General features: G+C 50.7%; 1 protein-coding gene across 2 annotated transcripts; it reads left to right on the top strand.

Annotated features, from left to right (window-relative positions):
* The first annotated feature begins 20,096 nt into the window (after positions 1–20,096).
* Positions 20,097–115,723, top strand: LOC138570977 (SURP and G-patch domain-containing protein 2-like). 2 transcript variants are annotated; one of them, XM_069649160.1, is made up of 11 exons: positions 20,097–20,401; positions 21,262–21,363; positions 21,660–23,021; positions 23,571–23,871; positions 35,783–36,237; positions 51,596–51,707; positions 61,316–61,719; positions 62,628–62,686; positions 63,920–63,978; positions 108,569–108,630; positions 115,528–115,723. In XM_069649160.1, exons 2-10 carry the CDS (start codon positions 21,264–21,266, stop codon positions 108,606–108,608), a joined length of 2,892 nt encoding a protein of 963 aa, XP_069505261.1. In that variant the 5' UTR covers positions 20,097–20,401; positions 21,262–21,263; the 3' UTR covers positions 108,609–108,630; positions 115,528–115,723. The 2 variants fall into 2 exon arrangements, 1 of the variants encoding a protein (XP_069505261.1); XR_011303885.1 differs by lacking the exon at positions 62,628–62,686 and having other exon boundaries at positions 20,264–20,401.
* Positions 115,724–144,179: the final 28,456 nt, after the last annotated feature.

A 144,179-nucleotide genomic window follows, 5' to 3' on the forward strand; every position in this document is an offset into this window, starting at 1 on the left:
TTTTGCCGGCCCAGATGAACTGAAGGACTCGGGACTGTAGTGTCTCAAAGAAGGCCTCCGGGATCATCACTGGGAGGGCCGCAAAGAGGTAGAGCAAGCGGGGCAGGATATTCATTTTAACCGTGACCATACGCCCAAACCAGGAGAGTGTGAGAGGTGCCCATCGTTTCAGATCACTACTAATCTTGGCCAAGATCCCCGGGAAGTTACATCGATAGAGTTGTGTCAGATCCCTGGGAATGGTGGTGCCCAAATACATGGTGGAAGTCTGCTCTATTCTTACTCCCAGGATTTCGGAGTTACCCCCGATGTCACGGTCCCCGGGACCCATGGGCATAATGCTAGACTTGGACGTGTTCACCTTGAGCCCCGAAAAGGTGCCATAGTAGTCTATAAGTCCAAATAATCGGGGTAGAGAGTCCTGAAGGTTAGTCAGGTATCCCAGGATGTCGTCTGCAAACAGGGAGAGTTTAAAGTCACAATTGTCACATCTAACCCCTGTGATTTCCTGGTCAGCTCTGATCTCTACAGCCAGGGGCTCCATTGCCAAGGCGTAGAGAAGGGGAGACAGGGGACAGCCCTGACGGGTGCCTCTAGACAGGGCCAGCGGGTCTGAGGTGCCACCATTGACCAAGAATCTTGCCGATGGGCCGTTGTAAAGAGCTGAAACCCAACCACAGAAGTTGTCTCCCAGACCCATTTTCCGGAGGACTCTACCCATATAAGGCCACTCGACGCGGTTGAAGGCCTTTTCCGAATCTAGTGAGAGGAGATAGCCTTCCACCCCCTGCCTTGAAGCCTCATGCATGAGATCCAGGGTCTTCCGTATGTTATCAGATCCCTGACGACCCGGGATAAAGCTCACTTGATCTCCGTGTACTAGGGAAGGGAGGAGTCTCGCCAGTCTGTTTGCTAAAAGTTTGGCCAGTATCTTTACGTTGCGTTGAGGAGAGATATAGGGCGGTATGATTAGCACTGAGAGGGGTCCTTCCCTTCTTTGGGGAGCACTACTATCAAGGCGGACATCATCGTGGGTGGAAGGGAGCCCAGTTCCAGTGCCGAATTGAACATTCTGGCCATGAACGGGGCCAACGTAGACCGGTAGGTCTTGTAAAACTTAACAGTGAACCCATCATCCCCCGGGGCTGTACCACTCTTCAAAGAGTATATGGTGTCTATTATTTCTTGTGGGGTTATGGGAAGTTCTAGTGTTTCTGCCTTGTCGGGAGAGAGGCCCGGGATCGGGAGGGAGTCCAGGAAGCCATCTATTTCGGCCCCGTCCCCTGCATACTGCGAGCGATACAGCTGTTCATAATATTGTCTGAATTGCTCAGCTATCTTGCTGTCTCTCACTGTTGAGTCCCCTTCCGGGGTGCGAATGGAGTTCACCCTCCTACTATTTCTGAGCTCGCGGAGCCTCCAAGCTAGTATCTTATCTGCTTTTTCCCCCTTTTCCATGTATTTCTGTTTCAAGAAGGACAGCTTCCTTTCCGTTTGTCCCACCTGGAGGTCCGCAAGCCCAGAACGCAATCTTTGTAGCTCTTCCCATTGTCCGGGGAACAACTGCGTTTTCAGTTCCCCCCCCGGTTGGATAGCATCTATCTTTTCCCTCAATAGTTTCTCCTTGTGGCCCCTCTCCCTCTTTTTTCTCGAACCTATCTCTAGAAGGACGCCCCTAATGGTTGCCTTGAATGCCTCCCAGACACCCATGACACCAACCTCCCCATTGTCATTGGTAGAGAAGTAATCTTTTATGGCTTCTAAAAGGGGTTGGCGTACTTCCTTATCGTGCAGGAGGAGGTCGTTGCACCTCCACAGGGATCCGGATGCGGGGGCTGGGGGAATGCCCAATTTTACTCTAACCAGATCGTGATCAGACCAAGGGACAATCTCCACCCCGAGTCCGTAACCTCACCCCAGGCTTTGAGTAGAAGGTGAAGTCGGGGTCTCGGCCTTGCTTAATGGGGTGCGTATCACTCAGGCTCAATTCTCCATTGACTTCTTGGAAAACTTCTGCCAATTTTTTGTGGTAACGCAAGTTTGGACATGGGTTTACTGACTTCTTATCCCTCTCGGGGCAAAGAACCATGTTAAAGTCCCCACCTACCAATAGGGTGCCCTCGGAGAAAGCCATCATTTTCTCTTTCATCCCTTCCCAAAAGATATCCTGTGCCTCGTTTGGAGCATAAATACAAACCAAGGTGAACAGCCGGCCCCTCACCTCCCCCTTGACCATAATATATCGTCCTTCCAAGTCCGACTTCTGAGCTTTGGCCACGAAGTGGGCCCCGGGAGAAACCAGGAGGCCCACTCCGCGTTTTTTAGCCTGGAAGGACGCCACATACACCTGATCAATGTTCTTGGCCCTTAGCTTAGGTTCCTTGCCCCGCACCCAGTGAGTTTCTTGTACAAACAGGAAATGAAGGCAGAGCCTTGAAAATTCTCTCACTACCAGCGACCTCTTTGTAGGTGAGTTAAGCTCACGTACGTTTAACGACCCCACTGTCAAAAATTGAAGCGAATCATCCATCAAAAGGATGATAAAAGCTCATGGCTCCCTCCGAGGAGCGCAAAATGACAATGCTCCCGCAGAACTTCCGCACCCTGCTGGTGCCCAGAAACACTTCTATAAATGCAAAGTAGACCTGAAAACCTGGTGTGACCCAACAAAATCCCCAATAAACGAGCCCCAACTTTTCCCTCCCTCTTCCTCCCTCCCCCCTCCCCCCTCCCCCTGAACACCTGGTTGATTAGCGGCTTCATCCTGTCACCAGTCCAGGCCACCATTGTCTCCCCCCTCCGGGTTCCCAAACTCTTCAAAAACAACAACTCGAGCCCCCCCACCCCCTTGTCCTTATCCGTCCATAAACAGATGCGTCGCCTCCCCACTCACAGAATCAGGTACACGCTTGATTGTCGGGCTCCCGGGGGCTCTTCAAGTGTTGGCCAGCTCCGGGGATGCCGGCGCCACTCTTCTGAATTTCCTGTGGCCTCGGACCTTACGCCTTTCCTGTGGAGCCCTCGTCCGCCCGGGGCCAGCTGGGGCTCTCTCGCGTTCTCGCTCGCCCACTTCCATATTTGGGTCATCCAGGAGTTCCCCCGACACCCTGCGAATATTGTCCTCCGTGACCAGGGCGTACTTGTAGCCGTCTAGCTCAAAGGAAAGTGAGAAAGGGTATCCCCACCTATATCGGACCCCATTGGTCTGAAGCATTTTCGTCAGCGGGCAGCAGAGCCGTCGTCTCGCCAGGGTGAAGGCAGAGAGATCCTGATACACCGAGATCTGGGCCCCCTCCCAGTCCACTGGGCCTTTCTTGCGGGCCAGATCAAGAATTTTGCTTTTCTCCGCAAAGTAGTGGAATCGTACTAGAATGGACCTGGGGCCTCTGTTGGCTGCACCTGCTCTATGGGCTCTATCAATAGATGGTTCGTTCGCGTTAGCCCCTTCAAAGAGTGATTGCACCACTGCGTTAACAGCTTTTATAATGTCTGCTTGAGTTTCGCCCTCAAAAAGTGCAGGTTACAGCGACGTTCCCTGTTCCCCAGATCGTCAAGCTTTAGGGAACATTTCTCTTCCCTCCTCTCGAGCTCCGCCAGGCGAATGTCAAATTGCGTCTCAAAGATGTCGTTCGAGGCGGTATTATTTTCTAGCGCTTGAACCCTGTCGTCTATATTGTCCACTTTTTTGTCCAAAGTGTCCAGACGTAGCGTTATATCCGCCCTGAAGCCTCTGATCTCCTCGAGGAGGGCGGCCATACCCTTGGTGACCGTGCTTAGTGTCTGTTAGTTCCTGATGTGTCGAGGCCGCCATCCCGGGGCGAGTCAGGGAGCCAGGGTCCAAACGTCGGAATTTCTGCAGTGAATCTTTCCAGTTCATAGGCCTCCCCCGGCTCCTCACCTCCCCACGGGGTCCACCCCTAGGAGCCCCAAGTCCAATGGGCACCGCCGCCGGGCCACAATACGCCTCTGAGGAGGTCCTGCCTGCTCGTCGTCCAGGCCCCGCGCCCACTGTTGGGGAGGGGGGTTGTTTGGGCCTATTCTCCGGTTCTAGGTCAATGGCCAGCCCTCTTTGCCCCCAATATAATGCAGCGCTTTAGGGCAGCCTCTCACCTCGTGGGGCTCCGATGCCCCCTCGGCACGTCACACGATCCACTGCCAGGTCAAGGAAGGGCCCGAAGCGGGGGGGTGGGCTGCTCGCTCTTCCAAGTCGCCGGCAGGGGGTTCCGCTCTCGCCGGACTCCGATGAGGGGGTCGGGGAGGTCGAGGGGGCAAATCAGCTCTCCAATGGGCCCTCCTCGGCCGAGTCCACTGAGCGCTCGGGCCCTGGGCCGCAGCGCAGGCCTCCGCGCCCGATGCGCTGCTCCGGGGTGCGGCCCCAGTGGCGGAAAGTCGTCCAAAGTGTCGCGTTGCCCTGCCTGGGCTCTGTGGGGCACGGGAGACCGCTGCAGTCAAGTTTGGGGGGGGGGGCTGCTCTCCCCACGCTGTCCGATGAAGTTGCAGGCCTCACCTTATCCGCGGCTCTCCGTTGTTTTCGTGCGGAGCCGCGGCGCCGGGGGAGGCGGGGCACTCCCTCCCTTCAATCTTCGCGGGCTCACTGCGCAGTGAAGGCGCCACATCGGGAGACCGGAGTTGGGGTATTCAGGTGCCCCACGATGTTAGAAGGCTGCAGTGGGGGCCGGCACTTCACTCCAGGGCGTTCTGGGGGGGCTCAAGTCCCAAAAACGGCACCCTTCGGAGGAGACGAGAGGGGATGCGTCAGTGCATCTCTGCGCCCCCTGGTGGTCCCCTTATTTTTTTTATTTGTATATGGTTCAATTGCAAATGTAGAACCTTTACAAAAAATTAAATTGTCTATATAAAAACAAATAAAAATACGTACATTTACAATTATTTCATCTTACCATATAAATACAATTTCTTGTTGAATTTAACATCTATATGACATAGTTAAGAAGTTCCTTTTCAATATGCCTACATAAGATGACCAATTCAAAGACAAGAGGTTTGTGCGTACTCTGCATCATACGTGCCCAAAGAGATTGCAAACAGTCCTCAAAGTCGATGTTAACAAATTTCATCAAGCGATTAGTGCGCATATCTTTCAAATAGGGACACTCGAGAATTAGATGCTTTAAAGTTTCCTGAGGCTCATTGCATTCAGGAAAGCGGCAGTTCATTTGTATGGCACCATTATTACTTCATTTTCTTTCCTTGGTATGGTACAGGTTCATTCTAAACCGTATGTGTGCATTTCTGGTATTATTGCATGGGAATAATACAACATGTTCAAATCTCGGCAATCGTAGTTTAGTAAATGCGCCATAATTCCTGTACATTTTATAAGTCGATATCCTTTCTATCGTAAACAGCCAATCTTCTTCAAACAGTTTTTTTTTTAGCATAAGCTGGTCGTCGATGTACATCTTCGATAGATATATTCAATGAGTTCAATAGCTGATCCATATTTGATTGAGATTGACAAAAAGAGACTAAGATAGAGGAATCCTTCATTTCACACAAATCTTCATATAAAGAATTCTTTGGAGGAAACATATTTTTTCATATCTACATAATTGGCGCCATTTCTAGCGTCCGGATAAAGCCACAAGCCCAAACTCATGTCTAATCACTGCATTTGGAACTGACATAGGTACTTACATAGTATTTTTAATCATTGTCCCTTGAATACTATCCAGAATAACACCCATGTCACATAAACAGATGTCAAGAAGGTAAAGGATAACATTTTCTATTTTCAACATTAGAAAGTCTAACATTGGCATTAGAGAAAATGTGCAAAATTTTCGATCGATCATATTTAGTTGAGATAACAGTGGGCGGATCTTATCTCTTATTATTTCCGTCCAAACCTTTTTAGAATTCTGTTTTTGAAGGTTATATCCTAAGTAGATTGCACTTGTGACACGTGGTATTTTAGTTTTCATAATCTCCCATTCAAAACCTTTACTATTCTGTTTAGTTCCAAATTTTATAATCACAGTTTTTGCTGGATTAGGGGTCAAGTTATGTGCAGTTGCAAATCTCTCAAATAAAAGGAGTTTCTTTTGTAGTCCTGCCGGTGTAGGATCGAAGATAGCAATATCATCTGCAAATGCCATCCATTTCAGGCGAAGAGATCCTACTTTCACTGAAAATAAATTATTGCATTCCCATTCTTTGTCCAAGTCTGCGAGGTAGAGGTTAAAGAATGTTGCTGCAAGGTTACATCCTTGCTTAAGGCCAATTGAAGTTTTAATTGGTTCTGTAGTGCGTCCATCTGCTGAGATTTTAATTTTGTATGAAATATTAGTGTGAAGTTTGATGAACCAGAAGAGTAAAACAGATGGAATACACATAGTTCTCATTTTTTTCCACAGAAGATTTCGTATAACATTGTCAAATGCAGATGACATATCTATCATCGCTACATAGGCGGATTGTCCATTCCTTCCTCTAGTGCCCTCTATCATGTGAGCCATAATAGCAGCGTTGAAGGAAGAACTCATACCCCTCCTAAAGCCTGTTTGGAATCTTGAATACAGGTCATTATCTTCTATGAATTTTCCTAATTCATGTAAGAGAAGGATAGAGAACAGTTTTGCATCAGTATTGATCAATGAAATGGGTCTATAATTCTGTGGAATGGCAGGTTTGCCCTTTTTGAAAATGGGAACAATGTTCGCAGTGGTCCATGTTGAAGGAATAGTCCCAGTGTTAATAACTGATTCAAATTTGTTTTTTAGAAATACCGCCCAAAATTCAGGATCGGCTTTGTAAAGACATGGCGGAAGGCCATCTGGGCCAGCAGATTTAGAGAAGGAGAGTTTCGATATTGCCCATTTAATATCCTTCAAAGACCAAACCAATCGGGCAATCTTACTATAGCAATACTGGACTTTGGGAACTGCTTCAAATTGGCTGGGTAACCTATATTTATCTATTATGAAGGCTCGCCATTCATGATCAGATATACAGTTATGCTTGACCAGTGTAGTGCGCTTGACACCACTCCGCAAAGTGCGCCAGATCACACGAGTATCGTGGGTACTCCGAAGCTGACTTTTGAAAACACAGAGAAAGGTAGATAGAAAAAAAATATAAAGAAAAACTCAATTATGAGACCGTTGCTACATTTGCAGACATATGTCTGTGAGTTCATAGGTTTAACCTATGTTAAGATGTTAAAATATAGGAGGTACGACTGGGGCACATGACTTATTTGACTTGAATGTAATCAGAGTTAAACTTTTATGAGGTATACATTAATGGCTAAATTGATGCAAATATACAGCATGTTTTGAAAATATTTCATGTCTGGATTTTGCTTAAATTTTGTTTTCTTGTAGTCCTATCAACATGGAAGGACTCTGTTTTACTGCTTCTTTTAAATGTGTAACAACTGCAGTTGTTTTTACTCTATCACAATTGTTGTGTCCTCTTTTGATTACCATTAGCATTGTTGCATGGGATACAAGTCCCATTTCTGTTGTTGTTCTTTTGTTGTGGGCTGTGCCCCACGGGTAAAGGGAAGAGGCGGGATTACCGCCTCAGGCAATTAGTTTGCGCCAACGATTAAACAAATCAGAAGCCAAGTACCCTGGCTCCCGCGTCACATTTGTTTGACCCCCGATTGCAGTCGGGTCACAACAATGGCGACGATGATCCATTGAATGGGTTGTAACTCCCAGCCAAACCCACCCGACCGTGCTACGGTGAGGTGCATAGGCCGCGTCTACAGTCTTACGGCCTCATTGCACTTCAAAGAACATTGTCATTTCGCGTACGGGGCCGCAGTGGAGACACTTCGCACAGCGCAAACGTTACATCTACACGCCGCGCGCCCGCCGCACTGCAGGTTTGCAGCCCAATCATTGCCACGGAGGAAATTGCTGAACGTTACACGATCACATTAAGTGAAAAACCACGTGGGCCCAAAATAAATCAACCTGTCATTGACAACACATGCCACACCGAGCTACATTGAGGTGCCAGCCCTAGAGAACGTCAAATTGCAGCAAATCACACGTGGCAACAACAATGTCTGAAGGTAACTCTGACAGTGGGCTCCAAAGCCCCCAGGCCAGCTCCACCCCCAGGCCTGCCAGCAACAGGGAAGAAGGGAGCTCAGAGTCCTTGCAGCTACAAGCAATGCCACACTTCCGAGATGTAAGACACGAGTAGTCTGGCTCCCAGATGGGCCAGATGGCCAAAGGAGCTTCACATTTACATTGACGCCTCTGGAGTGAGAGAGGAACGCTGCCTAAGAGGAATCCTGCTACATTCACTGGGACACACTGTACGTGATATTGTATTTGAAATGCCTGACACCAGCACAGACTCATTCCAGGGCATTATTGACTCATTAAACACATATTTTGCTCCCCTACGGAATGTTGATTACGAGAGACATGTCTTTCACACAACTACACAAGACAAGAATGAAAGCATGAACAATTTTGTCATGAGACTAAGAAAAAGAGCCAAATATTGTGACTTTGACAGATACTCCACTGACAAAGCCCTCAAATCACAGGCCATTGCAGGATGTGGGTCCCCTGACTTTCGCAAAAAACTACTGCAAAAAAGCAGGACACTAGAGGAAATCCTTCAGATAGCAAGAGCTGACGCAGCATTAGCACTACAAACTGAATCACTTGGAAACATCATGATCACGTAGGCTGCTAATGCAGCAACCGTGTGCCCCATTCGCACTCCAAGTGACACTTAAGAACCAACAAAATGCTACAGATGTGGCTTCAGATTTCCCCACGTAGGACCGTGTCCTGCAATAGGGCATCACTGCGACAAATGCGGGGGAGAGAATCATTTCCAGTCCGTCTGCAAAAACATAAAATTCTTCCAAAGCACGGATGCCAATAGAGAGTCCTGGAGACAAGATGGACGAAATTCAAGGCGGGAAAGCCCACAAAGACACGCAAGTCAATTCACCGCGCCCAGCAGGCGGCGCTCACCCAGCTCTTCTCGCGAGCACACACCATCGACTCGGTGGCGGGAAGAAAGGAGAGACACCTCCAGTCACCACAAAAGCAGACATGATTCTAAGCACTGAAAACCAAGACAAAGAATAAGATACTTGGACAAATCACTGCAAGAAAGGACAGCCCGGTCATCGTCATCCAGTGGAGATCGAAAACGGACCTATGTACATGCCATTGGTAACAACACAGCAGTTGAATACAGCCCTACATTGCTGCTTCAATTGAATGTACAACATTTAGAGTTTCTAATTGACACGGGGGCCACCTTTTACGCTCACCTGGCTCCCACAGAGGCGTCGATCTGGACTGGACTGCTGTGATCTCCACCAATGTGACGCGTAGGGCCGAGATGACGGACTGGACTGGCCCACCTAGCTTCGTTTGCTTGGCCCGTAGGAATATTCTTCTGCAAGTGGAGAAAGGGAATTAACCACCCATGGAGTTGAGCGTAAATCCCACCCCCCACCGTTGTTCGCCCCACTGATCACCTTGGATGTCCCCTCTTATTGTCTCACCTGATGATTTGAAAAGATGAGCTCTCCATCCTGCAATGAGCTCAGGGGCGCGTAGATAACCAGTTGCTTCACTGGCTCGAAGGAATTGGTGAGCTCCAGGACAATATTGACTCCGATATTCCCGGCAAGACGCCGTAAGTATGTAGTTCGTAAGAGTTCAAATGCCTGACTTTCACTCTTGTCCGATTCCTTGCAGGTTGCAGCTTGACCTTACTGAAGAGTTCCTCGTGGCAACCGGTAATTTTCTGGTAACGATTTGTATTATCCAACACAGTTCGATAAAGTAATGTCCATATGTAACCTGTTGCTTTCTCCCTTATTCGGGCGCTGAGAGAAAGTATGAAGTCTCGGGGAATAATGCCTCCGGCGGTAAAATCAGGTAAGTCTTTTGTGGTGAGGAGGGTTCCCCTTTTTAGTCCCTTGTTTCACCTTGCTGTCCTTTTGTTTCCCCTTAGGGGCCGGGGTTCGGCTAGGATGCAGTGGAAGCTGCACGGACCCGTGAAGAAGAACAGTACCCCCGGTGGTAAAATCAGGTAAGTCTATGGGGGGTATTCCTCTGTGTATTCCCTTGGCTCACCTTGCTGTTCTTGTCTTCTCCTTAGGTGCCGGAGTGCGGCGGGAACATGCAGGAGGATGCGGTGTAATGTGAAGATGCTGCAAAGGCCGGTGAGTTCAGTGCGGCGCTGCAGCAGGCGAGGCGATGCACATAAAATAACTTCTTTCTTCCAGCTCGAAGGCGCGATGAATCGGGAATTCAGGTAAGGATCAAAGGTATTGCTCTTGTTCTAACCTTTTCTCCTTCTTTCTCCCTTTTTCTAGGAGCTCCAAACTCTAGGCGGGCGTGGCAGAAGACTGGATGCAGACTTGCAGGCACGGTGAGCGTTACGCTGCTGGATGCAGAATAACGCGAAGCGTGTGCTGCTCTTCGGGCGTGGTTTAAATAGCCTCAAAAGTAGTCCCAGGTAAGTATTCGTCCCCAGCCCCACCCGAGTAAAAAATAGTCCCTAGGTAAAATAGCCCCTTCCAAGCCTCTTTTGGCTTGGAGCTCTTGCAGCATGGTCTGCATCAGGTAAGTTTGCAGCATGGTCTGCATCAGGTAAGTTTTAATCTATGAGCCTGGTGCCTATGGCGCCAGGACTGACTCTCCATATGAGCCTGGCGCCATAGGCGTCAGGACTGCTCCCAAATAGCCCCTAGCAGGGGTTGTTGGGCTTGCTTGGGGTAACTTGATGCCTGCTTCCGGGGTTGCTGTACTTGGTCTGGGTCCCCGGGGGTAGGTATCATGACACCACCATCAATGTTATAAGTGACATAGGGCCTCATTACAAGTCCGGCGGTAACCGAGGCGGTAAAACCGCCTGGTTACCGCCAGACTCGTATTACCATTCTGCCTCCGTGATTCCCGGGATTACCGTCGCATTACAACCCCGTTGTCCTGGGAATTCCGGAGGCGGAATGGTGTAAATCCCCATTCCCATTGAGTCCTATGAGACTCAATGGGAATGGGGATCATGGAAACACCGGCACCATCTCGTGATGGTGCCGGTGTTTCCTCGTCCGCCTGCAGGCGGGCGGTGGTAATCCCGCCAGGTAAGACCTGGCCGGAACGCCACCTACCACCTGCAGGACTCGGGATCGTGTGGTCCGGAATTAACAGTGGCGGCAGGTTTACCGCCACTGTTATTTCCGGACCGCCCGACCTGTAATGAGGCCCATAGTATACAAGTCTCTCGAGGTGAAGAAAGAGCTACAACAAGCTGACACATTAATATATCCATATGGCTCCAACAAACCGCTTGACTGTAAAGGCATGTTCACCGCAAGATGTCAATACAAAGTGTTATGAAGAGGCTGGCGCAGTCAGGTAAGCAATGTAACAGTATTTATTTAGGTTACATATAAAGGAAGAAGACCCCCAACACTCAGAGGCTCCTCTCCTTCAGCACTTTCCTCCAACTGACCAACTTAGAACATTATCCGCAGGATGCAACCAGAACATTCCATGACATCACACAGGGCTGTGACATCATCATATGGAAAGCATTGAAGGCTCCCTGCTTCCCATAAGACATCACAACACATCTCCCTTTCTCTAATTTTTTTTTCCCTTTTTTTTTATTTAACTTATCCTATGAGCTTAAATCTTTAATTCAATTGAAAAACCACACGCACTATTTCCAAACAACCGAGACACACCAACTAACAACAAGACACTGCAGCAACAGTCCCATGACGTTCCACACATCTATACATGGGCTCTCCTCACAGTGGCAATTCTATCTTTATTCCACACTTGCCCTCCGGTCACACGTACAGCCCCTTTCATGACTGCCACAACTCTGACAGGATCCGAATAAAGAGATTCTCCTTTCCTCTTGACAACTCCCTTCCTTATCCTGACCCAATCTCCACACTCCACGCGCAATTCTTTCTTCCCTCTCTTAAGATTTTCGCGCATGATCCATTCGGATTTCTTCTTCACCAATGACTTTCTCACTTCATCAACGACCAGATCCGTTTCTCTACTCCTACCAAGCCATGGCGGACATGCCACGGAATATGGCTTCCTGCCCCTCATAAGCTCGAACGGGCACAGACCTGTTGTCGCATGTGGCGCCATCCTCAAAGCCCAGATCCTATTTTGTATCATGGCTACTTTATCCAGACCACACTCCTCACCCATCCGAATACTCTCCATCACACACCTATTCATCCTTTCAACTACCCCGTTGGATTCGGGATGGTACAATGAAGTTCTTTTGTGGTCAACTCCACACTTCCTTAAATAGCTGGTAAAGTTACCACCTATGAACTGGGGACCATTGTCCGTCAATACACTTTCCGGTAGGCCTTCATTGGCAAAAATCTCCTGCAATATCTTTATCATACTTTCTCCGGTGATGTTTCTCACAACCTTAAAATGCACCCATCTAGAAAACAGGTCTACAACCAGAACAATGAATTTTCCACGTCCGTAACCTAACTCCACAGGACCTAGAATACCCATAGCTATCTCGCTCCATATCCTTGATGGGAGGCCCACATCCACCAATGGCTGCTTCTTGGCCACAACTCCCTTTCCACTCTTGATGCAAAATTGACAATTAGCTAAGTAATTCTCAATCTCTCTATCAAATCCAGGCCACCAATATTCTTGTCTCAACACCCCCTTGGTTTTGGTATCGCCAATGTGACCACAATGTGCTAACTCTATCACCTTTTTCCTCAACCCTATCGGGACTACTGCTCTTCCCCACCTGAATAAAATATCATCCATGACAGACAACTCATCCTTCACTTCCCAAAACGGCTTCACCCCCTCTGCCAGATCCACTTTATTCGGCCATGCCGTTGACATCACATATGGAATTACCCTACTCATGATCTCATCTTTCTTTACCTCATCCAACCACTCCTGTTTGGACACAATACCGTCGGTATTGATAAACACTAATTCCATTTCTTCACTGTCCACAACATCAGAGTCAGCAACTCTCACCCTCGACAAATTATCCGCGAATATGTTATCCTTTCCTGGAATGACCTCCATCTTAAAACAATGTGTCTGCATCCTGGTGACCCAACCTGCCACTCTGCGGGAAACTTTATCTAGGCCCTTACTTTCGAATATAGCCTTAAGAGGTTTGTGATCTGTGCGGATTACAAATTCTACTCCCCACACAAAATTCCTGAATCGTTCTACAGCCCAGAAGCACGCCAATGCCTCCTTTTCGAGAACCGAATATCTCATCTCTGCTCCCTTGAGACCTCTCGATGCATGTGCTATCACCTCTTCAGACCCATCATTCTGCTTCTGGGATAATACCGCCCCAAGTCCATACTCACTAGCATCTACAGTAATGATAGACAGTCTTCTCGTGTCAAAACATCCTAAAGGACGGGCTAAGTTTATATCTTCCTTTATTCTATTAAATTCCAAATCACAGTGACTATTCCACACAAAATCAACACCTTTCCTCAGAACTTTTCTCATCTCTTGCACTTTGTCAGCATAATTCACCACAAATTTTTGATAAAATTCCGTCATTCCGAGAAAAGACCTCAATTCACTCTTATTACAAGGTCTCTCAACTCTCTTTATGGCATTTATCATCTCCTCTTTGGGTCTGATGCCATCCCCCGATACTTCATGTCCCAAATAGTCCACATTTGTCACGGCAAATTTGCACTTCTCTTCTCTCAGCGTGATACCCCTATCCTTAAATATCTTCAACACTTTGTATAAATTCCCATCATGCTCCTCCAAAGTCACTCCACTCACCAAGACATCATCTTGAAAACAGAACACGCCCTTCACTCCTCTCAAAAGTCGATCCATTATTTTCTGAAACACAGAGGAGGCAGATGCCAACCCAAAAGGCATTCTCCTAAACTGGAACACCCCCTCATGCGTCACAAACGCTGTAACTTTTCTGCATGTCTCCTCTAACTCCACCTGATGATAGGCCGACGTCATATCTAGTTTGGAGAAATACTTCCCCCCACCGACCATGGTCAGTAACTCACCCATGTTGGGTAGCGGGTGCCTGTCCACCAACACGCATTTATTCAACTCACGCATATCCACGCACAATCTTATGTCCCCTGAACTTTTCTTCACTATTACAACTGGGGAAACCCATTCAACACCCCCAGCTCTCTCGATCACCCCTGTCTTTAACAATTTCTGCAATTCTTGTTTAACACTGTCCCGCAAGGCAAAAGGCACCGTTCCGAGTTTGGCTATGGTGGGCACACTACCCCTTTTTAGCAATATTTGATGTTGAAAACCCTTTATTCTTCCCAAAGTCTCATCAAACACTTTACTAAACTCTCTCACATACTTGCAGGACATCGTGGATGCTTCTGACACTTGTAAAACTTGCTCGGGGTGGTTGGGGTCTAGTCTGATTCCTAAATTCTTCTGCTCTCTCCATCCTAATAAGGATTGTCCTTTTTTTGTTACATACACTTTCCCATCACAACTGCGACCTTTAAATTCAAATCTACTCCACACATATCCTAGTAAATCAATTTTATCTTGGTTGTAGCCTCCCGGATTTATGTCAGGTTCAGACAATGCTGATACCTTCCCCTTCATCTCGCCTTCAAAAGCACTCCTGGACACTAACGTAACTTTTGACCTTGAATCTGCCATCATTGACACCTTACACCCATTCACTGTCAACACGGCATAGGGACGCTCACAATCATCCGTGTTTCCACCAGTGGCTACAACATTAACTGTGTTCACAATAACATTTGTCAATGCCAATGCAGTATCTTCTTCTGATGATACTCCATCATCCTCATCATCTACAAACAGGATCTTCATTTGCCCCGTTTGGCCAAACTGATAGTTTTTGCAACATGTGGAAATATGTCCTCTCCTTTTGCATTTATTGCATACAGCCTTTCGCCCTGGACACACTACAGAGGATGCAAAGTGCGTCGCACTGGCACATCGATAACACAATCTCTCGCCCCCTTTTTCCTCTCTCTTTTCGCTTCTCTGTGCCGACACTTGGTTTCTCTTTTCTTCTGCGTTGTTCCTTTCCTTCTGCCTGTTCCTTCCTTTCCTTTTGTTCTTCCCTTCACCCACATTCAGCACCTCCTGCTTGTTTTCCTTAGAGTCACTTCCTTCAGTCTTGGAGAGCTTGGCAACACATGCCAGCGAGTGCTCCACACGCTTGGCCAAGTCCAATACTTCATCCAAATTTGGCTCGTCCTTCAGCCAAAGTTCCTCACGTATTTTATTTGAGTGGCAATGCGTCATGAATTGATCGCGGATATGTTCATCAAAACTTCCTTGAAACTTGCATGTAAGGGCAAGGTGACGGAGAGCGGTGACATAGTCTTCAACAGATTCCCCGTGAGCCTGGATCCGCATGCGGAAGTTATACCGCTCCAAAATTGTACTTCTCTTGGGGTTGAAATGCTTATCTAATTTGAGCAGAGCCGATTCAAATTCATTCAAGTCATCCCCGCTTCCATCCCCTTCCAACTGAGGAAGTGTCTCGAAAATCCTCTGTCCCTCATAACCTAGGAAGTGCAATAGCAATGCCACTTTTCTTTCACTAGAATATGCTGTTCCTCCAGCTGCCCTCATATAGTGCATAAATCCTTTTCGCCACTGGGGCCAAGCAATCTTCGCCGCACCTGGAGTGGGCATGAAAATGGGCGGGCCAGATATGCCAGGTAAAGCTGCCATGTCTTTGTATCAGGTTTGTTTTTTTTTTCTTTTATAGTGTGGCCAAAGTATACTTCTTCCAGCTCAATCCTTGCAAAGTTTGTTGCACCAGTCCAACAAGGCGTGTATCCGCAGTGACAGTTCACATCTGGGACTGAATGCAGTAAGAAATCATATTTCGGATGGCCAAATTCAACTGCAGGCTCACAAAGACTTACTCCCTTCCCCCGGGTATATTTCTGCACTGCGAGTGCAGTCTACAATCCAATTCACTTGCTCCTCTTTTAAGTGTTTTACGGTACCTCACATTCCTCCCACGCAGATCATCTGCTAGGGGGAATACGGTAGCGAAGTCCGGCGTCTTACCCACCTCACATCCCTCCCACGCAGATCATCTGCTAAGGGGAATACGGTAGTGAAGTCCGGCGTCTTCCCCACGCTGGCGAGTATGTGCGCGGGCCGGGATCAGCAGGGGCGCTAACCGGAGCTAAAGGCACTTACTTGCGCAAATGTTGCAGGGACACGGCGGTCGCTCGGCGCTACAACGGAAGCGGAGCGACCTTCCCTGAGGCCGTGATCACTCGACGGCCGCTCGGCGCGCTACTAGGGAGCGGAGCAGCCCTCCTTCAGCCTTCCCCCGCGGCCGCTTCGGTCGTTTCTTCAGGGACGCCGGAATAGGGCCTCAGCATCCGCCGTTCTGTGTGGCGGGCCGCTCAACGCAAGGAGGGGGGCGGAGCAGCCCACTACCTGTCGCTTTCTTCTCTGGCGGCGCCGTCACTTCTCCCCAATGGGGCTCCTACCACACGGAGCACTTCCGAACTCCGTCCTCCAGGCTGCTCAGAGGAGGCACGGGCGGAGCAGACGTCAGGAGCGATGCAATCACCTGCTGCAGGCCGCGACTCGACACCGGCAGATGCTGGGGGTCTCCTTTGACCTGTCTGCGGGGACCTCTCATCCCATCCTCGTCGCCATTGTTATGAAGAGGCTGGCGCAGTCAGGTAAGCAATGTAACAGTATTTATTTAGGTTACATATAAAGGAAGAAGACCCCCAACACTCAGAGGCTCCTCTCCTTCAGCACTTTCCTCCAACTGACCAACTTAGAACATTATCCGCAGGATGCAACCAGAACATTCCATGACATCACACAGGGCTGTGACATCATCATATGGAAAGCATTGAAGGCTCCCTGCTTCCCATAAGACATCACAACACAAAGAACAGAGGCAAAAGGTACACATCTATGTTATCAAAGGAGAATTTCCAGGGGGGAGCATATTAAGTTTTCGAACAGCCATACAAATGGGGCTAATCAGCATTATGTACCAGATCATGTCCGCCTACACCTCCAGCTCAAAAGACATGATCCAAAAAATGTTCCCCTGTCTATTCAAAGGCCTTGGCCGCCTAAAAGACAGACAAGTCAAACTACACATCAACACGCAGACACCACCGACCGCTCAACATTATCGGGGCATCCAGCTCACCATACAGCGACATGTTGAGGATGAAATACAATCTCTACTACAACAGGACATTATTCAGCCAGCATCCGGGCCAACACCCTGGGTCTCCCCGATAGTGCCGGTGCCCAAGAGGGACAGCACATCAAGCATACGCATCTGTGTTGACATGCACGCCCCAAATGTGGCCATTGAAAGAGAACGGCACCTAGCCCCACGCATGACTGATATGATGCATTTATTACACAGAGCCACCATTTTTTCAAAACTTGACCTGAATAAAGGCTACCATCAGCTTGAACTTCACCCGTCATCTTGGTACATCACCACATTTTCAACACACTTAGGCCTGTTCAGATATAAGAGACTGCGCTTCGGAGTATCTTCTGCAGCAGAAATCTTCCAGAATTAAATCCATCAAATAATCAAACACATCCCTAACTGTTTAAACTATAGCGATCATATCCTCATATTTGGCACCTCACAAGAAAAAGTCATGATGACACCCTGAGACGAGTCTGCATGGCGCTCGAAAACGCCCATCTCACACTCAACCCTGAGAAGTGCGAAATCACTAAGACCAAGCCAAAATTCTTTGGACACATATTTTCGAACGAAGGCATGCGATCCAATCCCGAGACGGTGCAAGCAATGGTGGACGCACCCACTCCCACCTCCACATCAGCCGTACGCTCCTTCCTAGGGATGGCCAGTTATTGCACCCGATACTTCCAAGATTTTGCATCGGTAAGCACCCCACTAAGACTCCTCACAGGAAAAGACCAAGACTACCAGTGGACAACAGAATGCGAAGAAGCATTTCAAGAAATTAAACGGCGCATCGCATCAGCCTCATGTATGGCATACTATGATCCCACGTATGACACTGAACTCACTGTGGACGCCAGCCCGGTCGGCCTTGGAGCCATCCTGGCCCAATACAGACCAGGAGCATCGCCAAATTCACCAAAACACATAGTGGCCTATGCGAGCCGAAGTCTGTCACCCGCAGAGTGCGCCTACTCCCAACCTGAAAAGGAAAGCCTAGCAGTTGTGTGGTGTCTGAACATTATCTTCTCTTTCTGTACGGCCGCCCATTCACTGTTGTCACAGACCACCAGGCACTCACCACCATTTACGGAAAACCCACCGCCAAAATACCACCTCGAATAGCCTGATGGGGACTGAGGCTACAAGAATATTCATTCACCATCATTCACCGCCCAGGAAAAGACAGCAACCCAGCAGACTTTCTGTCCAGATACCCATTGCCAGCACAAGAGGAGCATCAGTCGGTGAAAGCAAATCAGTACATCTACCTCATCAACAATGCACTCCCAAAACACATCTCCACAGCCCAACTAGCGGAAGCTGAGGAAAGACAAACTCATACAAACTGGTCAAGAGTGCATAAAATCAGGCCGGTGGCACGTGAAGGATCATGACAAGCCGAGTCTATCTGACCAGGACGAAGCACAACTACGTACGTTTAAACTGGTGCAACACACCTTGTCCATGTCCCTGGAGGGACCACTCCTCAAAGAAAACAGGATTGTAATTCCATCCAGCCTCCAGGATCAGATACTGGACATAGCCCACTCTGGACACCGCGGAGTAGTATCCACAAAAAGACAGCTCAGGACAAAAGTCTGGTTTCCAAAAATAAATGAGAAAGTAGAAAGACACCTGAACAAATGCATTGCATGTCAAGCCGTGGCGCCGAGAACATTCCCAGCACCACTAAAGCCATCCGAAATGCCACTACAAGTCTGGGACGAGGTGGCGGTTGACATCGTTGGACCTCTGGCAAACGGAAAACATGTACTAGTAATTGTAGATGAAATGTCACGCTTCCCGGAAGTCCACCTCATCCACTCCACCGGTGCGCAGGCGGTAATACCAGTCCTGGACAAGACATTTTCAGATTACGGAATCCCATCAACAGTAAAGTCGGACAATGGACCACCTTTCAGTGGTCATGACTTTGCAATATTTGCAGAGCATCTGGGTTTCCAACACAGAAAAATAACACTACTGTGGCCACAAGCCAACGGATTGGCTGAGAAATTTATGAGCAACCTCAAACGAACACTTCAAGTCTGCTCCATCACCAATGGGTCATTCATGCAAGCCATCTGCACATTACTTAGAGAATACCGAAACACCCCACACAGCGCCACAGGTGAATGCCCCTCCACCTTAATGTTCGGCCGAGTCATACGAACAAGACTCCCGCACAATCCTCACGTCCTTCCGCCCAGAGCCATCATAGAAGATGCCCGGGTCAAAGACAAGGCGAGCAAGGAAAAAATTAAGACATATTCAGACCGGAGAAGACAAGCAAAACCATGCCAGATCCAAGTGGGTGATCTGGTACTTGTCTGAAGGCACAAAATGCCAAAGACACCCCAGCATTCAAACCCGAACCCATGACAGTGACCCATGCCAACGCTCCCGCGTCTCATTTGTTTGACTTATTTAAAGTGCCTAATTTCAACGCAGCACACACCAGATTGCAGTCGGGTCACAACAACAATGTAAAATGATTACGTAATTCACGGATGAAATGATTTGTAAAGTTGTATTATGTAAATTTTATTTGGGAAGTTGCATTACAACTGAACCAAATTAATTAAAAAAATGCAATCATAACCATAAGAACACAATTGTAATGTGGGGGCAAATACCTCCACTCTCCCAAAACAGAAAAAAGAAATTGTTTGGCGAATCGCATTTTGGCTTTTTCAGTTAAATAAGGAAGATCCTAGTTCAGAATAGTTCTCTAGTACGAGCCCAAGAGCCTCTCTCTACTTGTGTATATCTGGACGAACGGTAGCCATTGCTTTTATATATTCATTTAGGATTCATTTGCAATAAAATAGTTTGAGCAAAATGTTCGTTATTAAAAGATTTGAACAGATGAGATTACAACCGAAAATTCTAGCACCCTGTCTGTCAGCTACTGGTTCCGGTTTCCAAAAGCGAAGGCACACCAACGAAGAATACTGTAGACACGCCTCGATCAGATGACCTTTTTTGGAGTCAATGATTGGTTTGGGGAACGGGAAGTGACGTAATTCCACGGGCGTCGCTGTCGCAAAAGTTGGCGCATTTGATTGTCTGGGAGGAGAGAGGACGAGGAGGTACATTCAGCTGCGTTTCCAGGGAGGTGGCTCACCTGTGTAAACGCACAGCTTGGGGGAAGAAACATTTCCGCTCGTTGTGGCCATACAAGGTAAGCAATTTTAGGAATCGTGCTGCTTGATCTGTACAGCTGCTGGTTTTGTGCATCGGTCTGAATGTAAATGACATTCGGTTAATATGAATGGATGGCGCGTGCACGTGTAGCCGATATTTCTGTTTAAAGTTTCGCTTATAAGAGTAATTCATGGCCGTTTGATTAACATCGCCGCCTTCCTCTTCAACCAGTCTTCCTTTTAGACTTTTTTGTGCCGCGCGGTTCCCATGTGTGCTAATCCGACAAAAAGGGAGATTCACAAAATGGCGGTCTCGATTTTCCCGCATGCGAATACGGTGGTTGTGTCTTGGGTTCTCAAAATGGCCGCAAGAGCGTTTTAGAAACGCTTTATCTCCTCCCCGCTTGTCTCGTGTGCATAGTTGAAACTTCAACGATTGTTTGTTTATATGAACTACGGGGTTGTTGGCAGTATCGCAAACTGTTCCATGTACTATAATGCAGGGTCTGCGTACTACAACGTAACTAGTCGGATGAGAACCGATGTTAATGCAGCCCCTTTTGGTATTTTTATAGCAATTCCACCATTAGTTTGTAATGGCTTGTTAAAATATGTAATTGGGATTATTTATTAATGCTTTCATGATGGTTGTACAGATTTATGTGCAGATGAAGTGTGACTACCCCAAACATAAAATGTATTGTTTGCTGCCGGGATTCACATTTTAACCGTTTCCCTCTCTAATGTTTTTATGGCAATACGTTGCATTCAAACCCACACATGTTTGCCTCCTTGTGAATCGTTGGCGGGGGGGCACCAAATGCTTTGCATGCGGGAAACGGACATGTCTTTTTGCACAGATCTGTGTGCTTCGCCTGATCTGACCTTTTTTTTATAGTTATGGCAAAGGATCACATTTCTCGTGAGATATTTGATGCTATGATGCAAGAAATGATTGGAAATTACCGCGGAGACCGTTACGATGAGCCACGCCGTTCAGGTAATGTATATGTTTAATTATCACGCGGCTGTTGTACACGGAATGCTTAATGTTTTTCAGCTCCGATATTTGTCATAGTGGGTTTTTTTTAATTTGAATTCATACACGCTCCCTTTCAAGGCCCCCGAACCAACTGGGGGTGGCTCTCTGACTTAACGCCCTCCATACCTATTAAACCCTATGTTTTGTGAAGCAAAAACTTACGGGTATTTTTTTTTGTCTGGTTAAACATAATGGGTTTATAGAACCACTTGTTAAAGCAAATTTTACATGGATACGTTTCTTATTTTTCATAGGCCCTTCAAGATCCACCTCAAGATCAACCAGATACGACGAGGATTATCGCGATAATGCAAGATATCACCGTGATCCACCTATGCGTAGTCCCCGCGACGACTACAGGCCCAGAGGCCCAGATTCCAGAAGATCGTCATATCCTGAAGAAAGCTACCATGCATACTCTGATCGTCGAAGATCAGGAAGCCCCCCCAGAAGTAGGGATCGTTACTATTCAGAGCATCGAGATCATGACTTTGGCTACTCTAGGTCTCGAGATGCATCATGGTCTGAAGACCCTGACTATTACCAAGAACGAGCATCCTACAGAGAGCGTGGCCTGGTGTCCCCACGTGAACGCGGGGCGGGATATAGTCCGCGTGGGTGGGGCTCAAGTCCACGGGATGGTCCACGGAGTCGTGGATCTAGCCAGGGTCCACGTGGCCGTGGTACAAGCCAGGGGCCTCCAGGGCGAGGTGGGTTTGTTCCGCGTGGTCGTGGCTTTTTCCAATCTCAACGTGGGCGTGCTGGAACGTTTGTTCCACGTGGCCGAGGGGGGTTTGTTCCATCTCGTGGCAGGCTAATTTCTCGTGGCGGTAAATTTACACGGGGTGGACTCGCAAATGACAGGGCGCCAATTAGAGAGCAGAGCTTAAAAGCACTAATGGAAAAGGCTGATGCTTTATCCAACTTTGAGAGTCAAGTGATCCGGTGGGCAGGATTTCATGAAGTGAATGATGCGGAATTTACCCCCAAGAACTCTGCTCACAGTACCCTGGAAACAGACACTTGTATTAATACTCTAACCTCGTTCAGGTGTTTCTTTAAGCCAGAGCTCAGATACTTCTGCTTCTTGGCGGTAAGGACTTTAAACCATTCAGCTTTGAAAAAACCCAAAATAGATGCTGATTTCTTTCAGCTGTTAATGGATAAAGGTGCTGTGGCCGATAAATTCTCCTTACGTAAAGCGATAAATCCCCTTGACAAGCATTTAACAATATTTCAGACCTATCTTCTAAAGAGTGCTCACCCGCTGCTTTTGGCCTGTAATGAACATGAACTAAACCTCAAAAAGGCCGGCGAGGAGGATGCGGTGGCCGCCTCCTCTTCTGATGAAGGTACTGCCCTTGAGAAGAGCGTTTCCCTGTGCCGAAAAGGCCTGGTGCTTCTCGGACAAACATTTGCTTTGGTTACATCCTTCAGACAAGAGAAAATCCTAGAAGCTGCTGGTTTGCTTGAACTAGCCCCAAAGCCTTCCGATTACCCAAACCTTGACGATTCCCTGTTGTTTGGTAAAGAGTACATGACGCGCCTCAAAGCTTGGCTGGATGAGAGTGGACACAAAATTAAGGTCAAGTCCGATCAAGTGGTACCACAGAAAGGTAATTTAATTATATTCAAGAGATCTGCAATTCATGTTATGTCTGTGTGGGTTGGATCTTCGTCTTATGTCGAAACAGTGTCTTGTCGCCATTGCCCAAAAGCTTGTTCTGGCCAGTTAACTGATATGAAATGTGCGGTGGGGGGTGCGGCTTGTACTTGAGGGGCTTGCCACCGTCTGTGCATTTTTCTTCGCATGTGTTAATCTCAGTCTTTAACAGTGCAAACATTAGCTAGAATGGTATTGCTTGGTGTAAAAGGACTCCCATAATCCTTGGCTGCCATTCTTGTTGGAACCTTTTACCCCATAGCAAACGGTTGTGCCCTATGATTAATTTTGTTGTTTGCTTCTTAGCCAGGGGTAAGAATTTCACATTGCATGCTAGTACAGACATGTCGCTTTCCCCGGTTAATTCCAGATTCAGTCACTTCCACATCGCAAGCAAGCGTAGAACCACTGTAGGGGATACTTGGGGATGACTCCTCTGTAATGTCTAACTGATGGATTCCCATATCTGGTACTGTGAAGCTGAAACGTGTAATTTTTTTAGACCTTAAACCAGAGGCCAAAGTGAAAGAAACCCTGGATTCTCTTTTGGAGAATGCCATTAATGCCTGGAAGGAGAGAGAAGCTGAACGAGAGAAGGAAGCGGCTTTAAAGAAGGAAACTGAAAAAGAGACCAATGAGGAAAAGGGGGATGCAAAGGACGAAGAACCTGACAAGGAGGATGCAGCTGAAGTAAAGGAGGAACAAGAGAGAGATTCTGAATCCGAGACTGACGCTGACAAGGAGAAGGACTCTGAAATGGAAACTGATCAAGAAAAAGAACCCGAAAAAAAGCCGGAATTCTGGTAAGTAGATCTTTAATATCAAGTTTGATACCAACACTGTTTGCTATTTCCCTTTACACATTCCAATTTGCCCATGATGCCAAGTCCTCTTAATTTCATTTTTCCTGTTGGTCCAAAGCTTAACACAGGATATGCGTCTTAAATGTGACCCTGCAACATTAGCAGCCTGAAAGGTCTGGTGCTTCTGCCAATGTTACCTGTAATTTGGATCAGAAATCCAACCCAGATAGATGTAATGGTTGGTAGTGTACTGCACCTGGCCAGGAGCTGCGATGACTTGTTTTTCAGGCTGTTTTGTGGCCACAGGAATCTCGACTGCCCAGCTTAATCCAAACCTGCCTTCCATTTCTGCCTTACAATTCCTTGACTTCTAGGGCACTGATGATGTCCCAGAGATGGGTTAACTCATGATGGTGGCAGCCTTGTTGGCCATTGAAAGGGTAAAGTGGCAGTCTATGGCCGCTAGGTAACTATCCCAGGACTGTCTGACAGCCTGAAACCAGATGACTGATATGCATGGGTGTAGTGTGGATTCACTGAGGGTGTGGGATTACTGAGGGCATGGGTTTATTTATTGTTTGCTTGTTAGTCGCAGGGAGGGAGCGAGGCTGGAAATGTATTAAAATGCAATATTTAAGAGCAGTGTGGGGGAGAGAGACGAACCTACTTTGCCTTGTGAGTATTCGGAACATGCAAGTGCAGAAAGGAAGAGAGGATACATGCTATGTGAGGGATGGGGTCGGAGCTCGTGGGTAAGCCACATATATGAAGTGCTAGCAACGTTGAGTGCTACACGGACTGGCCTGCAGGAGGTGAGTGCGAGCCTGCAGAGGTGAGTGACTTCTCCCCCAGCAAAACTCGTTACACACAGAGTTGGTGCCAGAGGTAGATTATTTAGTAAGACAAAGTTGGTGTGGTCACCGGGCCCAGATAGTCTTGGGGATGATGCAGATGGATTTTCATTTAATCCGTGTAGCAACCAGGAGCCAGCAATTTTTTTTTTTTGAACCAAGGCAGGACAATTTACAAAACACGGCATAAGGATTTTACTCCTTTTTGCCAATTCCCTTTAGCTTATACTGCCCCTCAGCCAGTTCCCCCCCACTCCGTGGGACTGTCCGCAGCCCTTGCCCTTCAGGTGGGCTCTTGGTCCTTCAGGGCCCATCGAGTGTTGAGCGGTTTGAATGTTGAGGCTGGGAATCGCTGGTCGTAGTCCAGCACTGGGGCCCAGACATTCTGGAAGCGGTGCAGGATTCTCGCCCCCACTGCTGTCATTCTGCGATCAGGATGTCCCATAATTATCCCCGCCAGTGGGTCATGCATGGGCCATCCGGGGATTTCCAGAAGCGGGCTAGCACAGTTTTGCCTGCTAGGAGGCATTGCGTTACTAGTTTTGCTCAGTTTCTGGAACAAGGGCGTACCCTGGGGGTTGGGACCCCCAGAAGGACCGTTTCGGGTTCCAGTGGGAGTGTTATCCCGGTAATTAGTTCGATTGTTGCCAGGCACCATTCTCTTTGGGCATGCCCACCACATGTGGAAGGAGCCAGGCTGGGGGCATTCTCTCCAGCAGGAAGTTCACCCGTGGGTTCATGTGGTGTAGTCTAAGGGGGGGTAGTACCATCGCAGCATGAGCTTGTATGCACATTCTTTATTAGTAACACAGGTAGATGAGTGGGTATGTAACCAGATGTCCACCCAGGTCTGGTCGTCAATTGGGGGACCCAGGTCAGCCTCCCATTGGGCTATGCATTGCGTTCTTGTGCTTATGAAGTCCCCCAGGAAGCGTCGGTACAGGGTTGAGATCCTGCTTCGGGATGGTAGGTCCTTAAGTGTCAGTTCAAGGGGAGTAAGGGGGCGAGTGGCAGCCTGGACGGTCTGGTGGTGCGAGTGCCGGAGTTGGCAGTAGGTAAATATGTCTATTTTCCTGTAGTTGGAAAACCGCCCTACATTGCTAAAAAAAAGTGCAGGGTGTGTTCCCGGTGTATGGCTGTTCACGGTCTCGAGGCTGCCGTCAATCCAGTTCTGGGAGTTACCGGGGTTTGTCCCCGGTGAGAAGTTTGGGTTATGGAAGATTGGGGAGAGTGGGCTTTGTCCTCTTGGGATTCCTTTTTGCTTCAGGGCCCAGTCCCATGAGTTTAGCGTGCGTTTGGTTGTTAGCAGGAGTCTTCCAGTATTCTCTCCGGGAGGGCTGGCTATGCGGGAGAATGGCAGGGGGGAGCGGTAGTTGAGCTTGCTGCAGTTCACCCATCCAGGGTGGTCTGTGATGATCTGCCAAGCGTGGGCGTGTGCTAGCTGTGCTGCTGCCCTGTAGGCCCGGAGATCAGGGACCCCCCAGTCTCCCTAGTCTAGAGCTGCTAAGCAGAGTTTTATAGGGGGTTTCTGGCTTTCTTGCTTCACCATATGAACTTAAGCATTTTCTTCTGCAGATCCTGGAGAGCTGGATTTGGGATGGCCACAGAGGGAGGAGCAAGCGGAGAGTAATCTCGGAAGCAGGTTCATTTTGGCTGCTGTGATCCGTCACATTAGTGAGATTTCCTGAGTGGACCAGCACTTCAGATCCCCTTCCAGTTCTCCGAATAATCTGGGGAAGTTTGCCTGGTGTCTCTTGGGTTTGCTGTAATGGGAACTCCTGGGTAAGGGATGACTTGTCTCTTCCATATGATCGGGCATAGCCTGGTTAGTGCCTCTTGTTCCTCCCGGTGGTGGTCGATGCCCAAGGCTACTGATTTAGAGAAGTTGACGGCAAAACCGGTGACCTTCCCGAAGTTAGCTATTTCCGCCAGGGCGTGTTTAGCTGATGAGTTGGGTTCTGAGAGCGTCAGAAGAACGTCGACGGCGTATAATGCAATTTTTGTGTTGGGATGGCTCTACTTGGGGACCCTTGATGAGCTTGTTCCGTCTGATTCTTTGGGCAAAAGGCTCCATTGTTAAAGCGAAGAGAAGGGGTGATGGTGGACAGCCCTGCCTCGTCCCACAGGTCATGGGGGATCAAGGTTAAGGAGCCATTAATCCTTAGGAAGGTCTTCAGGGATTTATAATTGGCCATTATCATAGATCGGAAAGTTGGGCCAAAGGCCTCAAGGGTGAGCTTCATGAATGACCAGTCTTACCCCGTCGAATGCTTTGGTAGCATCTAGGGCCATCAGTGCCAGGCCCTGGGAGTTTCGGTGGGCGATTGTCTACCAAGTTCAGGGTTCTCCTGATATTGTCCCCTGCCGCTCTGTTCAGGCTAAAGCCTGTTTGATCGGGGTGAATTAAAGCCGGAAAGATGTGCGACAGCCAGTTGGCCAGGATCTTAGAACAAAGGTTGGCGTTTATGTTTAACATGGCGATTGGCCTGTCCACGAGTCCACCACTTCTAGAGTTCTTAAGAGGCTAAGAGCCTGCGTGAAATCCCCCGGAGAGGGGTGAGATTTATATTTGGTGGGGTACAGCACTCCGTTGAAGTCCCCTTCCCCCCCGCCCCCATTATTGTCTGGCCGCCTGTGTAGCCTGAGAGGAAGGCGCCCAGAGAGTCGTAGATGCTTGCTTGTCCCGAGTTGGGCGCGTATACTGAGATAAAAGTGTAGAGATCTCCCAGTAAGGGGCATTTAACTGCCACGAAGCGGCCCTCAGCACGATATTGAGTCCAAGATCTGGGGATTTAGGTCTTTCCTCAAGAGGATCGCCATGCCCCCCTTCTTGGATCCTCCTGAGGCGAGGACTTGATGTGGATATAGACGGGATCGTGGGCGCCCAGTCTGCTGCGAGGAGGTGAGTTTCTTGGCATCGTCACCCCGGCTTCTTCATCTTGTAGTTTCAGTAGGATCGACTTGCGTTTAGAGGGGGAATTCAGTCCATTAACATTTAGCGAAAGGCACTGTAGTGTCTGGTGCTCAAGAGCCCGAGACCCAGCTGTCGTGTTCCGGTGGGATGGGGTCGGTGGAGAGGCAGTTAGTTGCCGTCATAGGTAGAAATTGTGTTGTCCTGCTCTTCTGGTTTTAACAGGAGCCCCCAACGGGGGGGCCTACTTTTTAACTGGCGGGGTGGTCGGCATTGAGAGAGGTTAACTTGGTTTTCCAAGGACATGGACGTGGAATGTACCTTGACATGGTCCGTGGGTGAAGCCCGCCATATTGGAAGTAATAATCTTCGGCTGTGTCGGAAGTAGGAAATCGTTGTAGAGGAAGGCTGGGCGCCTAGTCTGACAATGCGGCGATGGTTCGTGTGGTGTGGCCCGAGTACTATTCACCACCTCGTTTCGAGAAGCTCTCGACCACGAGGACTGTCTAGGCTGCGGGGGGGGGGGGGTGGATTCCAGGTTCCCTGTCGCTTGCGGGACAGCTGAGGTGTCCTCTTTGGGGGAGGATGGGTGCATGATCTTGCTGGCATCTTCCAGATGGCTAATTCTCTGCAGGGCACCGTTATATGAAAATTGTAGGGATGTTGGAAAAAGCCATCTATACTGGACCTAATCTTGATGGAAGAGGGCTAAGGGTCGGAGTGCTTTTCTCCTTTGGAGATCTTGGTAGATTTTGAGAGGTGAGCCATGAAAAGTGAGGTCATCTTGTGAGCGGCTGATGGCCTCCTTTGTGGAGAAGAAATGGACCCCGGTGCCGACATTTAGAGGGAGGTCCAAGTCTACCCCCCGACGCGGGTGCAGTCTGTGGGTACGGTCTAACAATAGGGATTTGTCCAGTTGTGGGAGAAGAGCTTGGCAGAAGTCCCCCACATATGCCGTGAGTGTTTTTTTTTTTTGTCTGGGACAGAGGATGGAATACCTCGGATCCGAAGTTGCGGCGGGCCCTATTTTCCAAGTCTTCTTGCTTGAACTCCAGGATTTCACACTTATCTTGAAGGACCCTGACTGTTTGTTGGATGTTGCTCAGCGTGGTTGCCTGGTCCTGGGAGTGGTCTTTAATCTCCCCCAGCCTCTGTTCCACCTCAGTTACTCTGCTCTGGTCGGTTTGTTCTAGTTTGGTGGAGAGTTCTGTCACGCAGGACCTGAATTCGGCCTTCATATCAGCCATGAATGCTATTAAGTCAACTGTGGTGGCCGGGGGGATTCGCCCTCCGTTTGGTGGTCTTGCGAGGTGGGCCCGGCAGGGTCGGTTTATTTTTCCTCTATCTGGGGCTGTAAGTATGGTGGCTATGTCTGCGTTTTTGCTCACGTTTGTTTGGACATGGTGCCAGTTCGTGGGGTAGAAGTTGTGTTAGGGTGGCAGATTTGCGTTCCCCTTCGGAGGCGCTTCTTTAGGCTGGGAGTGTGTTGGTTCTGGAGTCCGATAGCGTGGGTATCCCAGGAGTAAGAGACGGAGACTGAGTGGGGTGGTGGGCCGGGGCGCCCCAGGAAGTGGGGAACCGAGGAAAGTGCTGATTCTTAGGAGCTGGCCTTGGTGCACAGATCGCCTGGGCTGAAGGTTGTGAGCTCTGCTACCAGCCTGGAGGGCCTGGGGGGGGGCTAGAGCAGCTGCTTAGTGGCCCTGATCGCGTTAGGCGCCGGGTGGTTGTGAATTCGTGCAAGAGTAGATGTGCTGATTTGGAGTGGTTTGGTCCCCTAGGAGGGCGCAGCAGGGCCCTCACTGGAACCACCCCCCCCCCGAGGGAGATGCCACAGGATATGGTGAGGGCGGCGTGGGACACCCAATTTTGTTGGGGGAGGCAGATCCTCCGCTTTGTTTGGGGAAGAGGCACTGGCTGGAGGAGTGGGCCTGGGCGCCCCTGGAGTTGAAGTGCAGGCCTTATGTTTAAATGTGCACATTCTGGCGTGGATCAGCGAGGAGAGGGAGAACTACGGTCCCTCCGCTCCTTTAGCCGGGGGGGGAGTGGGCCGGGGTGCCCCTGGAGGTGGGCCTGCAAGCTATGTGCAGGATGGCGCTTTCCAGCGTGGATCGGCGTGCAGCAGAGTTCGGGGGACCCGGGTTCTCTGCTTATTGCTCCTGCCGGGGAGAGGTCTGGAATCTCCTCCGGCGGGGGCTTGGACGAGGAGTGCTTCGGACCCACCCCTTCCCCTAACCCCCCCCCCCGTCCCCCAGAGTGAGTGCTTGTACCCTTTGCTGTAAGGCTTACGCAGTCCTGTGCGAACACCTGGCCTCAGCAGCCCACTTCTCGAAAGAGGCCATAGCCTGGATCCAATCATTCCTGGACAACCGAACTATGAGGGTCTTCTCCACCCTAGCCTCAGCAGACCCCATTAAAATAACCTGTGGGGTGCCCCAAGGCTCCTGCGTCTCTCCCACCCTCTACAACATCTTTACCAAGCCCCTATTTGACAAGTTGGACAGACTGGGTGTCTCATATACCAATTATGCAGATGACACCCAGATCCTCATACCCCTCTCAGGCAACTACGCTTCAGATACGGCCTTGGTAAACAAAATATATCTCATCATTCAGGCATGGATGGCCACACACGGTCTGTCTAAATGATGAGAAAACCGAAATCCTGCTCCTCGGATCCAATACCAATCTCAAAAAACTCAGCTCCAACTATAAGGCCTTCAACATTGATGGCAATACCATCACAGTGGCCAAAACAGTGAAAACACTAGGCTTTCACCTTGATGCAACCATGTCACTAAAAAAACAAGTCAACTCACTAGCATCCTCCACCGCCTACACATGCAAGCTAATTGGGGCATGTAGAGCCTTCCTCACCCAAACTAGCTGCATCATCATAGCCAACGCCCTAATACTATCCAGACTGGACTATTGCAACGCCATGTACCTAGGAGCCAACAAATGCATAACCAACAAACTACAGACACTACAAAACAACGCTCTCAGAACAGCCCTCAACCTACCCTCTAAGGAACACATCTCCAACAAAAGAAGAGAACACAAATGGCTTAAAATCCATGACCGCATCTCCCTCAAAACGGCATCACTCACCCACAAATGCTTAAACAACGCAGCCCCCCCCTATCTCGCATCCAGAATAAAGAAAAAAACGTCCACCCGCCCCACCAGATCGATCAATTCCTACTGCCTGCAGGTACCCAATTTCAGACAAAAGAAAACCGGCGGCAGCAGCTTCCCTGTCCTGGCAGCCCAACACTGGAACGCCCTCCCACTCCACATTAGGACAGACCAATCCTACTATAGCTTCAGGCGAAACACCCTCACTTGGCTGCGGGCCAATGATCCTCACGACTAACCCTGCCATCTAATCTGATCATGCCAATGCTATAACCTGACTACCACGCACAGCCTTAAATTTGTAAATATGTAAATGCAACCGAACTGCTCCTACGCACAGTATTAATATGTAAATTTGTAAACCTTCGCTCAATTATATGTATATATGCACATCCCACACAATGTAACTGTAAATGCAATGCACTTTTTCTCATGCCTATCTTATTCTGTAACCAAGTTTTTAAGTAATCCTATCTTCCTGACCTCTGTTGCGCCCTGTTACCTCTGGGTTTTGCGCGCTATACTAAATAAATAAACAAACAAACAAATAAGGTGGGTATATGTTGCAGCTTCTTCCCCTCACTGTTTTCCTGCAGATTACTTCAGGGTGTTGGCTGAATATCGTATTCCTCATGTGCTTGAACGGGTCTGACATCCGGTGGGTCGCGGTGATACTGGGGGTGCTTGTTTTGCTCTGGAGGATTCAGGATGTTATGGGTGATCTAGGGGTTCAGGGTGCACTGTGGGTGGATGGCTGTTGCGGGTGCATGGTGCTGTGTGGGGGTCTTGTCCTCCCCAGAGTAAGTCAGGCGGGGGTGGGACCAGCGGTGTGGAGAGGCAGTGCTTGCCCCGTCTGCTTACCGTTACCTCCCTTAGCCTCCCGCCACTCACCGGGCCTCACTACGGGGTAGATTTTTATTGATTTATTTTTTCTTCGTTCCAGTGCTTAAGGGCAGCTGTGATGTCGATCCTCTAAGGAAGTCCCCCTGCACTGCAGCCTTTCGGGACCGCGGAACACTGCTTCCTTCCGTCCCGTTGGATGTGGCATCCCTCTTTTGTTTAGGTGATCTTGCCCCAGAGCTCGTATGCTGGGATCTGTCCGTCCTCCCTGCTTTCTTGTGGCAGAGGCTTGGCGGCTTGCGTGGGAGTTTGTCTCTCCCCCAATGAGCTGTCTTTTTCGGCGGTCCGCCCAGTTTCAAGATGCTGTGTGGGAGCTTATGAGATTGCTCAAGGGTCCGTCTGAGTCTGCGGGCTAGTGACGGCACTTCTGTTTTGGCCCGCCAGCGCTTCACGTTATCTTTCCGGCTAGGATCCTTACCGCCGGGTGGAGTCTGGGAGCGGGCGTCTGGTTTTATGGCTATTTGGGGGGGGGGTGCTGGAGGTTTCGCGCAGATGACGTCAGAGTCTTGGCTGGGGTTGTTTTTAGTACTTCTGCAGTACTGGTAGTCCAGTAGATCAGGGGCCCGTCCGCTAGAACGCTGTTGGGCATCTAGGTCTTGTTTTAGTGCTGTGACTCCTGTGTAGAGCTCTGGGGGGGGTGGCCGTCATCCACCCCACCCCCCACAATCTTCATGCTGCGTTTGAAACGCTCATTCAGGCAATTCACAATGATGGCTGCGTTTGTTGGCCCCGATTTTCTGTCCTTTCCTCACTCCTTGTGCTAATTCCCTTATTAAAGTGGGAAGATTGGGGGCCTGGGGGAGGGATTCTAATTACCCTTGTACTTTCTCTTGGTACTTTGCAGGTCTTCAGAAGGTCATTTGGGGGGGAGAGAAGAGCAACGCTTCCCGCTGTTACTTGTGGACCTCGGTGCCCAGGTGTTGCAGGTTCGACTGAATGTCTGCTCTGACACAGCTGCAACATGTTTCTGTTGTAACAATGTAGATCACTGGTGTCGACTGGATGCAGGAAATCATTTTCTGCCGATAACCAGTGCATGACGACGGGAGGGGACAGTTATCATGATCCGCTTCATGTCTCTGGTCCCACGGGTACTGGAGCACTGCCTTTTCAGAGGTGACCCTCTGATAAGCTGTGGACCCCACCCCCCCAACATCCTGCCAAGTTCCAGTCCCAACTGCAGAATAGTAACGTCTTGCGCACGATACCACAGGACACCATGCAGTGCAATGCAATGGAGGTTTCCTCCACTCCCAGGGTCGAATCTCCACCGAAGGGCTTTTGAAGATATCTTGGCAGGCACGGCTGTTGCAGGACAGCAGCAGAAGTTGGTCACTAGTACTTCACTCGGGTCCACAGCCTCTTCACTCGTCTTCAGCACTGCATGATCCACAGCCTCTTCACTCGTCTTCAGCACTGCATGATGCTTGGCTCATTGCAGGATTTCACCAGTATTTGAGACATGGCTGTAGGGCTCTTCCTATTCATCAGTGAGTGTTCAGACTCTTCCCTCAAATGCAAGATCTGCCCCACTCATGGGCACCAGCAGTGGGGACCACTGAGGGTCTAATGCAAGCATTATCACTCGCGGGCAGCAGTATGCGGATTGGGACCAGATGGTCCCAGTCCACTTCCTCAGAATACATGGCTGCAAAAACGACTTTTCTGGCAATGCATGACCTTAAAAATGATTTTCCTTACCGGGCAGGAAGGCCACAGAACTAGTTGGCCAAAATAACAATCATACAACCTTATGGCATGGCTATGTTGGGACACGCGTAAATCGGGTGAAGCCACGTCCTAATTGATCAGCGGAAGCAGAGCAGGCGAACTCTGAGCCCTTTTCCCAACGTTCCCAGGTAAGCAGGTTGAACCGCACCTCAGGGACGTCAGTCAGGAGCACAGATGTCAATGGACAGCGCCATATAATTGACTCTGCGCCAAGCAATATGCCCACGGGAGGGTCTCGCAAGCCGCACATAGTTGTTGCTGTGTTCCAGCTGTACGTGAAGGTTACGAGCACAGAAGGTTGTGTTACCAAGAAGGCAAGCCTACTACGCGTGGATATTATTCATTATAGTTACCACGGACTATGGAAGAACACTCACCACGTCGAATGCTAGTAAAAGAAATTGTACATGTCAGATGGGTTTTCTCTCCTGAAGAAGTTCTAAAAGCATTATAATTGTAGAACGAAACATGTCGGGTATTACTGTTGGCCAGTGTTTAAGGCAACTTTGAGTAGGTTATTAAATTAACAAAGAACCTTGAGCTATATGGATTTGCCTAACTAGGAAACTTAGGGTTGTTAAGAGCGTACCTGAGACTACGGAGGGCACTCTGTATGGTTGTAACTAGTATATTTATTCCAGTGACTGGTGATTGAAGTATGGGTATGGTTGCGAATGAATGATTGGTGTGTAAGATAGCACTTTGAATGTTTTATGGATTTGTTAATTGCAGGCCAATAGTACCCTGCTTGTATGTTTTATTGAAAGCAATTTAATACCTTTAACATTTATGATCTTAATAAAGGAAAAAACATTTTTGAATACATAAGTGACTGGTGTCACTATATTGGTTTGTCTGTGTTTTATCCCAGTTCTTAGTTTGTCCTCTAAGGATTAGTATTGGGGCCACGAATTTCCCATGTTAAGGGGGATTAAACTCGCGGTGGGTAAACAGTTCCCCTCAATCTTTTGATGGCAAAAGTATGTTGGGACACGAGCCACAGTTTGTACCCACACATAGTAGGGCTAACGGAAAGTATTGCGTTAGCAGTCGGAATGCAACTGCTGCCACCAGCCTGTCTTTAGGCACATCCAAGTAAATGTAGATTGAGGTCCCAAGACTGACAGCCATGTCAATTTCCCCATACAATGAGCAAAATTAAAATTGCAATGGAGTGAAGTTGAAGGCTTGGCTTCTCTGTGAAGGCAGGCATTTGGTGATCTGTAGACGTGGAGGGAAAGTTGCTTAAAACAGACCTTTACTAACTGAAGCAGTCGCAATAATCCTTAGTCCTGGGCATCCTTTGGGTCACTCTAGATGTGCCAGACTACTGGAAAGAGTCTAGTGCAAAAGCGCTCCTCTATGGTACTGAGCCTGCAAACACCATCACACACCAATCAAGGTAGCTTAACACCAGCATACCTGACCCAAAACATGGTGGTACTTTGCAATGCCCCAGCCTACTAGAGTGGATGCAGTCGGGAGCACTAGTTTAATTGTGAAGAAACTCTATACCCTGCTCTTTGGGAATACCTAGGTCAAGGGGCAAAGCTTTTGCAAGCTACTATCCAACCATAACGCCACTTGTCGCCTCAATTCTATACATGCACACAGCATTTCTTACTCGTCAAATAACTAGTGCACATTTTGCACCCTGCCGACTGTCATCGACCTGCTATTCTTGCGTATTCACTACTCAAGTAGTAAGGAATATCTAAACTACTTTCCACCTTCTGCTAACCTCATTACCTGTGCATTCATCAGTTGTTTCCTTGTTATGTAAACTAGCTTACACAGAGTAATCTTGGCAGGGCTAAAAAGTGTACTGGGGACCAATGGAATCAAGTTGCGCCTGTTGAGCGATCTGGCACACGGTCAGGAGCAAGCAAAGGTACAGGTTGTGATTGCAGCTCATGAATCAGGGTCTGTTATGGTTGCATGCTTTATATACTTTTGGCCATTGCCAAGATTTTCCAATGACTTTCCCACTTACCTTGTTTAGAAGTCGAGTTATTGTTACGTCTATGAATGTGTACGCATCTAGCTTACTTTCTGTGGTGAAACGGCAATGCGCAGGTGTGTAAGGGGCAGAGACCATCTTAAAGCAACGTATAATGGTCAGAACATGGTATAGATGTAGAAAGTCCTAAACAATTGAGACTTAACAATTTATAATGGTTATACCTTAAGGGAGGGGCGAGCACACTTGACTTGCTGTTCTATGTAAAACTTGCATTATATTGTTTTTGCTTACTCACTGGATCTTCAAATTGAGAACATGGATTACCTGTGAGGGAGTACACAATTGCTGTTAAATGCACTATATATCTCCCTTTTGTCGGTTTCAATTCTTGTTTTAACAATTAACTCATATATTTGTTAGGTTTTTATTCGACGAAGAAAGTGAAGAGTTCAAGTATTACCAACAGAAACTGGCAGAAATTCAAAAACTAAAGCGCGAGGCTGCTGAAGCCAAGTTAAAGGCTGAAAAGCAAAAGTTAAAGGCTGCTCAACTTGCTGCAGCAGAAAAGGCAGCTGCTGAACTTCGAGCAGCTGAGAAAGCTGCAACTGAAAAAAAAGCCGCCGAAAAAGCAGCTGCAAAGGAAGCAGCAGAAAAAGCTGCTGCTGAGAAAAAGGCAGCCCAGAAAACAGAAAAGACTGCTTCCGAGAAAGCAGAAAAGACTGCCAAAGAGCCGGCGTCAAAAAAAACCATTGTCAAGACAGTGACACCTGCAAAGCAAAAAAAACAGAAGAAAGCTGCCTCCAAGGCTTTGACTGGCATCCTGAAGAAAACTAAGGCGGCTGCAGCATCATCGGACTCATCCGATCCCACAGAAAGTAAGTGCTTAAGACCCGCTACATTCGTTGTGGGTATGGTATGCCCCTCTCCCCCAGTCTTGTGCTTCTAGTAATTGACTGAATGTCCAGTGGTAGTTTCTGCATGAAAGACGCGTAGCTATATTTTCAACCAGGCCCGGCTCCACCAGGGGGGCCAGGCCCCCCCCAGAGCCAGCCTCTGGCCCCCCCCCCCAGAAAGGAGCCCATGTCAGTGGTGCGTTATACACTACTGGTGAACGAGGAAGTGGAGGTGGATGTCACTGTAAACATTCAGGCGCAACCTCTGAGACATTCTGAGAGGCTGAATTGCAGGAGGCCAGGCCAGGATTTGTTTTCTTACCCTAGACAATGATTTGTCACAAAGCCATAAAAGTACAAATGACCAGGGAGATGGCGGGACATTCACACCTCTAAGTGAGGTAGCACACTTATTCAAACAGGCTGCCTACAAATATTTTCTGAAACCTAAAATCACAATTTTGGTTTCCGTAATTTAAAGTATGTTTGTTTTTTGGGGGAATAAAGTGGTTTTTTACATCATGCGTAATAAAATGGTTAACTATATCAAACAATAAATGACAGGTAAAATTGCTAACAGATTTCTGCAGAAGGTGCGTCAACTGACGGGGGCACTTACAAATTACATTCATAGTATATATTCTGCTGCATTAACTACTTGAGTTTAAGTGAAAAGATAAGGTTGGTAGTAACACAAATTTAATTTTGGAGGGGAGAGTGTAGTAAAATCAAAAAGTGATAGATGTAATGCTTTGAATTAAACATTACCACTACCGTTGCTTTGCACAACATTCCATGCCATAATTCTGTAGTATGTCTGTGCGATTAGAGAAGGGAAAAAAGCCATCAGCAAATTACTTTTGGTGCTGCCACCAAAAGGCGCAGTTGAATCTCGATTGCTAGGCCGTGTTCCATTTGCACTGGAACACAAACAACCACATTAATTTTTTGTCCCTGTGGTCTAGCAGTTTTGGAAGGGCTTCTGACATTAGTGACAGGGACAAGACTGATATGCAAACAATGGTATAGAAGGCTAGCCAGAGCAATGATGGTGGTTATAATTGATTCAGAGACTTTTTACCTAATAGGTACAACCAGAACGCATGCTGTGGACCACAGATAGGATGGCAATAAACTGAGGAGAAACGCACATCTTATGGGTGTCTGGTCATTTACCCACCTAATTCCTAGCCATGGCTATGTTAATGCCTCACCACCAAAATCTAACCTTTCCAGAACCCTTTGAGCCAGCTCTATCACAAAGTAACAGTGTTGTTGTATAGGGCCTGCCAGTGTTATATCTAGGCATTCTTTTGAGTGTTTAATTACTTAATTGCCTCTGCAAATGAGCTCCTGCTGTAGTAAAATTCTCTTAATGTGTCTTCAGCAAGTTGATTTTATAAGCAATATATTTGTCAATGCTTCTGACTTGCATTGAAGTCCTGTCTTAAACAAGCAATCACAAAGCCAGCAGTTTTGGCATGCGTATAGGTAGTAGCAGACATTTTCCATGCCATCATATGCCCAATTACTGACACAATTTTCCAGATTTTCACATTTTAGGGCCAGCTGGTAACCTTATGGCAGTGCCTGGCAAATGCCAATCCATGCCTAATCAAAAGCCCAAGCTGTTGGCTAGGCCAATGCATGTTGCCTTGAGTTTGTCTCTTTGTCTCCCTAAGTGAATGTGCATATGCCCAGATGTTGGTGTCTTGCTTGCTATGCCTATGGAAGCCAGCTGCACCTCACTGAGCTGTTCCAACAAGGCCCTACCTGAAACTAAGACTAGGCTGGCAAGTATTGACCAGTTTAAGAACTTCTAATGCATACTTACCAGTGGTGCTATGACCTAAATAGAATGTATCTTTGTTTGGAAGCGTAGTCTACTCTGCCAGAACGTTTCATGATTCAAACTGATAAGTACTGTCTTGATAACCTCATTCTGTTTAACTTTACAGAGTTTGCATGCAAACAGAATATGTCATGTGTGTTGTGGGATTTGTTTGGAAAGTATGATGTAAATCTTGAGTGCTGGGTGTTTAGGCACTGCCGGAAATGAAACATGAACACTAGTAAAATAACAATTTCCTAAAATGTTACGGACAAAGAATAAAAGGTGTACATAAAAAGCAGTATTTAAATATATTCTAAAGTGCAATCGGAGATGGATTTCCCTCCCATCAGATGCAAACAGCAGTGCTGAACAGGCCCTACCAGTGAGATCTTATCTTTTTAACGTGTCTCAGAGGCAGATTATTTACAACAGGAAGTTATTAGAGATGAGAAAAGGAAAAAGGCAGTGACCATTGCTGTGGCACTTTAAAAAATATATATATATATGGTTGGTTTTAAGAAGCTATTTAAGTGTGATTGTTGGGTAATTAGTAATTAAGGGGACACCGAGCAAGCTTTGTGAAACAACCTTGTCATGCATTTCATTTGAATTTGTGGATGGAAATGAGTGGGATGGCATTGAATCATAGCAAGACCGTGCTTATGATCATCGGATCCAGACCTAGAATTGGAAAACTTGCACCACAGTACGAATCTTTCTGTATTGCGAATCACAACACCCCGACAAGGGACAACATAAAAATCCAAGGGGTGACATTTGATCAGGCCTTGAATATGTCCGATCATGTTATTAGCCTAGTGTCAACCTCGGCCTATTATATCAGGCTCCTTGCGCATATTTGTCCATTTTTATCCCAACGGGGTTGCGAAACGATCGCTCAAGCAATTAAATTGATTACTGTGGCTCCCTTCTCATAGGAGTGGGTAAAACAGAACTCTAAACTTCAAGTGGTGCAGAACAGCATGATCAGAGCCATCATGGGGTTATGCAAATTTGCACATGTATCGGAGATAAGAAGAAAGCTCCACTGGCTACCTATTGCAGAAAGGATTGAATTTAGGTTGCTTACCATCACGTATAAGTCCCTCAATGGATCCTTTCCTGCCTATATATCAAACCGACTGAAGTACAAACAGGTGGCGCGCACTCTGCGCTCTAATGATGGCAAAAATGAGCAAATTCCAAAAACCTCATTGGAACTCGTTAAAAGGGGCACCTTCTGGGCAGCTGCCCTGGCGAGATGGAACGCTCTACCTTCAAGCCTTAGAAACTGCCCGACACTCGAGCTATTCAAGAACAAACTTAAAACACTCTTGTTTAAATAAAGGGTCCTCAGACTCCTACAATCTGACTTCTTGCTAACTACTGTCTTCGGCGCCCGTGTGCCTCCGGGACACTTTGGCTGTGCCTAACAAATAATTTAAAGTAAAGTCTGTATGAAATTTGTAAGTTCTCATTAATTGCTATGCTGGAGCTTGTAGGCTTCCATTCAGGATGGGGAAAATAAAGCTACAGTCATAGGGGATAATATTCCAGGTCAAGCGTAGTGGGAGAAGTGGCGCTAAATGCATTTAGTTCCACTTTTTATGAGCTGCAGGTTTTTGTGTGATTTGACAGGCGAAGTTGGAGAGCAAATCGGACTAAACCAGGTCCCCCTGCTAAATCGGATAGGTGTTCCACCAGCATGCATTTTTACATTGGCAGAAAACCAATGGATTCCTATGGGATCTGCCTGACTTTTACACCTGGTAAAAGCGGGCAGAGTCCAAAGGAATACATGGTGGATAGCTCCCACAATTAATTGTGGAAGTAATTTACACTTTTCCAGACATATTGGTAAAGAAAGGAGCAAATGCAATTTTGCCTTTACTCTTTCATTTTCCAGTACTTGGTGAAAACAATTAACATTAATGAATGGCCCCTTCAGGAGAATTTTGCTCAGTGCAACAGGATTCAAAACAAAATGCCACCCCCCTTAATCTTTTCATCAATGTTGCTACAATGATAAATACATTGTCAGGTTGGTTTATCATGCGACTTGTGCATTTTTAAAGTAATCTGCATAACATTTAGTATTTTAGGTATTCAAAGCCAAACTTCAACACATAATTGTACCAACTTGAGCTCGGAAGATGTGTGGACAAGTATCTAAATTTCAGGCTAGGCTCAAATTATGGCTTTACGACTTGACGAAAGTGTGTGATCTTTGGCATATTTTTTAATTTCACTATGCCTTGCCTGTTAAAATTAGGTTCCCCTAGAAGTGATTCAGTTTGCATTATAAACTATTCCAAAAAGCCTCACTCATGGTTTAATAGATGGGCAGCACAGGCATTAGGATGCACACACATTTAACTTTGGAAATATCTGGGCCACATGTATTGAACCGAATTGTCATTCAATAGCAAATCAAACACATCAAACAAAGAGTCATCATGGACAATTGCATATTATAACCAGTATGTTAACAGTATGTACCAGAAAATGATGTATAGGGGCACTCCCCACCAGGAATGATACCAGGAGGCTGCAAACCTCTCAAACAGCACCGTCTGCCTCCTGATGCAGCCCTTGCACTCAACAATTAAAATGTGCTGCAAAAATCCAACACAAAATAACATTTTGTGGTTAAAATGTAATTTTGGACATGAACCATTGATGGGAGACATTAAGAATGGGACTACTGTAGGGGTTCAGTTGGAAAGGAGGGGGGAGGAGGTTGTGGAATGGGTGGGTGAAGGGAGAATTGTATATACATGTTTATTATTGGAGGATATGTTGTTGTGCTCGAAATATTCTTAAGATCAACAAGGCTACCTGTATTGATTGGACATGTTATGTTCTGTCCTTTAAATGAAAAGTTTGGAAAAAAAAATGTAATTTTATAGGAAACAAAATCTCATATTCCTTGCTTCGGTATTCTAGGTGCAGGGGGTATGTCTTTCCCAACAAGATGGAGGGAGCACCAGCATCTCCTCCAGGGCCTCTTGGGAGTAGCCACAGTGCTCAGCAAGGTATTGTTAGGCGGATACCATCTGAGATGGTACAAAGACTGGGGGCCTCACTGCTCAGCCCTCTCAGAGGAGCAAGAGGAGGCATCACCCTCAATTCTCCCAAGCCAGGCCAGGCAAGGCATGCTGGGTGCTGGTGGGAGTGGAGATAAACGGGAATGGTGGGCAGGGGCAGCTGAAGGAAGGTGACTGGACGGTGAAAAGTGAAGGAGGGTAAGATATAACAGAAAGGGGAGAGCAGATGGGAAGAGATGATGGGTAGATTGATGTTGCAACACCATTTTCCTTGCTTCTCTTTTGCCATGTACTGTTTTTTATAGAGGGGTGCAAATGTATTTTTGCAGACCTGGGAAGAAATGTTTTGCTGGTCACGGATCTGGGAAATCTGAATCAACGCCAGCACTTTCTTTATGGTACTCCTAGACCCACACCCAATGGAATGTGGGCCCCCCTGATTACAACCCTGGCCCCCCCAGATGAAAATTCCTGGAGCCGGGCCTGTTTTCAACTAAGCGGACCAGGGGTGCCAGAAACATTTCATTTCCAGTTATGTCTCATGGTTTGCATGTATACCGGGAGCGTTGTGCGCTGGTGACACGGCACTTAAATTGTAAATGTTCGTCGTAATACCCGAGATAAGAGCTTCTCCCGTCACCCTTTTCCTCGGTCGAACAGTTAGCCGGGCTCTTTGATCGCACTCTTGGAAATGAGTCAGGGCTGCGGCAGCAGTTTTTATTTGGGATGAACCCGACCCGTTAATCGGGTGCTCGGGTGCGCACTCAGCTGATTACCCGTATGAAACAACGCTGCGTTACAAAGCCCTCGCTATGGTATTTGGCGGCTTATTTGAGCTGGCGATCCATTAGCTTTTTTAAATATAAGATCTATTTTTTCCATTTCGCGCATAAATTTGCAATGATCCCGACTTATTAGGCCGCTATCCGCGACCACGCACAGCCTATTTCCTGCCCGAAATAAAAGATACGTTCCAGCTTCCTCGCAGAGCATCGTTTTTGTAATTCATATTGACAATTACTCTGCGTTCTTCAAAGACTAGTTTGATTTTCCTCACAACTTGGCCCTTGACCAGTTGTATCTCGATTGTACATAGTCTCGTTCATCATTGGCATTTTTTCTGTTATTTGTCATGGCCTCTGTTTTCATCTGGTACTTTAATTATTTTACATTTGATAAAGGCAACAACAATTAAAGATTTTCATAACTTTCCTTCAATCTTATTATATTTTAACCTGCTACTTGAATTATATTCTGCTCACCACTTTAAGGATTCCTTATTTTTCAAAGGGTCTTTCAATTCATATTTGCCCTGCGTTATTTGTACTTATTTAAAGATGGTACTCTTCTGGGATCAAATTTGTGAAACAACTTAATTTTCTATCAATGTTTACAATATTCCTATTTCTGATTTATCATTTTATACATACTTAGGAAGAATTCTTCCTATTTCTAATCGGAAATGTACCGTCCCTTTCTTAAAACTGTTAATAGCCCTTCACTAAAGCTGCTAAATTTTATAGATTTATAAATAACCCATCCTCCACTTAAATTAATATTATAATCTTAGTACTAGAAATTCTGGCAAACCTTCAATCCACATCTCCTGCTGCTAACTAATCTCACCCAAATCTACCGAGCCTTTCTTGCTCCTCGTATTGCTAAAATGTTTGTTTGGAACGTCTAACAAATGCTGGTCTTGTAACGAGCCTAATGCTAACTTAACTCATTTAATCTATAGCTGCAGATTTGTTCATGCTTTTTGGTCCCAAATGCAATCAATTTTTGCCAAACAGAATTAACGCTTGCTGATCTTCCGTTTGGACCTATAGTTATCCGTACATGAATTTAATAGACTCCTTTTTCACTCTCTATTTGTTAACCATGCATTTCATAATATCACTTGCAATTGGAAAAATAGTACCATGTATCGTACAATCTTTGGAATTGTATTTGTTCCATCCATTGAATTGAACATGGTTAGGACTTAACTAATTGCTTACATAAATTCAATAAAAATGGAATAGACTTATTCAATTTGAATACACATGTTTATCATATTTAATTTCCCCCTTTCTCTCCTCGTTTCATATCTAATACATATGTCTGTCCCCCTGGATGATATCATCGCTACGACATATATTCATTTTTATCAAATTGAACGGAACTTTGGCTCCTTGTTTGTTTCAGTTTTTCATATTATACGTTTTTCCCAAAATGTAACTATTTTGGTAGTATTTCAGTTTATGCCAAATATTTAAATGGGGCAAAACATTTGTAAGAAAAATAGTCCAAAAACCAGCTGTCACTTGTGTGGTTCCTCAGATGGTTTGATGGGAGGGGTGCAGTGATGATGGCTTTGCTCTTATCCATCCAGAAGGGCAGTCTTATTTGCCCATGGTGATGGTTGCGCTCAGAGGGAGATGGCACAGGAGGCAGCGAGGCATGTGTAGTAGGATAGTCAGCAGCCATATATGTAACACCTGCAGGATGCTAAGGTTGTCGTCTATAATCTGGTTCCTGATTCTGTCTTGGCGACTTTAGTCTATTTTCATTGGTGCAGTTGCTCGGTATCGCCTCAAACATTTGTCCACAGGTTGTGTTTACTTTCCAATGTGATGTCATTCGGCCCATGGTGTCGCAGGGCGTCAGTGGAGGCCATGTAGTCTTGGGTGTGTCAAATGTGTGGCGGGTCGGAAGGGGGCGAGTTCCACCAAGTTGGAGCCAAGGTTGAGAATGCGGATCCTCCAATTCTGCTGGCTGAATTGGAGGTTGGAATCACTAGCGAGAGGCAGTGCTGATTCTCGGCTGACCTCATAATGAAGGGGCAGTGCTCATATGGCATGTTTACGTACATCCATGTAGTCCACTTACTTGAACCACCAAGGGTTTAAAACTAATTGGCTCAGGATACGCAGCTATGATTCAAAGGGAAGCTGAACAAGTGCTCATGCCATTAGCCAAAAACTAGTGCAGATAAATGGGTTATGCTAAATTTGAATAGTAATACCCTTTAAGTCAAATCTGAGGAAATGGGGGTTTCTCATTTTAGTACACAATTTCGGTAGGCCCACATGCATGTTGGCTAAAGAGCCATCCGCGATTAATGGACATTGCCCTTTGATTGTGGTATTGATTATATTCAAGCAATTCACTAGCCCTGGGCCCAGATGGGCCAGCTATTAATATGTTTAAAGGCTCACCCAGAAGAATTGGCAATTGTTTAACATGCTATTGGAGATATGAAGGGTGCCAAACTCGTAGAAAAAGTAGATAAGAGTGTAGGCCAATAGCATTGCTCGAGTTCCTGGACATTGTTTTTGCCCGGCTGGTTCTTACACAGCTGATGGAGTGGGTCAAAGAAGCTGGTATATCTGCTTTTTTTATCAGGACTTATTTAGGGATTGGGTATCGCCCACACTAGGGTGGATCAGGCAAATTACTCCCACAAAAAGGGGGGTGGGTTGGTAGAAAAACTTCCACAAACTGGAAAACGACTTGTCAAAGAACCATATGGCCCTGAATTCACCAACACAGCACCATGGATATATTTGGACCACTAGTGTACCTAGTAGCGCGGGAAGAAACTATCACTCCCTGATCAGAAGTAAACCGGTTTCTTTTAAGGTGAATTAATGGGTGCAAAAAATGATCTCATTTTTCCTGTTTTTTACACTCATAAATACTCCAGCTTGGAATTGGACTTTGATTGTTTTATTTTAGGGAGTAAAAATCATTCTCCCAAAAAGCTCGCACTGCCCAGTTATTGGGTTTATTTGCTTTTGATTTGGTGGACCGACCTAAATTATGGGGAAAACATGAAAATTGGGGTTGTCCTCCCTACTAGTTGGCAATAATAAAGTCCTGTACTCTGGTACATCAATGCTGGCTCAAGCGTGGAGGGTAGCTAGAGGCTTAAAACGGGGGTGTTTTTTTGGCCCCGGCTTATATAACTTTGGCGCACTACGATTTAAGGCTTAATCAATTTTCCCGAAACGTATATACCAACAGAGGACCCTGTGCTCATGGGCCTCCAGAGGCAGATTTCAGTGTCTGCTGATGGTGGTTCATGAGTACAGATACGAGTGTCTACAAATGCCAAATGGGTGGAAATCCCATATCACATTAAAGTAACATGAAAGCATGAACAGCTGCAGCCCAGGAATATAATTTACAAAATTGTGAGCCTTTGTTTTAACGGAGCTCCAACCGTAATGTATGGAGTGGAAGCTAAATTATTTTTGATCAGTGTTTGGAATATTGAGGGACAATTTGTGGAATCTGGGTTTGGGTTTGCCGTGGCGATTATCGTAGTTAAATGGAAATTGTTTAAATTTTGTCAGGGCAGTCCAACTCGCATCTTAATGGGAACATTAGAGGAATCCCAAACTGGGTTACTATCTGGATGGAAGGTGGATTGCCTAAACTGGTTGAATGCGGCAAGTATGCTTAACCTTAAATGTGCATGCCAGTAAAAGCAAAGCTGATGTGGAGGTAGCACTAGTACCTGACGATCGAGTATCATAATTATGATTCATACGAAGTACAGGGCATTGAATGAATTACTGAAATGTGTCGATTCCTGTATTTGCATAGGGAGGGTTATAATCCTTGACTGGATGGAATGCAGTTTGTAAAAATATGAAATTGAAACATTAAGACATTTACATCACATCTTCCACTGATTCATATGAAAATGTTTTTTTTAAACCAGCAGAAATTAAAGCATCTCTCCCTCTCCCAGGGCTGTAGCACTTCTCATGTCTCATCACTTAATTCCTAGTGGGGGCCATATGGTTCTCGGAAGTCATCATGCAGGAAGTCCATTGCCGACTCCCAGTCTGGTTTCCATGCATTGGGAGTATGTTGGCTATCCAGTCTTATTCTGTTAGAGGTAGGTGTAGTGGGGGGTGGGGGGGCATTGCTGTCCATTTCTGCACTGAGACCAACATGGGAGCCATAGTCTGTATTACATGGGTCTTTCGTTTGTATTTTGCCCAGGAATTGTATGGCCTCATACACAAAGTAGGATTTCTTTTGGAGCTGGGTCTATGTTCCCCAAATATCGCTTTCCAGAAATCCCACCCCCAGTTTCGGGCATACCCACCATATCGCCTGTTCCACTGCATTCCTTCCAGCACTATTGGGACCTCGTTGGATTGATTTGTCGCAGGTGCTGCGGGGTGAGGTGCGCCTGGTAATTAATTTGTGCCAGAATTCACCTGTTGTAATGGCTTGGTCTTTCCAGAGTTGTTCCCATTCCTTATATGGGATTGGTTCCCCCAGTGTGTATTTTGGGATCACGTTATGTTCTGCTTCAAGCCCCAATCTATATATGCTTGAGATGAGGTGCCGGTCACCTGGTGGTGTGGTTACAAATTTCTCAAACCGAGTGGGCATGTTGCCTCCTCGCGTATGGGTAGGGTTCATTAGCCAGTGTTGTAATTGGAGGTAGGGCATCCTGTCCCTCTCAGTCCTAGTTCTGTCTTACATTGGGTGAATGGTTTATTTATATCCTGAAACATGACTGTGATCTTAGTGCAGCCTGCTACTTTCCCGCATGTGAAGGCGCCTTTTTTCTAACCCAGGGATGATTTGATGATTACCAAACATTGGTGTGAATGGGGACGGGAAAGTGGTTCTTGGCTAGAGTGTCCCATGTGGCTTCTACCCATGGGCGGTCTGTTTTGAGTAGCCAGAGAACTTGGCATCTACACCTTTGAGTCTCCAGCCAGTACCTTACCACCTGTATCTGGATCACAGTAGTACATGCAGAGGTTTGGTAGGACTAGTCCACCATTGACTGGGAGAATCATCATTTTGAATACTATGCAGGGATGTGTTCCAGGTGTATGTGGTAATCAGTTTGTGTAGTGTGCGCATTTAAAAAAAAAAAAAAATGATTTCGGGACTTTGATCGTGGGGGTCTGGAAGATATAGAGGACTTTGGGAAACACCAATTTTTAGCATTTATCTGGGCAAGCCAGGAAACCAAGGGGACCCCATTGATGCAGGCAATGGAACGCCCTTCCACACCACCTCATAGCTGAAACTTCCCACCTAGTTTTCCATAAAGCTGTCCAATTGCTGCCTCCACAGCTGATTAGCTACTTTCACTATGCTATGTGAAGTGCCTTTTGTCAAATACCGAACTGTAATGCTCCTCATGTCACATGCTTTATGTAACTAAGTCTCCTTCCTGTAACGGCGCCACGATGCCCCCGGGCTGTTTGTGCGCTCGATATTTAGAAAATAAAGGCTGCTGTACCATGAAGCATCCCTTTAAGGAACTGGTGGTGAAAGGGCGGTTGGAAAAGTAATGTAAGGCTCCAGAGTCTACTCCAAAATGCCTTAGTTCACAACCAACGCCAGAGGCATCATCTTGGCTGCAGCTAGCTGAAAAGCCTGCACACAATATATAAGGCTGCCACTACCCCTGACCATGACTACCAAAAATTGGATGTCTTTGGTAGTGCTTCGGTTGGAGACGCCAGTCATCGCTCGATATGACCGTGAAATGTGACATTTAGCCTCTACTAGACCACCTGCCAGAACAAAGAAAGGAGGCTATGCTGTTGGTGCGAGAAGGAGACCGTCAAATCACAATAATATCGGTCGATCTGGCCGAAACCAGCTTTAAACGAATCGGCAATGGGGTAGTCCTCAAACACCAAGCTTGGCTTATCTGTACAGACTTGCGCCAAGAGGTGCAGTGCAAGCTGGTGTATGCTGTGCAAAGGAGAAAATATCTTGTGTGACAAAATAGATAAAGCCGTGAAGGCCACGAAAGTTATTCAGATATGGCTAAATCTCTTACAACTCTACAAAACAGTAGTGTCTTTCGAGGAGTCTCGGGTAACTCTAACTTATCAGGCTAAGGAAACAAGGGCTACAGTTAATTTGCATATTACCATCGACCCAGTGCAATAGTTAACCCGGGACAAAGGGAGCGTGGATGTTTCTCCTCCCATAGGGGTCGGCAGAGTAAGACACTGCAATGACTGCCGCAAGGACAGTCAAGTAGGAGGAAATTTGGTGTTCCACCTCAGCGAGTGGCAATCTGTAACTACAGACCGATGGGAGCTAGATGCAATCCAGTACGGCCACTTGTTGGGAGTTAGAGCGTCCAGTTCCTGAGACTTTCACGTCTTACGGCGCATCATACGTCACATGCTAAGGAAAATCCATCGAAGGTGCCTCTCAGCATGTAGAAAGGGTGTGTATTCTGGGGTCAAACGAGATGGCAATTGGTGCCTGATTTTGGATCATCGCATACTAGACCAGACCTCAGTCACACTTTGTGCCAATACACCCAAGGCACTGGAAATACTTTGGGTTCGTAGTAGGTGAAAGCTATTACCATTACCAATTTTGGGTTCTACCATTTGGCCTATAATTGGCACCCAGGCCATTCACCAAGTGCCTGGCGCCAGTAGCAGCCTTTCTTAAGAAGCAAGGCCACCGTTTTTACCTGTACTTCGAAGATTGGTTAATTTGGGGGTCGACGTACCAACAGGCCTCGTCTCAACAAAACGGAGATGCTGCTCCAAATTTGGGCTTTACCAAAAACTACACGAAATCCTGCAAATTCCCTCCAAGAGCTTGGTCTTCCTGGGAGCACAATTAGTTAAACATTACTTGCTCTAGTGGGCTCATTTACACCAAGCTAGTCTGTTCATACATGGCTCTTCTGGGAACCATGTCCTCTTGCATTCCTCTGATTCCCCACTGTCTCCATCACATCAGTGCAAAAATTCCTTGCAAAAAGTTGGATGGGGTGCTAATTTAAACCAGCACTAGGTCAGCCAGTTGAAACATTGCTGTATGTCAATGGTCTGGAGTTGCAACCAGTTACTGGGCTCTCTAAATACTTTCTAGGAAACAAGGTGGGATGCGTTCAGGTGTCTTTAAACCCCCCCGGAAGCACAAACCTCTATGGGCCATACAGCACAACCTTCAGATCCAGGCTTTCCACTTCCAGGGATGCAGAACAAGCAAGCAGATATCCTCAGCAGGGACTCCTCAGACGCACAAGTGGCAACTGCACAGCATCCAGATAGTCAGTGTCCCACCCTCTTTTGCCAACCCTGACAACAAGCAGTGCCAACAGTTTGCTGCATCTGGACTCCTGGGGGGACCCTTTCTCCTTCCATTGGAGCAGTGTGTTCACCTACACCTCTTATCCCCCACACCCTAAATAATGATTTGCAGGGCTCATTGTAGGATAATCCTGGTAGCCCTGTTTTGGCCTAGGCAGACCTGGTTCTCTGACCTGCTTCAGCTGGCAGTGGATGATCAGATTCATCTAGGATCCCAGGTCAGTCTTCTGTCCCAGAACAACGGGATGATCTTTCATCACAATTCGGGCTCCCTCAAATTGACGGCATGGCTCCTGACCACTCCGAATTCAGAAATCTGAATATCCCTCAGGATTGCCATCGCATCCTGCCAGCAGCAAGATCCCCAGCCACCAACATCTAATATGGACGAGTGGATTTGTGCATGGTGTGCACAACAACCTAATCTGCTGCTGCTAGCTATAACACTGCATCAGCTCCTTCCTTATCTATTGCTATTGGCTACAGAAGGTCTGACGGCCTCCGATCAAGGTGCCCTTGTCAGCGATATCCAGATTTACATGTAAAAGAACAATCTACATTGACAGGGTAATAAAAGATTTCTTGAAGGGCAGCTCTTGAACCTTTCCTCCCAAAAAAATATTCCACCTGGAGCCTCTACTTGGTTCTGGCAGACCTTATGAAGCATCATGAACCCATGTCAACAACCAACATCAAGTTTCTCACTTGGATGGTGGCTTTTTTGGTGGCAATTACGTCTTCTAGACTGTTTTCAGAGCTCCAACCATTGGTTATTGATCCTCCTTAACTTTGGTTCATGAGACAGGGTGGTTCAAGTTAGAAACGTTAAAATAGTTATTAAATAATTTGGAGCTCATACATGAATAAGAGTAAATATATAACGTACAACTATATAACAAAGTGCGTAGTGTGAAGAAAGTGCTAGTTTCAAGGAGACTGCTGGAAACTCACTGCCAAATCGCAAGCTGAGGGGAAGTCACAATCATCCCCAAATATACTTAGGTCAGTGCCAGGTGATTTCATTCGGGAGAAGGGAGTCTCTCGAGTGGGAAAGTCCTGGTCAACTAACAAGTATGCATGATTTAAAGATAAATTCATAAACCGATGAAATCCTACTATGACAAATGGCAGGAAAAAAGGTTTATCATTTCCAAATATAGCAGTTCAATAGTTTGAAAAGCAAGAAACTAGAGAACCTCACAATACTAAACCCATACTGACATAGGATGCTCTACGTGATATGCACTTTATTTGTGTTATATAGTTGTATGTTAGATATTTACTCTTATTCATGTATGAGCTCTAAATTATTAACTATTTTAACGTTTCTAACTTAATAAAGAAATTTTTTGCGAAAACTTTTGTGATTCATCTACGCTTTCTGCCATGCAAAGGCAAACAGTCTGTTAAAATCAATCCCCAGAGCACATTCCATGGCTGCCTCAGCTCTCTGGTCGGGGGGTACCTGTCACACATATTTACCAATTGGCAACATGGGCAGCGCCCCACACTTTCACCAGGCACTATTTACATCAGCAACATGCTGAAGATGTGCAAATGGGACGAGGAGTCCCGTCGGTGACTGTTCCAGTAAGGTAAACGCTGCAGCTTCCGGGGTTGTTCCTTTTTTCTACCTTACAGATTTATACTTTTGCTTTTTTGCTTTAATGTACATGTCGTCTTAAGGTTTGCACCTCCAAGCATTTGTACTGCTACCAAATCTATTCACAGCATGTGAATCCATGAAAGAGCCAATGCTGGAGAAGGGAGTAGTTTCTTACCTGTTGGTCCATTTCTCCAGCATTTGGTATCTTTCATGGATTCACATGCACCCTACACCCTCAGGCAAACATGTATAGGACGACATCTGAAGAGGTTGAATTCTGAGGGGACGCTGCTGGGGCGGAGCTCTACACTATGTCCCATTTGGTGCTGCCAAAAGCACCCAGATGTTGATGGGACACGGGTGTACGTTTTTCCATACAAAGATTACTAAATTAAAGTTACCAGGGTTTCCTAGCCAGACGGGAAATATTCACAGCATGTGAAACCATTAAATATGCAGAGAAATTGAGTTAAGTCGAAATGAAGTTAGGTGGTAACTACACCCTTCATCTTGCCTTGTTGCATTTTTATTACAAATACTGTGGGAATCGCTGGTTAAAATCGCTGGATAAAGTTAAGGATCAACTCATGCCATGGGTCCTATGAAGATCCATGGTGCTTAATAATAAACGTCCCTCATTGCAGCTCTATTGTTGGGTGATGTGCTTGTAATGGTCAACTAGGCACTGCCAAGTTTTCCTGGTTCAGATATCTTTTCCGAGTTACCAGGAATAAGTTTGCTTTTTCTTTTGCAGTTGATGATAAAACCAAGGAAACTGCTGAGAATCTGGCACGATTTATTGTTCAGATGGGTTCAGGTGTTAAAGACTTCAACATGGACAGCCTCACCAGTAATCCAGAGTTTTGGTATGTAGTAAGTAACATTTGAACAGCTTGAGGATTTTCGGCATGTCTCTTTGCTTCCAGGTTGAATCGGATGTGCGCGCTTAATGCTTAGCTTAAAATGGCCTTTACCCCTAATTTTGACTTCCTCTTGTATGGTTTTTGGTGCATTGTGATTTTTGCTTAACTCTTTTTTAGAAGTGCATCAAAACTGAGCTTTATTCATTCAGGCTCTTGGGTTGTGGCTCTTGGGTTGTCCCACTTTAGCAAAACATTTGTAATGTTTATGATGTAACTACTTATTCCCCCTGTAATTTGTCATCCCTGATGGTAACGCTAAATGTCCCTGACTCCTTAGTAATCGCAGCTCTACTGCCTGTATTGCAAAGGTTGAGTGTTAGTGGAGGAAAGCTGGCAAAAAAGTGCTTGAGGCAATGAATTCTCGACAGAACTCCACTACGGAAGCTGTGCCTGAAGTTTTGCACTAGAAGCGTACATTTTCACTAGCAAATGCACTAGAGTGGACCTTTCTAGTGCCGTTGACAAAAGTAGTGTTTGGTAACGCTGTGTATTGCAAATGCAGGTCTGACAGTGGTGGTCCCCAGAAAGACCAATAAAATGTTATGGCCCCATCCCCACTGTAGCACTCTTTTTGTAACCTTTTATTATTTGCATTATAAAACATGCACAGCGTTACATTACCCTCTGCACAATGTGAGCATCCTTACCGACCACTTTTGTGTGCCTGGCTTCCCTCCCCTTTTGTTCTCCTTCATGCATCCTCCTCACACTTCTGCCGCGTAATTTGATTTTTTTCCCCCAACATCCCCCTTGGGCATATGCTCTGTCCCCCTCTCCCCACCTTGCTGCGGCAATACTCCATGCCTGTCTCAGTTGCTCATTGTTGGCATGTCTTTGGATTCCCAGAATCCCTCCAAGAGGTCATTCCACCGTAGAAGGGAGGTTATGTGACAACACTGCATGTGAAAGGATGATTCATTATTTTTAAACTATTGGATCGGTTTCACAAGTGTAATCACAGAACACTACATATAAAGAACACTTATCTCATTCTCAGTCCTCGCCAAGAAGAGGACTCATATCCAAGTCTGTGGCATCCAACAACTTGACTCAACTCTTTAAAATCTGCAAGGAACTGGCCAATCCTGCCACAGTCTCTCTCCTGTCCCTTCCAGGCCCTCTGGACGGCACTGGCTTCTCACTTAATTTCCAAAACTCAGGACATCTGTTCTCGCTCTCCTCCTCTGGGGGCACCCTCCCGCTATTCCCTGCTTCCCTGCTCTTCCTCTGGCCCTTCTGCAGCCACCCCTCCTCCCTCCTTCTCTGCCTTTCCCCTTTTCTCTCCAGACAAGGTTTCTAGACAAGTCTGATCTATGAAAGTCTTGTCCACAGGGTCACCCCGTTAATCAAACTTACAGGGACCACATCGACTCCCTGGCTCCTGCCCTGGCGGATTTCTGCACCACTCCTTCGCCACGGCAGTCTTGCCTAACCCCCCAAAGTCCCCACCCGCGAAGCACTCTTGTGCACCCTCTTAAACCCTCTGCCGACCCCTCCTGCCCGGCTAACTATCGCCCAATCTACATCACTCCCTTCTGGGCAAACTCCTGGAGAAACTGGCCATCTCCCAGCTCAATCTCCACACTGAATCTGTTGATTGTCTTCATGACCATCAGTCTGGCTTCAGAGCTGCCAGAAGCACGATTGAACATTGAAGACCTGCTCACCAACCTTGACTCTTCAACACCCCGTGTGTTCTTATCCTGCTTGATCTCTCTTCTGCCTTTGACGCTCAACAGTGCCATCCTGCTCAACCGTCTCTGTGATAACCTGGGTATCGTTGGTCAGGCTCTGGCATGGCTGACTTCTTTCCTCTCCGACCGACCTTCCCTGGTCCAACTTGGGTCCTTCCTCTCCGACAGCTTATCTACCTGTGGTGTCCCTCAAGGATCTAATCTCTCTCCCTGGCAATCGTCTGAGAAGAGCCCCCCCAGTAGGATAATTCAAGGGCAGTTAGAAGCAGCCAACAGTATCTGTTTTGATAAAGTAATGGATTTTAAGGTTCTTCGCTTCTTACCACAGCAATGTCTTGAAAGATTTGGAGAGGGGCTCCTTGGAAGGATAGTTTTCGGCAGCGTCCAATCGCAATGATTGCCTCCTTGGTTGTGTAGATCTGGGGCGAGTATGTCTCTGGCACCCCCCCCCCCCCCTCCCTCCCTCAGTGTGGCAACAGGGACTAGAACAAGTCTCACACATACTCTGCAAGTTTCTGGTCTGAGATCGAGGAGGGCACCCCGTATGCGTAGGTGGTTTCGTCGAGCCCTGTATTCCAAATTTTGTTTTTAAGGATCAATCTTGTCAATCAGGATCTGAATATTGCGTTGTACTTCCAGGAGCGCGTGTTCTGTTTTCCATTTCTCCAACCTTCTGTTCCACCTCAGGACCCTCTGTTCCATCTGGTGGTGAGCGCCGACATACAGGCTCAGAATTCTGCTTTAATGTCCAGCATCAAGTCTTGGATGTCTCCTTTGCCGGCCAGTTGGCCGGCACCTTCTGATGGTGTTTGAGGCGGTGATGACCTTTCATTTTGTGAGATTATGGAATCCCTCTGAGTCCACACTGATGCTGGAGTAGGTACTGATGTGGGCTCCGGTACAAATCCCTCTCGCCTAAGGGACGTCCTGTTTCTCCGCAGTGGTAGGGTCTCCAGGCGGGGGAGCGCGGGCTAACTATCCCTGTCCCGGTGCTATGTTGTGCTGGGTTCCACAGAGCTTATAAGGGCATTCCCTGTGCCAAGGTTTGTTCACAGGGCCTCTGGCACACGCCTTCCAACCACCAGATGAGGCGCTAAGCCTGTGCTATTAATTCTTTGCAATGGTTTCACGGCTTGTGGCCAGACCCAACGGCGTGGGCTTCGGTTGCAGAAGTGGTCACGAGGGGTTCTTAACTGGTCAGGGTAGCTGGGGCCCTCCCATGCACAGGCATCAGTCGATTTTATGAAAGCCCTTTGGTCTCCTCTGTGTTCAGGGAACGCGAACAGCCCACACTGCCTGTCACGTTGCCTATTGGGGGCGCAGGGGTCCTTAAGATCACAGGAGCGCCATTGGTATTTGGCCTGCTGGGTAGAACGCAATGCCGGAAGAAACCTTGGCTGTATAGTAGGTGAAGTGGTTATTGTGTTATAGGATCTGCGTGCCTCGTAGGAGCCTGTTGCTGCAGAGTGTTGAAGGACTTAAGATCAAGGCTGCACCCGCTGTGTGCCGTGCCTGGAGGCAGGAATCATGTCCAGTGGTGCTGGGGTCCAGAGTTCCCTCTGGTGCGTGGGTAAGGTTGCAGCCGTAATGGGGGATTGTGGGTGCGGTGTGGGAGTAGAGGGGCTTAAGTGCGTCTTGGGGACGGTGGCACCAGCCTGGCTTTTGCGCAGTCCATCCACCATCTTTGGGTGCGATGATCGCTGGAAGTGGTCCAGGGCAGCGAGGGAGCCTTAGCAGCTCAGATCGCTGCTAGCAGTGCACACCTTTTCGGGGCACTGTGGTTTGTTTCATATGTCGGATGGCTGGTCAGGAACTGCATCTATTATTGAAAACACTGGCTTCATGCAGAGGCCATTACATTAGCAACCTCATCAGTGCCGCTCCAGGCTACGCCTCGACGATGCATATTACTCCAGTAATCGCAGATATATCTGCTTCAAAGTAGAGGAAACCTTTTCAATTGGTGTTTCCTTTGGGCTTTCCTCTGCAACTGCTTGCAGTAGTGGCAGCACACCTACGCTGCATGGACATTGCGGTGTACCCATATCTACACGACTGAATACGTGTGCAAGCCAGTTCTCCTGCACATTTAGAAGTTTTTCCTATTTCATAACTGTTCGTAGGGGGCCATGCTTGACATGCGATTAGCAAAAGCGTATTATTCGAGAGTACAAGCTCCAATCCCATGTTATGTCGCTGGTCGCCAGGTGAGTCAAGGGTTAAGCTATTGGTATATCAATGTACCTTTTTATTTTTTATGTAATTCAAAATGTGCACAATATAGCAGTGGTCTTGAGCTAGTGGAAGGTCAGTACTTGTCTAGGAAAAGGTGGTAAAAGCTCTATTTGTGGGTACAAACTTGGTAAAAGGATCTACTAGTGTTGTGGAGCCTCCCAGCAACTACTGTTGCACTCTTTATTGTTGTGACTCCAGAGGTGAGTGCAACCTTCACCCACCTCCTGCATGTACTTTGATTTGGTTTAACTGGATCCCTCAGGGTCCCTACTGCAATTTCCTTTTGGGTTTATGGGGTGCCCCAGGCTAGTGGCGCTGTAGGCACCACCTTTTTGTGAAATAGTATTTTAGACCCTTTGCAGCACAAGCGATTGCTGTGGTGACACTTGTATCCCTTTTATTTTGGGACATAGTGTTACTTTCCAGGCATCTCCTGAACATGCTATAATCACTATAGGGGAGCATATTGTCAAAATGGCTCCCCTTGTCGTTTTACGTCCTGTTCAAGTTGTCCTGTCCTTAATTGGCTGTTGCCATTCTTTCCCAGGTGAGGTGTTTGGGGGGAGGGGGGGAAATAAAGAGCCACTTCCTTTCATGCACTTGAGTTTCTTGCAGAAAGCCCACAGGTTCCCGTGTGTGTTGGCAAGAAGTGGGAGGGGTCGCCCAGACACATGCCTCCAGTAGACGGACTGTTGGGGAAGATGAAGGCTCTGTCACCAATTGGGTCACCTCCAGGGTTTAATGTTGCATGTGTCCCTATTGGAGGGCTCGGGGTTGCCCCAGCACCTTTTTCAGCTATACCAGACGAGCTGTACACAGAACACAAGTAAACCACTGGACCAGAAGAAATTTGAGTATCAACAAGGGAATCTGAGGACTGCACCAGTGGCCAGGACAGAAGCCACTATGCTCAACTCAAACTTTCTGATCAACTGTTAAGACCTCGGCAAGGTGCCTTCCTTAAGGCTGATGGGACCAGCCACATTTCCAGGGCGAGGTTGGTCGCTGCTGCTCGAGTGTGCACTACTGCGTTTGACCTGCAACTAGCCAGCTCCCTTTATGTGGACTTCCAGCAGCCCAAACAGTTTAATCTTTTACGTGGACCTCTTCGAGGCTCCGCAGGGACTCTAGAAAGCCACTGTAATTATAGTGAGGAAGTGCAGAAACACTTCGGGGTCATGGCATTTCCTTCTTGGGTGCCATGTAAAAGAGTCTGCACAGAGTTCTGCATCGCCTTCAGCTCTCTGGCAGATATCTAAAGCCTCACTGGTACTTGCGATGCTTGTTTCAATTGGAAAACCGAATCGATGCCGTAAATCATTGTATAGGGGACAACAAATTAAGGTTTCTTGGGTCTTAAGTGTCCTTTTCCCCAGGAGCCTGTGGCTGCTGCCAGTGGCAACCCCCTATAAATACAACACATAAACCGCATCAACGCACGAAGACGGACATCCCTCATAACTCGCACCAAAAGCTCAGTACACAGTGTATACTGGGTTGAAGCTGCCAACAGGACACCACTCCTCTCACTATCCTACTCCCTCTTCACCCTACTAACCATCCCACCTTCTCGTTTGCAGATCTGCCAGAGTACCTGGGTACCAACGCCGCTGTTGATGGTGCGCAGTACAAATCTTGAACATTTAACATTGTATTGCCCAAATCTAACTTCTGACTCTGTTTTAAAAGTTGCTGATTTGTTTTTCACACACCTGGAATTTTCTTCTGTGGCCACTGTCCTCTAATACCAGCTGAAAGAGCTGTAAAGTGAGGGGAATGTAGCGGTAAAACCTTGCTGTGGTAGTTGCATAACCGCAATACTCTGCAAGCAAAACATTAAAGCCATAACCTCAGTGGGTGGGCCGGCTGGCAGGCTTCATCGGCAAAGGGTAAAGAACTCCACTGACCATGGGTGCTGGACGATCTCGCCCACGACAGTTGCAGCAGAAGTGTCCGTGGAGGCCACTGGTGGCCTGGCAGGAGCAGCACATCCCTCTGCTCCTGCAGAAAGTACAGGCTATGCTAAAAGGGGCGATGAGCTGACTCCAGGGCTCTGGAGTCTAATCCAGATAATTCTTGGTAAAATACCTCACGTCCCACAAATTCAGGGTGGTCGTGTTGCAGCATGGCTCTCTAACTGGAGGAAGGAGACTTCCCGTCGTTGCTGGATCTTGAGGACATGCTTCCACGTCCCCATTCATGAGCAGCATCAGGAGTGCCTGCGCTATGTGGTGCAGGGAGGGCAGTATCAGTTCAAGTCCCTTCCCTTCGGACTGAAGTCTGCACCCAGGGTGTTCACAAAGTGCCTAGTGCAGTGGTGGCCCGTCTGTGTACAAGGGATACATGTGTACCCATACCTCGCCAACAGTCCAGGGAAGTAGCCGTTGAACACACTAATTACCGTCCGGCTGCTGACGGATCTGGGGGTTCTCCGTCAACTTATCTAAAATCCTGATTGAAACAATCGCAGGAGGTGCTATTCCTGGGAACGAGGCTCAAGACAGTCTCCTGCCTGGTGGCCCTCTCGGAGGAGAGAATAGTGGCGATGCTAGGCAAAGTGCAACGGCTGTTGGCACTAAGACCGTCACGGTTCCGACCATCAAGTCGTCGCTTGGCATGTCATGAATTTACCTGACCTGCAGGTTGCAGATGTGTGCCCGCCCCCCGCCCTCTTCAGGAATGTCTGGACGCTCGGATACAGGCGTCGGCAAGCTCTGAGGACGAGATTGTTCTTGACAAAGAGTTCCGTCGAGCGATAAGGTGGTGGGGTGTGTACTCTAATCCAGTTATTCGGCGAAAAGGAAGTGGCAAAGAACCTGAGAGCTTCACTGGATACCATCTTAACCTGGTACAGCGACTGGCGGACCGAACTCCACATTAGCAAGACAATTGCAACGCTGTTCATCAAGGAGCACCCGATAGCAGCCTCAACTGGTAGACCATCAAATGGGAGAGCTACCTCAGTGTGACCCTGGACAGCAAACTGGGGAAGCCACATCGGGAATGCTCAGCAGAAGATGATGGGAAAGATGGCAGTGTTGGAACTACTCCTAAAAGTCCATGCCCTTCTGGACAAAGATCAATGTCTACAAGGCGATCATCAGACCTACCCTGACTTTTATGCCTCCCCAGCATGGATGCCCTCCCATGAGCGACACCGGGAAGGGTCTTCAGATAGTCCAGAACAAGGCCCTGTGGATATCGTCGGGAGTGCCAATCTTCATAGCAGACTTTCACAGAGACCTGGACATAGATGTTGGACGAACATCTAGCGAAGCTGAGTAAGAATTTATGCCAAGGACTGGATCAGAACCAGAGCCCTCTAATCAGAAGACTCTGCCACCACTGCAAACTCCTTCAGCAGCTACCCGCAGCCCATCACTGCGAAGACCCTGTGAAACTAGCCCTTCTGTGACAAGTCCAAACAGACCAAGGAGAATTCTAACCCACGGCTATACACACAACCAGAGAAGATGGAAGCGGCGCCGGATTAGAGTTCAGGGGTTACAATCTTCCAGCGGACTGCAAGGAGGTACACTCCAAGGCCAGGGCGTCATTACTTTGAAATACTAAAGACTCAAGTGGAAGAGATTTGCAATTTAGTGCCATTCACAAAAGATTGACCCTCTGAGGATCACAGCACCATGGGTACTTCCATTTTTGCTGTCATTGGCTAAATCGGGGCTGGCTCGCGCCTCCATCGTTCATCTGGCGGCTATCTCCCGCTACACCAGAGCCCGAGGATGACCCTCTTTGTGGTCGCACTGGTTCGTCAAGTAATTCGTCATGGGACTGTTCCGCTCGTTCCTGCCGGTGAAGGCTCTGGCCTCGGTGTGGGAGCTCAATGTGGTACTTACTAGGCTCATAGGACTGGGTGAGATCCAGGCCCAATCCTGTAAGCCACCTTAATTCTTTCCATGAGATGAGGTGCTGCGGACACACCCCTTTCATGCCAAAGGTGCCGTCAGACTCATCTAAACGTGCCCTTGGTGTTACTATTTTTTTCCAGACGCCCTCGTGGACGGTTGGAAGGACTTGGCACTCACTGGATGTGGCTAGAACGCTGAAGTTTTGGGGCCCACGTGAAGTTTCCGGAAAACTTCTCAGCTGTTTGTGAACTTTGTGTGACCCAGGGGAAGGCCCTGTCCAAGGCTTCCATTTCCAGGTGTCTCTCCGGCTGTATCCCTCACTGTCACCAGTTGGCGAACCAACCGTTGCTTGGCCATCAGCGCCCCTTCTACCAGAGTGATTGCTACTACGTCGTTCCTGTCTGGTGTGCCCCTGTTGGACATCTGCAGGGCTGCTAGGTGGAGGTTGACTCGCACCTTAACGAGATTCTACTGCATTGACAGGGATTCCAGGGAGGAGTCTGGGTCGGCCCAGCAGTACTGCGCAACCTGTTTGCTTGTAGGTGACCCTATTGAAATGCTAAGTGATTCTGTTAAGCCTTGCCACCTCTCGTGCATGTGTACTGCTATGTATTTATTCACGAGGAGGTGAATCCATGCCATACCCCATGCTGGAGAAGGAACAAGTTAGTTACCTATAACTGTTCTCCAGCACGGGTCTGGCATGGATTCACATGCAAACCCTCCCGCCTGCCCCTCTTGGTCCCACCACTTACGTGCTTACCAAAATATGGCTGCCAGAGGAGCTTGGGGCTGGGGCATTATGACCCAAAGATCAGTTTAGAGGAGAGACCATTTGTAAAACTACTTTCACGGCCTGACTGGGAATATTCATGAGCATGTGAATTTATGCCAGACCCATGCTGGAGAAAATACTTACAGGTAAGTAACTTGTTCCTTATATTCCCTGCTGTGCTCTGAGAACGGTGCTACGCCCTATAGGTAGCAACTGTGTTGCACTTCATAGTTTTACATTGTGGTAAGTTGCACCTCGATGTATGTTAGGGGGCAGACATGTTTGGTTTAGTCATGTTTGGTTTAGTTGTGTTTTGCAGGAAAGGAAATGTGTTGCACCCAGATGTATAGTGGGGGCTGGAAGCCTTGGTGGGAAGAACGGCTAGCCGCTTGTCACACTTGTGAACGGCCTCTAGTACCAATCCACTAACCACCCAGTTCCCCTCAACACTCCTCCAGTACTGTACATGCTGTATGGGCTAGCTAAAATACACATGCACACCCAACATGACGAAGCACTGGATCTTACCCTTATGGATGCAACAAGCCAGTGTGTACAACCTTAAATACAAGCCAATTTACACTAAGTACACACCCAACATAATACATTCACATTTCACATACAACCCATGCATTGGCCCTCACCCTTAAAATACAGCAAGCCAGTGCCCGCAATCAACAAATGCCACTTTCTCCCGTTCTTATCCCATCACACTATCCCATTACGTCGTCTTGCAGTCATGTGACAGCCTCTGGTGTTAGGTGCATGGCATAAGCCCACCTACTCGTACGCCCTGCCCTCTTTCCTCCATACTTATTTCTTCTGGGATTGGAGCATGCATCCATTCCTGTGTATGAAAGTAATATTACTTCGTGGTTGTATCCAACCTTTGTCACATGGAGATATAAGGTAGAAATGGGTTTAATGCAATATTCGACTTTACCCAATTGATTTAAATTCCTACATGTTTACTTGCAGGTTTTTGAGTGAGGAGGAAAGCCCAGCATACAAATTTTATCAAATGAAGGTCACGGAATTCCGTGAATCACCGGATAAAGCAGAGTCTTCGGATACTGTCAAAGAATCAAAAATCGAAAAAAATGCTGCACTTCCAAAAAACCCCAAGGCAAAGGATAAGACTGAAGAATCTGAATCTCAAGAGACTGTGCCCCAGGTATCTGAATCTCAAGATAATGAGTCTGAAGAAAAATCACAGGAGCAGATGGAATGTGAGGCCACTGAGAGTGCTGGTTCTGATGGTGCCTCGCAAAGCGCCACGTCTACTCCGGCACGTTCGCCGCTAACCAGAAAAAGAGGCAGACCGATGAGGGGTGGTAGGGGAGGATCAGCCAAGAGGGTTTGTCAAGCAGAGGAGCCTAAAGGTAAGTTGTATAGTGGTGTCAGCCTTTTGCTTTTATAATAGTCTTGATCTGATACCCTTTTTTGCTAATAGAATCCAAATAATCTAGGTATCGCACAGCCACATAAGATTAGGCCTTGGTTTGTTTAAACTCCGGAACCGGGCTTGTTGTAAACCGCCCCAGAGCTCTGCTTCGATTGGAAATATTGATATGTACAAGTGTGAGTTGTCTGAATTGAGACTGGAATCCTAAAAAAGGATCCTTTACGAGTTACAAGTTTAATTCTGAGATTTTAATCTTGCCTTCTCGTTGGGACTGAAGAAAGAATGGCATTCAAAAGAAATGTGAATATATGGTGACATTTCAACCTTTTAAAGTTGACAATTGATGTTGCTCACAAGAAGCAAATCGTTTGGTCAGAAAAACACTTGAATGGTAATAAATCTCAAGACACTTGAGACTGCATAAATGTGTATCCTTCACGCAACCCAGAGCAGTGAGAGCCTGGGTGTAGTTGGTGGGATAGTTTCCTTGCGCCTGGTATCCTATGAAGTAGTACAATAATTCACCAATTCCCCGCTCCTGTTTAGTAGCCAGCATCTTCTTGCATATGGACAGTTGTTCCAGTTGCTCTTGAATCGGAGCAGGCCACAAACAACCCCTCCTATCTGGTACCCATGTCGATGATAAATGAAACCTTCCACCTTGTGCGTTGTCACAACTCCTCTGGGTTGTGAAATTGCCTTTTAAGCATGTCCAACTGGCTCTTAGGAGGTGAAATCGGAGTGAGCATGCATTGCACCGCACCAGTCGAGCCACAGTGCCGGCTTGAAACCCAAAGAAATGTGTGGTTGTTCATGATTGAGATATGTAATTGTTGTCAATGAATGTTCTTCCTTCCTAATTATGTCTTCGGTTTAACTTTTTAGTTGAGGAACCAATCAGAGTTGGTAATGAAAAGCCAAGTGGAAGACCAGCTCTAAGGAAGGTGAGGTGGAACAAATGTCACCCCTCTGTTCAGCAGAATGTCAGAACCCTGGCATGAAAATATTCGACTCTTGTTGGACTGTACACTTCACCTGGAGCCAGTGGCTTTACATATTGAGCCTCCTTGCTCTGCATTGATGCAGAGCACTGCATGAAGGCTGTTTTGTGCAGACTAATTGGTTGCTTTGTAAATGTGATGTAAGCATGGAGCCAAACTCTTTCCCCTGAAAGAGGCCTGGATTTTGGATACAGGCCTCTTATTATAGGGGGGTTTCTGGTGCAATGGGCCATTACCGGGGCTTCTAACCAAGCCATCAGCCATGCAAATACACACTGGTTCCCGTATGTAAACCAGTTCTATCAAACCATTGGTACTGCTTTAGCACTTGTCTATTTCTACCCCAAAGTACGCAATTCTGTACAATCAAGGACCTTTATGGGTGTGCCGAGTTACAGCCTGGTCTGAACGACGTTGTCTTCGTAGGTAAATTGCACAGCAAAAATGCCCCATGCCTTTCGGCCTGCACACTTTTCTATCAGATGCTCTCAGCTGCTTCCATGAAAACATTTCATGAATTTGTCCTGTGGTTTGCACCATCACTGGGCCCTCCCTTTTTGCGCTGCGGTTGCTCTGCACTCACCTAATTGTGACTAAATCGGAACTTCAAAACAATGTATGGAGAAGAAATTCCATGCGTTTGGTAATGGAAAGTGTTTTCTGTGATGCTCACCCAATAGCTACTTATTCACTTATCCAGCTTTAACTGCCCGAATAAGGCAGGTCAACTTGATGCTCTAGGAATAACCAACTCATGTGAGCAGTATAAAAGTATGTTGGGATTGAATCCTTGCATGCATCTTAATTGCCTCCGGCTCCTTGATGGCAGAAGCCAGTTTTTTTTTGTAATCAGTAGCAACTCTAATGGCCCGGTTCTTACAACAATGTGGCAAGTTAAGAAACTGCTAAATTTTACATTTGAAAAAAAAGGAAACCCTGTTCTGGATAGCATATGGAAGTGGTTCATGTAAATCTTTTAAATCGAGTTTTATTTATTTTAGGATCAGTTGAATTAATTACATAACATTGCAGCCCTGGCTGTTTTGCAGTGTTTTCACTTGTATTGCTTTTAAAACATAGCAAAGAGTACATGATCTTTGCTTTATTTTGTAAGGCCTTCTGTGAACTTAACGGTTGTTAATATTTAACTTACATTTATTTTTCCCATCCATGTAGAAACAAACTAAGCAAAAGGAAACTGTAGAACAGAGCGCAGAAGATGATGGCATCAAAGTGTAAGTAGACTAACCTTGTGCCCCCCCCCCCCACCCCCCTCTTAAATATGTGACTTTGGTTTAGCTATTTTGTTATGTGGAGGCAGCACTTAGCTTTGTTTTCATCTGTTTCACTTTATAAACCTGGTGGTAATTGAAGCTCTTTACTTCTGTGCCAGTTTTTGCTTGTCTTTAATATATTTTCATGTTTGCCTTAAAACATAACCCCTGTTTCAGACAATAATAAATTATAATATGAGCGGTTACGAACCAATAAACAATTATACTGCAAAAATAGTTGTACCGTTTCACCAATCTCTGGGAAAGTATCTACAGCAATGAATTAACACCAAGTACTTGAAATGTACGCATCTAATTCAGATTTTGGAGTGCCCCACTGACTCACCGTCAGCCCTTGAGTGGTGCAGGCAGTTAAATCAAATTGTCACATGGAGTGCTTGAGTAACTAGATCATGAGCAGAAAAAATGTAGATCTGTAGGACTCGTTCTTCGAAATGCCTTGCTCAAGCTACCTCTCTGACATCACTATTTTCTGTGCTGCTGTTGGTTTAGCCTTAGCTGGTACAAGCATATTTGCATTTTATGTGGTGCGGTCTCTAGAGTTAAAAATGAAATTCAATAGTGTTCTGCAACTTTCACAGCCCTTGAATGCCTGCTGGACCACTCTTTCCAACTTAATGACATCTATCCACTGGGAACACTTCTTTCTTGAAAACTAGTAATGTAGCCCTCACTATCCTACCATGCTCTAATCTGACCCTGTGTACGGTCGTGGGTTACCTGTATAGGCAATCTCCTAAATGTAAGCATTTGGTCGATTTCTGACTACCAGCCTTTGCCATTGCTCAAGTCTCATGGACCTCGTGGTTACAATGCCATGCATCGTTATATGGTCGTTACAAATTGCCTAAGATTTCCATAGATATTTGAAAATGTCAGTTAACTGGAATGCTAAGGCTTGCAATTGATTTACATTTGCTCTAAGGGCTCTACTGGTGCAACTATAGGTAAAATCTCATTTCTAAATGTTCTGGTCACTGGAATTTTTGTAGCAGCTACTGTAAACCTATGGTGGGGACTGGCCTCAAACCAGGTTCGGAGGCTTGCGTTTGTTTAAACCCGTGTGCTTTGCAAAGGCAGCCATTTGGTTGTTTGTACGTAGTATTAATAGCTGGTAAAGGTGTTCTTTGCCCCCCTGGCTGTGGTCGCATGAGTGACTAAACTAGATTACCGAAGTGACAGACCTATCAATGCCTAGTCCAGAGTGACTCATACATGATTGGCACACTACAGTAAGCAACTTTGAACTGTGCAAAGTCATTCTTTAGGGTAATGCCCTGCCTTCCCAGGCTATTAAACAATTATGGAGAACACTCCTCTGGTCTGCATGAAGCAGCACAATCTACCCATTGGGTGTTTTGCACTAGGACCACACAAAGGACAAGTACTTGTGTGTAGGAACTGTAGGCTTCCAACAAGATTAGAGGATAAACCACATGCTCTAGGCACAGAGAAAGTGCTCAATGTTAACCTGGGGGAAGGAGACGTTTCCTAGGGGACAAGTGTCCAATACGACCAGCTCTGCTGGACCATGCAAACTCTCCCAAGAGGCTTCCAAATGTTCCACTGAGAAATGGGGAGTAAAAGCCTCTAGACAGAGGCCATAACCTCAATCTGTATCTACAGGTGTTACTGATGGACAAGACTCCTTTTGAAAGATGGTGGGCAATGGCACAGCAAGGGTAGTTTGCACACCCAAACAGTTAAGGACATAAGTTTCTGACACGGTATAAGCTCTCCAGGAAAAACAATTTTAGGCAGGATCACTACCTAAAGATAAAGCTGTTGCTTGATTAGTAGGATGGCGGTACCACAGCTCCTTGGTGCCCCCAGGTGTACGTGCGCTTTATAAATGACTGTAACATAACGGAATGAGTGTTTACTAAATGTATTTGCTGGTCCTACAATATTTTAACCATGAGGCTGGTTCTAGAGCCAAGACCAGCAAAGGAATTAACACTTCTGTTAATCTGCTTAGAATCACATGCTGTGCATAGTCCGACATCCAGTGGTCACTGAGTATTGCATTTTGTTTTCGTAGTCGAAAAGGGGACGTCGACAAGGCGTGTCTGTAACACTATCCCTATAGTGACGTGCATTGTACCCACAATCCCTTGCGCGTCGGTCCGTCCCGTTTTCTTCCGCCCAGATATTGGGCGCCTTAATGCGGAGCTCCTCGAGACATTGCAAAAGCATTTACTCGACCCCTTTGGTCGTTGGGTATTCAATGCATTACATCCCACCCCTCCGACGTCGAAGCTGTTTCACCGCCGAGTAAGAACTTCAACGGCGGTGATCCTTTGGCGCTGCCGAACACGTGGCCTGGCCTCGACGGATTTATACAGTAGGGAGAGTGGGGTCGTGGGACATTTCTTCTATTTCTAAGAATGCCTTTTCTCCCCCCCCCCCCCTTTCTTCGGGATCGTTATCACTAGTATCGATATCCTCAGCTATGGAGAGGACTCGGGTTTAGATTTTGCTGACGCTGTTAGGGCAAATTTACATGGAAAGACGAGCACAAGCGGTGTAACCGTTGTTTACCCCTCGACCACAACAAGGAAGGCTGTGCGGCCTGTGAACTACTTTGCACGAAAGCTTTAAAGACCCTTCCTCTCCAAAGAGAATTGCACAAACATAGCCAGAGCAATCACTGGCTCAGGCTAGATTACTGCAATGTACTCTTCCTAGGAACTTCCAACAAAAACCTGGAGAGGCTACAAATCGTACAGAACAATGCCCTCCGCGCTGCCTAATGTATCGCGAAAAGAGAACACATCTCTTGAGGCCAGAAAACTAGCCCACTGGCTACCAATAAGGGAAAGAATAATCTTCAAAGCTGACACTGACCCACAAGTGCATCCACCTCACCACCTCGGTCTACCTCTCACAAAGAATCCACCCCGTCTCCTCCACAAGGCCAACCAGGTCACCATATGCACATGCTCTGTGTGCCACTAGTAAATCCAGCTTCCCTTATCTCGCACCATCACACTGGAATGCCCTACCTCCCACAATCCGAGGTGAGCCCTCCCTCATTGCCTTCCAGAAAGCTATGAAAACCATCCTCTTCACATAAGGTCTCTCGCAGCACCATGTTTGCCAATAAACTGTAATGTAATAACCAAAGATGCATGAGCTGTAATGACTAATCTGTTTGTAGCAATCATAATGTGCCAACGACTGCTACCAATCCTGTACCGCCTGTAACTAAGTTCCTGCAAGTAACAGCGCCACAATGCCCCTGGGCTGTCTGCGCACTATATAAATAAAGGACCGCAGGGTCAAGAAGATGGGCAGCCTGCGCTATGTCTAGAGCCGATTCCTCACCCGTCGCCGAGTGTGACGAGGATAGTGATAACCCGACCTCCGTTTCGGAAGTCATAGAACTCTCTAGGGAGTGTACCCGCTCCTTGACGTCTGTCCCTGGCCCCGACAAGTTCGGCTCATGCCCTACTTATGGGGATGAACACCCCAGCGACACTGACTAACACAGAAGGCATAAACGCACAACCCACGGCACTACTTAGTCGAAGACCAAGAAAGCCATAGGACCCCAGGGCTAAATATCCTAGACTATTTAACCCCCTTCAGGAGCAATCGCATACTTATGACCTCATTGAAGAAGACCCTCACTTCCAAGAGGATGAGGAATTCTTGGATGGTGAAGACCAACAGAACCTCGAGGAAGGTTTTGAGGGAAACCTTGACGTGGGGGGCTAGGGCTTTGAGGAAGGTGGCTCACAGCCTTGGCAGTCACCAACAGTCTACAGACCCTGAGATCATAAACCTTCTCCAGCATGGGGTCTGGCATGGATTCACATGCTCATGAATATTCCCCGTCAGGCTGGGAATCCTCGGTAAAGAAAAAAAACCAGTATCAGTTTCGTTTCTGATCTGTCTTTCGTAGTAATAACCAATCACTGGTCTCTGCGTCATACTGACCACAGCCAATGACTGCCCTCTACCTAAGCACCGCCTCTGGCAGCCATCTTCAGATTTTTACCGCACGTTCATGTGTTGGGATCCTCGTGCTATTGCTCTCGAGCGTTAGTGCTATTTTTTTCACGTTTTTTCTCAAAAACTTCGTTTTTTCGGTCAAAAGAGCCTCAAGCTCCACCGACTCTCCATCCGATCAACGGGGACCCGTGTCGGATTCGTCTGCGCCCCTTAAGGGTGAAGATTTCGTCGAGCTACGCTTTTGGAGGACTCCAGAAGCTTCTCAGGCCCGGACATGGCCCAGGAGAAGGGAAGCTCGACGCCCGGAAAGCTGTTCAGGATCTGCCCTGGATGCCAGCTGCAGAACGTCTTTAAGGAGGACGAACACTCCTTTTGTCTCTACTGCTTACATGAGGACAAGACGCACGTGGAGAAGGACTGTGCGTTTTGCGGCAATATGTCGGAGCGGACCATAAAGGACCGCCATCAACGTCTCGCCAACTGGCTGGAAGGGAAGAGCCCGTCGGGCGAGAAGAGGAAGAAATCCGAGCGTTCTTCTAAGACCTTTGAGGACGCCCCGGCGACGGGGGTCCAACACAAGGCCAAGCACCGCGAGTCCGCTGGCACCGGGAGCGCCGAACGGTCGGGCTCTACGGGCGCCCGGCAGGGCGCACCCTCCCCGGCACCTTCAGCCAACGCTCTGGGTCGGGTAAGAGGAAGGGCGAGCACCCGGCAAAGCTCCTGGAGAGGCCCTGGTCGAGCTCGAAGGCCCCATCGGAGGGGGAGCAAGGCAGTGTTCTCCCCCCCCCCCCCCCTCCAAGGATAAGGCGGTGAGCGCACCTAGGGTGGTGAAGGCCTTAATCCATCCATCCAGCCAAGCCCTCTATCGATACTGTCGCGGCGGCCCTGGCTCAGCCTGTGGAGGCTACACCAGTGGTGGTGACCTCGGGGCTCAGAGTCTCCCTGCCACCTCGGAGGGAGTCCTCTTTTGTGCCCATCGATAGGACCCCCGTGAAATCCCCGACGGGGAAGAAAAAGGGGGGTGGCAGGGCGTTGTCGTAGATTCGGCCTCAACCTCGGAGGAAGAGCTGATCGAGGTCTTAAGCCACGGCCTTGGCGTGGAAGAAGACCGGCCCGTCGGGATGGATCCCGACGCAGGTGACGACGACATCGTCGAGGGTGCCGACGGGGCCCCTGATCGCCCGTCGGATTCCCCTCTGCCAGCGCCGCAAGACAACTCGGCGGCCATTTTGTTGGCTATACAGTCCTTATGCTCAGAGATGAGTACGAGACTACCGTTGCCGACGGAGGAACCTCTCCCGTCGGGGGATCCTGAACCGGGACCTTCTGGTGTTCCCCCGCCCAAGAAAAGGAGGATTCACCCTCCACCTCCTTTTCAGCCGTCGCGTCCCGTCCAGCCCTCCTCCCCGTCCACCCGAGGGGATGATACGGGGGCTGACACGGCAGCGACTGGTACGGACGACTAGGTATACGACGAGGATCTACTGTCGTCACCTCCCACCAGGGCTTCTCCGCCCGATGAGATTGGATCGTTCCACTCCCTGATCGCCAGGGCATCCGAGCTTTTCCAACTCTGCCCTGAGGAGAAGAAAAAGGAAGGATTCCTTTATCAATGGCGCGAGGCCAAGAGGAAGACGGTCCTCGCGGTGCCTCTACTGGACGACATTTGGGATGAGGGCCTCGCCCTCCTCAAGAACCCTTCCACGACGCCAGCTAGAAGAGACCGGTACGAGAAGAAGTACCGGGTCCCGGACGCGGCCCCCCTGTGCCTCCGGGCGCAGCCTACCCCGGACTAAGTCGTCTCCGCGGCGGCCAGGAAGAAAGCGGGGGGGGGGTGCGGCCTCCACATCGACTTCCCCACCGGACGGCGAGGGAAAGAAATTGGACGCTATGGGACGCAGGGTCATCTCGTCTGCAGCGACGACGATTAAAGCGGCCAACGCCTTGGCTATCGTGGCCCGCTACGACAGGGAGCTATGGTACAAACTGGCTCCCCTGCTGGACTTCCTACCGGACGACAAGAGGGCGGATGCCCTGGAGATCCTACAGGAAGGAGAGGTGGCGTCGGACCACGCCATCACTATTGCGACGGACATCGCCGACACTGTGTTTCGCCAGTTGGGCAACGGCGTGTGCCTTAGGCGGCGTGGCTGGCTCAGGGCTACGGACTTCCGTCAAGACGTACAGACCACAGTCCTGGACATGCCGTTCGATGGGAACAACCTGTTTGGGAAAACAGTGGACGATTCCCTTCAGGCCATTAAAGCGGACACTGAGACGGCCCGGGCCCTTGGGGTTCTGCAGAAACGACGGACGCCCTTTCGGAGCAGCGGAGGCAAGGGCGCCGCCAAAGGTTCCGGCTGCGGTTTCTCCACCTACCGTCAAGCGGCCCGCTCGTCTCAGGAGGCCTACAGAGGACGAGGCAAGTCTGGCGGGCCCCGCCGTCGTCGCCAAGGAGGTCTAGGCGGCAAAGCCTCGTCGAAACAGGATTGAACCGGCCGTGGGGTCGGGCCCCCACCGAAGCACCCCGGTGGGAGGCCGGCTGGCGAGCTTAGTCAGCGTGTGGGAGTCCATCTCCACCGGCCGTTGGGTGCTGGACGCCTTAGCCCGGGGCCACGCGCTCGAGTTTCAAAGAAGGTGCCCGCGCGTCCCCCACCCCCCTGTGGCCAGGGAAGAGCTTCACGTCCCTCAGCTTCTCCTGGAGGTAAAGGCGATGCTCAGGAAGGGCGCCATCGAACTCGTCCCAAAGAGGCTTCGGGGCTCCGGAGTTTACTCGAGATACTTCCTCGTGAAGAAGAAGACGGGAGGATGGCGCCCCATCCTAGACCTGCAACGTCTGAACAAGTTCATCAAGGCGCAGAAGTTCGGATGGTCACCCTCCAGCACGTCCTGGGTCAGCTGGAGGAAGGAGACTTCCTGTCATCGTTGGATTTGGAGGATGCCTACTTCCATATTCCCATCCTAAAGGGGCACCGAAAATTGCTCAGGTTTGTGGTCCAAGGGCGTCACTACCAGTTCAAAGCCCTCCCCTTCGGACTACGGTCGGCACCCAGGGTATTCACCAAGTGCCTTGCACCGGTGGCGGCGCAGCTGCGTCGCGAGTGGATCCACATCTACCCCTACCTGGAGGACTGGCACATCCGAGCCAAGACGAGGGAGCTCGCCGTGGAGCACACGGCAAGGACCGTCCAACTTCTCACGGACCTGGGATTCTCCGTGAACTACGCCAAGTCCCAGCTGGTACCTGCGCAAAACGAAGCTCGACAGTGTCCCTTCTGGCCTCCCCGTCGGAGGACCAGGTCCATCCTGGGCAAGGTACAGCGGATGTTGGTTTCCGACGCGGCCAAGGTGAGGTCCATCAAGTCCCTCCTCGGAATGATGTCTTCCTGCATCTACCTCATTCCCATGTGCAGGCTCCGGATGCGCCCGTTGCAGGAGTTCCTGGACGCGCGCTGGATCCTAACGATGGGCGGCTTCGAGGAGAGGATCACACTCGAGAGTTTCCGCCGAGCGGTCCGGTGGTGGGGCAACCGCGTGCATCTGACGGCGGGCATGGACTTCCAGACCCCAGACCACCAGGAGACAGTGACCACGGATGCCTCCCTGGAAGGGTGGGGAGCGCACACCGAAAATCTGCACGCGAGAGGCCTTTGGCTCCCGACGGAGAAGTCCCTCCATATCAACGTCCTGGAGCTCCGTGCAGTGTTCTGGGCCCTCAGGTCCTTCCTTCCCTCAAGGGTAAGGTGGTGAGGATCTTAACCGACAACCACCACCATGTTTTACATCAGGAAACAGGGCGGAACCAGGTCCCCAGCACTGTCCAAGGAGGCGCAGGACCTGTGGCATTGGGCCGTCGCCCAAAGGATGTTTCTGGTGCCGTTTCATCTGGCAGGGATAAAAAACACCATCGCCGACTCACTCAGCAGGGAGCTGCGCTCGTGCCACGAGTGGAAACTACGGCAGGATCTAGTGGATCGCCTCTTCCGACGGTGGGGCACACCCCAGATCGACCTGTTCGCGACGGCGACGAACTGCAAGTGCCGGAGGTTCGCCAGCAGGTTTCCCCAGGCGAGGAGCATGGGCGATGCTTTCTCGTTCCCCTGGGAGGGCCTGTTCCTCTACGCGTTTCCCTCCTTTGCCGCTGCTAATCAGGCTCGTCAACCAGCTCAAGAGGTCACGGTGCAGGATGATCCTCGTCGCACCTGCGTGGCCGAGGCAGATATGGTTCCCGGACCTTCTGGACTTGTCAGCGTCCCCGCCAATCAAGCTGCCGGTGGATGCGGATCTACTCCAGGGAAGGAGGCGCCATCCTCCACCACGACCCGAAATCGCTGAACTTGCAGGCCTGGCTCCTGCAGCGCTAGAGTTTGGAGGATACGACATACATGCCGACTGCAGAGAGGTTCTTGCAAAGGCCAGGGCGTCCTCGACTCTTAAATGCTACGGACACAAATGGAAGAGGTTCTCTGTCTGGTGCCACGCACAGATTAACCCTCTACGGATTACGGCTCCCCAGGTACTGCCGTACCTGCTGACGCTGGCCAAAGCTGGACTGGCACACGCGTCCATCAAGATTCATCTTGCTGCGATCTCCCGATACACCAGAACCACGGGCCGGACGTCCTTGTGGTCTCATCGTCTGGTGAAAGAGTTCATGAAGGGACTGTTCAGATCGTTCCCGCCGGTGAAGGCTCCGGCCCCGGCGTGGGAGCTCAACGTGGTGCTGACCAAGCTCATGGGACCTCCGTTCGAGCCTCTGCACTCGGCCCCGTTGAAGTTTCTGTCGTGGAAAACAGCGTTTCTTGTGGCCATCACCTCCGCACGATGGGTGGGAGAGATCCAGGCCCTTTCCTGCAAGGCCCCGTACTTGACTTTTCACGACACGAGGATAGTGCTCAGGACGCACCCCTCCTTCATGCCCAAGGTACCGTCGGACTTCCATCTCAACGAACCCTTGGTGTTGCCTGTGTTCTTCCCGTCGCCTTCGTCGCCGGCTGAGAGGACTTTGCACTCGCTGGATGTGGCTAGAGCGCTGAAGTTCTACGTGGACCGCACAAAGTGTTTTCGGAAGACGTCACAACTCTTTGTGAACTTTGGACCTGTCAATCGGGGGAAGGCTCTCTCGAAGGCTTCCATTTCCAGATGGCTCTCCGGCTGTATCATGTACTGTCATCGGTTGGCAAACCGACCGCTGCCTGGCCGTCCGAGAGCCCATTCCACCAGAGCGATCCCAGCTACCACGGCGTTCCTTTCTGGTGTACCCCTGCTGGACATATGCAGGGCTGCTACGTGGAGGTCGACGCACACCTTCACGAGATTCTACTGCGTCGATCGGGATTCCAGGGAGGAGTCCAGGGTCGGCCAAGCAGTGCTGCGCAACCTGTTCGCCTGAGGTCAGCCTGGTGAGGAGGTAAGATGCTTAATGTTGAGTTTGATGTACTGCTTAATGTTGAGCCTTTGCCACCTCCCGTGGTTGTGCATGTGTGTACTGCTATGTATTCTTTATTCATGAGCATGTGAATCCATGCCAGACCCCATGCTGGAGAAGGAACAAGTTACTTACCTGTAACTGTTGTTCTCCAGCATGGGTCTGGCATGGATTCACATGCGAACCCTCCCGCCTACCCCTCTGCGGCTCTTCACTTGGTCATACTGCCACTTCACGTGCTTCCAAATCTGAAGATGGCTGCCAGAGGCGGTGCTTAGGTAGAGGGCAGTCATTGGCTGTGGTCAGTATGACGCAGAGACCAGTGATTGGTTATTACTACGAAAGACATATCAGAAACAAAACTGATACTGGTTTTTTTCTTTACCGAGGATTCCCAGCCTGACGATGGGGAATATTCATGAGCATGTGAATCCATGCAAGACCCATGCTGGAGAATTGTTCCTGCCCTCTCCTCAGACCACACTGGTCAGGAATCCTTCACCAATAGATGATCAACCCACCTTCAATGCGCTACTACGGAAGGCAGCTGCGCATTTTGAGATGATTACTCCGATACTGATTTTGTAGAAAGAATCATTAAAGTAAAACCTCCCACTAGCCAAACCATTCCCCTCCTCGCCTCAGTTAAGAGACGAATCACTCCATCGCTGTCTACACCGCCACTGGTTGGAGGGGTCAATCCCAGAATTGAATAACAGTTTACTCTCGCTCATTCAGACCCGTTATATATTAGGAGTCACTCTATTCCAGACACCTTGGTGGTAACTACCACAAGGAAAAGAGCAGGGGTTACGCTGTCAACCAGCGAAGCACCCCCAGACAAAGAAGGAAAGAAACTCTATGCCCTGAGTAAAAGAATTGCAGCTTTTTCAACCAGAATTGCCAATAATGATACCCTACTGGCAAGTTATGCTGATGCCCAATGGGGCAAATTACGGCAGGACTTCGAGGAAGTCCCTGGGCCCTTAAGAACTCGCATATTGACCACAGTAACGGGAGCTCAGGTTAACCAGAGCATTATTAAAAACACTCTTGATGCTGCAGAAACAGCTGGCTGTTCTTTAGTCCAGGGAATACTTCTGAAGCGTCATGTCTGGCTCCGCAATTCTGGGTTTAAGCCAGAAACCCAGGCGTCACTCATTAATAAACAGAGGATTATAACCTCTTTGGGAAAGCAGTGGACGAAGCACTGGAGACAGCGAAGGATTTCGACACCCTCCAGACTTTAGACCAAATCTCAAGGCCTCCCAATAAGCGATGATTCGGCAACCAACTCTTTATTTTTTTTCTAGGCCAACACCAGTAGCAGTACACTGCAGGCAACTGGTCCTCTAATCAGGGAACCAGTGGCCAGTACACGCAAAGCGGACAGCGCTGTGGCAAGGGTAGAGGTTGGGGCCCCACTCCCAGAGGATCCCCGGCTACCAACACCAAATGACCCGAAGGTTCGGGTCCCCTCCCATGCATGGCCGGTTAACCTTTCAAACCAGCATGGGAGGGAATAACATCAGATCGCTGGGTATTGTCAACCATAGCCCGCAGTTAGTGCATAGAATTCAGTCGGTCCCCAAAGTACAGACCCCCAAGGGGACAACGCTTATCACTGGAGCACCTCAACGTTCTTCTTCGAACTCCTGCTACTAAAGGGAGCAATATAGGTTGTTACAGGTAACGGAAGGTATTTATTCAGTGTACTTCCTTGTACCCAAAAAGGACTTAACCATGCGCCCTGTACTAGATCTGCGCCCAGCGAACAAATTTGTCAAACCTCAATGTCATGAAGTAATCCCCCACCTACTTTCTCATGGAGGTTACAGACAACACTGGACATGAAAGATGTATATTTTAATGTTGCCAGCACACAGAAAATACCTCAGGTTCATGATAGAGGGCAAACACTACCAGTTCAGAGTGCTACCCTTCGGCATAGCGTCGGCGCCAAGGGTATTCAGAGGTAGTGGCAGCGGCCGACCTGCGCAGGTTGTCCATCCTTCTTACGAGACGTGCTTCTCAAATATCCAAAAGCCTGTAGCCCTTTTGTTCCAACTGGGCTTCTCCATCGAGAAGTCCAGCCCAGACCCCAGCCAGATCAAACAATTCCATGGGGCTCTAATTCGAACAAAGGATGGCCCCGTCTTCCCCTCCAACGAGAGGGTCCAAAATATGCTGTTTCAGATCCCTCAATATGTGGCTGGTCGAGAGGTGACGGTACAATGCGCTTGCTAGGAATGATGGCGTGTATATATTTGGTACCTCACGCGCGTCTGCGCCCAATGCAAGAGTGGCTCAACAGCCAGTGGTGTCAGGCCAGCGAACAATGGGACGATCTAGTGGTGGTCTTGCAGGCCTTGGTTCTCTCGCTACGGTGGTGGTTGAAGGAAAACCTTGTAATAGGGAAACCATTCGCCACCCCCACAGTGGAGGCCACTCTAACCACAGACTCATCCCTCACAGGCTGGGGGGGGCTCACCTATCAGACTGCACACAGAGTTTGGACTCAGTGTAGCGTCCAAACACACAAACTTGCTGGAACTGCTAGCAGTCTTCAAAGCACTGAAGGCTTTCCAGACACACCTGCAAGAGAAGACCGTTATGGTCCTCGGACAGCACCACAGCCATGTACTACCTGAACAAGCGAGGGGGCACTCGCCAGGACTGTCCAAGCTGTCCCAGAACATCTGGACGTGGGCTCTCAAACACATGTTCCTGTTGTCAGATGTACCAGGGGAACGCAATCTGCTAGCAGACGAACTCAGCAGAGACTGCCCTCTGCCCGCAGAGTACGAATGGTGGTTACATGTTTTCACACGATGGGGATTCCTAGAAATAGATTTGTTCGCAACCCTGGAGAACTCTCAATGCCAAGATTACGCCTCCAGGTACCCCCAGAACCAGTCCAAAGGGAACGGTCTCTGCATAACATGGTCAGGGAAATTTGTTTACGCTACCACTCCCCTTATCAAGATACAAGATGCACCAGGAACCAGTCACCATGATACTAGTGGCCCCTATGTGGGCCCGGCGGCCATGGTTGGCTCACTTGATGGAGATGTCTCGATCTTCCCTGCCCGTACAACATGCTGTTCCAAGACAAGGGCAGAACGCTACACCCATGCCCACAGACCCTGAATTTAGCAGCCTGGCTCCTGAGGTCATAGAATTTGGACATTTACAACTACCTCAAAGATGCATGGACATTCTTAGGGAGGCTAGGAAACCTACGTTACTGCTATTCTAGCAAATGGAAGAGATTCGTCATCTGGTGTAGAAATAAGAGCTTCAGCCCCGTTGACTGCTCTCCCACACATTGTTCTTTACCTGACCCACTTATTAGACTCAGGATTGGTCTTTAATTCTATTAAAGTTCATCTAGCTGCACTTTCCGCATACACCACTTCTCAACTCAGTGTCATGGTGGAAAGTCCCAGTTATTAAAGCCTTCATGGAGGGAGTAAAGAGGATACACCCTCCTATAGCCAACCCAGCTCCCGGATGGGACCCAAACGTGGTACTTACCAGGTTTATGGGCTCACCCTTTGAACCCATGCGTAAGGCATCCCTTAAGGACCTCACTCTTAAGACTGATTTCTTAATAGCTATCACCTCCATTAGGAGAGTGAGTGAACTACAGGCGCTCTCTGTACTAGTCCCCTTTGTAACAGTTCACAAAGATAAGGTGGTTCTTCGCACACATCCTAGGTTTGCACCAAAATTTATTTCAAAATTCCATGTCAACCAGTCTATAGCACTACCAACGTTCTTTCAAAACGTTCAAATTTAGGAGAAGGGAGCCTGCATACACTAGATTTGCGCAGAGCCGTCATGTTTTATATGGAAAGAACTAGACCTCTGAGAAAGACTAATCAGTTCTTTGTCTCAGTGGCAGCAGGAAGAGAAGGAGATGCAGTCTCCATCTACTATGTCTAGATGGATTGTCCAATGCATCACTCTGTTTCACTCTTGCTAAGAGAACTACCCTTAAAGCCGAGGGCACATTCTACTCGTGGCACTGGGGCTTCCATAGCATTCATTGCAAATGTCCCTCTTGAGTCCATTTGCAAAGCGGCAACCTGGAGTTCTTTTCACACCTTAACAAAACACTGTCTAGATGCCCACTCTAGATCCGATTCCCAGGTGGGACAAGCAGTATTCCCACCTCCAGCTCTGGGTACTGCTCGCTAGTCTATGCACAGCATGTGATTCTAAGCAGATTAACAAACATCAGAAGACCATGCATTACTTACCACCATGGTATCGGCTTAGATTCACATGCGCCCACCCTTCCTCCCCGCTCGGATGGAAGGAACATGGACATCCTTTATCCCTCTTTTCTGTACTCAATCATGTCTAATAGGCTCCCTTGGGGCAGAAAAAATACAGAGGGACCTCAACGCGTGAGGGATTGTGGGTACAATGCACGTCACTATAGGGATAGTGTTACAGACACGCCTTGTCAATGTCCCCTTTTTGACTACGAAAACAAAATGCAATACTCTGCAGTGACCACTGGATGTCGGACTATGCACAGCATGTGAATCTAAGCAGATACAACCATCAGAAATGCTTTTACGGTAAGTAATGCATTGTCATTTCAAATGACTAACCATGATTCCTTTGAAACTGCAAGACTTCATGACCCTTGAACCTTTCATAATTCCTTATCTGCGTTTCAAAGTGGGAAATAGTCCCTATCCATTCATTGCTTCCTTTTGGGATTACATTGGCACCTTGTGCTTTCAAAGAGATGATTGTGGTGGCCCTCCTTTGCAGAGAAGGGATTCAAGTGAATCAATACTTGGGTGATTGGCTCGTAATGGAGCAGTGCCAATAACTGTCAACCTGCAACACCAACTATGCTTCTCAATAAATGTAGTAATTCTGTTGCCCAAACAACCTTTTTCCAAGCTCTGTCACAGCTGGCAATAGCATGTTTGTCCCAAGAGGATGGGCAGCCCTTCCGTAGCATGCTGCTTTTAGTCAATGATGGTGTCCTGCATTGCCACTAGATAATCCCAACTGCCTGTTTCATTAGTTTGATAGATAATGATGTAAATCAACAAACATGTTAAAGGGCTTTACATTCTTTGTAATCAAAGCGCCCACTACAACAAGCACTTTGGGGAGCTCAGTCAAACTGTCCCAAGAAAAATTTCCACATGGCAAGCCTCCAAATTGACACTAGAGCTGTTGGCTTTAAAGAATGCGCCACAGTTTCCACACAACGATTTATTTGTTTTTGGTTTATTTAAACATTTACAAAATTTTCATCAGAAAAATACAAGTTTGAACAGTTAAGAGTATCATCAAATCATAAACATGTCAATCGTAAAATACCATCACACAACTATTATAATACAAAGGCCATGTAATCCAGGCATAAAAATCGATCACCAAACTTGTAACAAGTTATGCAGGTGCACCAGGCATATGCAACTTCCTAGCCAGCAGATCAAACTGAGGGGGGATGAAGTATTCGGGTTTGTTTTCTAAAGGTGTGATTTCAAATGTTGCAATGGGCCCCAATGCTGAATTTCCAACACTGCATGCACATCCAGGGTTGCAGGCCAAGCTATATGGTTGTATTTGTCTGGGGGTGTTCGCCTGCATCCCTGCCGCTCTTTAATTTGACTATCTGATTTTCATTGCACACATGGCACCACCACTCTGCATTACGGTAGCCGTCTGTGTTTCCAAGACAAAATGTATCTTGTGTTTCTGCTGTTAATCTGCCTGGGGGCGGGGGGGGGTTTCATTCAATGCGGCTCTAAACCTCCCATGGCATTGCATGGTATTCCAAGGACATTCCAGAGCCTGCTATTTTACTAAGGGAATGAGTTTGTAATTTGGTGCAAAACTGAACATGTACACCACATTTATTTTTCATGGTGGCCATTGCCATTTTTACTTCTCTCTTGTTAAAATCCTTTTAGGATTCCATCTTGCAGCTCTTTCAGAATATACTAAATGACCACACATGGTGTGCTAGAAACTGAAAGTGGTTACTCCTTGGAGCAGTCTATTCAGGAAATATTTCTGTCGCATACACCATCACTCTTCAAGACCCATAATTCTCCAGCATGGGGTCTGCCATGGATTCTCCAGCATGGAGTCTGGCATGGATTCACATGCTCATGAATATTCCCCTGAGAATCCTTGGTAAAGAAATCGGTTTCAGGTTCATTCCTGAACTGTCACTGAGCTCTGGGTCATACTGCCCTGAGCCAATGACTGCCCTCTACCTAAGCACCTCCTCTGGCAGCCATCTTCAGATTGTTTTACCGCATGTTCAAGTGTTGGGAGTCCTTGTGTTTAGCTGAGCTTTTACTGTGTTTTTTGGAAAGAGTACAGAGTACTCAGTCAATCCGGCCTTGTGCATCTATCAACCGTCCAATTACGGGGACCTGTTTTTGGATTCTTCAGTGGACCTCAAGGGTGGATTTGCTCGCGTTTCTTCCTGGAGGCTTCCAGAAGATTCTCGGGCCTACGCCGCATGGACCATGTCAGAGAAAAAATAGTCCACTCCCCTATTCAGGATTTGCTCCTGCTGAGGCTTGAAGAATGTCTTTTCGTACGACAAGCATACAGAGTGCTTTTGCTGCCTTTACCTTGTGCACATCGAGAATTGTGTGTTTTGCCAGGAGATGGCCCCTCGCACGATGAAGGATCGGCACATGCGGCTGAACAAGTGGCTACAGGCCAAGGTCCCAGCAGCATGCCTCTCCCAGTTCCAAGACGGCTGAGTGGGCTTCTAAGACCATTTTGAGGGCGTCCCTCCTGCAGGGGTCCAACAGAAGCCAAGCACCACGCGTCCACTGCCACTGGGAGCACCAACCTCTGCGGCCAGGGCGCATTTTTCTCCAGCCTGTCGGTCTGAAGGAAATGGGATCATCCGGGCAAACTCGTGTGTCCTACCGGAGAAGCCCAAGGGGGAAGCTGGGCTTGGAAACAGCATTTGCTGTGGCTGGCTCAAGGCCACCAACTTTAACAGGTGGTCCAGACAAGGGATTTGGACATCTCCTTTGATGGAGACGATCTGTTTGGGAAGGCCGTAGATGAGTCTTCCCAGGCCGCCAAGCTGGAAACTGAGATGGCCCGTTCCCTGGGCATGCTACAGCAGTGTCGGTTGCCCTTTTGGTCGTCGGGAGGCAAGTCTCCCTGTTCTAAGGTTTACAGCTGCTGGTCCTCCTTAACGCCAGCGCTCCCGTTCCCCGGCCCTGGAGACCAACAGGGGCCGCTCCAAAGCCTTTGGGGGAGGTTGTCGTTGCCAAGGACCCAACGGCAGCCCGTCTACATCCAAGCAATAATGAACCGGCTGTGACATCGGGCCCCCACCCGTGCACCCCGGTGGGAGGCCGGCTGGCGAACTTTGTCAGGGCAGGGAAGACCGTCTCCGCCGACCGCTGGACACACTCGCCCAGGGACACTAGAGGTCTAACGGAAGTGTCCATGAATACCACTGGTGGTCCAGCAGGTAACTCGCATCCCTCAACTGCTGTTAGAGGTTTGCCATGCTAAAGAAAGGGGAGCTGGTTCCAAAGCGGCTCCAGGGCTCAAGTTTATTCAAGGTTTATCCAAGGTGCGAAAGGACCTATGGCGACTAGGTACATAAGTATCAGAAGTTCCGGATGGTCACCCTTCAACACGTGCGCAGACATCTAGAAGAGTGAGAATTTGTCGTTCGACCTGGAGGATGATTACTTCCACATTCCCATTTATAAGGGAGGACACCGCATGTATCTGTGCTTTGTAGTTAAGGGGGTGCATTACCAATTCAAGGCCCTACAATTCGCGTTGAATTCGGTGCCCTGGCGCCAGTGGCAGCCCACCTGAGCATACAAGAGATCCATGTCTACCCTTACTTGGATGACAGGCTCATCCGGGCCAGCCCAAGGAGCACCGCCGTCGACCACAGCGAGGACAGTCTTGATGGATCTGGCATTCTGTGAATTACATAAAGTCCTGCTTGACTCGATAGCAAGACACGCTGTTCCTGGGTACCCGGCTCGACAGTGTAATGCCTAGCGTCACCGTCTGAGAGGGCAGCAATCCTGGGCAAGATGCCACGGCGGCTCGCTCTGAAGATAGCCATGGTCCGTGCCATCAAGTCTCTGCTCTGCATGATGTAGTCATGCATTTATCTCATCCGACTGCAGGTTGCGAATGCACCCACTGCAGGAGTTCCGGAGGCGTGGTTTTTCAGGTCTCACTGCACCAGGTGACTAACAGTGGATGCTTCCCTGGAAGGATGGGGAGCCCACACCGGAAGAGGTCTGTGGCAAGCCGGAGCAGATATTGCACGTCAACCTTCTAGAGCTGCGGGCAGTGTTTTGGGTCCTCAAATCGTTCCTGCCGTCTCTCTCAAGGGCAAGGTGGTGCCGGGTTTCAGACTATACCACCGAACGGTTTACATCAGGAAATGGGGTGAGGTTGGGGAGGGGGGTCCCCAGCGCTCCCCAAAGAGGTGCAGGGCTTATGGCACTAGGCTGCCGCCCAAGGGATGTTCCTTATCCCTTTTCATCTGACAGGATAAAGAACAGTCACGACTCTGAGCAGGGAGCTTCGCTTTTGCCATGAGTGGGCACTTCACCAGGACCTAGTGGCGAACCTGTTCCTCAATTGGGGCAATCCCCAGATCGACTTGTTTGCTACGACGACTTAACATCAAGTGCCAGCAGGTTTCCCCAGCAGGGGAGCATGGGGAGGTGAGGGGGGGGGGGGACACATTCCCTTGGTAAGGCCTCTTTCTGTATGCGGTCCCTCCGTTGCCATTGTTACTTCATCAGTCAACAAACTGTGCTGGTGCCAAACGATACTCGTTGCACTGGCCCGGCCAAGGCAGATCTGGTAGACATTCTAAGCATGTCGGCATCTCCACCAGCCTAGCTGCCAATGATCGCAGATCTTCTCGCCAGGGAAGGAGGCACATTCTTCACCACGATCCTGGGTCTCTGAACCTGAAGGCCTGGCTCCTGCAGCATTGGAATTCGGTGGCTACGATTTCCCAGCAGACTGCAAGGAAGTTCTCGCCAGGGCTAGAGTATAGTCTACTTTGAAATGCTACGGACTGAAGTGGAAGAGATTTGCTATTTGTAGTTCCCAGAAGATTGACCCACTGAGGGTCAATGCACCTCAGTTACTTCATATTTGCTGTCATTGGCCAAATCAGGGCTGGCCCACGACTCCCAAGGTTTATCTGGTGTAGGAGCTCAGGTGCTTACTAGGCTCATGGGGCCTCCAAGCCTATGCATATTGCGCCACCCAAGATTTTGTTGTTGAAAACCGCTTTTCTCGTGCTCATCACCTCTGCACGAGTGGGGAGGTCCAGGCCCTTTACTGTAAATCAACTTTCATGACTTCATGAGATGAGGGTAATGCTGTGGACGCACTCCTTCATGCCCAAGCTGCCGTCGACTCATCTAAATGAGCCCTTGGTGTTGCACTTTTTCCTCGCACGCCTTTGTCGCCAGCTGAAATGACTCTGCACTCGCTGGATGTAAACCATGGAAAGGCCCTGTCCAAGGCTTCCATTTCCAGGTGGCTCTCCAGCTGTATCAACAACTGTCACTAGTTGGCAAACCGACTGCTTCCTGGCTCTACCAGAGCGATGGCTGCTACAGCGTTCTGTCTGTTGTGCCCCTGCTGGACATACTTCACGAAATTCTACTGCGTCGACATGGACTCCAGGGAGGAGTGTTCGCTTGAAGGTGAGCCTGGTGAGGAGCCTTGCCACCTCACGTGTACTGCCATGTATTCTTGTGAATCCATGCCAGACCCCATCCTGGGGAAGGAACAAGTTCTGTTCTCCAGCATAGGTCTGGCATGGATTCACATGCGAACCCTCCCGCCGGCTTCTCTGCAGCTCTTCTCTTGGTCCTACTGCCACTTTACATGCTATGAAATCTCAAGATGGTTGCCAGTGGCGGGGTTTAGGTAGAGGGCAGTCATTGGCTGGGTATCGCTACATATTATCCCCACCAAAAATCTTGCTGTTTCTGAGGCTTGTGGAATCTGCTTGGATCACATGCTGTGCAGAGGCTGACATCTAGTGGAAGCTGCGAGTATTCGTTTTTCAAAACTCTGAAATGGGCGTCGACACGGAGTGCCAGTAATGCTATCCCTAGTGTGATGTCCACTGTACCCATGATCCCTCACGTGTCTAGGACCCTCAGATTGTTTTTTTTCCGCCATACTTGTCGGAAGCATTCCGTGGAGTTCCCTGGCTTTTAGCCATCATTTTTGCAAATGGCATATTACCCTGTTTCTTCCATTCCCAAGTCGAGTCGCCGAATATCGAAGCTCTATGCCGGCCCAGAGAAGAAAACGACCGTTGAGAGCTGCATGACAGACTTTGGGCCTCGGAAGGCCTCTGGTCTCGGCCCTTCAAGTAGGGAGAGTGGGGGGTGGTATTTTTATATATATTATACACACACTAGCCCGCTGCCACAGGATGCGTATGGATGGTACCCCTTTCCAATTCTGCCCCAAGTGCAACCGCAAGTACCCTTGGGTTGACACACGCCACCTGTACCCTCTGCTTGCCGAGGGACCACCCTGAGGCAACTGCAGAGCGTGTAGCAGGTTCAAGACTCTAAAGGACAGTTGGGCCCACCACGCCAGGCAACGAGAGGCCATAGAAGTGCAGGGCACCTTCAGTGATGGCAGCGACGCCGTACTATCGGATGGCGAGGGCAACGTGGTGTCGAAAGACAGCCAAGCGCAAGTCCTCGACCTCGAAGGTTGTCCAGCAGGGCAGCTATGGGGAACACACCCGGCAACGCGAGCGCTACCCACACCACTTCCACTAGACACTCGAAGTCCAACCGAGACTCGACACGCGTGTCGAGTTCTCAAAGAGGCATGCAGAGAATGGTCCACCAAATCGGTGTCCTGGGCGTTCTCGGTCAAGATCACCGCATGACACCAGGCAACCATCCACTGTTGCCAAGAGTGCCTCACTCACCAAAGTAATGGAGGTACGATCGTCGGAAGACGAAGCCGACCACCATCCCCAGGCCGCACTCCAGGAGTCGGCATCAGCAGACCGCTCGACGGCGGTTCCTGTTTCCCGACGTCCTCACTCAAGGGACACTACCCCCAAATCTTGATGCCAGACGTCAAACACCAGGGAAGCACTCTTCCACTCATGGGGAGGGGGAAAACAGCAGAAACCTTCTCAGCCTTCTTCTACACCTCTGCTACATAAGGACAGTGCCGTCTTCTGATAAACAGCTAGCCAAGACGCTGCACATGCCCATAGGTCCAGTCAGGTCATAGCAGGGAAACACTCCCAAGACAGGGTAATTCCCAGCTCCAAAGAATGGTCCAGTTATGTCTAGAATGTCATCCCTAGATGACTTCTATGCCAAGAACCCAGATCACTTCCTCTCCTATACCCCTGACGGGGCTACTCCCTCAGGGTCCAGGGACCCGCTACTCCCTGGTAAGAAACCTCGAGTAGAGGCACCAATGCAAGGTCGGTCTTCTGACCCTTTCTACATACAGCCATACACTCAGTATAGTCAGGATCCACTATAAGATGAGGATCCAGAATTGGTAAAGGACGACCAAACTGGGGTGGACTACTATGGGGATGACTAGGACCAAGAGGAAGATGACCCAGAAGTCTACAGAGTAGACTCACCGGTAGGCAAAGAACCTCATGTTACCGACTCTCCAGTCGACAACCAACCTCCCCTAAATGAGGTTTTGTCTAGAGCGGCTGAACACTTCCGCATAGATACCTTGGGAGCACAGGAGGAGAGGGACTTTGCTGAGGAACTAGTAGGAGAAAAGGGAGCCATTGCCCAGGCCATCCCTATTCTCAAGTCTATACAAAGGAGAATTGATCCTTCCCTTATCAAGCCTAACCTCACCAGGGCAGTAAACCCCAGAATTGAAAAATTGTTCAGGGCAGCCCAATCAGACCCGCTTTACATAAAGGGGCAACTGAAACCTGACTCCCTGGTAGTGACTAATACCCTGAAGAGGGCGGGGACGCCCCTATCTTCGTTTGAGGCTCCCCCCGACAAAGAGCAAGATCTACAGGTTGGGAAGGAAGGTAGCCTCCACTTCTGCCTACCAGGCAAGGATTGCCAACTACCACTATGCTGGCTAGTTACAACTGCCGCCAGTGGGAGCAAGTTGCTGCACTTATTTCGCACCGGAACCTTTTAAAGGGCCAGTTGGCACAGGTTGTGTCGGAGGGGGAGCCGTGTCCGGTTGCATCCTTAAGGCAACCTTTGATGCCGCGGATAATGCCGGCAGGCTAATAGCAGAGAGCACTGTCATTAAGAAGCATGCTTGGTTAAGACAGTCGGGGTTTAAACCCGAGACAAAAGCATCTTTAATCGACATGCCTCGGAAGCCTAATCTATTGTTTGGCAAGGCGGTAGAGAACGCATTAAAAAATGCCAAGGACATATGAGACTGAAATCCCTGGGACAGTTGACCAACAAGCCCCCTAATCAAAGAGGGAATGGCAATTTTTCATCACCCACACGGCCAACATTCACAAAGAGGCTCTATTCTTAGGGGCAGGGTACATCATGGGGTAATAACCACTAGTCTACCCAAAGTTATAACGGGGGAAGCAAGAGGGGGCGTGGTAAGGGAAGAGGAAACCCCAGCAGAGGCAGCACGCCTCCCGCAAAACAGGGACTCTGAGATCAGGGTCCCTTCCTACACTACTCCAGTAGGAGTAGGGAGACGCATTACCAACTTTACGCAAGCATGGGAAGGGATCACATCAGACAGATGGGTACTGTCCGCAGGATACTGCATAGAACTGCTCGAGCGTCCCCGAAACCACCCCCACGACAAAGTACATTCCTTGGACCACCAGAAGATCCTCCTTGAGGAGATCGTCAATTCTTCTACAAAAGGATGCGATGGAACTCGTCCCGGGTAAACAAGGGTATTTCTCCAGCATGGGGTCTAGCATGGATTCACATGCTCATGAATATTTCCTGTCAGGCTGGGAATCCTCGGTATAGAAAAAAATCGGTATCGGTTTCGTTTCTGATCTGTCTTTCTTAGTAGTAACCAATCACTGGTCTCTGGGTCATACTGCCCCCAGCCAATGACTGCCCTCTCCCTAAGCCCCGCCTCTGGCAGCCATCCTCAGATTTTTACCGCACGTTCAAGTGTTGTGAGTCCTCGTGCTGTAGCTCTCGAGCTTTTGCTGTGTTTTCGCGCTTTTCAGGAGATTTTTCTCATTTTCCGGTTAAATAGAGCATCAAGCTCCACCGTTTATACATCCAATCAACGGGGATCCATTTCAGAGTTTTCTACGCCCCTCAAGGGTGAAGATTTCGTCGAGTTACACTTTTGGAGGATTCCAGAAGTTCCAAGGCCTACCCCGGACATGGCCCAGGAGAAAGGAAGCTCGACGCCCGGGAATCTGTTCAGGACCAGCCCTGGATGCCAGCTTCAGAATGTTTTCAAGGAGGACGAGCATTCGTTATGCCTCCACTGTCTCCATGAGGACAAGACGCACACGGAGAAGGACTGTGCGTTTTGTGGGAACATGTCGGAGCGGAACATGAAGGATCGCCACCTCCGTCTCGCCAACTGGCTGGAAGGGAAAAGCCCGTCAGGCGAGAAGAAAGTCCGAGCGGTCTTCTGAGTCCCGTGAGGGCGCCCCGGCAACGGGGTCCAACAAAAGGCCAAGCACCGCCGAGTCCGCGGGCGCCGAACGGTCGGTCTCCTTGGCTGCCAGGCAGAGCGCATCCTCCCTGGCGCCATCAACCACGAGCCAACGCTCTGGCTCGGGTAAGAGGAAGTCCGAGAACCCGGCGAAGCTTCTGGAGTGGCCCCGGTCGATCTCGAAGATTCCGGCAGAGGGGGGAGAGAGGCTCGGACCCTCCCCCAAGGTGAAGGTCCCAAGCGTACAGAAGGTGACGCTGGCCTTAATTCACCCTGCTAAGTCCTCAATTGAGGATGTCGCAGCGGCCCTGGCTCAGCCTGTGGAGGCGACCTCAGGACCCAGAGTCTCCTGCCACCGCGGAGGGAGTCATCTTTCAGGCCCATTGAGAAGACCCCCACGAAGTCCTCGTTGGAAAAGGTGGGAGAGGGGCAGGTGGCCATTGTGGATACGGACACGACCTCTGAAGAAGAGCTCATCGAAGTCGTGGAAGAGGCTCAGCCCATTGGGAGGGATCCCGACGAGGGTGACAAGAGCGACTGTCGCCGACGAGGTTCCTCAAGAGCCCTCGGGCCTGTCGTTTCCTGCGCCACAGGACACTTCAGCTGCCATTTTGTCAGCGATTCAGTCCTTCTGCTCGGAGATAAGGACAAGGTTGCGCCTCCCCTCGACGGAGGTACCTGAGCCAGACACGACGGGGGAACCGGAGCCAGGACCTTCGGAAAGTCCACCGCATAAAGAGGACGCATGCTACGCCACCTCTCCCACCTCTGCGGCCTACTCTGCTTTCCCCGGTCGTCTACCCACGGGGATGATACAGGCACGGAAAAGGCTACGACAGGTACAGATGACGGAGGCGACGACGGGACGTGTCCCTGACGGAGGCGACAAAGGCATGTGTCCCCTGTTGCCCCCTGCCCGGGCGTCCCCGCCCGAGATTGGATCCTTTCATGCCATGATTTCCAGGGCATCCGAGCTCTTCCAGCTCTGCCCAGAAGAGAAGGAAAGGTTCCTTTACCAACGGCGCAAGGCTAAAAGGAAGACTGTCCTCGCCATACCACTTCTTGATGATATCTGGGATGAGGGGCTCGCCCTCCTCAAGAACCCTGCCACGGCGCCGTCAAAGAGGGACCAGTACGAGAAGTACCGGGTCCACGACGCTGCCCCCTTGTGCCTTTGGGCGCAATCTACACCGGATTCGGTCATTGCGGCGACAAAGAAAGCTGGGGGGCATCGGCCTCAACATCAACTTCCCCGCCAGACAGCGAGGGCAGGAAGCTGGACACGATGGGACGACTGGGTCATCCCATCCGCAGCGACGACTATCAAGGCGGCCAACGCTCTGGCTATCGTAGCCCGCTACGACGGGGAGTTGTGGTTCAAAATCGCCCCGCTGTTGGACTTCCTTCCAGACGCCAAAAGGGCTGAGGCCCTCCTACAGGAAGGTGAGATTGCTTCGGACCATGCCATCACGGTGGCAACGGACATTGCTGACACCGGTTTCCGTCAGTTGGGCAATAGCGTTTGCCTGAGACGACAAAGATGGCTCAAGGCGATGGATTTCCGCCAGGACGTACAAACCAAGGTTTTGGACATGCCCTTCAACGGGAACAACCTGTTTTGGAAGGCGGTTGATGAGTCCCTTCAGGCCATCAAGACAGACACGGAGACTGCCTGGGCACTGGGAGTGCTCCAACGACGGCCGTCCTTTCGGAGCGCTGGAGGCAGACGAGTTGCTTCCAAGGGATCCGGAGTGGCTCCTCCACGTACCGCCATGCGGCAAGATCTTCGTCCCAGGAAGCCTACAGGGGACGCGGCAAGTCAGGTGGTGCCCGTCATCTGAGGTCAAGGAGGCAAGGCAGCCTCCAAACAAGAATGATCAGACCGTGGGGTCGGGCCCCCGCCGAAGATCCCCGGTGGGAGGCCGGCTAGCGAGGTTCGTCAGCGTGTGGGAGTCCATCTCTGCCGACCGTTGGGTGCTGGATGCCCTGGCCCAAGGGCACGCCCTCGAGTTTCAGAAGTGCCCTCGCGTATGGCGCCCCATCCTGGACCTGCGACGACGGAACAAGTACATCACCCTCCAGCACGTGCTGGGACAGCTGGAGGAGGACGATTTCCCGTCATTGGACTTGGAGAATGTGTATTTCCACATCCCCATTCTAAAAAGACACCGAAAGTTCCTCAGGTTCGTGGTCCAGGGGCGGCACTACCAGTTCAAGGCCCTCCCGTTCGGATTGAAGTCAGCACCCAGGGTTTTCACCAAGGGCCTTGCACCAGTGACGGCGCGGCTGCGCCTACAGGGGATCCACCTCTACCCCTACCTGGACGACTGGCTCATCTGGGCAAGGACAAGGGAGCTCGCCGTGGAGCACACTGCGAAGACCGTTCAGCTGCTCACGGACCTGGGATTCTCCAACTTTCCAAAAAATCCGTCACGTCCCCCTGTTTCTGGGAGCCAAGCTCGACAGTGGCGCGGCTGGCCTCGCCGTCGGAGGACATTCTGGGCAAGGTGCATGGCAAGGTGCAGCGTCTGCTGGCCACGGACATGGCCAGGGTAAGATATATCAAGTCCCTCCTCGGGATGATGTCCTCCTGCATTTATCTGGTGCGCCTTTGCAGGCTTCGGATGCGCCCCTTGCAAGAGTTCCTCGATGCCCGCTGGGTCCAGTTGAGGGGCAGCTTCGAGGACAGGATCCCTCCGACGTTTCGTCAGGCGATCCGGTGGTGGGATACCTGCTCTCACCTGTCAGCGGGCACGGACTTTCAGACCCCAGCTCACCAGGTGACTGTGACGACGGACGCCTCCCTGGAAGGTTGGAGCGCACTCCGGAGATCTTTACGCGAGAGGGCTTTGGCTCCCAGAGAAGTCACTCCACATCAACATCTTGGAGCTCCGCGCAGTGTTCTGGGCCCTCGGGTCTTTTCTTCCGTCCCTCAAGGGCAAGGTGGTGAGGATCTTCACCGACAACACCACCACGATGTTCTACATCCGGAAGCAGGGCGGAACCAGATCCCCCTGCCCTATCCAAGGAAGCCCAGGATCTGTCGCCCAAGGGATGTTTCTGGTGCCTCTTCATCTGGCAGGAATAAAAACAAGCATGCCGACTCTCTCAGCAGAGAGCTGCGCTCGTGCCACGAGTGGGAACTACGCCAGGATCAAGTGGATCAACTCTTCCGACAATGGGGCGAACCCCAAATCAATCTCTTCGTGACGGCGACTAATTCAAAGTGCCGGAGGTTCGCCAGCAGGTTCCCCCAGCCGAGGAGCATGGGCGATGCTTTCTCGTTCCCCTTGGAACGGCCTATTTCTTTATGCGTTCCGGCCGCTGCCGTTGCTGCTCCAGCTCGAGGTCCCGGTGCAGGATGATCCTCGTTGCACCGGCGTGGCCAAGACAGATCTGGTTCCCGGACCTTCTGGACTTGTCAACGTCCACACCAGTCAAGTTGCCGACGGACGCAGATCTTCTCTCCAGAGAAGGAGGCGCCATTCTTCACCACAACCCGGAGTCGCTGAACTTGCAGGCCTGGCTCCTGCAGCACTAGAGTTTGGAGGGTACGACATCCCGGCCGACTGCAGAGAGGTTCTTGCAAAGGCCAGGGCGTCCTCAACTCTCGTGCTACGGACATAAATGGAAGAGGTTCTCTGTCTGGTGCCGTGCACAGAAGATTAACCCTCTGCGGATTACGGCCCCTCAAGTATTGCCATACCTACTGTCATTTGCGAAGGCTGGACTAGCTCACGCTTCCATCAAGATACATCTGGCCGCCATCTCACGATACACCAGAACTACGGGACGGGCGTCCTTGTGGTCTCATCGACTGGTGAAGGAATTTATGAAAGGATTGTTCCGATCATTCCTGCCGGTTAAGGCCCCTGCCCCGGCGTGGGAGCTAAACGTGGTGCTGACCAGGCTCATGGGGCCCCTATTTGAGCCTATGCATTCGGCACCGTTGAAGTTTCTTCGTTGATAGACAGTGTTTCTCGTGGCCATCACCTCCACACGAGTGGGAGAGATCCAGGCCCTATCTTGCAAGCCGCCATACTTGACGTTTCATGACACGGGTGGTGCTGTGGACGCACCCCTCCTTCATGCCCAAGGTGCCGTCTGACTTCCACCTCATCGAACCCTTGGTGTTGCCAGTTTTCTTCCTGTCTCCTTCGTCGCCGGCTGAAAGGACTCTGCACTTGCTGGACGTAGCTAGAGCGCTGAAGTTCTACATGGACCGCACAAAGAGTTTTCGGAAGACATCACAGCGGTTTGTGAACTTTGGGACTGTGAATCAAGGGAAGGCTCTCGAAGACTTCCATTTCCAGATGGCTCTCGGGCTGCATCATGCACTCACTGGTTGGCAAACTGACCGCTGCCCGGCCGTCCGAGAGCCCATTCGACCAGAGCGATCGCTGCTACCACGCTATTCCTGTCTGGTGTGCCCCTGCTGGACATCTGCAGGGCTGCGACGTGGAGGTCGACACACACCTTCACAAGATTCTACTGTGTCGATCGGGACTCCAGGGAGGAGTCCAGGGTCGGCCAAGCAGTGCTGCGCAACCTGTTCGCTTAAGGTGAGCCTGGTGAGGAGGTAAGAGATGCTTAATGTTGAGTCTGTTGCCACCTCCCGTGGTTGTGCATGTGTGTACTGCTATGTATTCTCTTATTCATGAGCATGTGAATCCATACCAATGATGGAGAAGGAACAAGTTACTTACCTGTAACTGTTCTCTAGCATGGGACTGGCATGGATTCACATGCAAACCCTCCCGCCTACCCATCTGCGGCTCTTCACTTGGTCAACTGCCACTTTACGTGCTACCAAATCTGAGGATGGCTGCCAGAGGCGGGGCTTAGGGAGAGGGCAGTCATTGGCTGGGGGCAGTATGACCCAGAGACCAGTGATTGGTTACTACTAAGACCGATCAGAAACGAAACTGATACAGATTATTTTCTATACCGAGGATTCCCGGCCTGACGGGGAATATTCATGAGCTTGTGAATCCATGCCAGACCCATGCTGGAGAACAGTTAGATAAGTAACTTGTTCCTTATTCAACTTACTACCTTGTGCCAAAAAAAATCTAACGATGCGCCCAGTCTTAGACTTACGCCCTGCAAACAAGGATGTCGAGCCCCAAAAGTTTCACATGACTACTCTCCAAGAGTACTACTCTCCCCCTCCTAAAAAAAAAAAGGGATTCTCCAGCATGGGGTCTGGCATGGATTCACATGCTCATGAATATTCCCCGTCGTCAGGCTGGGAATCCTCGGTAAAGAAAAAACCAGTATCAGTTTCGTTTCTGATCTGTCTTTCGTAGTAATAACCAATCACTGGTCTCTGCGTCATACTGACCACAGCCAATGACTGCCCTCTACCTAAGCACCGCCTCTGGCAGCCATCTTCAGATTTTTACCGCACGTTCATGTGTTGGGATCCTCGTGCTATTGCTCTCGAGCGTTAGTGCTATTTTTTCGCGCTTTTTACAAAAAACTTCGATTCTTTCGGTCAAAAGAGCCTCAAGCTCCACCGATCCTACATCCGATCAACGGGGACCCGTGTCGGATTCATCTGTGCCCCTCAAGGGTGAAGATTTCGTCGAGCTACACTTCGGAGGACTCCAGAAGCTTCTCAGGCCCTGTCTCGGAGATGGCCCAGGAGAAGGGAAGCTCGACGCCCGGAAAGCTGTTCAGGGTCTGCCCTGGATGCCAGCTGCAGAACGTCTTCAAGGAGGACGAACACTCTTTCTGCCTTTACTGCCTTCATGAGGACAAGACGCACGTGGAGAAGGACTGTGCGTTTTGCGGCAACATGTCGGAACGGACCATGAAGGACCGCCATCAACGTCTCGCCAACTGGCTGGAGGGTAAGAGCCCGTCTGGCGAGAAGAAGAAATCTGAGCGGTCTTCTAAGACCTTTGAGGGCGCGACGGGGGCCCAACATAAGGCCAAGCACCGCGAGTCCGCTGGCACCGGGAGCGCCGAACGGTCGGGCTCTACGGGCGCCAGGCAGGGCGCACCCTCCCCGGCACCATCAACCACGAGCCAACGCTCTGGGTCGGGTAAGAGGAAGGCCGAGCACCCGGCGAAGCTCCTGGAGAGGCCCCGGTCGAGCTCTAAGGCAGAGGAGGAGCGTGGCAGTGCCCCCTCCCTCAAGGATAAGGCGGTGAGCGCACCTAAGGTGGTGAAGGCCTTGATCCATCCGACCAAGCCCTCTATCGAAACGGTCGCGGCGGCCCTGGCTCAGCCTGTTGTGGCTGCACCAGTGGTGGCGACCTCAGGGCCCAGAATCTCCCTGCCTCCTCGGAGGGAGTCTTCCTTTGTGCCCATCGATAGGACCCCCGTGAAACCCTCCGTGGGGAAGAAGAAGGGGGGGGGTAGGGCGTCGTCGTAGAGTCGGCCTCAACCTCAGAAGAGGAGCTGATCGAGGTCTTAAGCCACGGCCTAGGCGTGGAAGAAGGCCAGCCCGTCGGAATGGACCCCGACGCAGGTGACGACATCGTCGAGGATACCGACGGGGCCCCTGCTCGCCCGTCGGATTCCCCTCTGCCAGCGCCGCAAGACAACTCGGCGGCCATTTTGTTGGCCATACAGTCCTTATGCTCCGAGATAAGGACGAGGCTACCGTTACCGACGGAGGAACCTCTCCCGTCGGGGGATCCAGAACCGGGACCTTCTGGTGTTCCCCCTACCAAGAAAAGAAGGATCCATCCACCACCTCCTTTTCAACCGTCGCGCCCCTTGCAGCCCTCCTCCCCGTCCACCCGAGGGGATGATACAGGGACTGACACGGCAGCGACGGGTACGGACGACGAGGATTTTCCGTCGTCGCCTCCCATCAGGGCCTCTCCGCCCGACGAGATCGGATCTTTCCACTCCATGATCTCCAGGGCTTCCGAGCTTTTCCAACTCTGCCCTGAGGAGAAGAAAAAGGAAGGCTTCCTTTATCAGCGGCGCGAGGCCAAGAGGAAGACGGTCCTCGCAGTGCCTCTGTTGGACGACATTTGGGATGAGGGCCTTTCCCTCCTCAAGAACCCTTCCACGACGCCAGCTAGAAGAGACCGGTACGAGAAAAAGTACCGGGTCCCGGACACGGCCCCCCTATGCCTCCGGGCGCAGCCTACCCCGGACTCCGTCGTCTCCGCGGCAGCCAGGAAGAAAGCGGGGGGGGGGGTGCGGCCTCCACATCGACTTCCCCGCCGGACGGCGAGGGAAAGAAATTGGATACTATGGGGCGTAGAGTCATCTCGTCGGCAGCGACGACGATTAAAGCGGCCAACGCCTTGGCTATCGTGGCCCGCTACGACAGGGAGCTCTGGTACAAGATGGCTCCCCTGCTGGATTTTCTGCCGGACGACAAGAGGGCGGAGGCCCTTGAGATCCTGCAGGAAGGTGAGGTGGCCTCGGACCACGCCATCACCGTGGCGACGGACATCGCCGACACTGGATTCCGCCAGCTGGGCAACGGTGTTTGCCTTAGACGTCGTGGATGGCTCAAAGCTACGGACTTCCGGCAGGACGTCCAGACCAGAGTCCTGGACATGCCCTTCGACGGGAACAACCTGTTTGGGAAGACAGTGGACGATTCCCTTCAGGCCATCAAGGCGGATACTGAGACGGCCCGGGCCCTTGGAGTCCTGCAACGACGGACGCCCTTTCGGAGCGGCGGAGGCAAGGGCGCCTCCAAAGGTTCCGGCCGCGGTTTCGCTTCCTACCGTCAAGCGGCCCGCTCGTCGTCGCAAGAGGCCTACAGAGGACGAGGCAAGTCTAGCGGACCCCGCCGTCGTCGCCAAGGAGGTCAAGGCGGCAAGGCCGCTTCCAAGCAGGATTGAACCGGCCGTGGGGTCGGGCCCCCACCGAAGCACCCCGGTGGGAGGCCGGCTGGCGGGCTTCGTCAGCGTGTGGGAGTCCATCTCCACCGACCGTTGGGTGCTGGACGCCCTGGCCCCGGGCCACGCGCTCGAGTTTCAAAGAAGGTGCCCGCGCGTCCCCCCCCGTGGCCAGGAAAGAACTTCACGTCCCTCAACTTCTCCTGGAGGTAAAGGCGATGCTCAGAAAGGGCGCCATCGAACTCGTCCCAAAGAGGCTTCGGGGCTCCGGAGTCTACTCGAGATACTTCCTCGTGAAGAAGAAGACGGGAGGATGGCGCCCCATCCTGGACCTGCGACGTCTGAACAAGTTCATCAAGGCGCAGAAGTTCCGGATGGTCACCCTCCAGCACGTCCTGGGTCAGCTGGAGGAAGGAGACTTCCTATCGTAGTTGGATTTGGAGGATGCCTACTTCCACATTCCCATCCTAAAGGGGCACCGCAAATTCCTCAGATTCGTGGTCCAAGGGCGTCCTTACCAGTTCAAAGCCCTTCCCTTCGGACTACGGTCGGCACCCAGGGTATTCACCAAGTGCCTTGCACCGGTGGCGGCGCAGCTGCGCCGCGAGGGGATCCACGTCTACCCCTACCTGGACGACTGGCTCATCCGTGCCAAGACTAGGGAGCTCGCCGTGGTCCACACGGCAAGGACCGTCCAACTCCTCACGGACCTGGGTTTCTCCGTGAACTACGCCAAATCCCACCTGGTGCCCGCGCAAGTCGCACTGTTTCTGGGAGCGAGGCTCGACACAGTGTCCCTTCTGGCCTCCCCGTCGGAGGAGAGGACCAGGGCCATCTTGGGCAAGGTGCAACGGATGTTGGTGGCCGACGCGGCCAAAGTGAGGTCCATCAAGTCCCTCCTCGGGATGATGTCTTCCTGCATCTACCTCATTCCCATGTGCAGGCTCCGGATGCGCCCGTTGCAAGAATTCCTGGATGCGCGCTGGATCCAGACGACGGGCAGCTTCGAGGAAAGGATCAAGCTCGACGAGAGTTTCCGACGAGCGATACGGTGGTGGGGCACCCGCGCGCATCTGACGGCGGGCATGGACTTCCAGACCCCAGCCCACCAGGAGACTGTGACCACGGATGCCTCCCTGGAAGGGTGGGGAGCGCACACCGAAAATCTGCACGCAAGGGGACTCTGGCGCCCGACGAAGTCCCTACATATCAACGTCCTGGAGCTCCGTGCAGTGTTTTGGGCCCTCAGGTCCTTCCTTCCGTCCCTCAAGGGCAAGGTGGTGAGGATCTTCACCGACAACACCACCACCATGTTTTACATCAGGAAACAGGGCGGAACCAGGTCCCCAGCGCTGTCCAAGGAGGCGCAGGACCTGTGGCATTGGGCCGTCGCCCAAGGGATTTTTCTGGTGCCGTTTCATCTGGCAGGGATAAAAAACACCATCGCCGACTCACTCAGCAGGGAGCTGCGCTCGTGCCACGAGTGGGAACTACGGCAGGATCTGGTGGATCGCCTCTTCCGACGGTGGGGCACACCCCAGATCGACCTGTTCGCGACGGCGACGAACACCAAGTGGCGGAGGTTCGCCAGCAGGTTTCCCCAGACGAGGAGCATGGGCGATGCTTTCTCGTTCCCCTGGGAGGGCCTGTTCCTCTACGCGTTCCCTCCCTTGCCTCTGCTAATCCGGCTCGTCAACCAGCTCAAGAGGTCACGGTGCAGGATGATCCTCGTCGCACCTGCGTGGCCGAGGCAGATATGGTTCCCGGACCTTCTGGACTTGTCAGCGTCCCCGCCGATCAAGCTGCCGGCGGACGCGGATCTACTCTCCAGGGAAGGAGGCGCCATCCTCCACCACGACCCGAAGTCGCTGAACTTGCAGGCCTGGCTCCTGCAGCACTAGAGTTTGGAGGATACGACATACCGGCCGATTGCAGAGAGGTTCTTGCAAAGGCCAGGGCGTCCTCGACTCTTAAATGCTACGGACACAAATGGAAGAGGTTCTCTGTCTGGTGCCACGCACAGAAGATTAACCCTCTACGGATACGGCTCCCCAAGTACTGCCGTACCTGCTGACGCTGGCCAAAGCTGGTCTGGCACATGCGTCCATCAAGATTCATCTTGCTGCGATCTCCCGATACACCAGAACCACGGGCCGGACGTCCTTGTGGTCTCATCGTCTGGTGAAAGAGTTCATGAAGGGACTGTTCAGATCGTTCCCGCCGGTGAAGGCTCCGGCCCCGGCGTGGGAGCTCAACGTGGTGCTGACCAAGCTCATGGGACCTCCGTTCGAGCCTCTGCACTCGGCCCCGTTGAAGTTTCTATCGTGGAAAACAGCTTTTCTTGTGGCCATCACCTCCGCACGACGAGTGGGAGAGATCCAGGCCCTTTCCTGCAAGGCCCCGTACTTGACTTTCCACGACACGAGGGTAGTGCTCAGGACGCACCCCTCCTTCATGCCCAAGGTACCGTCGGACTTCCATCTCAACGAACCCTTGGTGTTACCTGTGTTCTTCCCGTCGCCGGCTGAGAGGACTTTGCACTCGCTGGATGTAGCTAGAGCGCTGAAGTTCTACGTGGACCGCACGAAGGGTTTTCGGAAGACGTCACAACTCTTTGTGAACTTTGGACCTGTCAATCAGGGGAAGGCTCTCTCGAAGGCTTCCATCTCCAGATGGCTCTCCGGCTGTATCATGTGCTGTCACCGGTTGGCAAACCGACCGCTGCCTGGCCGTCCGAGAGCCCATTCCACCAGAGCGATCGCAGCTACCACGGCGTTCCTATCTGGTGTGCCCCTGCTGGACATATGCAGGGCTGCTACGTGGAGGTCGACGCACACCTTCACGAAATTCTACTGCGTCGACCGGGATTCCAGGGAGGAGTCCAGGGTCGGCCAAGCAGTGCTGCGCAACCTGTTCGCCTGAGGTGAGCCTGGTGAGGAGGTAAGATGCTTAATGTTGAGTTGATGTGATGCTTAATGTTGAGCCTTTGCCACCTCCCGTGGTTGTGCATGTGTGTACTGCTATGTATTCTTTATTCATGAGCATGTGAATCCATGCCAGACCCCATGCTGGAGAAGGAACAAGTTACTTACCTGTAACTGTTGTTCTCCAGCATGGGTCTGGCATGGATTCACATGCGAACCCTCCCGCCTACCCCTCTGCGGCTCTTCACTTGGTCATACTGCCACTTCACGTGCTTCCAAATCTGAAGATGGCTGCCAGAGGCGGTGCTTAGGTAGAGGGCAGTCATTGGCTGTGGTGAGTATGACGCAGAGACCAGTGATTGGTTATTACTATGAAAGACAGATCAGAAACGAAACTGATACTGGTTTTTTCTTTACCGAGGATTCCCAGCCTGACGACGGGGAATATTCATGAGCATGTGAATCCATGCCAGACCCATGCTGGAGAACAGTTACAGGTAAGTAACTTGTTCCTTACATGGCAAGATTGGACATGAAAGCTGCCTATTTTCATATTTCCATGTTCCCAGCGCACAGAAGATTCTTGCGCTTCAAGGTGGACAGTCAGCACTACCAGTTCAAGGTGCTGCCCTTCGGTATAGCCTTGGCTCCAAGGGTATTCACCAAGGTTCTGGCAGTGGTGGCGGCACACCTACGCAGGAAGGCAATCCCATTGTACCCTTAGCTGGACGACTGACTCATCAGAGACCCCATTCAAAGAACGATCGACCTCTTCGAATTGGGTTTCTCCATAAACTAGAAAAATCAAGCCTGGTGCCAAGCACCTCGCAACAGTTCCTGGGAGCTGTACTAAATACTCGAGGGGGTGGCCTTTCCATCAGAGGAAAGAATTCGGAATATATTACTGTAGATGCCTCAATATCAGTCCGGTCGCCAGATAACGGTGTGCAAAGCGATGTGTTTGCTAGGCATGATGGCGTCCTATATTTACCTGGTCCCCCACGCGTGCCTGCGTCCCATGCAAGAATGGTTGGCTTAACAGTAGTCTCAGCCAAGTGGTCAGTGGGACGATCTAGTGGTCTTTGCGCCAACACTGGTACTAAGTCTTCACTGGTGGACAAGAGAACCTGTCAAAGGAGAAACCCTTTTACGATCCAGAGGTACAGGATGTAGTCAGAAAGGACGCATCCCTGTCAGGGTGGGGAGCACACCTCCATCACATAGCTCAGGGTCTCTGGTCTCACACACTGGCCAAGAATCAGATCAATCTGCTAGAGCTTCTGGCAGTATTCAGAGTGCTTCGAGCCCCACCTGTTAAACATGTCAGTGAAGATCTTAAACAGCACAACAGCGATGTTCTACCTAAATAAGCAGGGAGGGACTTGTTCACCAATCTGTCCAAGCTTGCCCAAAAAATTTGGATATGGGCCCTCAGACGGAACATTTACCTGTCATCTCAACATGTTCCAGGGGATCTCAATTCTCTAGCAGACGCCTTGAGCAGCAGAGATCCTCTCCCAAGAGAACACAAGTGGTCTCTACAGAGGTCGTAGAACATCTTCTCAGTGGGGTTTCCCCACTATAGACTTATTCGCCACAAGCGAAAACAGACAATGCCCAGACTTGCATCCAGGTTTCCCCAGCCAGGCTCCAAGGGGGAACACCCTGTGGACGAACTGGTCAGGTATGTTTGCTTACGCTTTTCCACCAACTCCTCTGATGGTCAAGATGCACAGGGAATCGATTCACACTCATCCTAGTTGCTCCCATGTGAGCGAGACAACCGTGGTTCCCACACCTGCGCAGGCTAACAAAGTGTGAACCAATCAGACTTACGTGCTGGTACAACCTACTATCCCAGCACGAAGGTCAAACGGTGCATCCTCAACCCAGCTCAATGAACTTCGGCAGCATGGTTCATGAAATCATACGAGTTTGGACACCACCTTACCACAGAGGGGCATGCACATCCTAAAGGAATCTAGGAAGCCCAACACTAGGCACTGTTATTTTGACAAATGGGAAAGATTTGTTATCTGGTGCCAGAATAAGGGAATCAACCCAGTTGATTGCACTCCTTCTACTATTGTCACCTACATGCTCCACCTGCTGGACACAGGGTTGGTATTTAATTCACTAAAGGTACACCTAGCAGCTCTTGTCAGCATACACCACCTCCCATAACAAGGTATCTTGGTGGAAAGTACCACTGGTTAAAGAGACTCCACCCTCCAATTTCTAGCCCACCACCAGGATGGGACCTTAATGTGGTGCTGGCTAAACTCATGTCCTCCCCCCTTCGTGCCCATGCATAAAAGCAGTCTCAAACACCTGACATAAAACTGCCTTCTTATTACATAGATAAGAAGGGTAAGTGACATTCATGTCAGTGCAGGACCCTTTCTTTACTGAAGATAAACTGGTTTTATGAAAACACCCCAGGTTTTCATCTAGTTTATTTCTAAATTCCACGTTAACCAGTCCATTGAGCTTCCGGCTTTCTTCCAAGAACCCCAAAGCTCTGCTGAGGTGAAACTACACACCCTAGATGTGCGTAGGGCGGTCCTATACTATGTAGACGAGACCAAGCCGCTAAGGAAAACAGACCACTGTTTGTCTCCATAGCTACAGGCAGAGAGGGAGATCGCGTTTCTAAAGGTGCCATCTCTAAGTGGATTATAAATTGTATCCAGCTGTTACTCCCTTTCTGAAAAGACTGCCTTTCATGCCAAGAGCCCACTCTACAAGAGGCATTGGGGCCACTCTGGCTTTCATTGCAAATGTACCCCTTGACACCATTTGCAAAGCAGCTACTTGGAGCTCTATTTACACTTTACTCAGCACTACTGCATTGACACTCATTCCAAGACACTCGACAAGCGGTTCTTAGACATTTATTTGCTCATGACCCATCTCACATCCCACCTCCTAACGCTGCTCGCTAATCTATGCACAGCATGTGATCTAAGCAGATTCCACAAGCCTCAGAAGGGATGCATTACTCATCTTATTTCTGATGCTTGTATCTGCTTAGATTCACATGTGACCCACACTTCCTCCCCTCAGGGCGCATGGATGCTTGTAGTCTTATCTTTCTATCTATCTGTTTTGATAATCTGTACTCTCGATACTCTTCATGCTACCTCATGTCAGAAAAAATACAATCTGAGGGTCCTAGACGCGTGAGGATCATGGGTACAGTGGATGTCACACTAGGGATAGTATTACTGGCACGCCCTGTGTCGACGCCCATTTTCGAGTTAGCTAACACTCTGCAGCTTTCACTAGATGTCGGCCTTGATTACGGTGAGTAATGTATCCCATATATGGTCATCAGAAACAGCCATAGGTGATATTTTTGGCGGGATAATTTTGGGGTTTTGGGAGCAGTGGTTGCAGGGGTGTGACCCGCAGGTTCCATGCCAAATATGGCGCTATTTTTGTGGGGATGTTAACACATGGAACCGCTGCTTGGTTGGTGGTAGTATGACCCAGAGCTCAGTGATTGGTTTTTAGGAAAAAAAGGTTCAGAACTTCCCAGCCTGACGGGGAATATTCATGAGCATGTGAATCTATGCCAGACCCATGTTTTTTCTGCTCCCAGGGTGTCTCTACCACCGAGGTGAGAGGCCTCAGCCAGGCCAGTGGTAAAGTCTGCAGGCACGCCAGTGAAGAGGATGTTGTCACTGAGCCCAGCTCCGACCCCTCAGGGTGCAAAAACGGCGGTGGGGGCGATGCAAGTCTCAGGCCAGCCATAGGCCGTACCCCAAAGACAGGTGTAAGGCAATGAAGGCGTGGGGTCTGTGCAGACAACGCCCGATCAGCCAAGAGATGTATCCCTGGACATCCTTTCGACCTTACACGCGTTAGTTTCAGAAATCCAGAAGCAGATGCTGCAGGCCCCATCTCCAGATCAGTATCTAGCTAAAACGAGGAAGTGCCATCCGATGCCCCTGAATCAACCTCCACGCCTGTTCTTGGTGCTCTGCCTCACAATGGACACTGCCGACGTTACAGCTGGCGGGTCGCCACAACCAAGGGCATCCCAGCCGGATGAGGTGGGGTTGTTTCATGCCATGGGCGCCAAAGCTTCTGAACATTTCCAGTTGACGAGGGCTTCATATACGAGGCGCGAGGCCAAGAGTAAAGCCATCATGGCAGTGCCACTCCTGGACGACGTGGGGGAGGAAGGTCTAGTCCTACTGAAGAATCCTCGCACAGCGCTGGCCAAGCTGGATAGGCTAGAAGTGCCTATGGTTACATCGCAGCTGCGAGGAAGAGGTAGTCTTAACCCCTCATCAGTCCCGAGGGGAAGAAGTTGAACACCATCAGAAGGCAGGTCATTTACTCAGCCCAAGACGTTCAAAGCAGCCAACACGTTGGCGATCATGGCCAGGTACGATTGGTAACTGTGGTACAAGCTGTGCCCGATTCTGGTTCCTACCCAGACAAGAGGGTGGAGGCGATCACACTTAAGGAATTACTTGCGCTTCGGACCGTGCCATCACAGTGGCCCTGGAGATTGCTAACACGGGTTTCTGGCAGATTGTGGGGAGGGAGTGGGGGAGAGAAATGGTCTACCTCTGTCAGCAATGCTGGCTAAAGGCCACTCATTTCCACCAGGAAGTCCTGAGGGGGGTAATGGACATGCCCTTCGATAACCTTTTTGGGAAGGCCAACTAGTACTTGCAGGCCATCAAGACGGATACAGAGCCAGCTCGAGCTCTGCACTCAAGCACTGCTTTTCCTGGTTCTTTTCTGCCCTCCCGGTCCACGACCATAAGGCCTACAGGGGCCGTTCCAAGGCCTTCGGTGGAGGTGTTGGTGCCGAAGCAGTACTGGACCGACCAGGACGGCTGACCCCCACCCATGCACCCTGGTGGGAGGCCAGCTGACAGGATTCATCAGCGAGTGGGAGAAGCTCTCCAGACAGGGGTGCTGGACGACTCACCCAAGTGTCCCCGGATCCCTCTGGTGGCCCGGCAGGAGCAGCACATCCCTCAACTCCTCCAGGAGGTACAGGCCATCCTACGAAAAGGGGAGATGGAGTTGCTTCCAAGGTCACTCCGGTGCTCTGGAGTCTACTCCCGATACTTGTAAGTCAAAAAGATTGAGGGCTGTACACCCATTCTACACCTGCGGCATCTCAAGTACCTAGTCCCAAAAATTCAGGATGTTCACGTTGCAGCACATGCTTGGCCTACTGGAGGAGAGAGACTTCTTGATGTTGCTGGCCCGGTAGGATGCCTACTTCCACGTCCCCATTCACAGGATGCACCGAAGTGCCTATGCTTTGTGGTACAAGGAAGTTCAAGGCCCTCCCTTTTGGTCTAAAATCTGCTCCAAGAGTATTCACAAAGTGCCTGGCACCGGTGGCGGCCCATCTACTAGTGAATGCATACTTGTTGTTGCGACAGTTTACTTACTGTGCGTTCTTACTATTTCTAACGTTAGTTAGATTTGAAACATGCAAACGTTTGTGTGAATTTGTGTTTGCCTGCAAATAATTTTAAAAACTCATTTTAGAATATCATTTAATTAAAGTAAGTTAGAAACTTTGTGCCTAGCATTTGCTCTGTAAAAGTGTACAGTTTCACCTGTTCCTTGCTCATTGCTGCTACATCTACATTTTGCGACTTGTGAATAGAAAGGCGCAGTTTGCCTTTCTTCTTGCTCATGCTGTCGTCCTTACGGACTGCAATCCCCAGCACTCCACAGCCTCTTAAGGACCTTGGCACGTTGTAGAAGGTGCTGGTAAGTGCATGGGAAATGTGAGTAAGTATACTTTGCTCGCCTTGCCCTCTCAAATAAGCTCCTTTATCTTAATCCGTTGCTATGATTCACCCGAGTAAGTTACTTATTGCTATTCTAGGTCTCACTGAGTGAGACATGGCTGAATGATGCCACTGACTTCGCTGCCTCATCTGCAGTTCCACCGGATTAGAACCTCTTTTGGACTGAAGAGAAAAGGTGGAGGGCCACTACTGGTCAAACAATGTGACTTGTCAAGTTGTAGATCACACTGGTATATATGACTGCTAGTAATCCTAATGTCACTCATTTTAGCTATTTACAGACCACCTACAAACATAACACTTTGAGGAACAATGTCTTGCTTTCCTCAATAGTCTAATCCCGTCACCAATTATCATCGTAGGGGACTACTGTGCAGAGGACCCTCTTGATAATTGGCCAAGTCATATATGGATGCTGCAGTTAACTACCCAATGGATAAAAGAACCTACACAGGGATGGGGGGCATACCATCGATTGGGTTCTGTTGCACCACCTAGATGTTCTGAACCCCTCTTCTAAATGTCAATGGCCTGACCATACTCCTACGTCACGTCCCCTTTCCTCTATAATGCATGGGCGTCCCTCGATAGGGACAGGAGACGGAACCTTTTTTCACGCCCCTTTTAAATTTAGAGGCATGGCCCTGGGAGAATGTGTTCCCCTGACTCCACCCACTGGTGCCACTACTGAGTCCCTGTTTCTGCGTCTACTGGAACGGGCCGATTTCACCAGCTCTCCTGGGTTTGGCTTTGCCCATGTCATACCAAGCGCTCTCATGGATTTTTTTTTCTTTGTCTTATCATTCAGGTACACAGTCCTCTGGCGCCATGCTCCTCCCAGGCGCATGTTGACTTGAGCAGGCTTTCGCAGGTGTCCAGCCTGCGAGGGGCTCTTCTCCACATCGGAGCCCATGCTCTTTGCCTCCGCTGCCTTGGCCCTGACCATGGATGGGAGGGCTGTACCGCGTGAAATGCACTTTCTTCACTTGCTCTGAACAGACTAGCTAGGTGGGAGGAGATTGAGCTCTTCGAGACAGGAGGAACCCCTCATGTTCTCACTGGCACAGGTACTGAGGCTAATTCAGCTACTGGACCGTCAGCACCGTTACCAGAAGACCCCTCAGCCTGAGTGGGTGCAAGGTTCTTTTACTGGGTGTAAGCCTGAGGGGCGACACCCTTTTACCAGCAATATGTCAGCGGGTGCTCCTGCACACAGCACTACCGGCGATACTGCCGAGGGCAACACACCTACCAGGTCACTGCCTTAAGTGCAGGGTAGGGCTCATGCTCCATCGCCAAGAGTCCTCAGAGCCTGGGCCCAGTGAGCCAAGCACCACTACTTAAGCACGTGCATGCAGCTCAACAAGATGGCTGCTCGTCCGATACTGCCCAGAGGAACAGAGCCGGTGGGAGAAGTTTAAAGGTGGGACAGGTGTCAACCAGGTACGTGGCCTACAGTTTATCCTTCTGCAGCACAGGTTTACCCTGCAACCAGGTAGTCCCCAGGTGTGCACCAGCCACCTGCTACCCAGTCATCACCTTCCACCCCACTGGCCTGCGAGGACCGGGTCTTTGAAAGGTTCCTCATGCTCATGAGATCACCTCAGATGGGGTCCATCCTTGGATGTGACCAAGGACATGCTCCCTGCGCCAATAGTCATTCCTCCTATGGCTCCGGCGCCATGAGCCCTGGTTCAGCACCTGCTGCCCACACCGGCTCCTTTGATTCTGCCTCCCACAGTTCAGGCGGTTCTGTACCAGGCTCCAGTTTCCATTCGTCTGCGCCCAGCATTCCTCCACCCATGGGGGTACTGGCCTGAGGTCTTTATGCCCCGCGGCTAGAACAGGTAGCCTGATGCAAAAAGACGTTGCATTGGCTAAGAAGGTATGGCTCTAACCCCACTTGGCCCAACCTGTTAATCGGTGCCTGGACGCCAAGTATAGGTAAATGGACGCGGATCCACTCTTGCTGTTGGCCTACCCTCAACCGCACTCTTCGGTGATCTTTGCAGCATCACTACTCTGTTACTAGGTAAGATGATCTTGGAGGCGTACAGGAAGAAGCTTTACGCCCAACGCTTCGCTGCATCGTCAATCCAACGTGAAAGCCATGCTAGCTGCCAATAACCAAAAGCATTGGCGGGAAATGGCCAACTTCCTTCCAGAACTTCCGGTGTAGTGCCAGTCATGAACGGGACTGACGGGCATAAAATTGTGGCGCAAGACGGCAGTCTACTGTGGCCCACATTGACACCTCTGGCCATTCCATATGCATTGCAGTGGACATGCCTGCCTGGCTTCGGGCTACTAAATTCAACCCAGACATCCAGGAATGCATATTGGACCAGCAATTCGAGGGTGGCAACCTTTCACTCCACCACTGATGAGCTAGATCAACAGTTTACAAACTGCCAAGCCTTTATCCTGAAGGCCACAGCGTAGACCCAGTCAATTCTGCCCCCCGACAAGGGGGGGTGGGGTGGATGTTCGGATGGTTCTGTGTTCTCAGAACTGGTCCAGGCAGCCTGACAACTCGCAGAGTCAACACTGGCACAAACGCTGGGGAGTAAGGGCTTTTTTTCAGTCCCATTACTCTGCAACAGCCTCGTGGGAAAGAAAGCAGGACTTGTCCTTTCGGGTCCACGTATCTCTGGTGGGGGGGGGGTCAGGCTTGCCCTTCACGCTCATGTTTGGTGTCAGTTTGCAGGCCCCTGGCTCCTCTGTTGTATCCATGGGGTACCGCCTACTGATTCCTCCCTCCTCCCCTACCACAGATTGGAACAGCAACTCTGTTGGCGTAAGTTCGTTCGGTCCCTCGTAGAGAGCCAGGCCGTGGAAGAAGTCCCAGCGAGGATCGGGCTTCTATTCCAGGATTTTCACCATACTAAAGAACCAGGCTGGCCTGAGTTGTGCTGGACCGCTTCCCAGGGTCTTCAAAAATTCAAGATGGTTACACCAGCACTCATAGTGGAGACATTGTGCATGACTGGCTGTGCTCCCTGGATCTGAAGGACCCTTATCTACACTTCCCGGTGCACTTAGGCCTCAACTCAGCCACCAGGTTATTTACCAGATTCATGAATACATTGGCGGCCCTCCTCAGGGCCACCCCATCGACCTGTGCCTGCACGACTGGATCAGGGCGAGAGCTCCGGAGGCAGTTCACCACACTACCTCCACCCTAATGCATACACTCCACAAGCTGGGATTTTTCACTCAACCCCAAGTCTCAGCTGCGGCCTATGCAGAGACTGACCTTCCTGGGCCTCATCTGGGACACATGCCCTAAGAGTATTCCATCGGAGGACAAGAACATAGCCATAAAGAGGGCCACTACTCGCTTCCTCAGCCGAGAAGTGACATCAGCCTGGTGGTACCAACACCAATTTGGTTTCATGGTAGCGGTCCTACTGGCTGTACCCCACACTAGACTCAAGCTGAGGAGATACAGTTGCACTTCGCAGCCTCATGGAACAAGGAGAGGGACTCTCAAGCGGAGCTCGTCAATATTCCTCATACTCTGTCATGTCCCCTTTCCTCCCTACTGTACGGGCGTCCCTTCCAAGGGATGGGAGACAGAACCTTTTTCACCAGAAAGAAAACCATCCCTTTTTAAATTCAGAGGTGCGCGGGGACCATCACTACAAACCCAGCCCTAGAGGGCTGGGGAGCTACCTTGTGCAGCTGCAACTTCCACAGTCTGGTCCAGTCGGCCCACATCAACTGGCTCGCGTAGATGGCCATCTGGTTTGCTCTCGAAGCCTTCCGCCCTGTACAACAGGAGGTGCCCAAGTTTGCTTTCTAGCATGGACAGGGACTCCCTGGGTAAGTCATGCAGATCCAGTGAAACTACATGATGGCTCTGGTGGCCAGCAAATGGTTCTTGGAACTACTCAGCCTGTCTGATCAGGCCCCGGTGCACCGTCCGCTGGGTCCAGCACACCAATCTCGCAGCAGGGAGGCACGGTCATCCACCTACCCCCCAAAATAGCCCTTTCCTCAGTGTGACCTGTCAGGAACCACGCTGCATCTGCAGTGGTCTCCAGACAACCTGGACATTATACAGGTGGCTAGGAGTGAGTCTACTAGGAGCCAATACAAGCAAGTGGACTAGGTTTTGTCAATGGGCAGAATCAATGGAGGTTGATCCCTTGACTTGCACGTTGGACAACGTGCATGCCCATGCTATTCGAGCTGAGGCCATGGCTATTGTGTTCCAAAGAAGTGCTGTATGGGCTACGCCCTCGGCCTTCTGCCAGCACTTCTGCTTGCATGCCAGCTCCAGGTCAGATGCGGGGGTTCGTCAGGCAGTTTTGAACTTTTCTTAGGACAGACTCTCCCTACCCTGGGTCTACATTCAGTTGTAATCACCCATGCAGTATGGAGGGAAGGGGCGTGGAGTAATCTTAATAAAGCTAGTGTAATAAAATGAGGTTATAGTCTACGCGTTCAGGGGGACTGAGTGCCGCTGGTGGGTATAGTCGGGGTGCATCCCCTCAGGGGTGCGCCCCATTATTAAAGGAAGATTTTTCTGGTAATCAACCCATGCATACATCACTTAAAACCAATTGAAAAAAGCATTTACTTTGGCAACTAACTTAATGAACTCTTCTGATAAGTCATTTTGCTGCAGAGCGGTTGTGAGACGATTGGCACTACAGTGTTCAATTATTAAAATAATCCCCATAACTTGGACACATTGCATTGGTTGTCACTGTTTTGCGGTTTTAGTGCTGTGACTGGAATGTCTTCACTGCACCGATGGACCTGCCAAGGAGAACATTAACCCACTGGCATGTCACAAAGCACTTGGCAATAGTGTGCAATCATGCACTTGGAATTTTGGCTTTTTTTTTTTCCTGAAACGATTTTTTTTTTTTTTTTTAAAGCTGTATGTTTTGAATGACTAGAATTTCAGTAGACTAACTTTTGTTTCTTCTACAGGGGTGATGCTTCAGGAGACGGAGAAGATGGGGATGAGTGAGACTGAGTAAGGCTAACCGAAGGTATGTTAGATGCTGGGTAAAGTATTTGAAGGCCTGGCAGGAAGAGTTGCTTTTCACTAATAACCTTACTTGCTGAAAGATTTACTTTTGAAATGCCCCCTCAATCTGCCAGTAGCTGGTTTGGGGTTGTATCCTCCGCTATTGGTAACAACCATGGTGTGATGCTTAACTAGCCCGTAATGTATTTCCTGTAAGTGCGTCTTTTGTCCTGATGAGGCCTACACCAACCTATTAACCATGTTGTGCTGCGTTGAACTTGGTACTCCTTGAAAAGAATAGCTAGGAACTTGCCCAGAAATTCTTGTTTGGCACCCTCCTCACAGATACCTTGGAAGCTTCTTAGATCTTCTCCAGAAAGAGCAGTTCCGTGCAACAGGGTTGGCTACTGCTATTGAACAGTCAGGCTTTTCACACGACGAGGTGGATCAGGAGTGGAAACCTACAATCGCTGCTTCTCCAGAACAGGGTCTGGCATGGATTCACATGCTCATGAATATTGCCTGTCGGGCTGTGAATCCTCGGTAAAGAGAATTTGTTTCTGAACTACTGGGCCATACTGCCCCAGCCAATGACTGCCCTCTACCTAAGCCCCTCCGGCAGCCATCGTCAGATTTTTACCGCACGTTCCAAGTGTTGGGAGTCCACGTGCTATAGCTCTCGAGCGTTTATTGCATGTTGAGATTAGAGTTTTGCCATATTCTACACCCCTAAAGGGCGATTTTTCGTCCACTACTTGGAGGGTTCCAGAAGACCCTTGGGGTCCTACACTGCGTGGACATTGCCGGAGACTCAATACCTCTTTTCAGGATCTGCCCAGGATGCGGGCAAAGGAACGTCTTCCTGGAGGATGGGCACTCCTTGTGCCTTTATTGCCTACATCCGAACAGCTCGCACGTGGAGGAGGCCTGTGCGTCCTGCAAGGACATGACCACCCGCACCATGAAGGACCGTCACAAGCGGCTCGCCGAGTGGCTGGAGACTAAGAACCTGGCGGCAGGTGAGCCCCAGTGGCATGCGTCTCCCAAGAGAAGACACTCAGACTTTCTAAGACCTTTGAAGGTGCCCTGTTGATGGGGGGGGGCACATAAGCCAAAGCCCTGCGAGTCTTCGGCTGCCAGACTGGGTGCAGCTTTGCCGCAGCAGTCAACCACGAGCCATCGCTCCGGCTTGGTGAAGGAAAGGCAGTCTGAGCACCTGGTAAGCTTCGGAAGAAGGCCCGGGCGACTCTGATAGAGAAAGCCAAGGGGAGCAAGGTGCTGACCCTCCCACCTCCAACCCCCCTACGGTGAAGGCCTAAGACGCGCCTGCAGTCGTGAAGGCCCAGGTTCACCAGGCTAAAGCATCGATTGAGGGAGTGGTGGCGTCCCTGACTGCTGCGGATGCAGGTCCCAAGGAGGCATCTGCCAACACGAGTTTCCCTGCCTGCCCGGAGGGAATTGTCATTCATTCCCATCAAGAAGACTCCCGTGATGATGCTGATCTCCCTGTTGCCCCTGGCCGAGAACGGGGGGTGTGGGGATGCAGTGGTCCAGCTAGACTCTTGAGATCTCTTCCGGGGAGGAACTTTCAGGCTTGGCACTGCCTGAGAAGAATGTCTAGGCCGGCCCCTATGGGAAGGACCCCGACAAGGCAGATGGGGAGACCAACGGCAAGGCGTGGAGGAACCACAGATGCCCCCGTCGCAACTGCCCCTTCCTCCACGACACAGATCAGAGAAAATCCTACAAGCTCTGCACATCCTTTACACAGCTACCGACAAGACTGCCAGCAGCAAGGTAATCGTCGTCGCCAAGGGGCCCTAGGTGGGACGGCCTCAGCGAAGCAGGACTGAACCGGCTGGGATGTCTGGCCCCCACATAAGCACCCCAGTGGGAGGCTGGCTGGCGGACCTTGTCAGCGTCAGGAAGTCCATCTCCACCGACCATGTGCTGGATGCCCTGGCCCACTGACACGCTAGAGTTCCAAAGGAAGTGTCCGTTTTCCACCTGTGGCCAGGAAAAAGAACCACGTTACACAACACTTCTAGAGGTACGAGCGATGCTGAGAAAGAGTGTGATAGAGGGGCTCTGGAGTATGCTCGCTGTATTTCCTAATCCGAAAGACCAGCGTTGGCGACCCATTCTAGATCTCTGCCGCCTCAACAGATGCATCAAGTCACAGAAATTCCAGATGGTCACCCTCCAGCACGTGCTGGGACAGCTGGAGGAAGGATACTTCCTGTCGTCGCTGGACTTGGAGGATGCTTCCACATCCCCATAGAAAAGGGAATCAAAAGTTTCTGCACTTCGTGGTCCAAGGACAGCACTATGTTCAAAGCCCTTCCCTTCAGCTAGAGGTTGGTGCCAAGGGTCACCAAGTGCCTAGCACTGGTGGCGGCACGGCTGCGCCTGCAGGGGATCCACATCTACCCCTATCTGGACGATTGGCTCATCCAAGCGAAGTCAAGGGAACTCGCAGTCGAACACAGCGAGGACCGGAGAACTGGGGTTCTCAATAACTATGCGAAGTCCTGCTTGGTGCCATCGCAGGACGCTCTGTTCCTGGGAGCCAGGCTCCACATGGTGGCGTGGCTGGCTTCACTGTCGGAGGAGAGTATAAAAGCCATCCTGGGAAGGTACAACGGCTGTTGACCATGGACTTTGCCTGGGTGAGGTACATAAAGTCCCTGCTCGGCATGATGTCGTCATGCATCTACCTCGTTCGGCTCTGCAGGTTGCGGATGCGACCGCTGCGGAAGAGGACAAGATCGCCCTCAACGAGACATTCTTTCGAGCGATCTGGTTGTGGGGCTGGCTCCCGGAGAAGTCGTTGCACATCAACATCCTGGAGCTCCGTTCCGTGGCAAGGTGGTGCGGGTCTTAACTGACAACACTACCTAGATGTTCTACATTCGGAAGCAGGGGGGGCACCAGATACCCCCCCCCCTCCCCTGCTCTCCAAGGAAGTGCAGGATCTATGCCACTGGGCCGTCGCCCAAGGCATGTTCCTGGTACCCTTTCATCTAGCAGGAGTGAAGAACGCTGTCGCCGACTCACTCAGCAGGGAGCTGTGCTCTTGCCACAAGTGGGATCTTTGGCAGGATTATGTGGATATTCTATTCGATGATGGGGCAATCCCCAGATCGATCGTGCCAGAGGTTCACCAGCAGGTTCCCCGGGCGGGGGGGGGGGGGGGGGGGCAATGCACGCCTTACCCTGGGATGGCCTTTTCCTCATGTATTCCCGCTGTTGCTTCTGCGACTATCGTCAACTCAGATGGTCCTGGTGCTGGATGATCGACGTCGCACCAGCGTGGCCGAGGCAGATATGGTGCCTGGACCTTCTGGACATGTCGGAATCTCCTCTCAAGCTTCTGGCAGACACAGATTTTCTTTCCAGGGAAGGAGGCACGATCCTGCACCACAAACCAGGGTCGCAGAACCTGCAGGCCTGGCGCCTGCAGCACTAGAGTTTGGAGGGTACGAGATACTGGTGGATTGCAACGAAGTGCTTGCCAAAGCCAGGACGTCTGACTCTAGTGCTATGGACATAAATGGAAGAGGTTCCCCGTCTGGTTCCGTGGCAGAAGATAAACCCTCTACGGATCACGGCTTCTGTAATTTGCTGCAGTACTTGCTTTTGCTGGCCTAGCGCACGCCTCCTTCAAAATTAATCTGGCGGCTATCTCCCGCTATACCAGGACTACGGGGTGGTCATCGCTGTGGTCTTATCGCCTGGTTAAGGAGTTCATGAAAGGACGGTCCCGCCGGTGAACGCTCCGGCACCAGCATGGGAGCTCTATATGGTGCTGACTAGGCTTATGGGTCGAGCCTCTGCATTTGCCAGCTCTGCAATTTCTATCGCAGAAGGCAGTGTTTCTTGTGGCCATGTCCTCTGCACGACAAGTGGGAGAGATCCAGGCCCTCTCCTGTAAAGCTCTGTACTTGACATTCCACGAAACGAGGGCCGTGCTGAGGCTGCACCCCTTTCATGCCCAAGGTGCCGCCGGACTTCCATCTCAACAAGCCCTTGGTGTTGCCGGTTTTCTTCCCATCGCCGGCTGAGGGTTTTGCACTTGCCGGATGTGGCTAGAGCGCAGAAGTTCTACGTGGACATCACAAAGTTTTCGGAAGACATCACGAAAGAGTTCCAAGGGAAGGCCGTCTCCAAGGCCTCCATTTCCAGGTGGCTCTCGGCTCCATCACCCATCACTGTTGCCTGCCCGTCGAGAGACCATTCGACCAGTGTGATCGCTGCAACTACAGCGTTCCTGTCTGTGCCCCTGCTGGACATTGCAGGGCTGCAACGTGGAGGTTGACGCACAACTTTGCGAGATTCTACTGCGTCGACCAGGATTCCAGGGAGGAGTCCAGGGTCGGCCAAGTAGTGCTGCGCAACCTGTTCACTTGAAGGTGAGCCTGTAAGGGATGCTTAATGTTGAGCCTTGTCACCTCACGTAGTTGTGCATGTGTGCTGCTATGTATTTATTCATGAGCATGTTGAATCCATGCCAGACCCATGCTGGAGAACAGTTAGTAACTTGTTCCTTACCCCATGTACGTTATCCCTGCAGGTTGATAAAATGGAAAACTACTATTGCATGCTCCGTGTTCTGGGTTATATAAAATGCATGCATCTATGGCAAAGCGGTTTGTCCTCAATTAGCCACCACAGGTGTGGGATATCCCAAACCCCATCTCCCAAACCCCATCTCCCACATCTCTTCTAATTCACAGATCGCATTACCTCATCCCCACACCCCCAGCAGCAATGTGTTCAACCTACCAGCGCCTTCAGACCATACCAATGGTATATAAGGCGCTATATAAATGCAAAATAACATAACTTTGGATGGATAGTTGTGCCTGCGGCCGATGTCCACCAAAGTTGTTCCTTACCACCTCTTTGTTGCTGTCATTCGTTCTGTGGGGCCAAAAAGACAAGATACCATTTGTTGACTCTTGTAGGCATCATTGGTGGGCTTCCATCTAGTGTTCTATGCGCAGGAAGACTGGCAGAGAGGCAGGTGCTTGTTCCAGTAGCGTTTCACACCCACTTGTCCCTGGGTATGGTTATCGGACAGCTTCTTTGCCTTGGACACTCAGTCTTCACCTTGCTGGCATAGGACTTGAAAAGATTAACTCGCTTAACAAAGGTCCAATTAAATCTTGAAAGGCTGAAGTGAAGGCAAAAGCGTGCAGGTTTTTGCACTAAAGCTAGCCTGCCTTAGTCCAATCTGTTCTTGAAAGACGTGGATTTGGCCTTCTGACATCACACCCAGTTGTTGGGAAGAGGCATTGAGAAACAAGATGGTGAAGTCTTCATGCACAGAGCACAGTCTACTATAACCCTTCTCACTAGGAACAGTGGCCCTTAGAAATGCAGCCCTGGTGTGAAGCTACTCCTTAAATGTGTGGTCCTTTGCCTGCTTTAGATCCAGGTCTTGACCATTCATGTTCTGGTCCTGTCACTTGGTAAGCTTAGCCCATCTGGCCACAATACACCTTCCACAGCTGAGCTGACCTCGGAGGAGCAGACATGGGATCTCAAATTGGCTGTAATAACGGGGTTTGGTTTATGTTAGATTATGCGATCCCTGGAGGTAGGTTCAAAATTACAGTATTTTGTAAAAGTGTGCATATCTTGGCTGCAGTGACCTGGATTTTATTTAAACAAATTTCAAAGCCAGGGCTCCTACACCCATGCCAAATCGCAATCCGTCACATGTCAGGCTCATCCTGGAGGCAGTAAAATGACTAGATTCCATTTGAACTTGCAGATTGAAATTCATACTTTGGTAGCATGCCCAGAGAAGATGGTTTTCCTTGATTCCCCTCAGCCACCTTTTGAAGAGGTTATGGGCTGATCAGCAACTTCTGAGCTCTTCTGCACTGATATACTTCAATTCTGTTTTATAGGATGTGTATTTGGTGTGCAGGTGGGGCAAAAATCCATGTTGCAAGCTTCTAGCCAGCCATACGCCCCACCTCTTATATTTAATCACTAGCCAGTGGCTTATCTGGAATGCACTTTTTTGCACCCTGGGTTATGTTTGAGGTAGAAGATCAGGCGAAGCGAGTTTAAACCACATTAAAATGGACTTGCCTTGTGGTCCACATGAAGCCATGACTAAAAACAAAGGCTGACTTGAGTGCCTAAACTATTGGCTACCATACTAGTTCATTGGCTACTAATGCTGTACAAATAACTGCCCCTTCAAGCATAACCAAATGACAGCTGCCACCAGCCCATTCTCAAAACGTTGTTAAAAACGTGGCCCAAAATGGGGTACTTGAAGTATATACCTGCCCAGCAATCGATATACAGGGCTACTAAGACGCCACATCACAAAGTGGTGCTGGAGAATTACCTCTGGCCACCGTTAACCACTTCTGAAAATGTTTAAGAGACTGATCCAGAGCAACTCCTAGAATGGAGGTCATCAATTAAGAGGTATGTACACAGGCTCTGCAGGGCAGACTCGTAGGAATAACTCCAGTTTAGTGATTTAAAGTTTGCCTATGTAAAGGCTTTTTATCTAGACCTCATTGCTTGGTAGTTTCCATTTGGCAGCAATGGGGATAGAACATAGAATTAAGGAGGGGACTGCTGTACATGTAGTCTAGTGGCCTTAACACACTGCAAACCTCTAGCTATTGACATGTAGCTCTTCCCCGCTTGTGTGGGCAAGGGCTGGCTGTGCATGCATGGTAGATAGACGCTTCTAACCAAAATGTTGAATAGTCTGTGGTGGAATAACCACTCTATCAGAAAAACCGTGGGTGGGTATTTACCCCATCAATGGGTGGGTGTACAGTATTTTTCACGTTACATTTTCTAAACTTTGCATTGAAATTTTGTCGTTGTGATGGATTAATGTTTTAACAAAGGTTTAACACCACTTCTCTCTTGTTTTCAGTCTTCAAGATGACTTCATCAGACTTTCTTCAGTGGTGTAATAATTGTATTTTAAGGTCTGCTTTTGTTAAAGTTTTTTTATATTTTTGTTAAATGACATGTATTTGAACAGTACATTGTGGCTGTTTTGTTGAGTAGCAATATCCTTGATGGGTGTAAAAAGTTGTCCTGACTTTCAATAAAACTTGTCACATACACATGTTTTGAGGTTTTTTACGTTTTTATTATGCTTGTTAAATGCTCTATAGTAGTACTGTATCATTGTGATCTTTGTGCCGAGTCTTGCAAATTGGCTTATTTTGTCCACAAAAGGGCTGGCAGAAATGAAAACCACTCCTGGCACTTATCAAGACTTTGTTCATCAAACCCACTCTTGACCCCCTTCTCGTGCCATCCCTTCAGAAATTGACCACTGGGTAACTACTACCTCCTTATCAACCCCCAAGTCATGATCTTCAACCCACCCCTTGGCTGCTCTAGGCAACCCTACATACCATCAAAGTGACAAATATTTGCACTATGAACGCAAACTTGACACTATCACAGCATATCGGCTGTGTCAATCTAACGTTCTTTGCACCTACGCATTCTCTACAACTTCCGCCCTGCCTGACCTTCCCATGCAGTTGCCGAAATTACAACTACCGGCCTCGTGCCTAGATTATGCTAACCCTGTATACCTGGTCGCCCAAGTATTCTAACTCAAAACACCTACATGGTCAAAACATTGCAGCAAGGCTCCTTCTTGCACTAGGCCCCAGAGAACACACCTCACCTGCCCTCAATATCCTTCATTGTCTGCTGATCAGGCGTTGATCCACCTTCAAGGCAAAAGGTATCACACCGAGCCCTGCATGGCAGGGCCAGATCTTTGACACGAGCTCAAGAAAACTGATCAGGCACAGCTCTCCTTATCGCTGAATCAATCGGAAAAGGGACATCTGTCTCTGGCTAAGCTGTCACCATCTAACTACTTCTGCATTCATCATCTGCCGCCTAGCTTTACGGAATGCACTTTAGACTGGTATCTTCTGCATCCTGACTAACCTAGTCCACCTGCTGGGTGAACCATGACTGGTTGCTGGGGGCAATGAGTCTCTTGCGGAGTCAAGACCTTACCTAGTGCAGACAAACACCCCGATAGTCACCCATGTCTGTGCATTGTATGGGCGCAGCAGAGGAATAATATGGACTAAAGGGAAAGGCTACCGTCGAGGTGATGTGCAGTAGTGTTTGTGTCTGGTGAGGCTGTGCTTCCACAAAGTTGCAATGGTGCAGTGTCAAGCTGAGAAATGGATTAGCTGTACACTCATTCCTGGGTATCGTCTATGGGCAAGGAGCATTGCTGGGTCTCGAAGGTGATTTGAGTGCATAATACTCTCGAAGAGGTTCTCGGAGCGTGCCCGTGTGAGAGCAGTACCCCAATTCATAATTACGTTTGGTAACCTTGCCTACCAGCCTGTGCTTTAGAGTTGCCTGCTGTCCCAACTGTGAGTGAGGGGTCCGGAGTGCCTGGATGACCTCCTGCGGCACTAACAGCATGATTTTCACAAGTTGCATTTTGAGTGTGCTGCATTGCCACCTTCCACTACCATATGGGTGTAATAACTGACCAGCTGTCGCATTAGTTATAGGTGCAAGTTGACAGTGACTAATGAAGTCCTCCATGTTTGCGTGGTGTTCCACAAGGAAGGTTGGAATGCAGCGTCGGACTCTTCTGAAGGAAGATGATGCTAGTGGCTGAGGTGGGTATTGCTGGCTAAGGCTGGTGCAGGATAGGTGGGGAGTGGGCACAGGGAAGCAGGGGGGCATCATAACGTCAGTGGGAACAGCCAGGTGGGGTGGAAAGGGTGAGTTCGGGAGGGATGAAGGGCAGAAGTTGTAAAGGAGGGGAGAGCAGGAGGCTTCCTGACATGGTGTTGGAGAGAGGATCGAGACTGGTGATTTGCGAGACGTCTGAGGAGAAAAGGAGATCCATCTGAGAGCGGAGTCCCTTATGCCGAGGTCCGTTTGCGAGGGTGGAGTGGTTAATCTTGCTGCAGACTACTAGAGAGGTCAATGAGGTTGAGAGCAGGGCAGCCCTTGGTCTGCTGTTCTTTACAGGTCTTTCTAGATAAAGACCAGACATGATTCTGTTCCATGGCGGGGTCTGAAGCCTGATTGGGCAGGGTAAAGACTGAGCTAGGGGTAGGCTGCACAGTCTTGTAATTTAGCTTTGAAGCAGTTTGAGATGGGGCCGTAGATGGAGGGGAGGGAGGGAGTCAAGGGGCTTTTTTAGGAGCAGTTTGAGGTTTTGTATTCAGGTGGTAAGATGACGGTTAGTGGTTGATTATGGATCTGGCAAGGGTGCCTGCAGAGGTGAACAAGTTCTGAAGGCACGGGTGTCCTGGGGAACCTGAGGCGCAGCTATTGATGAGCTGCGGTTTGTGGAGGATAGCTGCCTCCTGTGCCATCTACCTCCTGAGTGCAACTATCGCAAAACGCATGAATGTAATCCAGAACAGTGGGCTTGTAAGAATAAAACCCACTCCAGACGCTCACCTCTCCCATCACTATGGTCCCGTTCTACTCTAGACCAACACACAATGGAGCGCAGCTACACCCCATGATCAATTTTGGCCTAGCTGCTCGCATACAAACAATATTCCATGAACGCTTCAACATCCTGCTAGAACGTAGCTATACCCTACGAAAAAAATCGGTCTAGCTGTACACGTGTCCGATACAATCTAATGCTGCCAGAATGCAGTCCGAGACCAACCACGACTGCACACATTCAACTGATCTCTCAATACCACTGCACCTAATGTTAGGATGCAGCTACCATCAGGCAATCTAATAAGCTGCACACACATTGAGTGCACCCAATGATACCCTACTCTCTCGACTGACCTGGACTAAACGCCCTGAGGGTGTTCAACCCACAAGCTCTACCCCCGGGTGATTCTCGGGGGACATGCTTCTCCTGGTTTCAGCCAACCTGAATGGGCTTCTAAGTCCTTTGAGGGGGCTCTATCCGTGAGGGCCCAACACAAGGCCAAGCACCACAAGTCCACTTGCAAGTGGGTTCTGTGATGGTCAGAGCACATTCACCATCTCCTTCGGCCTCTGTTGCCAGTCACTGCCAGCTCTTCATCCAAGAGGAAGTTTTCACCCCGGAGAAGCTGTGGGAAACAAAAGGCAGAGCAAGGCAAGGTGTCCAGACTGCCCGTGAAGGCCAAGATGGCCGACCTGCCTGTGAAGGCCCAGGTGGTCCAAGCCAAATCATCCTTCTCGCTCAAGACGGTGGTGTCTACCTTTCGGCAAGAGGCTGACCCCGTCCAGGGTGCTCCAGCGTCAGCCAGTCTCTCCCTGCCAGGCGAGTCTTCGCTCAAGCCGATAGAGCTTAGCCCGGGACCGCTCAGGACCTGAAGGGGTGGGCCGAGAACATTTGTCTGTCCGAGGAGGCGATACTTTCCGTCTGCACCATCCACGGTGGATGTCGCGGAGATGCCTGCCGGAGGCGCCGGGGACGACATGGATGCTGAGCAAAGTGACCCTGTCCCCCAGGTGCCCCTAGAGACCTGTCGCAGGATATCCTCTTGACACCACACGCTGGTGTTGGAGATTCAGAAGATTGCAGACTCCTCTGGCGGCACCACCGGTAGCCCTTTTGACACGGGGCAGCCACCGGCAAAGAGCAAGACACCCTATGCCTCCATTGCAACCATCGCTGCCTCATCTCTAGGGGTACAGGCATGACCTAGGAATGTGAGATCCTGCATCATTGGTGCCGCGATCTTCTCCAGACAAAGTGGTATCTTTACATTCCATGATTGCCTGTGCGTCAGCTTTTCCAGCTCACCCTGGTGAGAATCCGCTGCAGTCTTGAGGTCTGCTGGAGAAGAGGATGCTGTCTGAGCCCAGCTCTTACCCCTTGGGGTGGGAAAAGGGGGCTGGGGGGCAAGAGGGGCCCATACCAGCCCCATGTTATGGAAGTTTCATCCTGAGGACCTGGAGTCCTTGCACAGTCCATGGGGATGTGGAGGATGGCAACGACTGTGGGGCCCAGTGTTCCGAACACGCCAGCTCAGAAGAGGGATGCATCTCTGGACATCCTGTTGACCCTCCACACTTGGTGTTAGAGATCCAGAAGGATGCCACAAGGCCTGGTTCCCATTGCCTACCAATCGGCCTCCAGCGAAGAGGGAGCAACATCCAACCCCCCCTCTCACCCTCTACATCCGCGTCTGGTGTCCTCTCCCCCAGTGGACACTGGACATACACTATGTTGCAGTGGGTTTCTGCAGCAGAGGGTGGCCCCACCGGATGAGCTTGTGCCCGAGGAAACCAAGAAGGGTTTCCTGTACCAGAGGTGTGAAGCCAAGAGAAAGACCATGGTGGTGCCCCTTTTGGATGTGTGGCAGGAGGACCTGGCCCTCTTATGCATGTCTCCGGGAAAACTGAGGTAGAAACAATATCCGGATTCGGCGTCCGCAAGGAAACTAGTCTAACCTGTCCTCATCTTCAGTCCCACTGGACAGCGAGGGGAAGATGGACGCCATGGTATGGAAGTTCATTTACACTGGCGGCAAACGCACTGGCAATCCTAGCCAGGTACGACGTGGAGCTGTGGTGGTACAAGCTGGGCCTGATTCTTGGGTTCCGCCCTGACGGAGGATGGAGGCAATTGCCCTCGTCCAGGAGGGAGAGGTAGCGTTGGATCACAACATCAGTGGAGTTGGACATTGCCGACACGGTTCCGGCAGATGAAAAGCATCTGCCTTAGTTGTCAAACTACCACAAATTTCCGCCAGGAGTTCCAGGCAATGGTACTGCACATGCCTTTCGACAGAACCTTTTTGGGAAGGTAGTTGACTTGTCCCGAAAGGCCATCGACCAGATATGGAGACTGCACTTCCCTGGGCATGCTCCAGCAGCACTGATCTTCCTTTTGCTCCTCCAGAGGGAAGTTGAGCAGGTTGTCAAAAGGTTTTTCCTTGTACCGTCAGCCTTCCAGATCCACGACTCTGGAAACCTACAGATGCTGTTCACAGGCCTATGGTGGAGGTCTGTGCCACTCAATTTCTCCAGCATTGGATCTTTTATAGATTCAGATGCTTGAATATTCTTCGTCAGACTGGGAATCCTCCGTGATTAAAATAATGTTTTAATATACCTCCATAGTTGCATAGAGAATGTATGCAAGTGCCCTATTATGGCCTATGAGCCATTCCATTGTGTAGTCCCTCCACCTCACTTTGGTCTTTTATGGCCCCAACCAATGAGGTGGCAGGGCCTATGCTCTGCCCCAGTTGGCAATCTCCAGTTTTTTCACCGCAGTCTAACCGAGGGAATCCTCCAGCTCTCTGAGCTTTCAGATATATTTCTCCTTTTTTGTGTAGTCTATTCTTAAAATATATTGTTTCCCCTGCTATCTATTCTGAACTTTTGGGCACAGACTTTTTTTCCTGCCCAAATTTGTCGCGTGAACTTCTCCGCATGGCTGAACTTCAGGCTGCCAAGAAGCTTTCCCTGTTCAGGGACTGCAAGAGGTGAAGGAAAATGGTCTACATGAAGGAACCCCATGACCGCTGCATCTACTGCCTATACCCTCATGACATCAAATGTGACATTTGCAGGTCTTTTTCCACCAAAACCCTGCAAGACAAACTGGAGACTTCTGTTAAATCTAGGAGCCAAAGGTCTGTCCTCTAACGAGGAGTCTGCCAAAACAGCCCATGTACTGTCTAATAAACCATCTGAGAAACTTCTAAGAGGAGGGCCTCTACAGTGGAATGGAGTTCCCCTGCTACTCATGAGTTAGAGCATACTGGAAACCACTTCTTCCATGCCTCCCTTGGGCTCTGGAGGCCGCAAGACGCGACATCCTGAAGAGAAAGCCACCTCCAAAGGTAATGTGTTTTCAAAAAACCGAGGGGGCGGGGGGAGGGCCGGCAGTCCACAGTGATGCCGTCTACGAGTTGCAGTAAAGATGGAGATCCACTGACCAAGCTGTCGACGAAACCCTCATTGAATTCCAAGCCTAATCGTCCACAACCAAATCCTCATCGAAATCAACATCTACGACAGTCGTCAACTAAGGAAGCTCATCACTCGTCCACAAAACTCTCGTAGACTGATAAGGGCCATCAACCATCTTCAAAGTCTTCGTCCACGAAACCACCGTCTACTAAGCCGTCGTCCATGAAGCCACTGTCGACGAAAGCACCGTCGACACCACAAACTTCTACGGAAGTAATGGGGCCCAAAAAGCCCTTCGCAGATGTCACAGATGGGCCATCCAATCTCCCCAAGCCTATGGGAGCAACCTTTCCTGTTTCAGAAGCTCCTGAGCCAGCTGGAGCAGTTATCTCCTTTAGCAGAGATGACCGAACTCCCTGACATCAGTCTTCAAGAGGAGTTCTTGGACACAGAATTTGTTGGTGAGCAACCCTTTCTCAGCCCCAAGGAATAGTCCTACCTGGCAACTGTCTACTGAGGTCATTGCCGATCCTTATGACCCTGTGCTCATGGAATCCACGTGACGTCAAGAAAAGAATAGGTCATCTGGGCCGAAGGAGTCGAACCCCCCCCACCCCAGAGGGACATCTCACCTCGACATAGTACACCAAGACACTCCCCTTCCAGGAGTACACCACAGAAAAGAGCACCGTCGCCTGAGCCTCCACGCAGATCCAGGAGCAGAACACTCAGTGCTTCACCGACAAGGGTCCCGTCTCCAGCATCGTCATTTCTTGGACCCTGGGGAAGGGGAGATCACACAGGAGCCTGATGCTCCTAGAGCCTGTGGTTATTATATTGAGAAGCCCAGAAAGAGACTATCCAGGTGATTCTGCACCACCGGACGATTTAGTATCGTTTCATACTAAAGGATTAAGTTCAAAACCCTCTGCATTGTCCACAAGGCCTTCTGGGGCCTAAATACCGTCAACTCTCTTCCTAAATATCTTCCTTCCCGAGCCCTTCGCTCATCCGTCTCCAACTCCCTCAGGGTTAGCTGCTTCTCGAAGAAACGAGCTGGGGGTAGATCTCTCTCCGCGGCAGGGGCCTCCCTCTGGAACAGCCTTCCTGCCTCCCTGAAACTTGAGAACCATCTCCGGTTCCGGAAGCACCTCAAAACCTTCCTCTTTGCCCCTGCTTTTTCTCTCCCTCTCCCCTGCTAAATCCTTCACTGAATCTGCAACTGGGCCACTCTGACCAACCTCGGTCCTGGGCCCAGCCACTCTCCACTTGCACTGCCTCCCTGTCAATCTCTGCACTGCGGGACTGTCTCTGTATCCCTACAGCCCCCCCTTCCCAGCACTTGTCTGCACTTACTTTGCACTTGCCACCAGCTGGCCCTATTTATTTTATTCTACTTACTTGTACTGCACTTCCCCCCTCCCCCTTGCACTTTTCCCTTCCCCTTCCCCCTGCACTCGCGCTCTGAATGACACCTGGCCTAGTAGGATCGTTGTCTGTCTTCCCCTTGTTTCCCCCTCCCTGCCTCGTCGCGCCTTGAAACACTTGTGTATAGGCGTTACAAATGCCATATATCATACTATTATCGGAAAAGCTGCGGATTTGTTCAAATTGCGAGTTAAATCGGAAAAGAAGTCTGTGCTTTATGAGCACAGGGACAAGCGCAGAACAGTTACCACCATTCCTCTTCTCGACACCATATGGGAGTCTGGGTCGAAGATACTGGCCATGCCATTAACACCTGCTCTGCTTTCTGGAGCTGAGAAGAAATACAAGGCACCAGACTCGGCACCGCTTTGTCTAAGGGGTCATACTAAGCCAGACTCTGATCACTGTAGCAGCCAGAAAGAAGTTAGACAACCCTTCATCACCACTGTTGGCACCGCCAGACAAGGAAGGTTGTAAGTTGGAAGCCATGGGTAGAAAATGGTCTTCCTCAGCATCTCTCGCAGCAGGCAACGCGCTAGCCATGACATTTAGGTTTGACTGCAAGCTTTGGCTTCGCATGTCCAGGCTGACCAAACATCTAGCGGCGAAGATTTCTAGCTCAGAAGTCCTTCCACAAATCTGAGCTTTCCATCTTTCTTTCAGAACCATTCCCGAGATGTGGCTGTTTTGAAATTCTGCTTGGAGGACTAAGGAATTCCGCTCCTCAGACTGTTCATAGCCTTTTCTTGTCGCACAAGAGGTCGGCATATATCCAAACAAGGTCTGGCACATTGGGTCTCTCTATGTATCACTCACTGTCAAGCGAAGGGCGACCCCTCCCCCCACCAAGCTGCCTTCCACGCACCCCCCCCCCCCCCAGAAGGAGAGCGTCTTCAGTAGCGTTTCACGGAAGGGTAGCCTTGAAGGACATATGCAGGGCCGCTACCTGGAGGACTCTGCACACGTTCGCTAAGCACTACTGCCTGGCCGAGGATCCCAACAAAGAATCAGCAGTTGGATAGGCAGTGCTCCGCCACCTCTTTGCATAAAGTAGGACCAGCCTCTTTTTCACACCTTTCACTGAGTATTTAACCATTGTCTTGCTGTATGCTAGAGGATAGGCAGAAATATTCTATTCAAGCATTTGAATCTATGAAAGATCCAATGCTGGAGAAATAGTTGCAGGTAAGAAATACCTAACTGTATTTCGAAGGGATTGGTTCCTCCGTATTCCACATCTATGACCGGTAATCCCCACAGCTGTGCAGCTCGGACATTTTTGGCATCTGCGTCAATGACATCAATACATTGTCCTCGAGCCGATGTCACCGGATGTTATAAGGACGCACGATGCCTGTAGCCTCAGTTCAGTTTTTCCAAGAATGTGTTTGCTTCGGAGATCTCTGCGCGCCTCGGTTCTTCTGAGTTATTCTATCGGTTCTTCGAACTTGTTTGTTTTTTGAAGCAATCATGTCTTCGTCTTCTACCCCGCGGCCGGGTTTCAAGAAGGGTCGGGACTGCGGTTCCAAGATGTCGCTGATGGACCCGCACAACGCCTCCCTCTGGTGTTTCGGTGAGGACCACGGATGATTGACCATTGCCCGTCGTTGACATCGAAGGCTTTGCGGGAGCGGAAGAAGCTTTCTGTCGGTAGGGTGTCCAAGCCCCGAAAGTCGAAATCCGCTGGGCTTTTGACCAGCGATTCAAGAGGTGACTCTGCGTCGTCGGCGCAAGTCCAGGGGGTCCCGGAGTGGGTCCCGCCATTCCACTGCCTCTTCGAGGCACTCGCGGAAGCGCCCTCGCCTTCCTCATCCGAAACTCCGCCCGTCGGCAGGATGCTTGTCTCCTGAGGAATGGGATGCATTTCGTACAGAGATGGCGATTTTCCAATCGCAGGGCTCTGTTCCGTCCGTACCTTCGAAAGAAGCCGGCAGGGAACGTGCTAGCCTTCGGGCTCTGGTGGTCGGCGCGATCATCGGGAGCCTTCGAGGTTCCTATTTGGACATGGTGGATCGCTATAGCCATGCCAGCTACAGGTCCCGGTCCTCAGACCCTCGAATGTCTGAGCCTGTGAGGTCTTTGAAGTAGACGTCGGCGCCATGTTCGTCGGAATCTCGAAGCTCCGTCTCCGAGTCACCAGCCAATGACTGCCCTCTCCCTAAGCATCTCCCCTGGCAGCCATCCTCAGATTTTTACCGCACGTTCAAGTGTTGGGAGTCCTCGTGCTATAGCTCTCGAGCTTTTGTTGCGTTTTCGTGCTTTTCATGGAGATTTTCTCATTTTTTGGTTAAATCGAGCCTCAAGCTCCACCGTTTCTTCCGCTCAACGGGGACCCGTTTCGGAATTTCCTACGCCCCTCAAGGGTGAATGTTTCGTAGAGTGACTTTTCTTGGAGGATTCCAGAAGATCTGAGGCCTACCATGGACGAGGCCCAGGACAAGGGTAGCTTGACGCCCGGATCCAAGCTGTTCAGGAACTGCCCTGGATGCGGTTTACAGAATGTTTTGAAGTAGGACGAGCATTTGAGATGTCTCTACTGCCTTCATGAGGACAAGACGCATGTGGAGAAGGACTGTGTATTCTGCAAGAACCTATCAGAACGGACCATGAGGGATCGTCGTTCCCGCCTCGCCAGCTGGCTGGAGAAGGGCCCAGCGGGTGAGAAGAAGAAAAGGTCAGAGCGGTCTTCTAAGTCCTGTGAGGGTGCCCCGGCGACGGGACCAACAGAAGGCTAAGCACTGCAAGTCCGCGGGCACCGGGAGCGCCGAACGGTCGGGCTCTTCGGCTGCCAGGCAGGGCGCACCTTCCCCGGCGCCATCAACCACGAGCCAACGCCCTGGTTCGGGGAAGAGGAAATCCGAGAACCCGGGTAAGCTTCTGGAGAGGCCCCGGTCGATCTCTGAAGGATTCAGCCGAGGGGGAGCGAGGTGGTGACCCTCCCCCCTAGGTGAAGGCCTCAAGCGCACCCAAGGTGGTGAAGGCCTTGATTCACCCGGTTAAGGTCATTGAGGGAGTCGTGGCGACCCTGGCAAAGCCTGTGGAGGCTACACCAGTGGAGGCGACCTTGGGGCCCAGAGTTTCCCTGCCACCGTGGAGGGAATCCTCTTTCCAGCCAGTCGACAAGACCCTGTGAAGACCCGGTAGAAAAAGAGGGGGGGGCACGGTGGCCATTGCAGACACGGATTCAGCCTCTGAGGAGGAGCTGGTGGAGGCCGTGAAGTGCCTCAACGAGAGGTTACGATCCCACGGGAGAAATCCCGAAGAGGGTGTCGAAGATGGCGACGGTGGCGCCAATGAGGCCCCTGTGGAGGAGCGGCCAGCCCTCCCGTCGCAGCCATTGCCCAAGCATCAGGACAACTCGGCGGCCATTTTGGTGGCGATCCAAACCTTATGCATGGAGATGAGGACGAGATTACCACGAACCCCGGTGGACGATCCAGAACCGGGCCCGTCGGGAAGCCCTCCGAACAAGCAGAGGAGAGTTCATCCCCCCCGCCCTTCATGCCCTTGCGGCCCGTGGATCCTTCATCCCCCCCCTCTCTGGATCCCAGGGAATGACACGGCGACGGACACGGCAACGGTGACGCATGACGGTGGTGACAGGATGGACCTTCCATCACCACCCCCTTGGGCTTCCCCGCGTGATGAAATTGGCTCCTTTCACGCCATGATCGCCAGGGCGTCCAAGCTCTTCCAGTTCTGCCCCGAGGAGCAGAAGGAAGGTTTACTCGACGGCGAGAGGCCAAGAGAAAGATGGTCTTCGCTGTACCATTACTCGATATCTGGGTGGTCCTGAACAACCCGTCCACTACGCCTGCCAAGAGGGACCGGTACAAGAAGTAGTACCGGGTCCCCGACGCAGCCCCCTTGTGCCTCAGGGTTCAGCCGACGCCGGATTCAGTCTCGGCGGCGGCCAAGAAGATGGCGGCAGGGGGTGACAGTTTCAACCTCCACTTCCCCACCTGACGGCGAGGGAAAGAAATTGGACGCCATGGGGCAACGGGTCATGGCGCCGACAAAGCGGCCAACGCCTTAGCAATTGCGGCCCGTTATGACAGGGAGCTATGGTACAAGATAGCTCCCCTACTGGACTGCCTACCAGACAAGAGGGCGGAGGCCCTAGAGATTCTGCAGGAAGGTGAGGTGGCGTCGGACCACGCCATAACGGTGGCAACGGACATTGCCGACACCGGATTTCGCCAGTTAGGCAACAGTGTTTGCCTTCGAGGCTGGCAGACTTCCGTCAGGACGTGCAGACCAGGGTGTTTGGACATGCCGTTCGACGGCAACCACCTGTTTGGGAAAACGGTGGATGAGTCGCTGCAGAGTCCTGTGAGTCCTTCAGCAACAACGGCCCTTTCGGAGCACTGGAGGCAGACAGGGGGCCTCCAAGGGATCAGGCGGTGGTTCCTCTACGTACCGCCAGGCGGCCCGCTCCTTGTCCCAGGAGGCCTACAGAGGTGGCAAACGAGGAGGATCTCGTCGCCAAGGCTGCCTCCAAGCAAGATTGAACCGGCCGTAGTGTCGGGCCCCCCCGAAGCACCAAGGCCTGGTGGGAGGCTGGCCGGCGAAGTTCGTCAGTGTGTGGGAGTCCCTCTCCACCGACCGTTGGGTGCTGGAGTGTCCCCGCATTCCTCCCGTGGCCAGGAAGGAAAATCACGTCCCTCAACTGCTGTTGGAGGTAAAGGTGATGCTCAAGAAAGGTGCCATCGAGCTTGTCCCCAAGAGGCTCCGGGGCTCGAGTATACTCAATATACTTCCTCGTCAGAAGACAGGCGGTTGGCGCTCCATTCTGGACCTACGTCGGTTGAACAAATACATCAAGGCACAGAAATTCAGGATGGACACTCCAGCACGTGCTGGGACAGCTGGAGGAGGGCGATTGCCTATCGTCGTTGGACTTGGAGGTTGCTTACTTCCACATCCCCATCCTAAAAGGACACTGAAAGTTCCTCAGATTCGTAGTTCAAGGACGCCACTACCAATTCAGAGCTCTGCCATTCGGATTGAAGTCGGCACCCAGGGTGTTCACCAAGTGCCTAGCACCAGTGGCGGCGCGGCTGCGCCTGCAGGGGATCCACGTCTACCCCTACCTGGACGACTGGCTCATCTGTGCAAGGACAAGAGAACTCGCCGTCGGGCACACGGCGAAGACCGTCCGCTTACTCAGACCTTGGTTTCTCCATCTACCCGAAATCCCATCCGTCGCAGGCAGCACTGTTTCTGGGAGCGAAGCTCGATAGATACAGTGGAACGATTGGCGTCTCCGTCGGAGGAAAGGACAAAGGCCATCTTAGGCAAAGTGCACGGCCTGCTAGCCACGGACGTGGCCAGGGTGAGATCCATCAAATCCCTCCTCGGAATGTCCTCATGCATCTACCTAGTGCGCCTGTGCAGGCTACGGATGCGTCCTCTACAGGAGTTCTGGATGCAAGCGGCGGGCAGCTTCGAAGACAAGATCCCGCTCAACGAGGTTTTCCGTTGGGTGATTCAGTGGTGGGGCACCCGTGCACACCTCACGGCGGGCACGGACTTCCACGGCACATCAGGAGACGGTGACGACGGACCATCCCTGGAGGGATGGGGTGCGCACGCCAGAGATCTCCACGCAAGAGGCCTTTGGCTCCCAGAGGGGAGAGCTCTCCACATCAACATCTTGGAGGTCTGTGCTGTGTTCTGGGCGCTCAAGTCATTCCTCCCGTCCCTCAAGGGCAAGGTGGTGAGGATCTTCACTGACAACACTACCACAATGTTCTACATCCGGAAGCAGGGTGGCACCAGATCCCCCAGCCCTATCCACGGAGGCCCAGGATCTGTGGCACTGGGCCGTCACCCAGGGGATATTTCTGGTTCCCTTCCATCTGGCAGGAATAGAAAACCCAATCGCCGACTCACTCAGCAGGGGGCTGCGCTCGTGCCATGAGTGGGAACTACGCCAGGATCAAGTGGATCGGCCCTTCCAACGATGGGGCAAACCCCAGATCGACCTGTTCGCCACGACGACGAACTCCAAGTGCCAGAGGTTCACCAGCAGGTTTCCCCAGCCGAGGAGCATGGGCGATGCTTTCTCGTTCCCCTGGGACGTCCTGTTCCTGTATGCGTTTCCTCTGTTGCCGCTGCTGCTTCGACTCATCAGCCAGCTCAAGAGATCCTAGTGCAGGATGATCCTCATCGCACCGGCATGGCCGAGACAGATCTGGTTCCCGGACCTTCTTGACCTCTCAGCGTACCCACCAGTCAAGCTGTCGACTGACGCAGATCTTCTCTCCAGAGAGGGAGGCACCATTCTTCATCACAACCTGGAGTTGCTGAACTTGCAGGCCTGGCTCCTGCCGCACTAGAGTTTGGAGGGTACGATATCCCGGCTGACTGCAGAGAGGTTCTTGCAAAGGCTAGGGCGTCCTCAACTCTCGCGCTACGGACATAAGTGGAAGAGGTTCTCTGTCTGGCGCCGTGCACAGATCAACCCTCTACGGATTATGGCACCTCAAGTGCTACCATACCTACTGTTGCTGGCCAAAGCTGGACTAGCTCACGCTTCCATCAAGATGCATCTGGCAGCGATCTCCCGATACACTAGAACTACAGGACGGCCGTACTTGTGGTCTCATCGACTGGTGAAGGAATTTATGAAGGGACTGTTCCGATCGTGCCCGCCGGTGAAGGCTCCAGCCCCGGCGTGGGAGCTAAACGTGCGGACCGGGCTCATGGGGCCGCCATTCGAGCCCTTGCATTCGGCTCAGTTGAAGTTCCTGTTGTGGAAGACAGCATTCCTTGTGGCCATCACCTCTGCACGACGCGTGGGAGAGATTCAGGCCCTATCCTGCAAGCCTCCATACTTGACTTTTCACGATACGAGGGTGGTGCTGAGGACACACCCCTCTTTCATGCCCAAGGTGCCGTCGGACTTCCATCTTAACGAGCCCTTGGTGTTGCCAGTTTTCTTTCTGTTGCTGGCCCAGAGGACTTTGCACTCGCTGGATGTAGCTAGAGCGCTGGAGTTGTACGTGGACCGAACGAAGAGTTTTCGGAGGACATCACAGCTGTTTGTGAACTTTAGACCTGTGAACCAAGGGAAGGCTCGCTCGAAGGCTTCCATTTCCAGATGGGGCTCCGGCTGCATCTTGCATAGTCATTGGTTGGCCAACCGACCGTTGCCCGGCTGTCCAAGAGCCCATTCCACCAAAGCAATCGCTGCTACTACAGTGTACTTGTCTGGTGTGCCCCTGCTGGACATGTGCAGCACACCTTCACGAGATTCTACTGCGTCGACTGGGATTCCAGGGAGGAGTCCAGAGTCGGCCAAGCAGTACTGAGCAGCCTGTTCGCCTGAAGGAGGGCCTGGTGAAGGAGGTAAGAGTTGCTTGATGTTGAGTTTATGTAATGCTTAATGTTGAGCCTTTTGCCACCTCCCGTGGTTGTGCATGTGTACTGCCGTGTATTCTTATATTCATGAGCATGTGAATCTATGCCAAACCCCATGCTGGAGGAAGAACAAGTTACTTACCTGTAACTGTTCTCCAGAATGGGTCTGGCATGGATTCACATGCGAAGCCTCCTTCCTTCCCCTCTGCGGCTCTTCACTTGGTCATACTGCCACTTTACGTGCTACCAAATCTGAGGATGGCTGCCAGGTGGGAGGGGCATAGGGAGAGGGCAGTCATTGGCTGGGGGCAGTATGACCCAGAGATCAGTGATTGGTTACTACTAAGAAAGACAGATCAGAAACGAAACTGATACTGATTTTTTTTTTCTTTACTGAGGATTTCCACCCCGACAGGGAATATTCATGAGCATGTGAATCCATGCCAGACCCATGCTGGAGAACAGTTACAGATAAGTAACTTGTTCCTTATCTGGTCATAGCCAGTTGGAAGACCTGCGTCAGTCTGTGCACAGCGCCAGTGGTCTTGATACCTCCCCGGAGGTTGAGTTTGGTAGGCCTGAGCCTGGTACGCATGCTGACTCTTCGTACAGGCGCCTCATGTCGAGGGTGACTGAGTACTTGGGGTGGTCTGCGCCACCAGTAGAATTTCTGCAGGATGACCTGACAGATATCTTGGACCAAGGTCCACCAACTGACCCGGTACTGCCATTCCATATGGCCTTGCAAAGAAGGGTGGCAGCGGCTTGGACTGCTCCGGAGCGTCTCCCGGAAGTGGGTAAGTCGTTGCCGAAAAAGGACCACCCAGCCAGTGGCGACCCTAGCTACTTGTCCATGCACCCTACTCCGGAGAGTTTGGTGGTGCAGGCGGTTACGGCCCCAGCAAAACAGGTGTTGTACCCTACCATCCCTCCTGATGGGGGCAACAAACGTTTTGATGGTTGGGCGAAGAAAGTCTTTTCTTCAGGGGGTTTGGCTTTGAAGGCAGCCAACTCTGTGTGTGCCTTAGCACGTTTCACTCGCACTCTGGAATTGTTTCGTTGGCGGCTGAACATGGCTTTCTTGCCCTTGTACAGTATGGCAAGCATGCCATGTGACTCCGTTCAATCGGGTCTGGACGTGGCAGACTGTGTCAGCAGGTCCATGGCAGTGAGCACCGTGATGCGCAGATTTGCGTGGTTGCGGAAGTCAGGGTATTCTCCTGATGTACAAGCCAGACTGCTCAACATGCCCTTTGATCGTGGACATCTTTTTGGCAGCAAGGCTGACGAGAGCCTTGAGAGGTTGCAGACCTCGAAGGCTGCAGCGAAGTCGTTGAGCGCTGCAGTCTGCCAACCTCTGCCTTTTCGTCCTAGGCGACAGCAATGGAGGGGAGGTTCCTTTCGATACTAATCTACCTTTGGTAGATCGAGAGGAGCTGCAAGTCAAAGGGGCCAACGTAGGAGTACCAGAGGTGGAAAACGGGTTACTCGAGGTGCCAAGGCCGCTCGAGCAGTTGCCTCTGCTCTCAGGCACTGCCGCTTCAGCTGTCATGAGGCCATGTCCCATGGTTTGCCGGTTGGGGGGGTGGGGGGAGGCTGGCGTAGCATCTTGTAGAATGGCGTGCCATTACTTCAGATGTGTGGGTTTTGGAGATCATAGCCCACGGCTACTGTCTTCCTTTCCGGCAGAGGCCTCGCCACCCGGGAATCTCTTTGAAGAGTCTGGATCCGCTCCTTGCGCAGGAAATCAAATCCCTGCTGGAGAAAAGCGCCATAGAACTGGTGCCTGTAGCGGAGAGGAACAAGGGATGGTATTCCCCATATTTTTTGATCCCGAAAAGACGGGGGATTGAGACCCATCATGGACTTGCGTGATTTGATCAAGCTCCTCAGGAAGGACAAGTTCAAGATGGTTACTCTCTCTCGTCCTCCAGGCCCTTCAACTTCAGGACTGGTTGGTGTCTCTCTACCTCAAGGATGCTTACTTTCATGTGGTGATTCATCCCAAGCACAAGAAGTACCTGAGGTTTGCGGTTGGCGACTCGCACTTTCAGTTTCGGGTCCTGCGATTTGGATTGACCGCCGCCCTGAGGGTTTTCACCAAGCTCGTGGTGGTGGCAGTGTATCTCAGGAAAGGGGGGGATTCACGTCTACCCCTACCCGGACGATTGGTTGATCAGGGCGCGCTCTCCTGAGCAAGTTCTGGATCTGTCAGTCACCTGCCACGCTCTTAACAGGCTGGGCTTCTCCCTCAACTTGAAGTCCCACTTGATGCCAATACAGCGGCTTGAGTACATCGAAGCAGTGCTCAACACATCCCTGGGGCAGCGTTTCCTTCCCCAGGTGAGGGCTTATCACATTCTGCAGATGGTGCACAAGTTTCAAAATGCCCAGAATCTCCTGGCGTTCGAGTTCTTGAGGTTGCTAGGCATCATGGCATCCTGCATTCTTCTGGTGCCAGAGGCCAGGCTGTGGATAAGATCTCTGCAGTGGACTCTCAAGATGCAGTGGTCATAGTCCTCCGGCAGGATGTCGGATCCCGTTCAGGTGCCGCCCTCGGTCGCCCAGGATCTTCTGTGGTGGGCCGTCAAAGGCAATCTGATTAAAGGGGCTCCATTTTGGCTACCCTGGCCGGAGATGACGATCGTGCCGGACGCATCGCTCACGGGATGGGAAGCTCATGCCAGCGAGTTGACAGTCAGCGGTCGTTGGTCTCCGTCGGAGTCCAGACTCCATCAATCTGTTGGAGCTGAGGGCCATCAGGCTAGCTCTGAAGGCTTTTCTGCCGACTGCGAGGGAAGAATGTCCCGATTCTGACACACAGTGGCCATGCATTACCTCAACAAAGGGGGGGGGTGTGGGGGGGTAGGGTCACTTCCTCTGCAGAGAGGAGATGCAGCTCTGGTTCTGGGCCATCGAGCAGGGAAACTCGATCTCAGCAGTTCATCTGGCTGGAGACAAAAATGAGGCAGCAGACTCGGAGCAGGCAGAGCATGGTTTCTCATGAGTGGGAGCTGGCTCAGATTCTCCTGGAGATATTTGCCCTTTGGGGGACCCCACAAGTGGATCTCTTCGCCACCAGTGTCAACTGGAAGTGTGAAAGGTTCTACTTGTGGGAATTTCCTCCAAGAGGAGCCTTAGGGGACGCGTTCGTAGTAGAGTGGTCCTTCCCACTGCTGTATGAGTGTCCTCCAGTCCCCGTCATTCTGCAAGTGCTGCGGAGGTTCAGGTCCCGAATGATCGTCTTTGCTCCGGCATGTTCCCGGAGAACGTGGTACCTGGACCATCTCGATTTGTCCATCTGCCCTCCACGCCGTCTTCCCTACCGACAATCTGCTCTCACGGGAGGGGGGGGTGGTCAGGTTCTCCATCCAGAGGTCAAGTCTCTCAACCTTCATGCTTGGCTTCTGAAAGGTTGAGTTATAAGGATTGGGACCTCCCTGAAGACGTGATGGAGGTATTGCTTTCGGCCAGAAGGCCTGCAACAAAGTCCCTGTACCGTTGCTGGTGGAGAATGTTCTGCAACTGGTGCAGGGTTCAGAATGTGGATCCTTAATCATGTGCCATTCCTGTGGTTCTGTCTTTTTTTTTGCTTTCGTTAGCCCACACGGGCCTGAAAGTGGGTACCATTAAAAGGTTAACTGGCGGCCCTGTCCATATTTAAGCGCTCGTCTGAGGAGTGTTATTATCTTAAGATTCCTTTAATTTCTCAGTTTCTGAAAGGGCTCACTGTGTTCCCACCGTCACCTTTCCAGGTGCCCGGTTGGGATTTGAACCTGGTTCTGAAATTCCTAATGGGTGCTCCATTTGAGCCTTTACATTCTTGTCCTTCGAGACTGACTCTTACAACTATTTTTAGTTGCGACTACTTCCGCTTGCAGAATGAGTTGCAGGCACTATCTGCTAAACCACCCTTCAGTGTTTTATAAGGACAGGGTTGTCCTTAGGGTTCGTCCTTTTCTTCCGAAAGTTGTCAATTTCATTTAAGCCAGGTCACTCTTCCGGCGTTCTATCTTCCTCCACATCCTGGTAAGGAAGAGGAGAGGCTCCATAGGTTGGACCCAAGGAGAGCTTTAAGTTTCTACATCTCGCGCATGTCCCGGGTCCGAGTGGACGATCGGCTCTTTATAGGATACGCTGGAAGGCGTTTGGGACAAGCTGTTACTAAACAGACTGTCTAGATGGATTATCTTGACAATTTCGGAATGTTGCCGCTTGGCGGGTAAGGACCCTCCGGTAGGCTTATGGGCCCATTCTACTAGGGGTGGGGCTGCCTCTACTGTCCTGCAGAGGGGTGTTCCCATTCGTAACTTTTGTGAAGCAGCTACATGGGCCTCTGTACATACTTTTGTCAAACACTACTCCTTGGATTCTATCCATGGGCAAGATCTGGCCTTTGGCAAGGCGGTCCTTTATTCTGCATTTTAAATGGGCATTCTAAATTTCTAAATTCTTTTCCCACCTCCTTATGTTGGTACTGCTTTGGGAGTCTGTCAGAGATGTGGAATACTTTCTTACCTGGTAACGTTCTTTCGATGGGATGTTCGGGCGACTTATTCCACATCGTACCCTCCCAGCCTGCCCTGCTACAGAATTTCTTATGCGATTCCAGATTACGTTTCCGCAAGGCTGTCTGTAGTCATACTGGCAGAAGATTGGTGCCACATGTTCTGGGAAAAAACTACAACTGAGGCTGCAGGCGTCTTGCGTCTTATAACATCTGGTAACGTTGGCTCGACGGAGGCCCTTGGACAGCGTATCAACATCGATGCAGGACACAGATGCCGAACATTTTCCGAAGCAGCACAGCTGTGGTGATTACCTGCATAGATTTGAATACGTTGTTGGAACATCCCATCGAAAGAACGTTGCTAGATAAGAAAATAACTTGTTGTTCTCCAGCATTGGTATCTTTCATAGATTCATATGCACCCACCGCCTCCCCTGAGAGGCTGCTCCTACGCTCAGCACCCTTCATACTGTAGTTCCTACCGTTCAAAATCTGAAGATGGCCGACTGGGGCGGAGCTTAGGCCCTGCCACCTCATTGATTGGGGCCATAAAGGACCAAAGTGAGATGGAGGGACTACACAATGGAATGGCTCATGGGCCATAATGGGGTATTTGCATGCATTCTCGAACTATGGAGGTATATTAAATGTTTAATTATTTTAATCAGAGGATTCCCAGTCTGACGGGGAATATTCAAGCATCTGAATCTATGAAAGATGACAATGCTGGAGAAATAGTTACAGGTAAGTAACTAAGACTCCCTCCCCTCATCCCCCCCCCCCATACCAGGAAACTGACCACAGACGCTTCCCTGGAACACTGCGCAGCACACTGGATGTCTGTACGCCAGAGGCCTGTGGGTTACCTGCAGATTTCACCAACGAAGAGCCTTGGGGCGTGTTCTCATTCCCATGGGAAGGCCTATTCATGTATCCGTTACCTCTCCTTCTACGGGTCAACACTCAGACCGTGCCAATGCAGATTGATACTCCTCTGCATGGGCGAGGCAGATTTGGTACCTGTACCGTCTCAGCCTGTCGGTGTCTCCTCCGGTCAAGCTGCCAGTGGTTCTGGATCTTCTCATCAGAGAAGGTGGTGCAATCCTTCCCCCCGACCCAGGATCGCTGAACCTGAGGGCTTGGCTCCTGCCGCACTACAGTTGGGAGGATGGGAGTTGCCTGTGGACTGTAGGGAGGTCCTTGCAAGGCCTTGACTTTAAAGTGCTATGGTCACAAGTGGAAGCGTTTCACTACGGGGTGCCGGTCTCAGAAGATCACCCCTCTGAGGGTCACAGCCCCACAGGTTCTTCCATACTTGCAATCCTTGGCCAAGGCTGGACAGACTGGCACATGCTACTATCATGGTATATCTGCCAGCTATCTCCCACTATACCAGGTATCGAGGAATATTTTCACTTTGAGGACAAAGGACTATTTCGATCTTGCCTCTCATGGAAAACTACTTTCCGTGTGGCCAACACTTCTGCCATCAGAGTAGGTGTGATCTAAGCCCTTTCCAGCAAACAGCCGTACCTGACGTTCCCCGAATCGAGGGTGGTGCTGCGGGCACACCCCTTTCATGCTGAAGGCTGTCGGAATTCCACCTCAATGATCCTTTGATGGTGTTACTCCTAAATCCTGTCCTCTTTTACTCCATACTGTTCATGTCCGACACCCACGTTCTCTGCTGCCGCTGCCTTGGCCCGGTAAGGTTGTAGACTCCTTTCCGAGGAAAGGTCCGAGTGGGAGGGACCGGTCAGGTTCTCACACCAGCACGGATACTGTAAAGAAGAAATCGGTTTCACTGCTGAACTCTCTCTCCTAACAACCAATCACTGGTCTCTGGGTTCTCCAGCATGGGGTCTGGCTTGGATTCACATGCTCATGAATATTCCCAGTCAGGCTGGGAATCCTCGGTAAGAAAAATCAGTATCAGTTGCGTTTCTGATCTGTCTTTCGTAGTAGTAACCAATCACTGATCTCTGCGTCATACTGACCACAGCCAATGACTGCCATCTCCCTAAGCCCCGCCTCTGGCAGCCATCTTCAGATTTTTACCGCACGTTCAAGTGTTGGGATCCTCGTGCTATTGCTCTCGAGCTTTAGTGCTTTTTTCGCGCTTTTTCTTAGGAAAATGTTCTCTTTCGGTCAAAAGAGCCTCAAGCTCCACCGTTTCTTTATCCGATCAACGGGTACCCGTGTCGGATTCTTCTACGCCCCTCAAGGGTGAAGATTTTGTCGAGCCACGCTTTTGGAGGACTCCAGAAGTTTTTCAGGCCCATCTCGATCATGGCCCAGGAGAAGGGAAGCTCGACGCCCGGAAAGCTGTTCAGGGTCTGCCCTGGATGCCAGCTTCAGAATGTCTGAGGACGAACACTCCCTTTGCCTCTACTGCCTGCATGAGGACAAGACGCACGTGGAGAAGGACTGTGTTTTGCGGCAATATGTCGGAGCGGACCATGAAGGACCGCCATCTGCGTCTCGCCAACTGGCTGGAAGGGAAGAGCCCGTCAGGCGAGAAGAAGTCCGAGCGGTCTTCTAAGACCTTTGAGGGCGCCCTGGCGACGGGGGTCCAACAGAAGGCCAAGCACCGCGAGTCCGTTGGCACCGGGAGCGCCGAACGGTCGGGCTCTACGGGCGCCAGGCAGGGCGCGTCCTCCCCGGCGCCATCAACCACGAGCCAATGCTCTGGCTCGGGTAAGAGGAAGGCCGAGCACCCGGCGAAGCTCCTGGAGAGACCCAGGTCGAGCTCGAAGGCCCCATCGGAGGGGGAGCGAGGCGGTGACCCTCCCCCCAAGGAGAAGGCGGTGAGCGCACCTAAGGTGGTGAAAGCCTTAATCCATCCGGCCAAGGCCTCTATCGAGACAGTCGCGGCGGCCCTGGCTCAGCCTGTGGAGGCTACACCAGTGGTGGCGACCTCGGGGCCCAGAGTCTCCCTGCCACCGCGGAGGGAGTCCTCTTTCATGCCCATCGACAGGACCCCTGTGAAACCTCCGACGGAGAAGAAAAAGGGGGGGGGGCAGGAGGTCGTTGTGGATTCGGCCTCAACCTCTGAGGAGGAGCTGATCGAAGTCTTAAGCCACGGCGTTGGCGTGGAAGACCAGCCCGTCGGGAGGGACCCTGACGTAGGAGACGACGAGAACGTCGAGGGTGCCGACGGGGCTCCTGACTGCCCGTCGGACTCCCCTCAACCCGTGCTGCAAGACAACTCGGCCATTTTGTTGGCTATACAGTCCTTATGCTCGGAGAGAAGGACGAGATTGCCGTTACCACCAACGGAGGAACCTCTCCCGACGGGAGACCCGGAGCCAGGCCCTTCTGGGAGCCCTCCTCCTAAGAGAAGGATTCATCCTCCACCTCCTTTTCAACCATCGCGCCCTGCTCAGCCCTCCTCCCCGTCCACGACCCGTGGGGATGATACGGGGACTGACACGGCCGCGACGGGCAAAGACGACTAGGTTTACGACGAGGATCTCCCGTCGTCACCTCCTCCCCGGGCTTCCCCGCCCGACGAGATTGGATCGTTTCATGCCATGATAGCCAGGGCATCCAAGCTTTTCCAGCTCTGCCTGGAAGAGAAGGAAGGTTTCCTTTATCAACGGCGCAAGACCAAGAGGAAGACGGTCCTCGCTGTACCTCTACTGGACGATATCTGGGATGAGGGTCTCGCCCTCCTCAAGAACCCATCCACAACGCCTGTGATAAGAGATCGGTACGAGAAGAAGTACCGGGTCCCGGACGCGGCCCCCTTGTGCCTTCGGGCACAGCCGACCCCGGTCTCGGTCGTCTCCGCGGCGGCCAGGAAGAAAGCGGGGGGCCTCAGCCTCTACGTCAACCTCCCCGCCGGACGGCGAGGGAAAGAATTTGGACACGATGGGACGCAGAGTCCTCATCGGCAGCAACGACAATTAAGGCTGCTAACGCCTTGGCTATCGTAGCCCGCTACGACAGGGAGTTGTGGTACAAAATCGCCCCCTTGCTGGTTTTCCTACCAGACAAGAGGGCGGAGGCCCTAGAGATCTTGCAGGAAGAAGTGGCGTCGGACCACACCATTACGATAGCGACGGACATCGCTGACACTGGATTTCGCCAGTTGGGCAACGGCGTGTGCCTTAGACGGCGTGGATGGCTCAAGGCAACTGACTTCCGTCAGGACGTGCAGACCAGAGTCTTGGACATGCCGTTCGACGGGAGCAACCTGTTTGGGGAAAACGGTGGACGATTCCCTACAAGCCATCAAGACGGAGACGGCCCGGGCTCTTGGTGTTCTCCAGCAGCGACGGCCGCCCTTTCGGAGCGGCGGAGGCAAGCAGGGTGCCTCCAAAGGTTCCGGCGGTGGATTTTCCACCTATCGTCAAGCGGCCCGTTCGTCGTCACAGGAAGCCTACAGGGGACGAGGCAAGTCGGGCGGACCCCGCCGTCGTCGCCAAGGAGGACAAGGCGGCAAAGCCTCGTCGAAGCAGGACTGAACCGGCCGTGGGGTCGGGCCCCCACCGAAGCACCCCGGTGGGAGGCCGGCTGGCGAACTTCGTCAGCGTGTGGGAGTCCATCTCCACCGACCGTTGGGTGCTGGACGCCCTGGCCCAGGGTCATGCGCTCAAGTTTCTAAAGTGCCCGCGCATCCCCCCTGTGGCAAGGAAGGAACATCACGTCCCTCAACTTCTCTTGGAGGTAAAGGCGATGCTCAAGAAAGGCCCCATCGAGCTCGTCCCAAAGAGGCTTCTGGGCTCGAGTTTACTCAAGATACTTTCTCGTGAAGAAGATGGGAGGATGGCGTCCCATCCTGGACCTACGACGACTGAACAAATTCATCAAGGCACAGAAGTTCCGGATGGTCACCCTCCAGCACGTCCTGGGTCAACTGGAGGAGGGCGATTTCCTGTCGTAGTTGGATTTGGAGGATGCCTACTTCCATATCCCCATCCTAAAGGGACACCGAAAGTTTCTCAGATTCGTGGTCCAAGGGCGTCACTACCAGTTCAGAGCCCTTCCCTTCGGATTGAGGTCGGCACCCAGGGTGTTCACCAAGTGCCTCGCACCGGTGGCGGCGCGGCTGTGCCTGTAGGGGATACACGTCTACCCCTACCTGGACGACTGGCTCTGATTCTCCATAAACTACGCCAAGTCCCACCTGGTTCCCGCACAATACGCGCTGTTTCTGGGAGCGAAACTCGACACAGTGGCGCTTCTTGCTTCTCCGTCGGAGGAAAGGACGAGGGCCATCTTGGGCAAGGTGCAGCGGATGCTGGTTGCGGACGCGGCCAGGGTGAGGTCCATCAAATCCCTCCTCGGAATGATGTCTTCTTGCATTTATCTCATCTGCCTGTGCAGGCTTCGGATGCGCCCGTTGCAAGAGTTCCTGGACGCTCGCTGGATCCAGACGGGCAGCTTCGAGGACAGGATGACACTCGACGAGAGCTTCCGACGAGCGATCCGGTGGTGGGGCACCCGCGCGCATCTGACGGCGGGCATGGACTTCCAGACCCCGGGCCACCAGAAGACAGTGACCACGGATGCCTCCCTGGAAGGGTGGGGAGCGCACACCGAAAATCTGCACGCGAGAGGCCTTTGGCTGCCGACGGAGAAGTCCCTCCATATCAACGTCCTGGAACTCCGTGCAGTGTTTTAGGCCCTCGGGTCCTTTCTTCCGTCCCTCAAGGGCAAGGTGGTGAGGATCTTCACCGACAGCACCACCACCATGTTCTACATCAGGAACCAGGGCGGCACCAGATCCCCAGCCCTGTCCAAGGAGGCTCAGGATCTGTGGCATTGGGCCGTCGCCCAAGGGATGTTTCTGGTGCCGTTTCATCTGGCAGGGATAAAAAACACCATCGCCGACTCGCTTAGCAGAGAGCTGCGCTCGTGCCACGAGTGGGAACTACGACAGGATCTAGTGGACCGCCTCTTCCGACGGTGGGGCACACCCCAGATCGATCTGTTCGCGACGGCGATAAACTCCAAGTGCCAGAGCTTCGCCAGCAGGTTTCCCCAGCCGAGGAGCATGGGCGATGCTTTCTCATTCCCCTGGGAGGGCCTGTTCCTATATGCGTTCCCTCCATTGCCGCTGCTGATCCGGCTCATCAACCAGCTCAAGAGATCACGGTGCAGGATGATCCTCGTCGCATCTGTGTGGCCGAGGCAGATATGGTTCCTGGACCTTCTGGAGTTGTCAGCGTCCCCGTCAATCACGCTGCCAGTGGACGCGGATCTTCTCTCCAGGGAAAGAGGCGCCATCCTCCATCACAACCCGAAGTCGCTGAACTTGCAGGCCTGGCTCCTGCTGCGTTAGAGTTTGGAGGTTATGACATACCGGCCGACTGCAGAGAGGTTCTTGCAAAGGCCAGGGCGTCCTCAACTCTTAAATGCTATGGACACAAATGGAAGAGGTTCTCTGTCTGGTGCCACGCACAGAAGATTAACACTCTACGGAATACGGTTCCTCAAGTACTGCCGTACCTGCTGACGCTGGCCAAGGCTGGACTGGTGCACGCTTCCATCAAGATTCATCTTGCTGCGATCTCCCGATACACCAGAACCACGGGACGGACGTCTTTGTGGTCTCATCGTCTGGTGATAGAATTCATGAAGGGACTGTTCAGATAGTTCCCGTCGGTGAAGGCACCGGCCCCGGCGTGGGAGCGCAACGTGGTGCTGACCAAGCTCATGGGACCTCCGTTCGAGCCTCTGCACTCAGCTCAGTTGAAGTTCTTGTCGTGGAAAACAGCGTTTCTCGTGGCCATCACCTCCGCACGACGGGTGGGAGAGATCCAGGCTCAGGACGCACCCCCTCCTTCATGCCCATGGTGCCGTCGGACTTCCACCTCAACAAACCCTTGGTGTTGCCTGTTTTCTTCCCGTCGCCTTCGTCGCCGGCTGAAATGACTTTGCACTCGCTGGATGTGGCTAGAGCGCTGAAGTTCTACGTGGACCGCACGAAGAGTTTTCGGAAGACATCACAACTTTTTGTGAACTTTGGACCTGTCAATCAGGGGAAGGCACTCTCGAAGGCTTCCATTTCCAGATGGCTCTCCGGCTGTATCATGTACTGTCATCGGTTGGCAAACCGACCGCTGCCTGGCCGTCCGAGAGCCCATTCCACCAGAGCGATCGCAGCTACCACGGCGTTCCTATCTGGTGTGCCCTTGCTGGACATCTGCAGGGCTGCTACGTGGAGGTTGACGCACACCTTCACGAAATTCTACTGCGTCGATCGGGATTCCAGGGAGGAGTCCAGGGTCGGCCAAGCAGTGCTGCGCAACCTGTTCGCCTAAGGTGAGCCTGGTGACGAGGTAAGAATTGCTTAATGTTGTTTTGGATGTAATGCTTAAAGTTGAGCCTTTGCCACCTCCCGTGGTTGTGCATGTGTGTACTGCTATGTATTCTTTTTTCTGATGTTTGTTAATCTGCTTAGAATCACATGCTGTGCATAGGTCCGACATCCAGTGGTCACTGCGGAGTATTGCATTTTGTTTTTCGTAGTCGAAAAGGGACGTCGACAAGGCGTGTCTGAAATACTATCCCTATAGTGACATGCGTTGTACCCACAATCCCTCACGCGTCGAGGTCCCTCAGATTGTTTTTTTCCGCCCAGCTACTGCTCACATTTACGCGGAGCTCTTCGAGACATTGCAGATTCCATCTCCTCGACCTTTGGTCGTTTTCCTATTTAACATATAACATATCGATCCCTCCACGCAGTTGTGAAGCTGTCTCCGCCGAGCAAGATCTTCGACGGAGGGGACGAGCGGAGGAGATCCTTCGGCGTTGCCGAACACGTGGCCTGGCCTCGCAGGCCAAATACAGTAGGGAGAGTGGGGTCGTGGGACATCTCTGGTTCTTTTCTGAGAATGCCTTTCCTTTTCCCCTTCCTTTCCCTTGGGGTCGTTATCACGATTTATTGCCTCGGCTATGGAGAGGACACCCTTTAGGTTTTGCCTACTTTGCAAGGGCAAGTTTACTTGGAAGGACAAGCATTCACGGTGTAACCGCTGCTTGCCCCTCGATCACAAAGAGGAGGGTTGCACGGCTTGTCGGCTTCTTAAGCCAAAGACTCTAAAAGACCGTAGGGTCATGAGGTGGGCGGCCTACGCTATGTCGAAGGCCGATTCTTCACCCGCCGCTGCTACCACTGACAGTGACGAGGAACGTGATAACACGACCTCCGCTACGGAAGTCGTAGACCCCTCTAAAGAGTGCTTGCGCTCTTCGTCGTCTGTCCCCGGCCCCGACGGGCTCGGCTCACGCCCTGCTTATGGGGATGAACACCCCGGCGACACTGACGCACACGATACCACACATGCACACAACCCATGGCTCTTCGTCGAAGACGAAGAAAGCATCAGCGCCCAAGGAGACGCAGGTGCCACCGGCGGCCTCCTCGGACCGTTCAGGTTCGAAGCCCCTCGCAGCCGCGACCAGCGACTGGGCTTTCGGCAAATAAGGGCGCCGCCCCCAAACCAGCGGCCGGCACGCACCAGCAGAGAGCGCACGCCGCCGTAGAATGATCGACACCCGGAACGTCGAAACCAGAGCCCTCCGCTGACAAACGAGTCGCAGAGAGCTTGGCGAGGATCGTTGTAGCCGACGCCCAGAAGCGTACGCCGAAAGACACATCGAGCGCTACGCAGAGGTCGAAAGACACGGAAAGACAGGGACTACCCCCTTCAGTCGGGGGGGGGGGGGGGACTCCCCGCACACCGGAAGGCTTTTCGGAAGGCGATGGGACACTTTCCTCGACGTTATGGGAGAGGTTGAGCCATTTTCAGCTAGATGACACTAATTTTCCCCCGCTAGACCGCTCAGGGGTACCCCATGAAACCATGGAAAGGCTCCATCTCTGCATGGAGAGAATGGAGAGGTTTATGAAGACCGAGAACCCTCCCATGAGAACAAGAGAAGGGCCTCAGGAGGACCCCAGGGCCAAATATCCGAGACTAGTTAATCCCCAGCAGGACACAGCCTCAGACTTCCATAATGTGTATGACCTCACTGGTGAGGAACTATACTTGGAGGAGGAGGATGAGTTTGTGGACGATGAGGGACAGAACCAGGAGGAAGGTCTGGAAGACAGCCCAGACATGGTAGGAGAAGGCTTCGGAGAAAATCCAGAAGGACCTTCTCATCCCTGGCAATCCCCATCAGTATATTCGGACACTGATGTCCTGAACCTAAATCCTCCTGACAATTCACCTGTTAGAAACACATCTCCCATTGACGATCAGCCCACATTCAATGCCCTGTTGCGCAGAGCAGCAGCACATTTCGGACTGGACACTGGGGAGATCTCTCCTGAAATAGACTTTGTGGAAAGAGTAATTAAGGAGAAACCCCCAGTCAGCCAGACCATTCCCCTCCTCGCTTCAGTGAAGAGAAGAATCATCCCTTCG

This window comes from Ambystoma mexicanum, chromosome 1p, assembly GCF_040938575.1.
Source record: "Ambystoma mexicanum isolate Mex_15411 chromosome 1p, UKY_AmexF1_1, whole genome shotgun sequence".
Lineage (NCBI taxonomy): Eukaryota > Metazoa > Chordata > Amphibia > Caudata > Ambystomatidae > Ambystoma > Ambystoma mexicanum.

Coding starts and splice junctions, on each gene's coding strand:
- LOC138570977 (XM_069649160.1), top strand. CDS start 21,264: ATGGCAAAGGATCACATTTCTCGTGAGATATTTGATGCTATGATGCAA. Junction 36,238..51,595: donor CTCATCCGATCCCACAGAAA/GTAAGTGCTTAA, acceptor TTTCTTTTGCAG/TTGATGATAAAACCAAGGAA. Junction 62,687..63,919: donor GAAGACCAGCTCTAAGGAAG/GTGAGGTGGAAC, acceptor CCATCCATGTAG/AAACAAACTAAGCAAAAGGA.